The 132,184-nt window shown below is 37.5% G+C and overlaps 2 protein-coding genes across 4 annotated transcripts; one reads left to right on the top strand and one right to left on the bottom strand.

Moving 5' to 3' along the window:
- The first annotated feature begins 14,764 nt into the window (after positions 1-14,764).
- On the top strand, positions 14,765-27,730 carry LOC149299035 (dihydropyrimidinase-related protein 4-like). Of its 3 annotated transcripts, none has more exons than XM_089486705.1 (14): positions 14,765-15,109; positions 18,604-18,692; positions 18,812-18,996; positions 19,208-19,372; positions 19,960-20,021; positions 20,112-20,192; positions 20,568-20,636; positions 20,740-20,860; positions 21,963-22,119; positions 22,713-22,854; positions 23,162-23,332; positions 23,437-23,616; positions 25,777-25,939; positions 27,639-27,730. In XM_089486705.1, exons 1-14 carry the CDS (start codon positions 14,765-14,767, stop codon positions 27,728-27,730), a joined length of 2,022 nt encoding a protein of 673 aa, XP_089342831.1. The 3 variants fall into 3 exon arrangements, with proteins under 3 accessions (XP_089342831.1, XP_089342832.1, XP_089342833.1); XM_089486706.1 differs by lacking the exon at positions 14,765-15,109 and adding an exon at positions 16,440-16,478; XM_089486707.1 differs by lacking the exon at positions 14,765-15,109 and adding an exon at positions 16,440-16,478 and having other exon boundaries at positions 23,437-23,625; positions 25,786-25,939.
- An 11,761-nt stretch (positions 27,731-39,491) lies between these two features.
- Positions 39,492-123,877, bottom strand: LOC149299034 (serine/threonine-protein kinase 32C-like). The gene is made up of 12 exons (XM_089486835.1): positions 123,796-123,877; positions 76,447-76,502; positions 49,284-49,435; positions 48,648-48,821; positions 47,857-47,894; positions 46,144-46,233; positions 44,317-44,420; positions 44,098-44,214; positions 41,398-41,523; positions 40,804-40,935; positions 40,197-40,261; positions 39,492-39,639 (listed from the first exon to the last, which is right to left on the bottom strand). The coding sequence occupies exons 1-12, from the start codon at positions 123,875-123,877 to the stop codon at positions 39,492-39,494; spliced, it is 1,284 nt and encodes a 427-aa protein (XP_089342961.1).
- Between the last annotated feature and the right edge of the window lie 8,307 nt (positions 123,878-132,184).

The following is a 132,184-nucleotide window of genomic DNA, read 5'->3' as shown; positions in this document are numbered from 1 at the left end:
AAAGAAACACACCATCACTAGTAAATAAGCCTTCTTTCACAAATGTGCATAACATGTGTTAGTGCGCACGCATACACACACACATATAATCCACAAGTAACTGTCACATATCTTGCAAGGGTTTGCCTGGGTGCTATCTCCTGCCAGAATTCATACATAAAGAAGACAAGTTGTACAACCAGGGCATTTTTATAGTTCCATAAGCAAAACTTTATAGGAAACTCCTTATCCGGACTTTTATCTAGATATACACTACCGTTCAAAAGTTTGGGGTCTCTTAGCAGTTTTCATGGAAAACAAGGAAATTTCTAGCTCTGCTAATATACATGGAAACGAGTTTTCTAATGATCAGTCAGACTTTTAAAGTTAAACTTGGATTAGCAACACACAACGTGCCATTGGAACACAGGAGTGATGGCAGCGACAAAGGGCCTCTGTACACCTATGAAGATAATCCATTAAAATCCAGCTACAATGGTCATTTACAACATTACCAACGTCTCCACTGTACTCCTGATCCATTTCATGTTATTTAACGGACAAAAGGTGTTTTTCTTTTGAAAACAAGTACATTTGCAAGTGACCCCTTTGAATATATATACACATACATATGTACATACGGTGGCATACTCATGGACATCCTGTATACAGACATTGACTCATGCATACACACAGAAACCCAACTGACCATTGTACACATTAACAAAATGATACAGCATGCATAACACACATGCCAGAATAGATCAGCTCCCTTTTTGCCCTGATCTTAGAGGCACCATGCAGTCACAATGACGATGGGGCATCCCGCTTCATACGGTACCCAGAGTGACTGCACACCTTGCACAATTCTAAGACTGGCCCTCGGATTCACACCATGAGTAAAGCTGATTCTCTACGATCCTCCTTTCAGAGGATGACATACAGAATAATAAAGCAGTGCATTAGTGCAGGGAGCAAAGTGCTTAGTGTTTGGCAGTCAGCACGTTGGATGAAAGATATTGTTTGATGAGGAAATTGAGTCTGGCTGGAGACGCCCATTGGAAAAGGATTTTACCAGTAAGAGAAAATGGTTAAAGGGGAAAAGCTACAGAGAATGTGTGCTTGGCAGCAGTGTGTGGCAGAACCAGCATTTAACCAATTTCAGTGGGTTTGATCCTTCTTCTCCTGCACTGTTACAAAGACTGAATCAAAAACATTCAACAACTTAAGTAAAAGATGGCTTAATGGGAAGGAATATTCATGCAGCTTCTTGTCATAAACCCGGAATATATGTATGTAAGAAGCACTACATACAATGTTGGCGCTACATAAATAAGAGATGATAATAATTATAATATTAGGAAAAGGATTGCCAAATCACAGCATATTCAGACCTAGGCAAATTAGGGTTAGGACAGCCGATCCAAAGTATCCTTTCCATGAGAAGTACTGCGGAGCACCGAGATATGACATTATGCTGTAGTAGGAGAAGGAGGTCCTCTGCTGGTTGGCAGGTCTGGGTGGTGGCTGGTCATGTTGCCCTGGGCAGTGACCCCATAAATACAACTATTTGAAGCAGGACGTGGCGCTAAGTGCTAATGACGGTTAATGTGACAAGTCGATCAGGCATTATAGAGACTATGTACGTCTCAATTCCGTAACAGAGATACACCCAGTACTTGCCTTGGACATTTTTTCTTTTACATAGTTCTTTTCTAATTTGAGTCCGTACGTGTGTCTGTGTGCTAACTCCACCATATAATCTTTCAGTCATATTTTGCCTTTGTACACAAAATCTTTTAATATCATAAAACCATATATCATTCAATATGCTAATACAAAAGCAGCACTGTTTTCCATGTAGTTGCAGGATGAAATGTTCTAACCCTTTGTTTACTCCATAACACCACAAGATGGTGCCATAACCCAAAGAAGGAATATGCCTATGTCCAATATGTTGATGCAGCCCTGCAATGATCATGGCATTTTTTACTGCTAACTGGTGGTGGATTTAGATGGCCGTTTACTTGTTTTGGGGATAGTACTGTTTTTTGTAAAAAAAATGTATTATTTACACATGAGAGTATGTGGAAGCATTATTAAACACTGATCTACAGACACCAGACAAGCCAGAAGGCTTGTTGTTTCCTCATAAATCTCATGGTGTTGCCACAACCACAAGGGATTCTGGGGAGGTGCATGCAAACTTGGTTGATACTTACCACCTCTTGCTTCTATATCCACCTTATTCATGTACAGGACAGCCCTTAGACAAAACTCAAGAAGAGGCACAATAACCAAAGCTGTTTCATCCTTAATGGGATTCATTAGCAGAAGGCTGTGATACTGTCTTAATACAGGCTTGGGGTAACCAAGAAGAACCATTACATAAGTTATGGCGGGTAAAGGTGATGGAAAATCCTTCCACTAAAATTTAGGAGTATGTAGAAGCATTATTTAACACTCATCTACAGATACCAGACAAGCCAGAAGGCTTGTTGTTCCCTTAGAAATATCATGGTGCTGCCACAACCACAAGGGACTCTGGGTAGGCGCATGCAAATAAGGTCTACAATTATCACCTTTTACCTCTATATCCACTTTATACATGGACCCCTTGCTGGTAATTCCAAAGGGTTCACTTGCTTTTTTTGCTAATGTATATACCGTATTTGCTCGATTACAAGACGAGGTTTTTTTCATAGCAAATGCTCTGAAAAATACCCCTCGTCTTATAATCGGGGTCGTCTTATAATTAGACCTCAAACTTACCGGTGCTTCTGAGTCCCCGGTGTGTAGCCGGGGCAGCGTAGAGCTGTACGCGATTCGCGTAGACAACTTACGCTGCAGCCGGAAGGAGGTGTGGCTAGCAGCGGGGGTTGTCTGCGTCCATCGCGCAGACCTTCTCCAGCAGTCAGAGATCAGAGTTCCCCGCACCGGTCCGGCACCGGCACTGTTGCGGGGAATTCTCTCTGACAGTCGGGGAAGGTCTGCGCGATGGACGCAGACAATCCCCACTGCTAGCCACACCTCCTTCCGGCTGCAGCGTAAGTTGTCCACGCGAATCGCGTAGACATCTACACGCTGCCCCGGCTACATGACGGGGGAGTCAGAAGCACCGGTAAGTTTGGAGGAAGGAGGGGGAGGGAGTGTTAAATGGGGGGGCATAAGGCATTTCTGGAGGCAGAGTGCTCTATGAAATGCCTTTTAACCCCCTTAATGCCACTTTGCCTCCAGAAATGCCTTTTTAACTCTCTATACGCCACTCTGCCTCCTGAAATGCCTTAAACCTCCCTATATGCCACTCTGCCCCATATGCCTTTTAACCCCCTTAATGCCAGAGTGGCATATAGGGGTATAAGGCATTTCTGGAGGCAGAGTGACACATAGGGGGTCAAAAGGCATATCATGGGGCACAGTGGCATATAGGGTTAAAAGGCATATCATGGGGCACAGTGGCATATAGGGGCAGATGTGCATAACTGGGGGGGGGGCTGGTTGGAAAATAGAAGGAAATAAAACCAAAATATTTTTCTCAATCATAGCATTTATTAAAAAAATAGTTTACATGAATTAACATTTACTGGTAAAACTTTTTTCCTATAGGATCGTCTTATATTCAGGCTTTTTCTTTTTTTCCTAAATTAATATTCAGATTTGGGGGGGTCGTCTTATAATCAGGGTCGTCTTATAATCGCAAATACGGGGTATATATATATATATATATATATATATATATATATATAGTGCTGCTGTGAATTGTGCAGGCTTACATTAGCCTCTCTGTTATGTTGTCCTTGTTACATTTTTCATATAAACTATGAAAATGTTCTATATTTGCTGATTTTATCAGGCCAATGTTTATGTAATTCCTATTGTTATTGTTTTTAATCCTGTAATTATTATTATTATTAATAATAATAATATACATGTTGCCAGTGTCCACTCTGCTATTACATAAAGTTGAATAGATGGCTATATATTAGTTATGGTCTACTTGTCTCATACGAGTTTAGATCTGTCACTGTATATAAGCTTTCAAATGTTGCTGTCACTTTTCATTCCTCTGGGAAAACCTTGCAGCCAAATCCTGTGCCTGTGATAAAACACTGTGTGACATGTTACACGATTCTTTGTTGCAGGTAAATCGGGATTACACTTAATGTGCACAGAATTTAGCAGAAAAGCACCACTTCTTTAATGAGAGGGAATTTACCAACTTTGGTGATTGCCAATTATTTCTGGTATATTGAGGGTTATATAAAGTGCATTTCTAATGAAATGTGTTAAAACGGAGCAGCGCGCGAGAACGGCTCTTTGGTTTCTATGGCGATTGCTCCATTTCAACCACTTTGCTCCAGACTGGCTATTTATACATAAACCCCCCATCATATCAACACTTTAACCTTAATTTATTAATGCCAGCTGCCCAGGGCCCAAAAAAATACATATAAAAAATATGCTATAAAACCTATTGATGGAGTCTACAGGACGCGAGCTATCAACATCTACACAGCCCATCAATCATTCTCACAATCCCTGTGTAAATGCGAGCATCCTGATCTCATTTCCATCTCCTAGACAATGACCGCCAGTCATATACTATGTGCCTAAAGCTGCATTACGGGTATTCCAGTGTTCATTTTTAACTAGATAACATGTTTAATTCCTCTCTGCCTGTATGGACATTCCAGATGGTGCTTTTGACCATCTTCTAGGGCAAATCATAACATTCATTCTGTAGTTGTATCCTATTGGACCTGTAGAATACAACATGTTTAATTCTTTAAGCCCGTTCCAAGTCACAGAATGGCAAAAATGTGTAATGGAACCATTAGATGAGTCATGTAGCAACCAGAAACTATCTTAACCCCAGATTGCCCTTAGGCACACGCCTAATTTGCCTAATGAGACTTTTGGCTCTTTTTCCAGAAAGATCTTTCAAACCAACAAAGTGTTCTTGTGTCACACATTATACTTGTGATTTTCAGTAACTATGTTTAAAATGATCAGATTATATAAATTGGAATTATAACCTGTAAATAGAGGTAAAGAAATGTATTTAAAGTAAATATTTATTACCATTGGTTTATTATTATTTATTGATTTATATAGGGCCACCACATTGTAATCTGTCTTTACCCTTTCTATCTGTAAATTTAAGTTGTTGTATTGTTATGTTATTCATTACTTGTTATGTCCTATTTACTCATTGTACAGCTTTGCAAAATGTGATGGCGCTAAATAAATCAATAAATAATAATAATATGGCATTAGCCTGTTTGCATACAATTTAAAGCTTGATACGTGTACTGGAATAAAATTATACGTTTAAGTATACTATAAGTCTGTTTGTTGCATTAAAATCCTAATTAACATGTGAAAAGGACACTCTGTTGAGGGTCCTCACAGCTGTTACCGCCTTCCTGGGTAAGAATGGGACATCTGCCGGCTGTCAGCTTCCTACTCTTGTGTTGCAGATTGCAGATTTTTTGTTGTTGTCTCTGTTGTATGAAATTAATAGTTTTGCAGAGAAAAGTTTGGCAAGTAGCCTTCAAAAACCAATGCAACATATAAAAATATAGAAAAATAATATAGTTATAAAGTCAGTATTGGTCTTGCAATCTAACACCATCTGGGCTCCCAAAGTACACAATTCATAAATATTTGATGCCTACTGTAATGCATCACTATATAGATTTAAGACGTATCAAGAATTATAAATTAGTAATTTACCTAAGAATACTGATACTTGTAGAACCTCCATTTGGAGTGGTTAAAAACCTAAAGTAAAATACAGTACACTGTGTTAAAACTCATAGCCAATGTAAAATATAGCTAAGGTAAAATATTTGTGATGAAAGATAAAATGATGTTTTTTCTACATCAAGATTTACACAAAATTAACAAAGAACAGCAACAACAATATAAGTGGTTCATATAACCACAGACCCCAGTTATATAGGTGTGTATGTATATGTATATATATATATATTATTTTTTATTATTATTTTTTATTTTTTTTTGACAGGGCAGCATCAGGTATTTTATAAAATATGTTTCAGCTCTAAACAGTTACAGTTACTACAACTGACTTTCTCATCAGATTGCACATGGCTCTTAATTATAATTATTATAATTATATTATAATTAATACCTTTTATTATACATAATCTCATAGTCTCAACTCAACAACTATAATCAATATAATATTTTTTTGGATGTGGGTGAGTATAAAACACTAAGCAAAACACATAAAGACTATTATTATAATTGTACATGCTTGTATTTTAATGTTGAGATCCTTATTCTGTAATAGTAGATCTGATCTTATTACTTTGGTAAGTGCATTGAACGATGGTTATGGTAGCAAAACCCACAGCAAGTACTCTTTTCCAAGGGCCCATATGGTAGGTGATGATGCTAATGTACTGTTTACAATTTAATGGGTAGCTGTCCCATCTGCTTGGTGTCTATTGAGAATGGTCTGCCTTATCCTTCCCCTTATCCCTAAAAGAAGTTCCCTCTGTCACTTAAGGTGTTAAAAGCAATCCATTTGAATTAGCTTTAAATTTGTATCAAGCTTCAGAGGGAGAATACTTTAAACCCAGGGTATGTGGGGAAACATGGAAAATAACCTTTTAATGTTCTGAATCTTAGAATTAGTCTTATAGATGCCCACCGGAAGAGGGACCATGAAAACTTCAGATTTTGGCTCCTCTGTGGTTTTGGGGGATAATAAGAGTAAATGGAATGTACAGGACAATAGCCTGTGGGTTGCCCTGGTTTAAAATGCAGTTGCCTTGGTTCATAGGTCTGTTTGAGGGTAACTCAATGTGATTATTCTGTAGTCATGCAAAAGTAGTTTGTATGTAGAGTGTTGCTTGTCTAATGAATGTCTCTTTATTAATTAATTTGCTTTTGAATCATTATTTTACTTGATTAGACTTATCCTAGATTATTATATATAAACATTTTTCTTGAATGTAAAAAATAAATAAATAAATAAATGAGCTGTTACTTATCAAGAACTGATTTTTAATTTTGTAGGTCAACTTAAATGAGTCAGCAATGTCATCCTTTCCACCGAGCATAATTTAAAACTTGCAAAGTGAAGTTTTTAGGATTTCAAGTAAGAACTTTTTTTGTACATGTTAATGGATCATATTTTACAATAATTTTAAACACAAAAGTCTATGTTTATTTTATATAGAACATGTGATTTTATATTTTAGATTAGACCATTATTTCAGGGATCTATACTATGTAGTAAATGACTTGTAATGCTAACTGCAATGTTATCCATATTTTTCAGGGAGAATAGCGCATGCCCAGGAGGAACGTTTGGATCGCTTACATTACAACGTTGTCATGTGTTGGATTAAGCAATGGTTACATGCACACGTTTAAAGACAAAAGTAGATCTTGAACATACTCAAGATTTATGTAAAACCTTATTGAAAACAATGCTGCTGAAGAGTAACGAAGGTGCAATGTTTGAGATTCCCCAGCATTTTCAATATAATTGTAATAACATAATATTATTTATTGATAGCCCCAGTTAAAACCATGGAAAGAAGTAGTGTAATAGACACGTGGCACAATCCTTACATTAAAATGACTTGGGGCATAAATGTACATGGTGAAAATGTTAAAAAGGTGTTTTACCAATATTTGATAAAAATAAAGGTGTAAATCTTCAGGTTGCTGCTGGAGACTGACCCATATACTGGTCGGCATACAGTTGTATAAGTGCAGATTCCATATTCTTCATCTCTCCAAGATTACTTACTGTAAAGGAGGATCTCTTCTCTGCAGTTCTGTGTAGGGGTCATTTGAAACATTCAGCTCTATAAATCCATTCATTGTAACATTTAAATCAGTAGTTACTCAGATTTCAGCCTACCATGGGAATGCATCATGTTTTTTTGGGGAAGGGTTTTAATGTTCTAGAAATTAATATGATGCCATCAATAGGTGTCACCAAACTAGATTTGACCAGGAGTGGACTAAAGTGTTGCCCTTTTTATTTTATAATGTATCAAAAGCATTCATTTTCTCTTAAATAGATCATTTAAATATATGTTATACAAAATACCCTTTCCCACTGTTCCCTTTGAAAAAAGATTATTCTGAAACATGTTTCCAAAAAAAAACGGCCGACTATATTTGTTAATTTCTGATATAATTGTGTTGGAAATTTGTGTGTCTGTGAATTGCTTCAAAATAACTATAAATCATTGAATAACCAAGTCTATGTACAAACATCCAACAGCTGGATTTGGCCCATGACAATTTGTAGATTGTAATTGAAGATTCATACATTGGAATTATTTTTCTCTGTCTATCATAAAAAGTGTATATTGAACATGATGAATAATCATAATAATGTTGTAGACAGGTGCTTATGGGTTATTAGTAGCCTTCAAGATCTTACAATGTTCTTGGTGGTTGGCTCAGATTGCATTTTCAGTCTTTATCGTATTATAACAGACAATGAACAAAAAGGCCAAATTTGATACATTGAAAATGACCAGTCCATGAATATCTACTAAAGGCATTTAAGGAAAATAATATAATAATTAGTATTTAGTTGTATTTACAAAGGATAGTTGGTGGAAATTACCACATTTAGTGACATAGCTGAGTCTTCGTTGAAGCCAATAATACAACTGAATGCTGCACTTCAGAAGAAGTCAACTCAGAAAATAGAACGCCCCATGCCAAGCAGAACTTTTCAACTCAAACTTCGACAAGATGAGTTGGCTCTGTATTATGTGACAAAAAATTTATATACAGACGCCTCCTCTAAAAAGTGCAGCAAACATAATAGTGTATTTCTAAATGACAAAACAAGAGAACAAAAGATGTGTTGCACATAAAACACAAGAAAAATAAAATGAAATAAAAAATACTTATCACTACAGATTTCTTATTATTGGTAGTCTATTTCAAAATGAGATCTCATCAATGTGCATTTTAAAAAAAGAAAAATATAACAAAAACAACACTGTAAAAGTCACACATTTGTTTTTGTTATATTTTTCTTTTTTATATGCATGTTAATAAGATTTCATTTTGAAATATACTACCAATATATATATATATATATATATATATATATATATATATACAGATATATATATGTGTGTGTGTACTATATTATTTTATTTTGTTCTACGGTAAATACAATTTAAAAGCACAAACATGTAAAATATACTGCATTATGTTAAAATAATAGTCATTTATTTATAATGGGTCAATTGATCCTGTATTCTTACAATACTGATATTTTGTTTACTCTTTTATTATGAAATCAGATTGTAGGTTATTTAATATATGCCAAGACAGCACGTAACACAAGGGAGTCTTTAAGCAGATGGTGGTTGGTAGACGTCTCAGTCATGTGCAGAATTTACTTACAAGCAGTGATGTATTTTCCTTCGGCGTTGCCTTAGGTCTAAACCAGGGAAGCATCGCCTGCTGCCTACTCCGCACTTCATGTCCCGGTACCCCACTTCTAAAGGAAGAGCAGGGTTGAAGGAAACTATTGGTGGCCCTCCGTATTGTTAATGGACTGGTCAGGAAGACCAGTAATCTCCCTTTTTTACTTGGCCCATTGAGTGGTGGCATTTCAGGGTGACCACCCATCCCCCCGCTTATATTACACACATGTAGAATCTTGGTCATACAAAATATGTGCAATGTTAACTTTTAACACATCTTCTGCCATCTCTTATATTACCTTTACAAAAACAATCAAAGGTTTCCTGTTACCTGGATTATTGCTGCTATTAGTTTAATAATATGCATGATTCCATTGTTTGCACAGAACCAAAATGAAGTCATGTAACTATGATTGCAAGTGAACATGTATATCTCTTAGGCCATTCTGCCTGCTGTATATATTTGATCTGCATTCATTAATGCATCTATCTGTAAATTAAGACACATGTAATCATATATTGTAGTATTTTCATAAAATGTCATATGTACATAAAATGCTAGGTATTAATGTGGTGAATGTGTGCAGAAAGAGACTCCTTTGCCCTGCAACATCCATTATATACACGTCATTTTGGGTTGATTTTGCCTATTAAAACGTAGCTAAGACACCAGGAACATGTTTTCGTGTGCCCTAAGTGAGATTTAGGGATGTCCATCTGATAAATTTGCACTCACTTAAAATATACTTTGGCAGCAATACCTTAATTTATGAGAGCTACAGGGAGAACATGAAGAACAACGAGGACTGAAACTGTAAGCCTTGTTTGAGATGAGGAAGGTATTAGATACATGTTCAAAATTGACTTTGCTTATCCAGTACAGTTAGCCATGTATGTGTATGCTATTAAATATACAATTCACCCATATATAACACAAGCCAGACTTAGCTTAATGGGAACTTAAAAAATCTTCGAAATTGGTTGGATAAAGTTCATCCTATTGGCCCAATAATGTTGTGGTTTAAAAATATCTTTAATATACAAATAATATCTCTATAAAGTCTGAATGTATAGGCAAATTCTATATTCTATATAATTTAATACAATATAATTAGCAAAATTGGTATGATCCAGCCCAACAAAAGGCTTCATCAGATTTAAGAAGCTCTGTGGCCACCTGCTGAATCACAAACATTTGTATAGAGGGGGCAATATTCCTCTACTTTTCACAAAACACGAGCACAGATGTTAAGGGTTATGTCTAAACTAATTTCCGTGTTCCGAGTTGTTGTCAAGTTTAAAGTCCACCTGAGTTTTACCTTGCGTAGCTATAGCTAGATGTCGATGTGTATGGAACAGCTGTTGTTAAAGCTCTTAATTGTGGTTGTTACTGTAATAAATTTTACCCTTGTAATATCTGTAGCCTTTGGTACAACCCTGAGTGCCTTACAAAGGTTGTAAACATTTGTAATAATAGGACAAATAACATTTTCCTTGGGGATTTGTTGTGATACCAAATAGGGCCCGTACAACAGTGTCACCATCAGTACCTTAACACGGCTTGTGTGTTTTATCACAGTAATGGGTTTAGTTTAGACTCAGGGAATTGTTTGAACTTATGGAAGAAACAATGTATCTGTTGTATATTTTATAAAAAAAAAAAAATATCTACTGTAAAAAATAATGTACAAATATGTATTGTATTAAAAGCAAATCTCTTATGTATGTGCTTGCTGTCTAAAATACCATATCTTAAAACTATGTAATGTTTGGTTTAGTGCTGGAAGAGTAATTCTAAGACCATAAAAAATGATTTTCTGTTGATCAGTTACAAAGTTTAGAGATATTTTTGTAAAGTGATATATATATATATATATATATATATATATATATATATATATATAAGTATCAAAGACTTTCTATTTATTTGTAAAATATATAATTTACTGTCAGTTTTTAATTAAAAAAAAGATTAATTTATTGGAATTATTTTTCTCTGTCCATCATAAAAAGTGTATATTTAACATGGAGAATAATCATAATAATGTTGTAGACAGGTGCTTATGGGTTTTTAGTAGCCCTCAAGATCTCACAATGTTCTTGGTGGTTGGCTCAGATTGCATTTTCAGTCTTTATCGTATTATAACAGACATTGAACAAAAAGGCCAAATTTGATACATTGAAAATGACCAGTCCTTGAATATCCAATAAAGGCATTTAGGAAAATAATATAATAATTAGTATTTCGTTGTATTCACAAACGATAGTTGGTGGAAATTACCACATTTTGTGACTTAGCTGAGTCCCTGTTGAAGCCGATAACAAGACTGAATGCTGCACTTCAGAAGAAACCAACTCAGAAAATAGAACGCCCCATGCCAAGCAGAATTTGTCAACTCAAACGTCGACAAGATGAGTTGGCTCTGTATTATGTGACAAAAAAGTTATATACATGCGCCTCCTCTAAAAAGTGCAGCAAACATACAAAACAAAAAAATAAAACGAAATACAAAATAAAAAATACTTATCACCACAGATTTCTTATTATTGGTCGTCTATTTCAAAATGTGATCTCATCAATGTGCATTTAAAAAAAATATATATAACAAAAACAATACTGTAAAAGCCACACATTTGTTTTTGTTATATTTTTCCTTTTTGTATATGCACGTTAATAAGATCACTTTTCCCCACTAGAAGCAACCAGGATATCAGCCTCATCAAGAAGTGAAACAAATTAGTAGTGATGGATAATGCATGCATACTAGACTTGTGCATTCAGATTCGTATGAATTGCAAATTTACCAAATTTTGGCAAATTCATCGATTCATAAAACGCCATGAAAATGAGGCCAGACCCCCCCATGAATTTCAGAGCAAGTTCACACCAGGATATGTCGGCAGAGATGGAGTTGAAGATAGAAGAGAGGAGATAAGTGGTCAGCAGAAGCGTAAGTGAGAGTGAATGAGAGTGTGAGAGACAAAGAGTGAATGAAAGTAAGTGTGGGTAACGGCAATTCATTTTGTTCCCGTATTAAAAATGCTACCTGATTTTGATTCCGAACCGAATAGGCAGGCAGTGTAAACCAAACAAAAAAATATGTCTGAATAGTTTTTGGCCCCTTTGCACATGTCTAACGCATACCAGGTAAACATAGATACTACCAATATGGACAACATTTAGCAAAGAAAAAGGTTCATCTAGTGAGGTCATATGTTTACTTAGTATTAAATCAGGTATTCCCATTTGGTATAGAAGACACCTCCTTAGAGAGTGCTGTGTATCATCCACTAAAGGTACAATTTTAAGTTTAAACACTATTTTAAAGGTCTGTGTAATCCCACAACACTTGACAGGGGGAATAAAGTCAATCAGATGTAAAACCCTTTGCACCCAATAAGATAAAAGCATAACATTAATGAATCTGATTTGTATTCAAGTGTTTAAAGGTGAAAATAAGTCGAATGTAGGTAGTACATTTTAGTTCTGTTAAATAAATGCCAGTTACAATTCCCTGTAATGTTTCTGCTATAGTTTTTCAGGTGGAGAGACCAGTGTCTTCCTGCCACTGGTGGGTACAGCCAATTAAAGACAATAAAACACACTAGATAAGCACCATATAGACATGCAATATGGCTTGTTGACATATATACAGGTTTGTAAATGTTGAAGTAACTTCTTGACACCAGGAACATCAAGACCCTCAGCACTTTATTGAAAACTGTTGAAAAAACGACCATGAAAATGTATAACACCCTCTCTATCAGCTTTCATCACACAACAGAACAAGGGTTGAATATGAGACTCCCCCTACTGGACGATCTGTGTCACTACAGTTGCACATCACAAATGCTGGCCATATCTATAAGATATTTTCTTGAAACTGAAAGTGTGATGATGTATACATTAACAGTTCCATCAATGTACATATTAAAAAGGTAATATTATTAATATTAGTGTCTTCTTCTTGATAGTTAGAAATCACTGCAAAGATTTCAAAATATTACCAATTTCCTTTATCACAATTCCAAATCCACAGAAACACGTCCCCAGTTTACCTGGACTAAGTAGCATAGAATTTAGATGTTAGATTACAGGACTGTATATTACAGGGGAGGGCTGGTAATGGTGAGGGGGACAATTGCCCCCTCACCATTTTCAGTAGCCTTTTTGTGTGTATTTTACTAGTAGTTCAACACAATAGTGTTTATATAAATGAAGATTTTATGCAGCATTTACAACATTTCTAGGTCCTTTTCATGATCCTTTTATGGGATCCCTGTTCTATGTTACCCCATTTGAAAAAGCTTTATATCCCAAATATTTTCCAAACTGCTGTGCTAATGGCCCAGCTGGCTGGGTTTCCCCCTGGGCCAGATGAGGCAGCCCTCTCCTGGTATATTTGGATAACTGTCCTGTTAAAATTGGAATCTTTAATTGTTATTATTACATATATTTAAATCCATCTCCATCACATTCCTAATGTGATCATATATGACATAAATAAAGCTACTAAAACTTGGTTGTAAAGCACAGTATTCTACCTTTTGGAAGCTGTCCCAAATATTGGATATATTTTTATATATCCTTATTTGATTCACCTCTTAAGGAATAATGTTGTCTACCCTATAGGACCAGAGCATGTTTCTTGTTTTTGCTGTGTCTCTCTTTTTAAAAAAAAACCATTCTGAAAAATTTTAAAAAATGTGATAAAAAACATTTTACAGGTATAAAAATATTTCACAGCTAGTAAATATGTGGAAAAAATACCAAAAATATATTTGTTAACTTGCCCTGATTTAAAAACCAAATATTCTTACATTATTTTAATTTATTTAACGTAAGCCTACAGCTATCAGAGATCAGCTATGGTGGTGGCCCCACGATCACCGCAGTCGAAGCAACGTGGGACCGTTTTTCTTTCCGATGGTGTACCTGGGAGGTCATTTGTCCCATATGGGTTAAAAATTGATAATTCTGAAATACTAAGTATATATAAATTTATGGTTAGATTTGAAAAAATATCTAATCATATGAAGAAACAAAAAAATGCATAATACCCTTAAAGCTCAGGAAATTCGTTAAAAAGAACATTTTCACATTTTATATACCTGAATAAAACTAAGGCTGCTACACTGTCAGCAGTAACAGTTCAGCACCACTCCCACTGGACAGTGCATGCAGCCCTAGAAAGAGCCCCAGCTGGGGATAACCTAGGGGTGTTATGTGACACGTTGTAAACACTGTCCTTCCTCAAATTGGGGCTGGCAGACCAAGAAGACACTTCACATTGCATTTATCTTCCAGAGTGATCCACAAAGCTAGGAATCCAGCAACCATGTCAGAGGGTTCCAGGAATGGCAAACCTGCGGAAGATGTTCCACACTACTTCTCTAACCTGGGCTCTGGAAGCCCCAAACCCAGGCAGAAATATGGAGGGATGTTCTGTAACGTGGAAGGGGCATTTGAAAATAAAACTATTGATTTTAGTTCATTGAATGGTGGAAAGAAAAGCATCAACAAGAAACTGGAGCAGAGCAGTATTCGTTCAGAACCTGAAGATCAGAGTGAGTTTGGGAGTGAGGACAGCAGCCAAAGTAGCATGGATGGAGCAGGAGCTGAGGCAAAGGAGCTTCAGAGGACCTCACCAGGCAAAGGTGATGTGACCCATGGGCAGACAGAGGTAACCATGTCTCACTATATGTCACTATATGTGTGTTGTCAAAATGAGCAGACATCAGATTATAATATATATATATATAGATAGATAGATAGATAGATAGATATAGATAGATAGATAGATAGATACATGTATCTCTCTCTCTATATATACAGTATATCCATCTATATCTAGATAGATAGATAGATAGATAGATAGATAGAAAGGTATATATATATATATATATATAGTTTTTTAAATAATAACACAGTGTTAACAGTGTTAACACAAAATATTTTTCTTGCATTTGTGTATTTGTGGGAAGGAGTAATATATGAAGATACGATTTATAATGATGTGTACTCGTGTATTATCGTATACCTATATATTAGGTCTCATTTTTCTTTCTTTCGTTCTTTCTTTCTTTCATTCTTTCCTTCCTTCTTTTTTCTTCCCTCCCTTTTTCTTTCCTTTTTCCTTTCTTCTTTCTTTTTCTCTTTCTTTCTTTCTTTCTTTCTTTCTTTCTTTCTTCATGCACACATATGCTAGATGGTTTGTGGTCTTAAAGGTTCCAGAATACTATTTGATGTCCCCACTATTTCTCCCATAGACCTGCATTCATTTTCTATATAACCCTTCATTGTATGTTACCCTTCGCTGTGAACTTTTTTAGAGCGTGTGATGAGAAAACACTTTAAAAACAAACTCTTAAGGACTCATCCGACTTTTATGTACAAATGGCCATCACAGCAGCAGTTCTGAATACTATAAGGACAGAAAGGGGATGCTGCTTCACTGATGCTGCGCAGATCCAACCTTCCGATCAGCCAGCGCTGCGGGTACACAATGGATTCCCATCACAACCCCAGCGAGATCTTTAACCCCTTCACTACCGGAGCATCTGCTGTAGAACAGTGGAGGGGTTAAATGAAAACGATCCAATATGCAGTGTAATTCCAGCAGCATTATTTGCCCGCAAGGGATTGTCTTTAGGAGCCCCATAACGAAGTGATACATAATATCCACTAGTGCACCTGCACCCTTCATCTGATGCCTGTGTCAGGGCAGCCATGGGGGAGCCTGTCTTTTGTTTGCCCTGTGATGGGGGAGGTGGGCTGGCTCCAGGCCTTTGGAGAGACCCCTCCGGTTTGTCTGCTGCGTGAAGCTGTACGATGAGCTTCCAGTACAGGGGGAGCCACCGAGCCTCTGACAACAAAAAGCCCAGGCAGGGGGAGGACACACATCCCCCACCTCCCACCCCAGCCCAGGGACCATCCGAGCAAAAGCACAATAAGCAGCACCACTCACTGCCCAGGACCTCTTCAGCCGGGATCCGGGGATCCACTCGCCCAACATGTCTTACCAGGGAAAGAAGAACATCCCCCGGATCACGGTAAGAGAGGAAGGAGGAGGAGATGCGATCCATTGCAGATCTCAGATAATCCTGCCATGATATTAGACTGGGGAGCAGCCAAAGGCCACACAAGGCTCCTCCTCATCTACAGACCCCTGGGTGCCCTATCTTTTATGTATACGTTGGGAGATGAGTACAGGGGAGCCCTATATGCTAAACATGCATTTATTATTTTCGTTAATGATTGCCCAGAGAGATTAAACTTAACACAACACTAGGGTGGTGATAAGACTCATACAGATATACAGATACTATCTATCTATCTATCTATCTATCTATCTATCTATCTATCTATCTATTTATCTATCTATCCACCCACTATCTATCTCTCTCGCTCTCTCTTTTTCTCTCTCTCTCTTTCTATCTATCCATTATCTATCTGTCTATCTACATATCTATCTATCCTATCATTCATCTTCTATGTTCCAATGACAAACTGTATTTTAGAGCTGATTGTTTATTTGTAAACAAGTGTTTATTTTGATACTGATCTGGCCAAATACATCACATTCTTTTTAACAGTAAGGGGCTGTTAGCTGCAATTAAATATGGAATCTGGGTCAAGTGCATTCTTCATCTTCCTTGCACATATTCTCATTGAACGTGCCCTACATTGCTGGACTATTCTTTTTGTGTGGCTGTTACATAATATTCATATTTATGGCACACAATATTAGATACCTGCACACTGCATATCACTAAATGCCAGAGGGCTCAAGGAGGGGGTAAAAATGCCTCTATTTCAACACAATGTCATTGAATATAAACTCATTTTTAGGTAAGGTCAGTTTCAAAATCAGTTGAGGCTGGTTAATATTTTTTTTTTATAAATTAAGATATGATGGATATACTTCAGGGGGGTAAATACGTGGAACAGCTTTTCGGCAGAAGTGGTTGAGGTATTCTGAATGTAAGACAAGACCAAAGACCTGATCAGGGAAAATGTGCAGACTAGATGTGCCGAATGGGTCTTATCTGTTGTCAGATTCTTTTGCCTTTGATCTGAAGACATATGGATCAAAAGAGAACACAAGCGAATTTGGAATCTTGAAATATGTGGCCTAAGGCTTGTTCTTTGAAAGTGGGGGGTTGGCCACTGGATTTGTGGTTAACCCTTTCAATGCCATGCAATTGGTATCTTATGTTATATCAAATTCATATGTACATAGTAACTTCTAATGACCTATCACTAATGATGGGATCTAATTACATATGGGAATGTCTTCCAATATATCTGTATCCTTTAAGAGTTAACAATGAGGCAAAAACAAGTGATTCATGGTTACATCCGGCAGGGTACAGTAATGTGTTTTAAGTTGGGCGTATCAACTGATATTAAGATCAAGTAATATAGGCCATTGAAACAGAAGCAAAGATTTGGTTTAGCGTTGTTTCATACTGCTCACTGCTAATTATGGAAACGTAATGCAATTTATATAAAAATATAGCAATTTATATAAGGTTAAAAAACTGAAATGAGAAAAAAACATCTTTGTATTGGCTGATACTTTATTGGCTCTAGTGTTGTCACGACCTACACTTTTTGTGGTGAATGTCAGCACCCCTATGGTCCAAGCACCCCAGACAGCTGCCTGACTCTCCTGCCAGCAGGACCAGCCCTCAATACATCAGCTTTGTTAATAACTAAATATACCTGATTTAGTTAAAATAGTAAAAATAATGGGAGTAAAATATCTTTTGTCAATACCTCCATCATGGGAGATTAATAGATTACAAAATATGGAACAGATGAAAAATAGTCCCTTCATTCATAATTTACACACCGATTTGATAGCTACATATTAACCGGTTACCCAAGTAGTCAATATCTTTAATAATTAGATGCAAATCCTGAAATAATATAAATAAAGTAAACTGACATATTTTCCCATTTTCAATCCTTATGATTCGTCTTTTGAGTGCATTTTTTTGTTAAGGAAACATACAGTTTGGATATCACCTAGGCCATTTTAAAGGAAAAGAAAATCGAAAAAATAATCAATAAGCTTATTGTTTTATGTCAAATTGTGTGATCCTGTTTTGTTTAGTGGCCCCTCGTTTTAAAATGAGTTTAATCACACACAATATAATCTGTTTTATACAGAGTGACAGACTGTTGATAAAAGGTGGCAAATTAGTGAATGATGACCAGTCATTTCATGCAGACATATACATCGAAGATGGATTAATAAAGTAAGTGAAACATATCCTTAAAACAATAATTGTCATGGATTTTTTCTGTTGTCGTTGGCAAATCCAACCCAACATTATGTAGCAGCGTGTATGAGCTCGATGCCATGTTTCTTCCGTAGACAAATTGGAGAGAACCTGATTGTCCCCGGCGGGGTTAAGACAATCGATGCCCATGGGTTGCTTGTTATACCTGGAGGAATTGATGTTCACACAAGGCTGCAGATGCCTGTAATGGGAATGACCAGTGCAGATGACTTCTTTCAAGGGACCAAAGCTGCCCTTGCAGGTGGCACCACAATGATAAGTATGTACATTTCTTAACAGATCTTATACAATTAATGGAGAACGTACTGTTTTTAGTATCATAGTATAGAGGTTCTAAAAGTAGAAACAGAAATCTATAAAACCTAAGTTGTCATTTTTCTTTTGACCTGGACCCTTTGAATGAAATCTGTGTACCCACCAAACATATTACAGAGTAAGGGCACTCTAACCTTTGGCTGTTTCTCTTCCAGTTGACCATGTCTTCCCAGATGCTGGAATAAGCCTGGTTGCAGCGTATGACCAGTGGAGAGAATGGGCTGATGGGAAGGTGTGCTGTGATTACTCCCTGCATGTTGATATCACTCATTGGCATGAAAGCCTTAAAGAAGAACTAGAGGCATTAGTCAAGGATAAAGGTGAGTATGGAGTAGCCATATCTTTAGTCTAGTAATGTCGTTTTTAATGCTTAACCAGTGAAAGAGCCTCACAGCAGAGATGGTAGAGGATAACAGGGTTTTAAACATACATGGGATTGGCATATGGCTATTATGAAAGACGAGTTTAAGCACTTATTAAAGTATGAGTATTTAAAGCAAGAAACAAATGGGCAGATGAGCTGAGTGGTTCTTATCTGCCATCAAATTCTACAATTCTAATGACATTAATGGCTGAGTAAAAGAGAGCAGCCTTCCTAACTGACTAATGTGCACAGAGGACTAAGTACCCTGCGATGTCATCCTGAAAGCAAGGAGCAACATGATAATTAAATAAGAAAACAGTATAGACTCAATAACAATGCAAAGGATACTTTCTAATAAACCACATTGCCATATAATGCTTTATAACAAGTCAATGTGCGTATAAATCCTGCATCCAACACTATTGCTAAAAATACCAGAGTATTCACCCATTATCTATTATGTGATAACGTAGTATTTGTTATATTTTTTTATTAGTTTGGATTATTGTAGTGATCTACTTCATGAATTTTTTCCCCTCTAAGGTGTGAATTCCTTCCTTGTGTTCATGGCATACAAAGATAAATACCAGTGCAGCGATGCCGAGGTAACTTACCTTATTATTTATTGTGTTAGTAAAATTGTGTATTCATATTATTCTCTTTGGAGGGATATTACATTTTCGGTTTGCCCACAGATGTATGAAATTTTCAGCATTATCCGTGAACTTGGTGCGGTCATGCAAGTCCATGCTGAAAATGGAGACATCATTCAAGAGGTAAAGGGAACTTAATTCTCGTCTTCATCACAATTAAAGACTGATCTAGAGTAGAGATCAAGAATAAACAAGTTGAAATAAAGTTGATCATATTTAAGAGGTTAATACCTAAAAGTCAGAAGCTTTAAAGTATTAATTGTTTACAATTAAATAATTATATTTAAAAAAACCACAATTTAATGAACATATGTTGCAATTTTGTATTAATATCTCAATAATAAATGGGACCGTAATGATTATTTCTTCTGTTGCAAAATGTTTCTTTCCTCAATCTGGTTTGTGATGTCGCTTCTACAATGAGTAATCTGTGTAATCAGGGGTGTTTTTTTTTAGTGTACAGAAACATATTTTAATCCTATTGTTTATTGTATATAGGAACAAAGGCGTCTGCTGGAACTTGGTATTACAGGACCTGAAGGTCATGTCCTCAGTCACCCAGAGGAGGTAATGAAGTAATTGTGTATTTCAATGGTTCCAGCCTCTCTGTTCAATGGTTCTGCCAGAATGCTGATAAATGCTTCCGCTGATATATTTTCTGTTATTCCAGGTAGAAGCAGAGGCAGCATACCGTGCAATAACAATCGCGAAGCAAGCCAACTGCCCCTTATACATCACCAAAGTCATGAGCAAAGGAGCAGCAGACGTGATTGCCCAAGCGAAGAGAAAAGGTGCCAAAAAACTGATGCTAGGTCGTCTTAAATCATGAAACGTATTCCATCAAATTTAGACGGTTTGTTTTTTCACAATCAGCGCATCAGAAAATCTAATTTGAGCTGTTAAATGTATTCTAAGACTGCTAAGCAATTAATTATTGCGTGAACTTGCGTTTAAATCTAAATTACTAATTGGTTAAAACAAATAGTTCATTGAAAGTAAAAAAAAAATGAATCAACATTTATTATTTTCTTTATATAAATTATTAAAGTATGTCGGTTCTTCCTTCCAGAATTGCTGTTCTTGGTTGAAGAACATGTTGTTATAACATCAGATGTGTGAGTGTGTGTTTGTGTGTGATGTCACTTGTCCATCCTTGACAAGGATAGTAATGATGGTTAATTAATTGAGCGTGCCCTCAAGTTAAACCTGTGTTTATCGATAGACTTCAGGTATGCATTAATATATCTTAAACACAACTAACTAAAGGGTGGAAATGAGTTTGAAGACTTGGCACTGTCAGTAAGAATAAGTTGATTATTCAATACTTCTTGCTTTACATACGACATAGAAAGGTCTGACTGTGTTTCATGATGGTCAGTTGTTGGCAATTAATTTATTTTCAGTACATAACAAAGTTCAACAAAGTACAAGACAGTGTCCTAATTGTATATAATATAAAAAAAGTATTCCATCACAGAGAGGGTTAGTAGACATAATGTCTACTAACCCTCAAAGTCCTTAGTAGACATAATGTTGAAAGGACAAGTACAAGGACAAGTACTGTTTGAGTTCTTATGGTAGGTAGATTAGAGGAGTTAAATTCTTTTCTGTCATCAGGTTATATGTTTCCATGTACAGTATATGATTTCATCATGACTTCCTTGACTCTTCGTATTGTCTCATTAAAGGCACTAGGGACATATCAAGGTTGCTCAGAATTTCAAATACAGCTACTCTTATAAAATGTCTGTAAATATTTATTTTACTAGTAATAAATGAAAACAGTACCTTCTGTAAATAAAGTCCTAGTGATGTCTGTATGAATGTCTGCCTGATGGAAGCTTGTGGTTTTTCGAACTGTGGTGCAGATGATTACGTTTCTTCCTTTGGCAGGCGCTGTTGTGTATGGAGAGGCGATTACAGCCGGTCTTGGTACTGATGGTACTCACTACTGGAGCAAGAACTGGGCAAAGGCTGCAGCTTTTGTCACCTCCCCACCTATTAGCTCTGATCCAGCAACTACAGGCTACCTCAACTCATTACTATCCTGGTATATTTTGGTCCTTTTGTTGCTTGCTATGTTCAGGATATATTAACTTAATATTTTCTTGACAAATGCAAATCTTCAAATTATTTATCTCTACAGATTACACAACATAGTTGTCAAACTGGTAATTACCAACTTTGGTGAATGCCAACTCCTGTATTGAAATTCTGCTTTTCTTTTAATAATAAGGAAAATACATATAAACTGACACTGTAAACATAATGCATAAAATGGGATAAAGAAACAAAAATGGCCTAATTATCATATTATGCATGATTATGGGACTAAAAAAAACAAGTGTGTCATTCGATGTTCCTATGATGTTCAGTTATCCAAAGTAGGACTTTGAACAGCAAACGTTTTTGGGCTGATTAATGGGCAATAATACGGGAGAGCAATTAACTCCCATCAAAGCTGGTCAATGGACCTGCCATTTTATTTTGATTATAGTTACCTTTTCCAAATAGTTTTGTTAATTCTGGTTATCGAGTGGCAAATAAAACATATTATTCGAATGATTTGGAACATTCCTTAACTTCATGAACGTTCTGCCTTTTGTAAACTGATCCCCCGTGTTGATTTATCATTCCATGCAGTGGTGATCTCCAGGTAACAGGTAGCGCTCACTGCACCTTCACCACAGCACAGAAGGCTGTTGGAAAGGACAACTTCACTTTAATACCAGAAGGAACAAACGGAGTGGAAGAAAGAATGGCAATTATTTGGGAAAAGTGTGTGGTAAGGACCATTTGTCTCTAGTCCGTTAATTGTCCCTTTTATGAAAACCTCCATATCTCCGTTTGTGTTTCACAGTTTTTATTTCATAAGCTTTGTTTGCGTTTATTTCTTTGGATGGTTTTCTAATCCATCTATCTGTCACCATCAGACTTTTGGTTTTTACACTTTTTACATTATCTCATGAAACTACTACAAAGGATGTTATTTTATAATTCACAATCGAAATAACCACAGTTTCCTATCCTCTGCTATCAGTCATTCATTCTTCTTAAACTTAACTCATTATTTTTTTCTTTCCTTTTTTCAGACTTCTGGCAGAATGGATGAAAATGAATATGTGGCTGTGACAAGTACAAACACAGCAAAGATTTTTAATTTGTATCCCAGAAAAGGAAGAATTGCAACAGGTTCAGATGCTGATCTGGTTATCTGGAATCCGAAAACTGTAAAAATAATTTCTGCAAAGACTCATAATCTGGTAAAATGGTTCCCCAAGTGCCCCAATGATACAATAGGTCTATGCTTTTGGCTGTTCTGATGGCCACTTGATTCTTATTATTTGATATAATTTATCACTTTCAGAGTGTGGAGTTTAACATCTTTGAAGGCATGGAATGTCACGGAGCACCTGAGGTTGTTATTAGCCAGGGGAGAATAGTGCTGGAAGGTGGGAACCTCCATGTCACTCAAGGATTCGGCCGCTTCATTCCTAGGAAACCGTTCCCGGACTTCGTATACAAAAGGATCAAAGCCAGAAATAGGGTAAGGACAGTTATTGTGAACCAACGTCATATATTCCAGTATTATATAAAATACTGAAGATATGCAACTCAATAAACATGTAGGACTTTAGTACAACCCCAACAGTAAATATACTGACATTACCGTTTAGGTTAGGTGCTAAGTGCAATACATAAAAACATTAAGGTAAAAATCTGTATTATTAGTATTATTATTATTATTACTATTATTATAAAGCACCATAATATATTTATAGTATTATTTCAAATCCCATATTCATTCAATCACTACTGATATAATGAAGGATATCAAATAATACGTGTTTTACCTGATTATATTTTAAAAAATGTAAAGAAACCGATGTATTACCCCCCGTTCCTGGTTACTCCAGAATTGCTTCTTCTCTTTCTCTCTTTTTTCCTTCTCTTACGTTTCAGTTCTATTTTAAAAATAAAGTGCGTGCTACATCTTTACCCAGACATCGCAATAGACACACGCTCTCCTACATTATGTTACACATAATCACGGAGGTACGCCGGCTCTAAAAACCTTTCCACACTTGACAGATTAAATGTGATAGGTACAACAGCCCCGCAGCACTGCGGGACCAAGATAATCACAATGCATTACTGTTATCCTCACAACTAGAAATATTTATTGGAGCTTTTTATTTTAGGGTAGAAGCCTTTTTAATAGTGCATAATAGGCCAATGACAAAAGTGCCATTTGTAACATGGCTTCAGAGGTTTACTGCACTAAATGTGTATTTTCCTGGGTTATCTGTAGGGTCCATTTAGTCTTGTCATCTTGGTTAAAGCCTGCCCCATGAGTTGATTTGTGTTCTGAAAATAAATTAATGTAAAGACTTGTAATGCCTTACCTAGGCAGAGGCAATTGCGTCCAAGGGCCACTGTCCTTGATGGTCAAGACTAAACCAGTAAAGTTACTAAATCATAGTACTATGGTTCGTCTTTGCCTCTGCGTTTGCCTGGGTGCACCAGCTACTGTCAGAGCTTCATTTTGTAACTGAGCCACCAGTTAATCAAAGAGGAATATGTTTTTTTAATTAATCGTACTCTTGCAATGGGGGAATTATTTCCCATGTGATTTTCCCACATCTGGGCATCTGAGGAATCATAAATACAGAAAACGTAGGTGCCACTTTCACATAGTTTGTACCTTTTGATTCCATATGTTTGATGAGTATACATTGCCTGAACTGCAGCTTCTCCTTAAAACGCTATACAGATGTTTAGTTTGGAAACATACACCTTTGCAAACCTTTGTGACAGGTGATGTATCAGAGACCAGATTGTAAAAAGCCTCTCATGTGCTAGACTATTTTTTGCATGGTATTTTCAGTTATCGACGTATTGTAAAAAACAGAGGAGGTGTTTACAGCTGGACAGGAATAGAACAGGAAAAAGGGGTTCAATAAAATGGTAATTCCTGGGCCAGTACCAATATATTGGAGAAACCAAATATACAGGAGAAACCATAAATATGTGTTTTTATTTTCTTCCTAACACGAAACCCACTAAAACTCCCAGTTCCATCAAATCTCTACCCACTAGCAGAATCAGAATTGGCTAAGCATTGTAAAACAGTCATCAAGGGGATACAAAAATAATTAGGATGAGGAATCTATTTCAGAAAGCTGGCTGATACAATCTCTCTCTCCTCTCTCCCTATCTCTTTCTCTCTCTCTCCTCTCTCTCTCTCCTCTCTCTCAGCAGGGATCTTTCATTGGTTGCTATGGTGATAGGCCCACTTTTTAAAACCAGAATCAGTTTTCATACATAGTCCCATGTGCACCTAATGCTACTAATGGTTTCTGGTTCTCTTTGAGGAAATTTGGCAGAGACTGATCCCCCTTATGCCCTGTCCCTGGTCCAAGGCTTATGCTAAATCCCTTTGCATTGTAGGATGGCAGAATTAGGTCAGACTTATCATACAGTAATATTTAGCTATTCCTAAGGGACCACAGTTCTGTAGTCAGGCCCTACAAAAACCTAGCAACGTACATTATTAATCACATTAGCTTTTGTTTGCAGCATATACATAATGTACTGCTTCAAAAGAAACCATGAGTATGTATATACTGTGCATTTACATTTAGAAATACAGAATAAGCCATTTGCAAGAATACCTGACTATATCTGATATATTTCTGTTACCTAGCTGGCGGAGATACGGGGGGTTCCGAGGGGGCTGTACGACGGACCTGTCCATGACATCACGGTGACTGCTAAGTCTTCAGCACCCACACCTACCTCTAGGACAGCTCCTGGAAAAGTACTGGCGCCAGTTCGGAACCTGCATCAGTCTGGATTTAGTTTGTCTGGTAAGATTTTAGAGGCTGTGTAATCAACTATTGTGATCAAGTATAGTATGTAACCAGAACAGTTGAAGGTTCCAATTTCTTTGTTTGTATGTATTCTGGTTATTTGGTTACCCGGAAAACATTTGAGCCACCTGAGGCGTATTGTTTTATAATGACTTGTTAATACTAGAACCTTCACCGCAAATGTTCTTCAAAGAACTCAAGACATGTACCAATGCATCTGCTCTTTGACATGTTTGAAATGAGAGAATGTGATCATGCCTCTTTCATAAAGACGTTAATGAATTTGCAATAGTTGGGAAGTTTTCAGACATGGAGACCTTAGCATGCTTACCATAATTTTTGTAAGTTGCATAGACAAGGTTTAAAAAAAAGTTTTCTCCATAGCAGCCATCAGAACGTTCCAACCAATTAGCTTCTTGCTACGGTTATTAGCGCTCATTACAAACTTTGCACCAGAATCACTTTTTATACTAATATCAATGACTATAAATGAGTTACAGATAGTATAAATACTAAATGTGTATTTTATCTCAGTACTGTGTAAGAAATGGCCTAGCCCAGTTATTATTTACCTGTAGAACCAGCTATGGTGCTTCACAAACAGGTTATGACTTTGTGGCCCCCTCTTATTCTATTTTTTGTACATCATGTACAATTGTAAAGCCATCCATTGTAGAAAATATTTTAGGTTTCTACCATGTGGGACCCATTGTGAAACACTATTAGCCTTGCCATCTTTTACCACCCTTAACATGAAAACCATTTATTGTGATGGCCATACTTTTTTTTTCCTTTCATTAGGAAAGGGAAGAATGCATTGTATCTAGTGTCTCAAAGGTAGGTTGAAATCCATTCCTGGCGCACCTTTGAAAGAACGCATCAGAAATAAATTACAGATCATCTCATTCCTGCGCCCCGCACAGCTCAAGCATTGCTCATTTATTACATGACGTTTAGGAAGAAACTAGAGTTATTAAATATGATTGCTTGAGTGCATGCATGTAACATCTGTCATGAATGGCACCTGCCATTATAAAAGGAATTCACATCCTCATGTGTCATCATGTAAAACCTTAAATGGTCATATTTTTAATAGCTTAAGAAATGTTGTGTTCTGTTAACATTCTTCAATCACCCTTAAGATTTTTTACTCGATTATTATGTTTCTTTAGTGGATAGAACACAACCAACAAGCACCTGACCTCCTCTTCCTGACTGGCTGCCACTTGGTTCCCCTTTAAATACTAGAAATAGCGCAATCTCAATTATAATTTCCAGCTAAAATATATTCTTATATTGGATACATGTTATGTACATGAATTTTCCGTGCAGTTGATTGAGGTTTAATAGTGGCATTAAGTAGGCCAGGGTCTATCGGGATAGTCTGTATGCCAGACGTGTTTTGGACCGCCACCAGAATCACCCATGAGCTCGTAACCAGACCAAAGCTGGTGATACATATGCATGATGGCTGTTTCATGTAGCTTTATTTTGGCGATTATGTAACTATAGTAGGGTTCTTAAATAAAAAGAAAGCATTTGAGAAGACTTCGCATTTTTATGTGTGCTCACATAAATTAAGATATAATTTATCGTTAATGCCTGTTGGTGTTTTTTAAAAAGAATCATACAAATATGCAGTTGCCAGATTTTCTGTTATATAACTCACTTTTCATTTTTTGCTTTTTTTTTCCAGGATCCCAAAAGGATGACCATATTCCAAGACGCACTACTCAAAAAATAGTAGCACCCCCTGGTGGTCGTTCCAATATTACTTCCCTGTCATAATAATACCAGAGGAACATATGGATTCAAAAAAAGCTACTAGTGCAGAGGATTTTACAGGAGCTGGCATGATGATTATGGAAAATAATTATTGAAGCAATGTTCCCAGTTTTTCCTAAACCAGTCTTGCTTGTGTACTAAGGCTAGACGGGGTTGATTTAGCCTTAAGGAATTGAATACATATAACAGATGCACAATTATTTTGTCTGAAGTATAACATAAATGACTGATGAAGCCTTGAATTATATTGTTTTGCAAACCTGTTGCCAACCTGGATGTGTCATACTGTCATTTTTATTCCTGATAGTTCCCTTGCTTTAATGCATTGGTGTTATATATTATATGTTAAAATAAAGATGGTGGTTTGGGCCAAAGTTATGCTAAAGGAAAAATGGTCAAACGTGATAGCATGAAGATATCTATATCATTCTCTAACTAGCCTCACTCAAGCATGCTTATAACCCGGACAAGTAAAAAACAAATAAATACAAAAAAAGTAATGTATGATATTCAACTGTTATTTAACGTGATAAATATGCTGGGGGGGGGCGTGGCTTGGATGGCAGCCTGAGCAGACGTGCTTAGAGAGAGCTCCTAGGCCCGGGATCTAAATCGCACGCCATCCACATCATTTTTGGACTCTTTTTTTTCTCCAAGTGCTCCCTACCTCATGGCGCACTCCCGCTCACGCAAATCTGCACTTATGCCCGTTTTTTTTGAACCTAAAACCCGGAAAAAGCAGTCATCCCGAGACAGCGGCCTACCACGTGCACCAGATGAAGACTCCGAGGCTTCCCAGGGTCCGCACTCACCATCCAGGTCGGATCCACCCTCACCAGCCACACACTTATCATATCCTACCCCAGACGACCAGGATGATCAGCAGCTCACCTCTCAAATCCTCAAATCCCTGCTTCAAGACATGAGGGAACAGCTCAAACGGGATTTCCAAGAGATTGCATCCTCTCTCCGCAAAGACATCGACGACATAGGTGAACGCACTGATCACCTAGAGAGGAAGATGGACGACTTTGCAGAAGCCCATAACGCTCTTTCCGACGGGTACACCACTGTACAGGCAGAGCTGGATGATCTCCGCACTAAGGTCATGGACCTCGAGGATCGGTCCCGCCGCAATAATATTCGGCTGAGAGGCATCCCGGAAGAAATCTCTACGGCAGACCTGCCTCAATTTGTTCAAAACCTCTTCCAATCTCTCTTGGCTGATGAATCCTCTTCGCCTGTCAGGCTAGATCGCCTTCACCGGGTCGCCAGACCCAAATCAGTCAAATCCAACTTACCTCGTGACGTCTTGACCCGGATCCATTACTTTGATATCAAAGACAAAATCATGCAGGCTGCACGCCGCAAACCAGAGCTACCCGAACCATTTCGAGATATCTTACTCCTAACGGATCTCTCGCAGCTCACTCTCCAACGGCGACGGCTCTTTGCTCCCATCACATCCATCCTAAGATCTCGACAGATCTCCTACCGATGGGGCTACCCGGTTCGCCTCTACATCCATAAAGACGGTTCCACATCCACCGTTACATCGCCTGAAGACGGGCTCACTCTGCTCGCCTCCTGGGGTCTTCACTCCGACCAAACGCCCTGCACTTCATCTTTAACCACCTCGCCTCATCGCTCTTCATCGCCAAAAAAACTCCACAGAACGTGGACGACCCAAACGAAACCGTGATAATACCGAGCATCTGTGTCTTCCATCGCTTGCCTCCTAGCAACACTCCATCTTCGCAACCTGGGACTCTCCTGCGCTTGAACTTCCACCGGCTCCTTCTCCCACCTGCCCTGCGTACCTACAGCGCTAGATAGTGCTCGATCCCGGATTCGGCTGATTCCCCGTCTCCCTGCAAGACTGCTACGCGGCACATAACTGTATGGTGGATCGTTTGCCTTCGATCGTGTCTTCCGTTCCGGGACTCTATCCCTTCACCGCTCAGCTAAGTGCCTTGCCAGCTCTAAAACTGTACCTACTGTGTTTACCTCTGATGGGGAGCCTTACCCTACACATTTTATTCCTCATGTCCACTCGCCTTAGTTCTCGGGCCCGATAACGGCTCTCTCCCCCCGACCCTTTAGTGCTACCCACAGCGCTGGCACTCACACTGACTCGTGAATTCATTTGTTTTTGTTTTCTCAAGTTAATTTGTTATATGTATAGTTCTTTTTTGTTTTTGTTTTCTTTATTGCATCACACCAATGGCACACCACACACTGGTCAGGCGCAGCTCACCTCCATGAGATTCACTTTATACTCTCCTTTCCTTATTTCTGTTGTCCTTCTGTATGCCTTTCCTGTGGGTCCTGAGCATACATCCAATCCGCCTTAGCTTCACCTTCAATTTCCTGACTTGTCCACATGGCCAGTCTTAATGTCTTGTCCCTAAATGCTAAGGGCCTTAATTCTCCCCACAAGCGTCATCTTTTATGGGAGGAAGCTAAATCTTCAAAAGCAGACATACTCTGTGTACAAGAAACGCATTTAAAGAAATCTCCCAACCCGTTTCTTTATTCAAAGTTCTTCCCCACACAATTTCACTCCATGGCTTGTTCTAAAAAAGCTGGAGTCTCCGTTCTCATTTCCAGACGCCTCTCATTTACACTCACTCATAAGCTCCTGGACCCACGGGGGAGGTATGTCATCCTTAATTGTACTATTAATTCTGTTGAGTACACAATTGCCACATTCTATGCTCCAAACTCTGGCCAACTGACCTTTTTTCGCTCCTTCTTAGAAAAACTCGACCGACATACGAAAGGCCAACTTCTCCTATGTGGCGACCTTAATGCCGCTCTGCACCCCCCCTTGGACACCCTCAAACCCCGCAACTCTCCCCACACGCAACACTCTCTACGCCTGGGCCACGACTTAACAAATCTGCTCCACTTACATCGACTCTTTGACTCATGGCGTGTTTTTCACCCTTCCGATAGGGACTATACCTTTTTCTCCAATCCACACAAATCATACTCCCGTTTGGACTATTTTTTTTTAGACAAGCTCTCCCTTCAGTTGACACTTTCCTGCCGTATAGGCACTATTTCCTGGTCCGATCATGCCCCAATAGTACTCACAATAAAACTGGACCACCCAATAGCAGGCAAAGGCTCATGGAGACTTAATGACACACTCTTACATTCTGACGCTCATAAATCGCAAATTCACTCCCATCTCACCCAATATTTTCAAGAAAATCAGTCTCCTGACGTCTCTATCACCACCCTCTGGAATGCCCATAAGGCGGTCATACGAGGTAGACTCATTAGCCTGGCCTCTCATGTCAAGAAACAAGCCGCACTTTCTCGAGACACCCTTCTTCTAAAACTTTATGACCTGGAAACAACTAATAAACTATGCCCCACAGACTCTCTCCTCGCTCAGATCAAACGTCTCCGGCTTCAACTGGCCGACCTTAACTCCCAACGCACTTCCTACATGCTTATGAAGCTTAAACAGAAATTCTATGCCAAAGGCAACAAGGCAGACACTCTCCTTGCCCGTAAATTACGCCACGTCCTGGCTCTGTCTAGACCCCCACACATACGTGATCGGACCGGACGAAAAATCTCTAATCCAGCTCAAATGGTAGAGGTTTTCGCAGACTTCTACACTCACCTATACAACCTCCAAAACACGCCAACATCTCCTCATCCCACGCCCGCTGACATCACTTCTTACCTTTCCACAGTCACCCTCCCTTCCATATCCCCAGACGTAGCAGAGAGCATCAACACTCCCATAGAACTCCGCGAAATCGAAAGAGCAGTAGCCCAACTCAGGAAAAATTCTGCCCCAGGCCCCGATGGGTTCACTTCCTTCTATTACCGCACTTATCTCTCCACATTAGGCCCTTTTATGTTGACCCTCTTCCGCTCTTATATGTCCTCTGGCTTAATTCCCTCAGAAAACCTACGTGCCCATGTTGTTACAATACCCAAACCCAATAAGCCCACAGACACTTGCTCTAGTTATAGACCCATCTCCCTTCTCAATAATGACGTTAAAATTTACGCTAAAATTCTTGCCAACAGATTAAGTCCTCTTCTCCCATCCCTATTACATACCGATCAAGTGGGTTTTGTCACAGGGAGACAGCCCTCTGACAATACCCGGAAATTCATCGATGTGATCTGGGCAGCTAATCGCCGCAAACTCCCCACACTGTTAGTATCATTCGACGCAGAAAAAGCCTTTGATAGGCTCCATTGGCAATTTCTAGCAGCGGCCCTCAATAAATTTGGCCTTCCCCCCCTATTCATTCAAGCTGTCTTAGCCCTTTACACCTCTCCATCAGCCTGTATCTCCATGTTAGGCTTCCTGTCTCGCCCATTCCCAATCACAAACGGAACCAGGCAGGGATGCCCTTTATCCCCCCTCCTTTATGCACTCGCACTCGAACCACTAGCAGAGCATATTCGTATGGACCCTCTTATATCAGGCTTCCCTATGGGCTCCGGTCCCCCTTGTACCCTCGGTCTCTTTGCCGACGACGTATTGGCCTCTATCACCTCACCCATGGTTTCCTTACCTGCGCTTCTACGCCAGTTTGATATTTATGCGGCGGTCTCCTACCATAAGCTCAACATTTCCAAAACACAAGCCCTATGCCTTAACATAGACCCATCCCAAACGCGAACCCTCTCCACACTTTACTCTTTTGATTGGCAGTCAACCTCCCTAACCTATCTGGGCATCCAATTGACCAAAACCGTAGAATCCCTTAACACTCATAACTTACTTTCTGTTTGGCGACAAGTCAAACTGGACATATTGCGTTGGCGGAGCTACGAACTATCGTGGCTAGGACGTATCAACGCGCTAAAAATGACTGCACTCCCTAAACTCTTATACGTTCTACGCACTGTCCCTATCCAACCCCCCCCCTCTCTACTGCACTCCATACAATCATACTTCATAGACTTTACTAGACTTAAAGGCAAATCACGCGTGGCAAACAACACTAGATTCTCTCCCAGACTTTGTGGTGGGCTAGGGATACCACACATCAAATCATATCATGAGGCATGTATTCTATCTCCGATCTTGATGTTTCATGCCTCCTCCAATGCACCAGCCTGGATCGCCCATGAGAATGCTTATACCTCCCCTCACTCCATTCCACAACTTCTGTGGACCAAACGTACATTACATCCTCCGTTGCCCCCGCTTCCCCCCACTACCTCATATATGCTCACAATTTGGTCCAGACATTTGCGACGATTTCCCTCCTTGGCTCGACTCTTTCCCTTCACCCCCTTAGAGATACTTGACCTCATGGTCCCTGATTTGCATATCTCCAGCTGGCGGCGCCCGACTCTGCGAACTCTGGGTGACCTGTACCATAATGGTAGCCTGAGACCCTTTGCACATCTCACTCAAACACACGACATTTCGCATCGCGACTTTTTCAAGTATTTGCAAATACGACATGTCCTTACATCTTCTACTTCCCCGATGGCACCATCCCAATACGAACTGCAACCTATTCTCTCCTTGTTCCGCTCGGCTCCAGAGATAAAAGGAGCAATCTCCCGTTGGTATTCTTTGTTAGTTTCTAGTTTCTACGCCGACAAACTCCCACATATGCGAGCCTGGGAGAGAGAACTGAACCAAACTTTTCCATCTGATTCCTGGCTGGAATCGGAAACGATGATGAGAGGTGTATCCCATTGTTTGAACCACTTAGAATTGCAGAAAAAGGTGAGCTGCCGTTGGTATCTAACACCATCTCGATTATCCCACATGATCGCTAATTACCCTAAATCCTGTTGGAGAGGTTGTGGTCAGGAGGGCACCATGCTCCATATGTGGTGGTCGTGCCCGCTGTTGGTACCTCTATGGCTTCAGATATTTTCCACCATACACTCTGTTCTCCGCATCCGTCTGGAGCCCAGTCCTGAAACCGCTCTTCTCCATATGTTTCCAGATCCTCTCCCTACCTCCAAACGCAAACTGATAATACATTTTTTCCTGGCTACGAAATTATGCATTGCGAGATGTTGGAAAGCCAACTCTCCCCCACTACTCACGGAAGTAATTTCGACTATTGACCATCACAGTGTCCTGGAAAAGATGTCTCACAACGCCTCACACACGCCACTGCAATTCCAAAGGGTCTGGACGCCATGGCTCCATTATGACACCAGGGCGCTGACTGCCCCTTAACATTCTCTGCACCCATACTATACCGTGTCTCTCTGCCCACACATACATCGGCCGCGCCTGACCAACTTTCGCCATTGCACATGCCGAGTCTTACCACTCGATGTACGCGTATTGGGGATCTTTTTCTCCCTTCGATGTCCTCTGCGACTAGGTCGCCTGTGTGCATTCCGCTGCTCTCTAGATCTCCGTTCCTTTCGGACCTGCATCACGTACTTAATTGTGCCATTATATATGTTCTGTTGGAATGTACCTTATGTTTTAGGTTCTTGTTGAATTTTTATTTATTTCTCTTTTTTCCTTCTGTGAGCACTTTATCTGCATCAATAGAGGCGTTATCATCACGTCTTTATCGGCCTTCTTCCTAACGCTGCTCACTTGTTATACATAAACAGCAAAATCTCAGATCCTACTCTTTACATTGTTACGGCTTATACATCATACGATTTCCAAGGTTTCTGTGTTTACCACGACTTACTAATGTCCAATTTTTCATCCTCGGGATGATGTACTCTGTAACATTTTAACGAATGTCTTGGAGTCTGTACCGATGGTTCTTGCTGTATTTGCCCTGTTCACTCGGATCTGAATAAAAATTTTATTCACAAAAAAAAAAGATAAATATGCTGGGTGTTGGGGTGATGATCACAGCCGTATAATAATAAAAAAATATACCGCTTAAAAGGAAAAAATACCCTCTTCTGTTTAACATAGAAACATAATAAAAAAAAATGAATAACAACTGATTATTGTCTAAAATACTTTGCTAATGACATGTGGCAATGCATAAGCTCTCATCCATCTTTGAGACCTGCAAGGCAATTATAATAGATATATATTACAAAAAAAGCAGGTATGATATAGCAAGTAGCTGAGTTAGTGAAGATTTCCATTATTCAGCATTATTTAGCATTCTAAATTTATGTAAAAAAATCGTATTACAAATTCAGGTTTCCTTCCTCCATGTCTACAGCAGCTATGAATGAAATGCTTTGGAAATGCTTCCTCCATGTCTACAGCAGCTATGAATGAAATGCTTTGGAGGAAAGTTTATTGGTGCTTCAGTATTTTTTTAACGAAAAATTATTTCCTAACCTATGTTTTTTTTAATTGTGTTTTGGAACGTGTTTTTTTAAATTTTCAAGAACAAAAAATTACAAAAATGTGGTTTAATAATTTCGACATCTAACTCCAATACCTTCATTGTCGTTACTGGGAACCTTCTAATCAAAGTGTCCCTGACCATAATATTGTTAAACCTTTAACTCTTAATTACAAAGATTCTTTATAGTACTCATTTACTGTGGTAGTCATATTGTTCCAGTACAGGTCTATATTGAGTACTTGAAGTTTAGAATTTCACTATAAACCTGTTACATCAATTCTAATCCTGTTGAATGGGAGATTTAAGTATTGTCAAATCTGTTAAGGAGCATGAGTTTTGGGGTCAAAGTGCTCAGTAATGGTTCATGTCATCCCACTTCCTGTTTTGAGCTATGACATCACAAATTAACGCTGTAGAGCTGACCATAACAATGCTCAACGGAAATCATAACTATTTTTGTGATGAGCATAACTGGGAACTTTCTAAATGAGCTGACCCTAAAACTATTGAAATATTAACACTTTAATAGCCCATTGTGAAGATTCTATGTAGTGGCTCACCAAATGTTTTTACTAAATTGCTGTGATTCCAGTTCTCATGGAAACCTTGACTTGTATTTATACATACACTTAATTGAGTCACCTGCATTCAAGCAAGGATATCAACCATGACATACTGGTAGCAAAAGCACCAATTGGGAGTCTTCGGTATGAACACAGTACAATAAGAAAAGAGTCAGTTCCAGACTGTGAGAATTCTCTCCTTCACCATGAGACCAGATAAAAGAAAAAACAGGGTCGAACGCAGAAAGTTCCCAGATATAGTGGTAAGGAGAAATAAAAAAATCTTTATTATTATAATTATTATTATTTTAATATCGTTACATTTTTTAATCATGAGTGGAAAATGTATTATCTTACAAGCTCATTCAACTGGATAGGCACTTCCCGCTAAGCACTACAAACATATACAGATACATATAGTTATCAATATTGTTTAAAATACTGTTAATCTATGCATGTTTCACTATCGTTACATGTTTTGTTTCAATAAAGATTGTTGAAAATTGTTATCAGCATTTTTTGTTATCAATACTTTTCTAGTAGTAGAATATTTCATTTATAACGTAGAGCCACATGCGTGAGTGAAAGGTTATTTTCAGATATGGGCTGATACGGCTAGAAATCTTATTTTTATTACTGTACTGTGTTATTTTATCACCATGGCAGATTCATGTTCATGGCCTTTAACATATAAGTTCATTGGATGAAAAAAAAATACCTCTGAGAAAAAAGCGAGGACAGAAAATCTGCCAAAGGGGAAATAATTTCTGTTTTAATAAACCAGTAGAGCTCCCGAGAAAAGGAGTAACAGACTGGTTGCTTGTTACGTTTATTCACATATAACATCAAAAAAAGTGTAGAAGTCAATACTGCTTTACTTTGTACAAAATATCACATTTAATATCACATTTAAATAGCGACAAATAGTTTATATATACATGAATTATGTTTCTTCTATAAGAAAATAACATATAAGAGATGATAACACTGGCCATGTTTTCATGGACTGGTCCATGTTTCACGTGCATATGAGTTTTTAATAATTCAATAATTCACAAATAAAATATAAAGTTCACACTATCACTTAATTGCAAATTGTACCTACAATATTTGCAATATTCCCAAATAAGATGATCCAAAGAATCTTCTCACTTACCTTGATCATGGTTCCAGTTTCCAGTTTTGCTGTTTTATAAGGTCTATGCATTTTGGTTCACGTGGTGTTATTTCTTTTATTCTTACTTCGCAAATAATTGGCAAACTGTACACAGCTTTGTTAGGAATATTCTTTATTGTTTAAAATAGGAGTTACCTAATTTCTATACATGTTTATTTGTATTACTTCATAAATGCAGATGTCCCCCAAAAAACTTTAATATTTGCCACAGATAAACTTCTGCAGGGTACAGGATATTCGATTAACATGCAATAAAAATCACATTCATGTAAAAATACAGTTACTTATTACAGATTAAATGTATGCAAAGAAACAGTTTTCTGCATTTTTTCAGCTTTCACATTCATTAAAATAAATATTTTATTAACTAAAATAATATTGATCCCAACACAACTTTAATTGCATTTTTGCAGATTTCGTTTCAATTCTTTATTATATGTCTTATACCATGCACTTTTGGAACTCGATCCTGGAAGCTGCCACAAATTCTTAATTTCTTGGAATATATTTATTTTTAAATCTCCTTTATGTGTCTGGGAAATATTGATATTTGTTATGAATGTGAAGATGTTGTGAGGGTAATCCACCTATAACACCTACAATATATAGAAAAATAAAATGGCATGATCCTTTCATGTTTTATTAAACAAGTTTGTGGATACCTGTCCACCATCTTGAGATTTTATTTTTGACAAATAGTGAACGAGAGCAAATATGGTTGGTATGGTATGCATATAAAACAAAATACATCTACAAAGAAGACTCAAAATCTACAAGCAAATCTACATATGTATGCAAATATTAAAAAATATGAATGTCTGCATTGTGCTTCATGGTGTAGCATCATTGTCTTTTTCTGCTGAGTAGTTGTCAAGTTCATTAATGAGCTGAGTAAACTCTGAGTAAGCTCTGCTCCTGTCCTTATCTTATGAAATCATGGGTGTCGTGAAGGAACCTGGTCAGTGAAGAGCGTTTGGAGATTAGTAAGGCATCCCTCGCTGGGTCTCGAATATAGCAGTGCCATGGTCAAGCCATTTAGATGAACGTTTCTCAGACACCTGTAACTGTGCCATGTTATCACCAAAGGGGAGAAGATCAACCTTTACAGAAAAGCCATCCTGGATTTCTAGAAGATCCTTCTTGAGATAATTCTTTTGATGATGAGGCATATTAAGTGATACAACCATTAAGCGATATAACTTCTTCCTGTTGAGGCAACACTACTAGGTATTTTATCACAAATTTGGATGTTAAACTGTAATAGCACGCATCACAATGTTTCATAGCAGAAGTCAATACATATTTATAAAAGTAATCATGCCTATTGTGTTCAATGAGTAAAATATCACTGTAAAAAACATTTTACCATACAAAATGTAAAAGCCGGGTTTACCTACTAGTATATAGTATATTTGTTTAGGAGTCATGTTATATAAATGTTACTTTTGTATCTGTGCCCCCCCCAGACCTCTTACGATTTCCTTTGTTTAATTGGTGGATGTGATGCTTGCTAACATAGAAAGATCAATAGGTCAATTGCATACCAGATCTTCATAAATTAAATCTGTTATAAACTGATTCGCTATGTTATGGATTATTAGGGAGTTTAAAAAGTGAACTTGGGGATCTTTATTGCATATGTACATGTAATGACGTCTGCGTGGAATATCAACTCGCATTGCTAAGGTTGTGAATAAATCAGAATTATATAGAATACTGCTGAGATGATAGGTCCCGTTCACATTCTAAACTAGAAAAGGACAGATGTTATAAGATTCCAATGGGTTGTGAAGTAGAATAAATGAACACAAATCTATTGAACAAATACACAACACACCTGGCCACAGTAAACAAATTCCCTAGGGATTGTAATGTATGATTAGGCAATTAACAATACTTCATTATTTCAGATAACTCGTTGCCACTAGCCACACAATCTTTTTCATATTTTGCATTGGAAATAATTGCTTCTGTTGAAGGAGCTGCAATGGCTCCTTGCCATTCAAATAACTCCAATTTTAGGTCTAACTAAAAAATTCCTACAGTTTCCCAGAACAAAACCAAACTGTCGATTGATGGGATTGTTATCTTGGGTTTTCAATATATTATGCATTTCTGTAATTAGATTATGTATTGCTGCATGTGAAACCGTAAAGTGAAGTTAACCCAGACAATCCAAGTACTGTTATAGGTTTTGATTTTTTTTTTCCGGACCAATGCTACATCATATTCTGATATGGCGTAGCAGTCATAAGAATGGTTTATGAGAAAGAAAACCCATTTAAAGTACGATATATGAGCAGACATTGTGTTCTAAAGCAGTGCTGCCTATTATTTAAACACAACCACAACCAAAAGTATGGGCTGGTATGAATTTAATGATCTAACAAAATACAACATATGGGCTAGTTAAATGGATTAAGGGCCTTGCTGAAACTTAGGAGTTCCACATCTAGGCTGTGGGTCACCAGCGATGATGAGGAATGTGGTATCTTTTTTATTCCTCTTTATTTGTGTACTGAAAAGATAAAATTAAAATAAGCAACTTTTTTGCAACAGGACTGAGCAAAAAAGAGGGCTGTCTAAGTGCAGCTTGTATGCATTTTACATTGTTCAGCCAAACTTGCCTGTACATTATTACAGTTTCTTTTTAAGTTTTTTATTTTTATGGAACCTGAGAATGGCATTCATGAGCCTTAATGTCTCAGGATCAAATCCCTGGGACTTGATGACTAGTTGATGCTGGCAGTGGATGAACACACAGAGCCACACATGTTAAGGGTGGCATTCTCAGCTTCAGGTTCGGTCTCTGCTTCTGCCTCATCAGTAGATTCCAGGCCTGACACGGACTGGGTCCTTCCATGAGGGCTCTTCTTCAATCTAACAGGATAATAACAAGATTAACAAAATTAACTTTCTGTTCATCCCTGTTATAGTCTTCTTTAGACATATAGACCTTGGGGTATAAGGTGGTGGAGCTTTCTTATGCATGAACATTCATTCATAAACTAGCAGTAGAGATGATGAAGGCCTATTTGAGAAAATGAATATTTGTTCAACCAAGATCCTTACCAGGAGGTTTATTTACTAAACTAAAATTTCACAGGGGATTTCAACATTTCAGTGTACTGATTTAGGAATATAATATAGCTATGTAATCAATAAATAATAATAATGATAATAATAATATTAATACCTGAGAGATGACTTTCAAGAATACACCTCAGAAAGTTGCTTAGTGTTAGAAAAGGTTTGAATTAGCAATGGTGTTGGTATATTTAGCCCATAGATTATCAAGAATAGGGTAGTAGATGATAATTTAAAAAAAAAATAATGTCCATATAGTAGCAACTGAAGAGCACTGACATGCAGGTACGTACTATCAATTTTTCCAACCATGATTCATAAAATACATTTCCTAATATCTTCTGACTTACTTTTCACGGTTAAAGATTACAAATTCTTGTTGAAGTGCATCTAAGCATTCTTGCAAAAAGTCATCCTGAGAACAAAATGTTAGAGAGAGATACATTTCAGAGAGAGATATTTTATTAAAAAATGTTTACTAATGGTGGATCTTTGGTAAAATTACTGGTACATTAAAGGAACAGCCATGTCTAAAATAATCTTGTATAGTCTAATGAAAATATTGAATAGACTTGAGCCAATAGCACATATGGTGTATATATTTTATATACGTGAATAAGAAGTGTTGCTTAAGTAAAACAATGATAATCTGTTGAAAGACATGGACTTCCAACTCACATTTGAGATGGTGTGGATGTGGTGTAGCAGACCTTGGGGCAGATGGTTATATATTAACAATCCTGCATAGTAACTATGGTTTTTATTCACCTTTTCCATACCAGCACCTCATTGAACCCTTGCATGATATGTTGTACCATCTTGAACATAGTAGCAATTCAGTTAACTTACTAATGTAGCTTTTAATATTCTTCACGGGTTTGCTACTGACAATGCATCCCTCTCACAAGAACTTGCAGAGGAGGAAGCTGAATTGACTTTCAGGAGAAGTGGACTTACAGACTGGGAACTATCTTTGCTGTTATCCCTGGATTTATTCTTTGCAAGTCTCTTTTTCTTCTTATGCAGTGGTCTTGACTCTAATATCATCTCTTCAAGTTCAAATGTAGGATCACAATGTAACCGGCCTTTCTATAAAATAAAATACAAAAAAGAAATATGTACGCATGCTACCAAGAGAAAAATCTATTGTTACAATTGTGAGATCTAAATAGTGTATATATATATATATATATATATATATATAGAGATAGAGATAGAGATAGATATAGATATATATAGATAGATAGATAGATAGATATACACACACACAAATTATTTAGCATAACATATGCATTTACCTGTCCACATTTAAAAGCTCTTAGTAAATTGAATTATTTCCATAGCTGAAATCCAATGATATTTATTTTCTAATAACTAAACGTCACCAATGGTTCTTCAGATACTTTACAATGAATTATCGGAGTCATATTACATATAAGAAAGCAAACAATGCATCCTTGTTTAAAAAGCATTTTTCTTTATTAACAAGTGGTGATTTAATCTAACAAGATATTGGGTATTTAATGGTCTAAGGACAAAAGGTTCACTTACATTTGGAACAAACCCTGGTTCCACTTTCTTCTCTAAAATATCTTCCCAGACAATATCTACTAGGTATGTTGACGTTTGGATATCCAGGAGGCAAGAACAGCGATGCTCAGGGTTCACAGTCAATAACTAGAATAAACCACATTTCAAAATATGCATTAAATTCATTCTACTGAAACAGAAAACATCAAAATGCTAAGTTCCCACTTATGCCACTTAACTCTAGAATGCAAAATTCAAAGGGTGAGGACTGGGTCTAGACTGGCCATCTGAGCGACCATGCATAGCCATACATCATCAGGTGGCCACTGGCCTTAAAGTGCCAGGACCCCTCCCATTGCCAGTACTGCCCTGGTGAGAAAATCTCACTAATTTAGCTATGCATTATACAGGGCCTGCCAAGCTCTTCCTGCAGCAGACGTTCATTGGGGTTGGATCCTCATAATGTATAGTGAAGGAACCAAACGCACCATTTTCCCGTAAACTCTCCTGCAACTCTCCCTTTAGTGAATAAACCTCATAGTCCAAACACATATTCAGCAGTCAGCAACCTAGTTACCTCAATCACTTGTTTTTTTTTAATGTATCATTATTGCAGGATCATATGTTGAATAGTCTGAGATCCACAGTCCTGGATAAGCTACTATACACTGTAGCATGTATTTGCAATGACGAAAAATATATTGTGCTTGAAGGACATTTCAAAAACAACATTATTCTCAGCATGTAATCTTGCACAATAATCCTATTTACAAATGGAAACTAAATATCTTTTACTACCATTGTCTTACATTGTAACCACTATTTTTGGCTTTTGGTATGTAATTTGAAAACATAAACATGTTACATTAGAATACAATAATCCATGAGTTAGCGCGAAGATAGAATAGCAATAAAACAGTGATGGCAATGTATATGCCCCGGCAGGTATTTGCAGACTTTGCTTTTGACCAGTAGATGGCACTAGAAATCAACTTCTGAACGCATAGCAATGAAAGATATTAAACCATGCATTTTCTCCCTAAAATGTGTTTCCCCTACTACATATATTCTTTGTCCATTTCTGTATAAAAGCTTCTCCATTTCTAAACCAATTCAGGTTTGTTTTGTTCGACAGGTATCAGAAAATAAAAACCACAGGGTGCACAGAATATGAAAACTTATAGAAAATGGTTTTGTTGGCTCTGAAGAAGAGCATTTATTGTTACTTTGTCACAAAGTGTAAAGACTGACGGCCACAGCAATTTTAGACAGACGCCTCCCAGCAGGTTGCCAAAATATTGTATTTTATGTTTCAATCATGTACCGTAAAACCAGTTATTTTCGGCTTTTAGAGAACTCAATTTCAAAGTTGTTTGGGTTTTCAAACAGTGCCTCAAGTGTACATTTTATTAATGGAAGCGGTGCTGAAAGTTCTGCTGAATAGCTTAAAACAAATGCTTAGACTTCTCTGAGATGTTTGCAGGAACTACCTAAAAAATATTGCCCAAGGATATTATTACAGTAGTAAATTAAGTTTTGCAGCAATTACCCAGGGCAAAATACAAACACGATGGCTCTGTAATAACTTGCAGCATATGCTGCTAACTTGCCCTTTACATTTTGTGTAAAAAATGGGGGACACAATGGGTCAGTTAAGGGAGTGATATAGATAACACATAGATCAGCAAGGCACAGTGATTGCATGTTAATAATGAGTGTTATTGTGCAATCTTTAATTTTAGCAAAAAAAAATTCAAATTTCGTTAATTTATATGAATTGCCAAAAAATGAAAGGTCCCCAAACAAACATAAAGGAGAAAGCTCCAAATTTTCTTTTTAAATTTCCCCCTACCTCTCACCCTCTCACTCAGATTCTATATTGCCATTTTTGCTTCACCATGTCATTCAAGTATGTATTATGGCCTCGGGCGGCAACTCTGGGGAGATGGCAGCTCCTGTGCTGCACTATCCAGGGCGACGGTCCTATTGAGGTTTCTCGATGAGATGCTTCTCAATGGGTTGGTTTTGAAGATCTCTGATCTCTTATAACTGGCCCATTTATACAATGGGGGTCTGCGCTTTGCCAGTACAGCTTCAGTGGTGTCCATTACTTGTGCTGCATGTTCCGTTGAGTGGAGTGCATGGATATCCCAGCTCTAAGTATGGAGGGAGTGTGACACAACGGAGTTGAGCCACTGCTGGTAGATTGTGGGCCATTACCCTGGAGCAGGCCTAGGGCAGTAAGCAGACCACATAAACACACAACTGCCAGTGCATTCATGTGGCAAAGGCAGCATTTTTATAGAATTTTTATATGCATTTAAATAGAATAAAAAAATCAGCCTGTAAAATGTGATACTCGGCAACATCAAAGAATATATTAAAAAAGGGAAAGAGAATAGTAGATGTGTTCTGGAGCATCCAAGAATTGAGGTAGATCCATGGAAAAAGATACACAGCTATGCATGTAACATTTTCATTAATAAAACATTTGCTGCAACTAACATGCCGCGCTGTCATGAGCATGAGGCTGGGCATATCATGTCGGGATAAAAGAATAGGTGATTGCTGATCAGTCATCCTGTATAAGCCATATATACAGGATGACTGATCGGCAAAAAAAGATATATAAATGACATTCAATATTATATATTCTGCTGTGAAATATATTAAAGACTCTAGAAGAATTATTTTATGCAAAGAGGATGAAAACAAAATTACCTTCCGTAACAAACCAATCATGTCTTTTGACCAGACCGACGAATACTGGACAGTAACTGTGCTAAATAACTGAACTAAGGTTTCTACAGGGTTAGTTGAATGGATGTCATACGGCCTCTGTGGAAAGAATATCACATTACAGTATCAGTAAATAAAACTTGCATAGTTCAACATTTTTTTCAATAGAATAAATTTACTTTAGCGGGAAAAATGTCGTACCCATCCTCGGAGTAATTCATATGCCATTATTCCTAATGACCACCAATCAACCTCGAAGGAGTAACCGGTTCCTCCATTGACAAATGACTGAAAGATTTCTGGAGCTTAAATGAGAAACGTCAGAATGCGCTTTAATAATATTTGATATTTACACCAACATAGATCATAAAGATATAAAAAGATATTTCTATAGGTAATATCTGCATTAAGTGCATGTGACGGTCTGGACCCAGATTTGTATAGATTTTTGCAGATAAATGCAGCCTGAAGTATATAAATCTGTAACCAATGCTTTAGGTAGAATGTACAGAGCTACCGGTAGTTTCATTTATCACTCTGTAATGTTTTGCATGTTTTTATTGCTTTTATCTGGTTCCAAGGTTATTATAGGTACAACGTAAATACAGGCATTTTAATATAAACGGGGGCATGAGTCACTCCGCTTATGAATGCATTCTGGATCCAAGGCTGCTGTTTAGTTTGCTATCCAATGAAAAGTGTTTTCTTCTATAAAACAGTGGTGTATGGGAATACATAAATGGATATTTTTGCATTTGATAAAATAGTGATTGAGAAATAATACAGCGAACACTGAAAACGTTTTTCTTATTTCTAAAACATACTATATACTACTTAGCAGACTAAGCAGACCTAGCATGTTTATAGTTACAGGGTCCTTTGCAAACCTCTTCTTGTTTGTGGACCCATGAAAAGCCCCCCAAACACACAAACCTTTGGACTCTCCTTTCTTTTAAGCCCCTTCATCTAAGAACCCCAACATCATCAATTCCTTATTTTCCTATATCAACCCCTTTGTCTTTCTCTCCATCCACTTTAGTCAGGGACAGGAGAAAGCTGTTGTTGGCCCCTATGAAGTGCTTGGGACCTGGGCCTCAAGCTTTTTTTGCCCAGAATGGCACATAAGGGTGTTAACAGTTAGCCCTTCCCTGTTGTCTACCACTAAAATGAATGAGTACAGTCTTAATTATACCAGATCTGGCTCAACAGGTATACAAATACAAATGCTTACGCAGCTCACTTGGCAAGCTTTCTATTTCGTGGCACCCATGTTTCTGACTGTTTTTTTTTCCATAAGAAGGACTATTCATAAAAAAAATCTACAGCAATAACCAAAATATTTTCAAAATGCATGTTTGGTGTTCTGTACACAACATAATGCACCCATACCGCACATAACACATAAGATGTCTATATATATATATATATATATATATATATATATATATATATATATATATATATATATATATATATACATATATACAATTGTTTTTAGTTTTTTTTTAAATATCTTTTGAAGGAATAGTGTTCTCTTAACCGTACAGAAAAAAAGATGTGCATTTTATTTTTACTTTATCGATGGTTCCCTTTAACGTCAAAGGCTAACCTCAGATCAGTAAAAACAAAATGTTCCATTTGAATAATGCATAGCACATTAGCTACAAATGACTGAGCACTGGTAAAATGCACGATTCAGATACAAAATAGAGCGCAAGGTAAATTAGCCAGCTCCATGAATGACTTATTAAATAAAGGCCGCTGACTAGGACAAAACTGTAAACATGCCAAGGTCTGCCATACTTACCGCACTAATGAAATAATACTGATTGTGTTTTCCCTATTTCCTCTGTCTGACTTTAGATAAATGTAATGCACGTAAAATAAAAACAACGAAAACCATCTAGATGATATCCAGTCAAATAAGGAATATAAGACATGAAGTTAATACAAAAGAAATCTAGTTTATGACATCATTTCTTTTTCATTTAACCAACACATATTATATCTCCTATTTTTTTTTCTTACCCATGTACGGTTTGGTCCCAGCTAATGCCGTAGCTCTTTCTCCATCTTTGATTATTGTGGCAACATTAAAATCTGTAAGATGAGTGTGGCCTGAGGAGAGGGGAGGAAAAAGGGATGTTCTGAAGAGTCAGGAAAGATAGAGCTTTTAATAAGCAAAATCCAATTACTTATTCAGAACACTCTAGTTACAAGGCAATGCCAAAACACTGTTAAAACAGAATACGATAGCAAAGCGGAAGCCGGGGAATTAGTTCAAATTTACATCAGGCCATACAATCCTAATATACACAACCTCCATTTTTTTTTCTTATTTGCATTATACACATCCTACATTTATTTTTCTTACATACAGGCCTAATGCCAAACGAAGGTGATACTATGTAGTTGGTACAATGACACTGTTAGACATATGCTGAATGCTTTTGGGAGTGGATATACTCGGTTCACTTGTGCTGCTTTTCATAACTGACAGCGGTTCTTTCAGCCATAAATCAAACTTATGACGCCGGGACATTAATCAATACACAAAGCTGTCAAAATGTACTAATGATTGAGCCCTTCTGGCAGGTTCTGCGCTACCACAGAGCTTGGAGAGTGCCATTGTGTCATGGGAATTTCAATGAAGGCAACGGTTTGCACTGGGAGAACTAATCTTCTTCAAGTTTACCCAAAGTTTGCGTTATTTTTCTAACATACTTGTAAATTTCAAGTGTGTCTAACAGAAATGTTATGTAGCATACCCTTGGTCACCCATTCCATCAGGTGCCAGAAACTGCTGTATACTTCACAGTTGGGCCAGCAAAACTCTATATGTTATGATGCCATTATTAATGTAATAGTCACATCTTTTTTAAATGTAGAATTATGTAATTATGTAATAACTGAAGAACGCCTCAAATATCACTGATAAAAAAAGGTAATTAATTACATGTTTAATTAATAATCATGAACTTACTCAGTCCCCAAAATGCCTTCACAAAAGAACATGAGAATCAATATTTTTTATAGTGACCTCCATTAAGTGAGAAAAAAAAAAACTATATTTGGGCTCAACATTACACTTGGAAAGAACTCAAAATGAGCACAAAGAAAAATTAGCCCTCCTTTACAAAAAAACAAAACCAGCATCTTAATAACAGGAGATACATAAACATCACCGTTAGCATACTAGGATAAAAGGATAATATTCTAGTGCACAAGGAAGCCAACAATCCCAGACCTCTAATTTTTTTCCCCATGAAGCCCAATGTGCCTCACACGTCCCACCATTTAAAAATGTGGAACAGCGATGCTCCAAAGTGATCGGGCCACAGAGATACCAGGTTTTTCTGGGGTTGCACTCCCCACTGTAGCATTTTCTTCCCTCTCTGGTCGCAACCAAGGGAGGGACAGATCTTCTAGGTCTTCAAGGTGGGATGGCAGCCAAAAGGCACTGCCCCACAAAAATGTTTTTAATACCCAAAAATCTGTGTACCAAAAAACATTACAAAAACAAGCTAAAACATGCTGCTGAAATTTTGGTTAATATTACATGTAAGATGAGGGTTTGTGCTCACAAGTGTTTTGTTTAGCTTAGTCTAAAGTTACACATAACATTACAAATACAGCAGAAATGTATGAAAAAAACATCATTAGCTGGTTTACTGTTAATGTATGCAAATATAATCCCACCAGAGAGTATGTAAAACAAGCAGAGCTCTTTAGTTTGCTAACCTTGCTCATCAAGAAGAATGTTGTCTGGTTTGACGTCTCTAAAACAGATAAAAAACATTGGCCTCAGCACACACACCATATGCTTGCTGGTACAGTACAAGACACTTTCAACGAGCAGAACTAAAAGCAATTCACAGTGTAGATAAAGATTGACAACCGAGACTAAATATTAGAACAAAATCAAACAAAAAATATAGTTGAAAGAGAATTTGTTACTTTGCAAAATAGAGATAGTTTCTTAAAGAGTCATAGCTACCAAGCTTTCCCATAGAAGTGGAAGGCATGTAGTAATACAACAAATATGTTGAGTATTTTTCACATAAAACCAAACTAATTACTAATGATTCAAATGGTTTTGTCCTCCGTTTTTATCTGTATAATGATTCTGTGCTTCTATTGAGTTGATATTTTAAGAGGCAAAAATATGGGCCATGACTACACCCAGGAACATTGTCAGATCAGTGGCCAAGGTCTTCCCTATCCATAGTGGGAAAGGGGCTGTCATAAGATGGAACAGGTAGGTGGGTGAGTGTGTGAACTATAACTATATTAGAGCGAGCGTGCTTCTAAACAACTCACCCAGATATTCAAAGAGTCACACAGTCATGGAAGTAAATCCCATAGAATAGCACTAACACCAATAAGTAAATTTACATTTGATATGATATGTAATTTGTTGCTTCCAATGCTAAAATTACAATTAAACAAAAATAATGAAAGTGGATTTAGTACCAAAAACAACTGGAAGCATTAACTCCAGGCAAATACACATATTTATATAAAACATATACCTATGGATTATATGTTGACTCCTTAAGTAGTCCAGAGCTAAAGCCATTTCACAAACATACATTTTAACAGTCTCTTCTGTAAACTGGACATTTTGTTGGAGATGATAACGAAGATCACCTCCCAAAAGTAAATCTACCACCATAAACATGTCTTCCTCATCTTGGAATGAATACCTGCAACACAGAAGACGCATAGTTGTTGGCTATAAACAAGGCTGATGTTTTATGAGCCTATAAAATCTATTACTGTTACGTCTCCTTGTGGGTTACGAATGCTACATATAATGCTCTGTCCTAAAACTGATGATAAAATGTAATGTTGAAACATAATATATAAAAATGATTGGCAAATGTGCAGACAATTCAACACATACAGGACCTTCCACAGGCATACTCCACCTCCATTCCATGGAGATCTATTAATTAAACAGGTAAAATAACAAGTCCAAACTAAATATTCACTATTACCAACTATTTGCACTTACAAACACTTTACTCACATAAACTCGACTACAGGAGAGTTAAGTTAATGTGAGTTAAAAGGATAAAAAACTTGCAGATTTGTGGGATAGAGCCTTGTGTCTTGCCAGAAAATTGGGCCATCTTTATTCATTTTATGAACAATAATACGCTTACCATAGATTGACTAAGAAAACATGTTCAATTTCTTGCAGGATCTCTAATTCCCTGAACACGTTCCGGACTTCGTCTCGTTCTATGCACTGGTGTTTGTTCATATACTTCATGGCATACATGGTTTCAGTGTCCTTCTTCTGAACAATACAGACCTGAAGTTCAATCAGAAGAAAAACAAAGTTACAGCTAACATTATTATAGATTTTAAACGTTTTCATACAATATCTTTCATTGTAGCTAATATTTCTTAATCAAGAAAAAAACCTCACTGTAAATTATATTGAAACAATAAACATATTTTATCCAATCATATTATTTATATTTATCAAATGTGTGCCTAAACCGCCATTTAGAAATATAACACAATTTATCAATCCATTTCAAATCATCCATACTTACAAAAGAAAATGCTGTTACATAGAAGTGTTGTTTTGGACCAGATGTAACTAAACTGTAGCGTTCCAGTCACTATTAGGCTATAATCACGCCTGAACTGGCCGTTAGGCACATGGCGCCAATGCCTTGTGTCCACATCTAGGTTGACATGAAAGTGTCATCCACAGCCACATGTATTCGGCAGGTGACTCCAGATCTGTGATCAATGGGCTCCTGGCTTTAAAATGTCATGGCCCATTTTACCCCCCAGTCTGGTCCCGGCAATTATGCACATTATCATTAGCCAGTAAATTAGGAGAGATGTAGTCCAACAAAACAGGAGACAGAGAGTATGGCAACCAGTGGCCAATACCCATCTGTACATGAAACACCATTGATAAAGTATTAATTTTTCTAAGAAGATCTTTACATTGTGATATTGGTAATAGTGGTGAAAGGTAACTTTTCACAAGCACAAATAGCACTGGAGTTTTTAAATGTCATCTCACCTTATTTACTGTGCATAATTAAAATCTATCCAGACCTTTTGCAGTAGTATGTAGCATGTATGCGTAGTACGATGGCGAGATAATTTTTTTATCTTACCAATACTAATCTGTAATATATAATAATACATAATAAATGTTTTCTTTTTGGCTACGCTCTTTGGGAAATATCCTGAACATCTGATACATTCTATCAGATACACTCTATATGAATGAATAATGTGTGCAACAAAAAGCCATCATCCAGAAAGGCTCATAATCGTCAAGAGCATTTTTTTCTGAAATATAATTCCTCCAGACTGCTGTGCACAGAACAGTCCAGGAGGTTCGTTACTGAGCAGGAAAACATTCATTACCGCACAGTGACAGATACTTAATATGAGCTTTACACGGCAAGCCAGAAAAAAAAACCATTATGTCAGAACATTAATTGGAAAAGAACAGGACTTCAAGGTGTGCAGTCTGCCAATGCACCTGCTTGAATACCCAGTGGGACATCACGTGGAGAACCTACCTTTGTGCTATTCAAATGACCCAAGTCTATTACACTTACACGTTCTTGTGTAAGTGAAGAAAATGGTATATATGCCTGTGCCTTTATTTAAAGAGAATAATACATGAGATATGCAAGTTGAAAAAAGATTGAATACTGAACTCTAAAACACTATCTAGAATAATCGCAAATTTATTCTTACGTCCAGCAGCCTTTGTGGTTTCTTGCTTTTGAACTATAATTAGCATGGCTTTCTATATACACTGTGTGTTATACAAAAACCTACCTTTACAGTCAGAAAAAGGCAATTTAGTTTAAAAGCAGTTATTAGATAGAATACATGACCAAATAATGTTCAGTTGACACATTCATTCCATGCCTTGAAAAAACTTTTAGGCTTATAGACGTTTAAAAATAACTTCTTTGACATGATTTTCACGTTAAAGTTGTTTTGTTCCATGGTACTGAGCATTTATATTTTGTGATAATGATGACCAGTTGCTGTTAATTAGCAGACTCATTTTTCTGCTTTTTTCTGGATATACTACACTTTTTATTTTCATTTAATATCATATTTATATACTTTTTATACATACATACATATATACACACACTATATAAATAGTATACATACATATATGTGTATATATATTATATTTAATATTATTATATATAACGTTTAATATTTATATACTTTTAATATATATATATATATACATTCTATAAATGTATATATACATATATGTATATATTATATTTAATATTTGCACTTTATATATATATATATATATATATATATATAACATTTAATATTCATACACTTTTTATATTCATTTAATTCTGAGAAGACAAGTCTATGGATATGTGGAGAGACATTCTGTCACATGAAGCAACATATACTGTACGATGGGTGACACCTGCCATCAATCTATGCACTTGTGGAGTTGACAAGATATGCAAAATCTTATCTTACTTCTGTATTGTTCAATATAGTCTAGATATTATGTGGTATCTTAAAGCTACCATTTTATTCAGAAGAATGTATTTTTCTTAATAATGAAAGTGGACCTTTGTCCTGACATATGCGATCAACTTCTTACTGAGCCCATCTACCTATCACCTATACTAGATACGCAGCTTAACTTCAAGCTACTAAACACTTTTCATTTGAAGCTATTTAACTACATTAACTACACAAATTGGAAAAACAGCACACAAACCAGAAATCCAGAACAACAAAATATAGAACATACATGTGGTCTAATGGTAACTTCTAATACCTTCGCCATGATGATGGACCCTTACTTTTTTAAAATGTTCCTCTGTCCTTCTGGAAACAAGACATACGAATGCCCATAAAAAAATATTTAAAAAATCCTCAAAAGACAGTTCTCTGTAGTAACATATATGATGTTATATTAAAATGTTTGAAGAAAGTTCTCCCTGATTATACTCCTATTTTACCTTTTAGAACAATTTTATTTGCGCACTACTGATTTATGTATGTACTGCAGCTGAGTAAGACATTAAGAAAACAAACAATACATGTTGCTAACACATTTTTTTGTGGTTTACACATTACATTACGCACTATTGTTGTTTTAGGGATGTGAAAGTATCAAATCAACCAGACATGATGAGATCCCCACATAGTAGGAAGAACATAATAAGTGTAAACCAATGGCCAATACTCCATACCAGTGATGCTAGCAGTTCATGAGGATCTTATTTTCTGTAAAGGAAAATCTGAATAATGCATGCGGATCTAATAATGTAGTTCAATGTGCTCCCGTGCCGAATTCTCATTCACTAACGCGCTCTTTCCTCTTCAGCTTAATAATTAGAACTTTAATTGTTGGTAAAAACAGAGCCAGAATAAAGCTTATGATCATCTGTCCTGATCCCTAGTGAAAATGTTATATTACTTACAGTATCTCTGTATAGCCATCAATATAACAGTTAAGAAGTTAATATCGCACTCCTTAGGGGGATTATGTAGCACACAATTTGTGCTTTCTATAATGATTTCTTTGACTCTATTATAACATTGAAATCAACTGTTTTCATGTTTTCAGAAACTGTTTTAGTTATCAGACCGAAGGAAGCCATAGAATTTTATACTAGCTCTCCAATAAAATCAAACAGCATTTGAGAGTTAATGTTTCATTTACACTTACTTTTGAAGAATGGCTAGTTTACCGGGTTATTTCTTCAGAACAAAGACATATAAAATAGTATTGTGTGGCTCCAGGCTATCGCTCTAAATATAACAATATCCAATAAGAGTGGAATGTATTAACAGATCCTATAGAATTAGCAGGACTTTCAAACTTTTTTAATAACAAATAACTAAAATAATAATGCATCCACTACAAAATTATTAATCGTGCACATATGTAAAAATGAGCACATTAATCTAAATATTCGATATTTATAGATCCATTCAAAATGACATTCTAGAAAGAAAATTTTCCAGTCATGTATAAAGGGGTACACATGTAGGCATGTATAGATAGGTAGGTGGGCAAGACCGGGCTCCCCACAATGTACTCCATACAGTTGCTTAAAGCTTTTATAGGGATAATGCAATAGACAAGCTAGAATGGCTAGATCTACCTTCCCTGCTTGCCCCTGCCTTCATCTTCTCCCATTGCTCCATTAGTTCCACCCATGTGTCATTGACATTATTAATATCAATACTATAGGTACATATTTAGGGACAAGGGGATATTTGTATCATTTGCGCTTAGCTACATCAGCCATGGAAATCTATTCCTTTCTACATGTAGACTCACCAGGGTGTTTTCAGTGATGTCTTATTGCTCTCCTACGTGTTTTCCACTAACTCCTAAAGCAATTCCTGTCTCGTCTTCCCTGTCAGCCTATAAGGTGCTGTGCATCTGATGATGGTCACCTATGATTGTTTTGCTGTAAACATTTTTTGGGGTTAGTAGGGCTCCTATATGCGTATGAAGCTCCCATACCTTGCAGGATACCACGTTGGGGCACCTCATTATAAGAAATTTAGGGAGTTATTAATTATGCACACCCCTATAACGCTTACTACAGCCCATTACAAGGTCCCCTACTTTGACACGGGTCCTGTTGATAATCATATGAAGCTTAGAAAACACTGTATATACCTTTTAACATATACCCTGTGTCTGCACAGGGTATATGTTAAATTTCTGTTTTACCAATTTCTGTTTTCATCCTTGAGAAAAACAAATCCAGTTTCTTGTCAAGTCTTAGAGCTATAGGACCTTTACAAATTAGAGTTTATTTTCCAGTTTCTATAAAATCACAGATTTGGAGTAACAATATCTACTGATTTTGTATTGTTCTAGCAAGGGTGGTTAATCATGAAATAGCAGTTGCGTAACATGTTGACAAAAGATGAATGTGAAGAGACTGTTGCAAAAATAAGCACATAACTAAAACAATTTGTATTTTGTGATCTAAAACAAAACAGCATAAAAAAATCAACATCACGCCATCTAAAAAGCTTACAGAAAGGTAGTGAAAGTGATATTAAATAGTACCCATGTAGTTCACACAAAACAAATCATTACATGAAAAAAAAAAAATAATAATAATAATAATAATTGATATAAAGTTGTGCAGATTCCTTCTCACAAGCCACGCTTTAAACTCTTGGATTGGAACTTATTTTGGACTTGTATCTAATTAAGCAACCCCTTTCTGAATTCCATCCATTGATTTCAATACTGGTTATAATTATAGTGTATACAGGTATTTATAATGTTCTTTATTCAACACTGTCGCAATATAATTACAAATTCCTTTCCCAAATTATCTTGAAATAGTGTACCTACCCAGATACTGATCAATGTATTTTGGCCCAGTGCTGCTCAGTAAATATGACCCTTCATAAGTATACTGCAGATATGACACACACGGAAATATGTTAATTGCACCCTTACCGACAAAATTTGGCAAGCCATGGGAACAGAAGGAGCTAATCAGCTGATTACTGTGTATTAAAAAACCCACATGAAACAGAAGCCAGGGAGGATTAAAAAGCCTGAAAACTCATTTTTGCCAAAATTACTTTTTTGGCAGAATGCAGGTGTGAGTTTTGCAAAATGTTTTGTGTATAAATTGTAACACTGCTGAAATAAAATTGTGTATATCACATATAGGAACTTACTGTAGCACACTCGAGTAGTTTGGAAGGAAATTCACTGATTTCACATTATCAGCAGCCAAGTTTAAAATGAAAGACATTAAACTTAGCCTTTAGCTGTTTTTGGAAAACCAGCAAAGCTTCAACAAGGGAATCCTTTAAATTAGATATAAAAAACAAAACAGGTTGGACTCACAGCGCTCTGCAGCTTCCCATCAAGCTAACAAGGCAGTCAATCAAATTTTACAAATCTCTTTACCAATTCCCAACTGGTCACCCATTGAAATTCTACTAAACAAAAGTGTGGGTATCTACAAATGTTTTAAAATAGAACATTGGTTTAAGTACAGTCATCTTTTAGCAGAATGCTGAAGGGGGTATTCACCAACCAAGCCTAGCCAAGATGGAATACTCAGACGGCTTACAATATAGTAAGCATCTACAAGTTCCCCAGGTTATTATCCTGAATGGCTTTCCTGTTAACTTAATTGAACTTCAAGCTGGGAAACTAAAGATAATAATTGTTATAAAAAACTTGGGTCACTTGGTTACCATGGTGAATAAAGCTCTAAAACCAAGTTTGGTCCATTACCTGTCAACCCACATTATTGGTTCCAGGCATTTGGGCTGATGAGCTGTATGTGAATAAGCAATGACTTCTAATTGTAGAATTTTGCAAATGTGAGGCAGTGTCAGTAATGCGAGTGGTGCTCTGCAAGTAATACTGTATGTAACTATCATGTTCAAAAGTATATAAGCACAATAATTGATCACAATGATAAGTAACATGCTTAAAAGTACTGCCCCTTACATATGTATGCCAATGGTAAGTTCATGGCATTCTATTTGGTGCCACCAAACTTATGATGCCAATGCTGGTTAAGTGGTTAAGATATTGACAAAAACTTAACAGAACTCAAAAAGGTAAAATTCATTATTAGGACCAAATAGCATGAATTAACTATTTAAAAATAATATGCACATAAAATGTTAGACACCTTTGTATTTGTGTAATCAATCTACCATTTATGTTTATGCCATTTTATAGAATTTGAATTTGCTCCAACCTATACATATTGAGATCTCTTAGTCTTTCTGGATAATTTTTATCCTTCCAACCATTCACCATCTTATAGCCCTCCTCTGAACTCTCTCCAAAATGTCAATATCCTGACAGGGTCTCCAGAACTACATACAATACTCTAGGTGAGGCCTGACCAGAGATATGTAAAGTGACATAATCACCTCGCTATACAACTCAGAAGCCTGCTTGCGTTTTCTGACACTTTGCCTGCTTTCCTAAGAAATAATTACTGCTAAGTCCTGCTCTTCTCTTGTGACTGACAGAATAGTGCTATATTTCGCCTTGGGATTTGTACATCCCAAGTGCATTATTTTACATTTATCGACGTTAAACTGGAGCTGCCACACTCTCAACCATTTTTCTAACCAACCTTCTAATAAAACTATTATTATAATTGCGACTGGTGAATTACCTATACGCTACAAAGGTAAATATACCAGTAACTAACTGGGATTGCCTGTGTATATTACATTAAATAACTCCTTTATGGGGTCATGAATTTTTTTAATATTTGACCCTTGGGGGCATATTAATGTTTTAATGACACAAACACAAATCAAGAAAAAAGAATGGCGGTGGTGCATCATTGATTTAGACCCTCAAAAAGGCAAACAATGACACCTCGGTGATAGCACCCTTACATTACCTAGTGTTCTGCCGCAACGTCTCCCAATTTGTCAGACACCAGTAATGTGCACACATAACATTAGAAGATCTGATGACACTAGTGAAGCATCAGTACATCCATCCCACCATTTTCAAACATTGTACCTCTAAAAAAACACTGATTTGATGATGTAAAAAAGATATGCAAGCAGGAGCTGAACTTGTTGATTAACGGTACAGGTGTTTTTAGGAATTAAGGAAACAGGGTAGCAAGATTGCAATCAGGATTAGATGAAATCTAAAATGGAAACCTCACTGCAAAATAGAGTGAAGCTAATTGCAAAACACTTGACAAGTATCTAAATTGCAAAAACAAATTGGACTTTCTAAAAGTTTTATCAGTATCTTGATTGGAGAGGATGAGAAAAAAAGACAGTTTCGTAAGCAAATTATTTTAGCAAAATATCAAGAAGAAACTAAAAAAGTCTAATATTAATATAACAGTTCTATTACCCAAAGGTAATACAGAGGAAAACAAATGGAAAAAACATCCTTATATTTGGCCCACGTAAAGTGGCCATCCATAAGAAAGAATTAAAAAGAAAATGATTATGACATTGTCACTGCTTGCAGATGAATGCATGTATATACTCTTCATTGAAGTCCATGGACCCCAATAGTTATTTTATGATTAAAGATTTGTTTTTTAAATGTATGTATGGAGGAAGGGATGCTCTCGCTTGCAGAATGTAACGTTGCCTGCATTTCCATGTACACCTTAATAACCTAAGCCAAGTCAGGTCAGTCAAATTGACCCTATCTGACACTGGAGTGTCCCTGTAACAACCATGTTATTACACCATGTTTACAAGTTTCGTAAAATACTTCAATACCCATTTAATAAATAAAACATAAAAACAGTATATATTAACCAAAAGGATTTAAAAGACAATTGAAAAGTAAAATTAGGCAGATTGCTTGTAAGTGTTGTAGAGTCAAATGTAACAATATCTGTACATGAAAGAACTATCAAGAAGGACATAGGCTATGATAGAGCATTTATTATTTTAACATGGACCTAAACATCTACTAGTGACCACATTTACAAAATAAAAGTTGATTTTAAAATTATCATAGATTATAAAACAGGAAATGAGTCTAAAATTCTAAGGGGAGAGAAGTGAAATAATTCAAAAATAATGAATAACAATAGTCGATTCTAATCCTATCGATTGTGGATCACCTTTTTCAAATAGCCTGCTAAAAATTTATTATTTTCCTAAATGTGAAAACAAAGTACTTGGCTGGGTAGGTTTTTAGCTTAAAATAGCAGTTTAGTGTCTTTTAAGTGACAGCTTTTTGATAGCTTCATCAAAGTAAAATGCAATACTTTATGAGTACTTAAAATGCATTATTTGCATTTAAAATGCTGCAGTCCCCTGGCTCATCCATGTTCTAATGATTCTTGGCAAATAGGGGGTCTCATTAGAACCCCCTTGTGAAACTTACCAAGCCAGCACTGGAGCTGACTGACAGTAAGTATATCACGTGAAATAGCTGGGGCAAAGGGGCAAATGCATATGGGGGCATCCATGCAAAAGGACTTCTCAACTATATCTCCTTTTTTCTTCTTTCTCTTTTTCTTTCTTTGGGAGTAGATGAGGAGCTATATAGACCTTCTGATTTATGTTGAGTTTTGCGATAATACATGATGGCAACTTATCAGTGTATAATTGTTGTATTACTACTTGATCTGTACGATCCTATTTACACTTGATACATTGATTATGTGGTTTTTATGTGAAACTTTAAATAAAATAAAAAAAAAACTATGATATCCATTAAAGTGCATGCAATGGCTGGAGTAACAGAAAATAATGTGTTACACAAAAAAACAACTTGCCGTTAGGGGTATGCATACCATGGAAAATCATATTATTGTATTAGGTTACCCTGAAAAAAATGTTACGGTAATGTATTTATGCATGTAAATGGAAAACAGGCTTGCAATACCATAATGTAGCTTATCGCAAAGATTGCTTAGTAAGTTTAAATTGATTTGTGGATTGCTATTTCTACAGTTCTCCAAAATGACTTCTGTTCAACCCCTACCCTATTCTTTTCAAATAAATAATTCAGAGATTATAGATTAATACCCATTACAGAGATATCATTGTATATCTTCGGTATAGCTGAGAACAACATCTGTTCTTTAACATTAACCTCTCCGGTAGACTTTCACTTTTATTCCAATTTTGTACTTGCCTGTATGAAATCAAACAATAAAGCTACTGCAACTCAGCATGACTGGAGTAAAGCTTTGCTAATCCCACCATTCATTTTCTTATTAACAGATGTATTTGCTACCGTGACAGCAGTATGTATTGATTGGGTGGATGGTATCTTGGGAAACAATATTTCTGTTCTGCAATCCCCTTGAATACTTGGATTTGTAAATGTATTACTATATGTGTTTTTCTTTGATTTGTGATTTAATGCTTTATTGTCTTACCATATTTGTCATATATGCCATAAAATATACACCTGACAAAGCATTTCAACAGGAACTCACATATAAAAAAAGGGAATAAAATCATCATTTTTTATATATTTTTTTTTTCCTATATCTAGGACTTTAGGGTAATCAGGGGGCAATTTACAAAAATATCCATGTAAGCATAGGTGAGACGTGAGTGACCAGTCCAAATAGACAGAGCTTGGGCAGGAGTGGTGGGCCAACAGTTAAGTCCCAGCCTTCTTGGCTTCTGTGGCACCTTTATCCATGGGTTCTAAATACAGACTTTGTCTACGTATAATTCATGTTTTCTTTCATGCTATTACGCATGAGTGAAACGTGAGTGTCAGGAACATGTGTTTTAATTATGTGAACTAGAGAGAACCTCTCTGGAATTATATTATATTTTATACAATGCAGAGACCTATGCATACATCCTTGTAGAGATTGCCATAGCAGATACTCTCTTCACCCTGATATTGTAAAAGGATATAAAGACCCATGGTTAGAGGTTTTCCCCTTTCCCCTCTTGCAGCTTTCCTGCAACATCCCACCATCTGAAGAGAATCATTGTAATAATCAAAAAAGGTATTCAACCACACTTGGACTTTGCCAGATCTGCAAGCAAGTTTACTAATTCATACTTTGTATTATTATGAATGTTTCTGGGGACATTGTTTCTTTTTTGGCCAAATGTTGTTTACCTTGGGAAATTACATTCCTTTGTCTCAAGCTCATCCACCTCTGGCTTCCTACAGCCATAACCCCACCCCCGCCCAAACATATTGACTCTTATTCATCTCTCTCTTCCCCTCTTGCCGAAACACTCCAAGCCCCCTGCAAACCACCATCCGAAGCCAAACAATAACCCACCCTCCCCTCTCTTAATTTTATTTATACATCCTAATTGCTGCTACAAGAAACCTACTACTAGATCTTTTCACCTCTCTTTTTGTTTCAATTGGCCATATCACTCCCTTAGATTGTGCGCTTATGAGCAGCCCCCTCATAAACCCACCATTCCTGCCAGAAACGTTGTATAAAAGTACCATGAGGCTAGATGGCGATGAGTTTTTTACAGTAAGGACAATAAGGATGTGGAATTCTCTGCCTGCAGAGGTAGTTTTATCGGCGTCTGTACAGACGTTTAAACTGCAACTGGATGGATACTTGGAAAAACATAATATTCGGGGATATAATCTTTAATTATGGGGAAACAGCTTATTCATCCAAGGAGAAATCTGACTGCTATTTTGGGGTCAAGAAGGAATTTTTTTTTTCCCTGGTTAGTGCAAAATTGGAAAGAGCGAAACTGGGGATTTTTTTGCCTTCTTTTGGATCAACAGCAACAAATTAACAGATATAGGAAAGGCTGAACTTGATGGACACATGTCTTTTTTCAGCCTATCTAACTATGTAACTATGTAACCACTAACGTCTTCCTACCTCAACCCTACATCACGTCTACCTGTATTACACTTTCTCCTACATTGTCTGAAGAACCTAGAGCCTACAACTCCCAAGTCCCATCAATCTGTCATCAACCTGTGCTGTATGTATGTATGCATGCTACTTTGTCTAAGTAATACATCTGAGAAGACAGAAAGTTGCATTTCGGACACATAGACATTTAGATATTTAGACAAAACAAATATCTAATACTTTGGAATTCCATCTCTGGACTGGTGGCAGAATTTCATTGAATACAAATCTAAATATAAATAGAATGAAACTTTGCTTCTAATAAAGGATTAGGAATTCACTGGGACATGAAATTGTTTTCAAAAATAGCAATCTCATTCATATTCCAAAACTGTTTACTGCTTCAACAGACACCAGACGGGGTGACACAGAATAAAGGGAAAAAAGACCTCTACAATTTATTTTAAAAATGTGTATTAATTAAAACTCACTAGCTATGATCTGAAATATTGAGGTTAACTTTAATTATAAACAACAAAGAGTATAAAAGTTCTAAAAAATAACGCAATCTATTAATCTACTTGGAGGAACATTAACACTGCAGAAATCAAGATTGAGAGATTAAAATATGTTTCTAGAATGTGTGCCATCTGCCTCATTGGAGCGCTGGATGTTTGTCAAAAACAGTAAATATGCTGCTACTCTTCAAACTCAAACAGATAAAGTGCCTGCTCTGAAAGAACGAGCCACATCTGAAGACAAATTGATGTTTTTTTCCATATGATATGAAAATAAAGTGGTATATCTTTCAGCCAAATATAATGGCTATAGTTCTTTGTTGCACTCAATTAAATAATATTCTCATGGGGGAGTTTGATTTTACATCAACCAGGAGCATATAGCTTACTATGCTAGAATGTGAAACTAGATCTTAATTGAAAATCTACTTTCTATATTTTCCGCAATTCTATTTCCATCAGCTCATCTAAGCAAATCAGATTTGAGATCTGACAATCAATTTATTCTAAAAGGTATGGGATAATTGAAGATTTCTGTGTAATTATGCAAGCTGAAATACAGAGAATATTCAAATTTAAATGCAAATAAAGAGACATTAATTGCACATAAGTAGGACCAATTCCAAGATCGGAGGTAAGCCTAGTGTTAGTGGGTGCAGTATGTCTTGCCCCTACATGTAACACGCACATACAGACACCCACTCACTCTAACACCATACACTTACACATACATAAATACATTTTATGCCATGGGTTGTGAATCCTTTGATTGCCAAGGGGAGGATAGACATTTTCAAGGTGCTTGGATGGGCCTCCCCTCCACCAAAGGGAGGGGTAAGTTTTGAACATTATTTTTTAAATGTAATCACTACCAAATCTATCCCATACAGAACTAATGGAGGCAAGCTATAGTATAAAACTCAGCAAACTGCATGTTTTATAATCTGAAAGATGTGTTCCTCCAACTACATATGTAGCTATAGCTAACACATGCCACAGAGTTGGACACACTAAGGCCAGGCTCAGAAAATAAATGACACGCACACTGTAGTATTGGTCAATGCGTCACAATAATTGTTAGAATGTGTTTCTGCAGCCATGTAATGATACAGGCTACATGAACCGTCTAAGATCAGTAACAGAGGACCGAGTCAGACATCAATGAGCACAGTCCTTGAGCTGCTGTTCAATCTGTTTTAGTCTTTTTTTATCTGATAGGAGCTAATCTTAAGAGAAGACAGTACATTAAAGGGAAGCCATGACAATATCTTGTAAATTGGTTTACAGCGAGTGACAGCCACTTCAAATGTGGTAACTAAGCCCTGGGAGCAGAATGTCCTTGTCACATGAACGCTACTATACATTTAGAGATGGGAAAAGTGTCAAACCCCCTCCAGGTTCATTAAACTACACTTCATATCACCCTTGATTCTTGATTGAGGACATGACGGATAGGATTGATAATAGCCAATGTGTTTGTTGTTTTCTGTAATCAAGGGATATGCACTGTGGGTCACAAGTACATTGTGAGGTCACTATAGTCATAAGCTTTATATATTTTAAATATTGTTTCTTTCACATTTGAAAGCATATCAATGACAACAGAAGCAGTGTTTGAACCTAAAAAATGTTTTCATTATTTAATTAAAATGAGCATTTTTGGGGGTCCCAGATTCATATTGAAGTAGATGTCCCATGTATTTTCCAATTGTCTGAAAATAAACCTGTTTTGACATGTCACCGGTCACACACTTGGTTAAAAATGATAGCCAACCAAAGATTGTTAGTGGAAAACTGAAAAGATTTTTACTCGATTTCCAGAATGATTACTAATATTTGAGTTTACTAATTTCCCAAACTTTAAAAAAAAAGAGGAACAACAAAGCGAAGGTCCTTGGATAAAGTTCACCAGCATAACTACAGGGTGCACGGTGCGACCCCTGCTTCCTGTCTTATATATATATATATATATATATATATATATATATATATATATATATATATATATGAATGGATGTGTAATTGTGTATACGTGTGTGTGTGTATGTGTGTGTGTTTAAGAGCATGGATGTGTACTTGTGTGTGTTAGCATGGATGTGTATGTGAGCATGGATATGTACTTTTGTGTATGTGTGTGTGAGCATGGATGTGTACTTGTGTCTGTGTGTGAGCATGGGTGTGTACTTGTGTGTGTGAGCATGGGCTTGTAAGTGGGGTGAGATGTAGTGTGTGTTGGTGAGTAAGTGTGTGTAATTTGTGTGTTTGCATATGTTGTATGTTGGAAGGGGGCAAGGGGCAATGATGGCACAGACTAGCTGTCGAATTTTCGCACCAGGGCCCCGTGGTTTCTAGTTATGCCCCTGGTAAAGTTATAAAATGCTTTCTCACAAATTGTATGCTTTCACATAGTCTGTTGTCCCTGAGGTAGCCATGTAGTCACCAATTTAATTTGGATTATGTAGGGTATGTACAGACAGAAGAAGTTTATTGAAGGTGGCCCCTCGTAGTGAAGTGTAAGAAGGGGAATTCAACTTTGCAACCACAAAATGTAATTTGATCGTTCCGATCTATGCCCCTTTTCACTGAAGCCAATATAGTTCCAGGTCTTAAGCATGCCTTTTTTACTTGATTGATAACTCTTATTGAAGAGGTATATTTAGGTATAGCACTCACCAAGACTTGTCCCAGGGCACTGCCCTTGCACCTACCTCTGCAGCTGGGATATGATCTTTTATGCTTATAACAACGAGCAGTGCCAGGTAGAGCATGCTATAGAGCCAGTGCTGACTAGCCAGAGTCTTCCATAGTGTAAATGGTTGCTCCCAATTTTGGAGCAGAGGGACTGCCACCCTTGGCCTATTTGGGCTTGTCTAGAACACACCACTGTCTTATTGATACTGTGTAAGTGTATTGTGAGTTGTAGCATGCCCAGCCAAGTTACTTTTTGCATAAAAATATTGCAAAATGACAAGTTAACAAATGATAGGCGCTCTTTAAGAAGCCTTTGTTGCCCCCACGAAAAAAAGCCAGATGAGCAATGCCTTTAAATAAACATCTTCGCATCTGCCATGGTAACTTTTCAAATAGTAGAAAATAGTCTGAAACAATGTTGTTTGCCTGTCTACATCGGTACTAGTTTAGAATCAGAACTGGAAAACCAGAGATGCCCAAATTTAGATGTCTCAGCAGTTGTACTAACAATTTACTGTTAATTGCTATCTATCAGCATAAAATAAAGGTTGTGTCTTGCAGATAGACACAGGAGTTTGTTATAGAAGGGTCAAGGCATCAAGTCATGTATTGAAACTTCAACGTACACCCCCATAATAATAGTGAGCAAATTATAGCTTAGCACCGTGTGCACTTGATTACAGCATGTACATGAACTCGCAAGACACTTGCAATTAGAAAGTCATATTACAAAGGCAGTACAAGCCATTTGAAAAATCTTAACATTTTCTTTTTAGTAAATAAAACAATGTACAGGGGCTAAGAACTGAATAAACATTAACAGCAAAAATGCAGAATAAAGCATTAAAATGTTCCTATTTTCCTATTTTAGTAACAATAAGTATGTGGCAAGCACGTAACCAGTATATATATATATGTATATATATATATATAGTAGTAGAAGCATTATTAAACACTCATCTAAAGACACCAGACAAGCCAGAAGGCTTGTTTTTCCCTCAGAAATCTCATGGTGCTGCCACAACCACAAGGGATTCTGGGTAGGCACATGCAAGTAAGTTCAACAATAATCACCTTTTGATTCTATATCTACTTTATACATGGATCCCTTGAAAGTACAAGACAGCCTTTAGACAAAACTCAGGTAAGAGGTGCAATAAACAGATCACCACTCATCTTTTTTTTTTTTTTTCCCCTGTGGGGGACTGCCCGCATCCAGCCAGAAAGCCAGGGCCCAGCAGTTCTCCCTTGAACATCTGTGGGAGAACATCCAGACCAAGACAATCCTAAAATAAAGAGGTAAGTCCTGATTTATCTCTGTCACAGAGACTCCCAGGCTGGTGTTTGTTCCCAAAGAGAGGCGAGGCTGATGGTGGTCACATAATATCCAGTTATGTGACCCAGCAGTAGTAGCACAGCAGCTCACGGTGTCTGTGTGAGTTAATGTGATTGTCTTGAGGTGTCTCACTCATCTCTCTCTCTCTCGATTGTCTCTATCCTCTATTTGCCTCTTTTTTACTCTTCCCGCCCCCTCATCCTATACCTCTCCTCTCCTTTTCCTCTTCCCTTCTTTCCTATTTTCTATTTTGATTCTCTTTCATCTCCTTTCATTTCCTATTTCTCTCATCTCCATCTTTTCCCTTTTAACTCCTGTTTCTCTTTATTTCAGCACTTTTTTCCACTTTCCTCTTATTTTTCTCCTTTCTCGCTAATGAACAAAATGCAAAAACATTTTTGTTGTAAGTATGCCTTTACTTACACCCTAAGCACAAGCCATCCTCACCATTCAGAAGCAACCCTTGAAAGATTGCCAGGAAATGGCTTGGCAAAAGGTGGAAACACTAGCAATATGTGGGCATGCCTACACATGCTTCCTCTGCCCGAATATTGAAGACAGTCTTGGGGAAGCAGTGCTTTACTTGGTGACTCTACATTAAACCTAGCAAATCCCAAGGAATGTACACTGTGGAAAATAACTATTTGCCATGGGTCTGTTGCCGTGATGATAAATGTGTCAAATTTAATTCTAAGGTATTGACTTATGTGTAATTATTGTGTTGCAGACTTTGGTCAATGATGACAAATCTACTGAATGATAAAACAAAGAACAAAGATGAATCAATTGGATTCCTGTCAATGCATATAGATATTTATATAAAATAGAATTTGTTATGGCCCTATCGTTCCAGTCAGGGAAAGACAAAATGACTATGTACATACATGTAAGCTTGTGCTAACTAATGTTTTGGACTTTCTACATCGATTGTGCTTTTCTTTAAACCCCTAGCAAATAGTTATATTCCACCCCACACATATCAACACCTAGGATAGATAATGGTTTACATAGAGCATTGGCTCTGGATTAATATTGAATAAAGGTATTTGCAGAAACAGAGTATTTAGTGTTGAAAACATAGCATAAAGAATAGATAGTAAAATGAAAACCGCGTCTACCACATGAATGTGTGTGAAAAATCGTTACCACACAATAACACAATGGCCTACATTCCAAGATCTTCTACAGAAAAATCGTCAAAAGCAGCTCACTCTTATAACCACTATGATTCTGTACCCATTGTAACAAAAAGAGTTTTAACCTTTAAGAAAACAGAAGGTCAAAAATAAAAGAGAAGGTGAATGCCTAGAAGTTTTTCCACAGAGGGATAAAAAAGCTATGTAGTGATGAGGACTTCAAAGGACACTGTAGATGCCTACAACCGTGCCAAGCCTGAGGCTATAACAAACTGTGAGGTCCAGAGTGTATTTCATTAATTTATTCATCTCACTTTCTAAGCAACACAGTTGAACGGACAAACCTTCAAAGGACCTGTTGCCACTTCCAGGTCATGCTAAAGGAGCTGCAAATTCATTGCCCTTAAGGATCTGTCTGTTATACCAATGATCTCTTTTGTTATATGAACACAACTCGTTTGGAATCCAGGTTTATGTTTATTTCAATAAAAACTAGCAAGACATCCCTGTCCAGATAAGTGAAATGGCCTGCCAGCAGAAGTTATAGAGGCTAATATAGTAAAGGAAGTAAAATATGCATGGGATAGGCATATGACTAAGGGCTGATTAACATTTGAGTGCACTAGGAAAAAACAGTAGCCTAGATGGGCCAAATAGTTATCAATGCTATCAAAGTTTCTATTTGAGATTTTTACTACAGCCCACATACATACACTTATTCAAACTATATATATACAAACATTAAAGTATTTTAATTATTTTAAGACTTGGGCGTTAAAAGGCTTTGTTCTAAAGGGTACCTGGGATGTAACTCTGGGCTTTGGTACAATGTTTATTATAGCCGATATATTGCATTAAGTTGTATTCTAAAGACATTAGCAAATGCATTCTCGACAATTTCCCTAAAGATGATATCAGGATATATCAAGTGGACAAGAAAATGGCTACAATAAATATCTTTTTTTATTCCCAGCTTGTGTATATGTATATTTGTGGTAATATAAAATACATAGAATTATACAATGTTAACTAGCAAAGCAGTTTTTTTTTCTGATTGTTTTTGTACATATGTTTTTTGTTACGTGTTGTTACATATAATAAAAAATATGCCTCAACTTCAAGTATATGGAATTTCTTTAGTGTTCCAAAGGCTGACCATGATTACATCCAGTGTAATGCCAACACACGAAGACACTATCTTACCAGAGTCTACGAATGATATGCATTGGTTGATATACATGTATTAAGCCCAGAGGTTCACAATGTTTAAAAGTCTTTATAGAATGGCACATGTGGAAATGCACAGGGCATACATACAAAGTGGGTGAAGAATACACACAATTCGGTGAAGAACAGACATATGTCTATGTTGCTAAAACGTGGTGCTCTAGGGAGAATCCAGGACTGTGGGTACGCGTGCACAGTCATACAACAGTTGTGGCCTTTGGAGAATTGGCCGTTTTATACAATTTAAATCACTTAAAATGTAAGGTCTTTTCTTTTTTAAAGCATCTAGGTCACTCTCCAGAATATTTTATTAGGCTAACTTACTTAAGATAAAACATTTTCATCAGTTTATAATATAAAACAATATTTTATAATAGAAATAGAAATGACCAAAGCCATCACCACCTTTTCTTATAATATGAAATATGTGACTTTACTTTCTAACAAGAATATAAATGTGTATGTTGCAAAACCAGATTAGTTAATGCAGTATAAACCATAATTGCCAAAGGAGCACTTAGGCTTTCAAAAAACAATTATTTATTACAGAGTAGACATATATTCCTAAAAGTACACTTAAGCTCTCAGTTGTAGTAAAACAATTGGCACCAAATCTTATGCAGCAAAGAAAAAAGATACCCATACAACATATTGTTAAGTTTATTAAAGCAAGATAATGGGCAGCACTCCAAGAGTGCATTTTGCTGGACCAGAGTCAGGACAATTATATTTGTATGATGGTTAGAGTACAACCCCCGACACCATCTGCCAGCAACTGCGTGAAATGAGTAATAAATTATAAAATAAACTTGATTTTTTATAGTAACGCTGATGTGGATATTCCTTAGAAGGTCTCCTAAAGATTTGCTTAGTTCATAATGAAAAATGGTGTCTACGGTGGATCTAAGCTGGTCCTAGGCTTTCCAGCACCCTAGGTGAGCTACGTCTCCAGCACCCCCTCCAGCATGCACATACTTGCTAACATATCAATAAACCCCATGGTAGAGTACCCTATGAGCTCAGCTTTCCAGGCTGTACCCAGTTTGCCTATATGAACCCTGTTACAATCAGAACAGTAATGATTTGCTAACATGCATTTTTTTAATGTGTTCCGTTGCAGAAGAATTTTGTATTGCTATCCTATAAGGTCAGTGCTCCAGTTCCTCTGTTAGTTCATGTTGCTTACTTGTACATCTTATAAAATTATTTTCTGGTAACCAAATAAACATCAAGACACCCTGGAAAATGACTGTAGTCATATGATTAAATAATTGAAATCTTATAACCGTACCTAGGAATTCTCAGAGTTTGATCCAGAGTCTCCAGGTGAAGTGTTGCTTCTCCAGGTCTCTGAGTCACCTGCTGCATGGGGAGCAGTGTCTAGTCATGCCCACTCCATGCCCAATTCCACTCCTAACCCATTTAATGTTATCTGAGGTTATCCCACCTTGTCCACATCTAACCACACTTTTCATGTGGCTAACCCTGTTGCCATAAAGTGCTAGAGCTCTCTGTAGCCTGCTTTGGGACATTCCCAGGTATGCTTATAACTAAACTACAGTCATATTAGAGTTTTTTTAGAGCAAGGAAAGGAAGTATCTCCCCTGTGGTAGGGTCTGTCATACTAGTTTTTAAGGAAACAAGCCATATCATCACTAGTTTCATAGTCCCAGAGCTGTAAATGATGTATCCACATGGCGAGGATACGTGAACGTATTCAGGAACGATCCTTGCGGAACCATATTATGTATGATCACTAATTGACGTTCATGGTCTGTGTTATTCTTATAATGATATTTTCACGTTTGGAGAGATAACAAACGTAACTTGTTCTTTGCAAAAAAAATTACATTTAAAAGGGTGATAAGATTATTTTTGCATTGTGATCTCTCACCTCTTACCAACACTTCTAGTACTCATTGGAAAAGAGACTGTTGTAACACAACCAAAAAAAACGATCTTCCATTAGCACTACAAAATGTATTCTCACTCATTGTAAACTGCTGGCAAAGTTTTTTTTATTGTTAATATAAACCAACTGAACAAAACAGAATAACATTTTCTAAAAAGTGATTAATGAACACTAATTGTACTTGTGATCACCTATAATGGGTTAACTTTACCAGCTACAAACTGTCTTCATAGTGCAGGAATGATTTTTTCTCAGCCCACAGAAGTATAGAAATAGCCCTGTAAACCTATGCAATGTATATACAGCTTAAATTTCCACTGTTGAAGAGATGAAATGTGTGGGAGTGGAGATAGGTGGAATTACACGAAAATAGTTACTGTCTTTATCTGTCAGATGAATTTCCCTGCCTTCAAATACTTGGCAATGTGAAGTTTTAAATGACAATTATAGAGGATTGCCTAACCCTGAATTAAAGTTTATTTTCTTATGGTTTCAGAAAAGAGCATAGTTAGAAATGTTCGAGTCACACCGCAATTAGACTGGGTGGTCTGTGTAGCTTTTCATATTTCACTTAAGTTAACTTTGCAATCTTCACTACTTTGACAGCAGAATATGCTTGGACCACAACTACACAGCAATGTTTGTAAAATAACCTACAGGCCACAGCCCAGCTGACAACCAGGATGTGCCACAATGAGCATTCCCCTACTCAACAAAGATTTTGGACAATATATATATATATATATATATATATATATATATAAATCAATACTTAGCTTATTATATTATTCAGGGAATCCAAGAGAAAGAGATGAAAAAGAAAATACAATAACAGTAATCGTGGATGCCCCTTGAGGAACCCCATGGTTATTATATCCTTGAGTAAAACGCGTTGTTTGAGAAGATTTAAAGGCAACATCTGGTGCAGTGTGGTTGGACAATCCAGGAACTGTTAGTTTCCATCGGCAGCTCTTATACAGAGGCAAGGCAACCTGATTATAGATCCACTGGGATTGTAGTGATTTGCTGCTCTTAACTTTTTATGTAAGAGTCTTTTAAAATCGTTCTATTTGTTTTGTATACTACTGATTTCCTGCCTACTCTCCTAACTTGCTTATATTTGGAGTTACAGACCATTTACTACTCCGATGATCGTAAAGATATAAGCCCTTCACTTATAAGTTGAAGTTTCCCTTAAAGCACATATACCTTAATGGGCTAAGTGATGTTAGTGAGTGCATTTGTTTCTCAGTACTTCTATCCATACTAGAAATATTACACTATATTACTGTTATTGTCTTTTCTTTTTGGATCCCCTGAATAATATAAAAAGCCAAGTATTGATTTTATGTACTACTTATATGTTGTTGTGTAGACGCTACAGCACTATTTACCCACAATATGGTATTTTGATGTTTTTTGCTAGTAGTGGGTTCTAGTAGTGGGTTTGGTGCAGTTTAATAAAATTTGGTGGGCCAATTTCTGCATCACTGCGTCAGAGTAGACTATTGAACTATCAGTTCAGGCTTTGTGACTAAACCTGCTGTGATCTGGCAAAAATATCCAAAATGACACTAATACTGTAGTGTAGCCAATAAAGGACATCACAATATACTAGTAAGTAAGATCTGCACCTGCAGCTAATGAACAGGTAGAGCCATTAGCTGAAACAAGATAGCTTATATAGAATCCTACGCTGCATGTTGATTTGCCATGGTCGCGAGCCCTAGCGAATATATTCAGTGCTAAGATACAGAGAACAAACTAAAACACACAAATCAAATTGTGCTTGTTTGCTAGCATGGTTATTGCTGATTTTATTTAGTGTTTTTTTTTTATCTACTTGGAAAAAAGGTGGAATATAATGAAGAAAGGAGCTTCTTTTTGGTGTGAAAGTGTAACTAGCTTTTCCTGTGTGATTTTTATGAAACGGATTTGTCATTAACTATGTTCTTTCCGATAGCAACGTGCTAATTACCGGTATATACTCATTAAGAGACAACTCCCTTCCATTCCTGTGATTATTCAGCAAAATTAGGGACAGTAGTAGGGACAATGTCACCTCTCCCTGTTGTTTTCCTCTTTCTTTTCACATCTCAATCTCTTTTCTCATAAATTTTTACATCCTCGGTCTGCTTCTTTTCTCCTCTCCCTAGTAATTGCCCTATATGTGTCCCACTTTTCCCCTATGCCCAATAACCTGCTAGCCTTCTTCAATAGTCTAAATGCCCCATTCTGCTTGCCTGCGTTTCCTGGCCCAGTGCATAGGCTTTAAAGTCTTATTGATATAGGCCTCTCTCCCCTAAGTTTTTTTCTCATAGTTTTATTCAGGACATATGTGCTTAGCAATTGAGAGAGGATGATGTAGATGAGATAGAAGAGAGAGGACAAGGGAGAAGATAAAAGAAAAAAGGTGAAGAGGATACAGAAAAAAATGTAGAAGCAGAAGTGGTCAGTGGAAGTGGTCAGCAGAGAAGGTAGGGAAACATTTATAGAGCATGAAAGAGAGATTGTGAGAGAATGAGAGTGTGAAAGTGTGAGAGTGAAAGTGGGCCCACGAATTTTGGATGAAAATTCTGAGCTTTTTGCTTTTGTTTTAGTCCGATCCATGGGTCTGAACGAGTCTTAACCACCATAATTATACTGTGTGTTTTTTTATTTTAACAAAGAGATAATAGAGGTTTCTAACATGCAAAATTATTTCTGTTTAATGACTATATTTTCTTGAAAGGTGTGAAACTCTCATATAATACCATGTTAATGGGAAGTAAACATTTTGTTTCACAAGGCTGTGCAATATCAACATTCTGTGAGTCATAGCAGTACGATTCAGATTCAATATTACACAGTCTCTAACGGAATTTGAAAATGCATTATAGATTGCATAAGGTATATAATTTATTCAGTAATCACTACTTAAATTAGCATTACTATAGCATTATATAGCTGATCATTATTACTGTAATTCATACAGTGTGGTCTTCATTTATTCCTGTCACTTTTTTGTGGTATTTTCATTCATTACTCACTTTTAAACCAAAGGGCGTACTATTTATGCACTATAAACATCATGTTTAAAATCAGTGGAGTCAATAATACATATTTTGCAAGTAAACACCCTTATAAGGTTGCCATTATTTCAGTCCATACAGTGTTTAGAATTTTAACTCATTTTAGTTCTGTTGCAAAGAAAAGCGAAGCTTGGAAATTTAAATCGGACGGACAGACTTTTTGGCAAAGATCATTCTACATCTTGAAGGATTTCTGTGATTTTTGTAAATTATTTTTAAGCAGTTATTATATACATAGTACAACATACAAAACATACCGTGGTAGATCCAGTTGTACTTAAGATACAGATGGATCATCGAGGGAGGCTAAAGAGGGTCTATATTTTATCAACTGCTTTAGCTGAATCATCCACTTGAGCAGTAAGATTATCCATTCCCATGGAATCTACTTGCTATGGTTTCTATGTTTTCAACTTAACTAACGGAATAAGGAGGAGGGAGGGGTATTTCACCTCTCTGGGCATTAAGACTATAAGTTTTTTCAGTCCTACTCAATTTATATAATAGGAAGGAAAGTAGCATAGAATATTATTTTAGATAAATAGGTTTTGTGACGGGAACGACCTTAAGCTCGACTGGGTACACCCGCCAGATGGGAGCGGTGTAAATCGCGGGGTGCCAATGAAGTGCTCAGGACTCTGAGCGACAGCAACAGAAACATCCCCAGGAATAGTCCACGCGGAGCCTGGCCAGAGTTCCATAGCCACGACTGGGTAAACCCAGGTCCTAAAGATAGGCACTGAGTGTTGTCCCTCACAAGCATATTGTAACCCCAAAAGAGTGACTTGGTGGGACACGTAGTAGTAATGCAGTTTCAATGGTCGGCTTGCATCTCAGCGGTTCACAGCTGCCGCACAGTTCCATGGATTTGCAGCTACGTCCTGGGCAGGTATATGGAGCATTTCCAGCCATGTAGAGCCCCCATAGCCGACTTGTTCATGGGAGTCTGGTTAGAGCAGACAGACAGGGATTGAGCACAGGGTGACTTAGACATAAGAGGGGCCTGGGCGGGCAGGCAGGCAAGGAGTCTCCCCAGGAATCTATCAGCGTCCCCCTCCCAAACTCAAATCTACCCCATGTGTCCTCAGCCTCAGGTGGTTACCGTGTATTTTACTTTGAAGGTAAGGGGGCGTTTTGCTGTTAATTTAAAAAACCTGGTACTGAGCTCTTCCATTTGAAAACAATGCAATGACACACTGTCCCCATTCCTTCCATGGCTCTGCCTCGGGTTACTCAGTTACCTATCTTATTATAAAGATACATCACCTGTAAATCTCCAGTATCATAAAATAAATATTAATTAGCTAAAGACCTTATTAAATCCTTAAAACTTGAAGAATAGCTTTTTTCCCACTTATTATAGTCTCAGTAAATTTCAAACAGCATCTACCCAGCTAAGAAGAATCATTGCATGGGCAGTTTTAGTTGCTTCTGGAGTAGTTAATTCTATTATAACCATACACAACATTTAATTATATTTGTTTTTTAATATGAACTACATATATGTAATTACTTGTCAAAAAGAGAATTGACATCATAGCCAGATAAATATTTGTGTTATTCTTAATCCGAGAGCTTCAAAATATTTGAATAGCATCCTGTCTAGATAACGTAACCGTAACGAAAAGTCTCAAAGTAACTTGTGACATTAGTTGGTGTAGTCATCCAATTAAAATTAGTTTGCTTAATGAAAACAGAAAAAATTGGAACACTAAGTACCGTAGCATCTGAAGCCCATTTCCATATACTGTGTAGGATTGTAGAAATCTTTTTTATTTGCACTTTTGGTTCATGATTCGCTTTCTCTGAAGGACACCAAACCCTAGATAGACAAGGATAATTAACATAAAAAATTACTCCCTCCTTACTGAGCATAAACCATCTTTCTTTTCAGAAGTAGAATAATCAAAACAATAAAAATGCTACTTTTGCTGAGGTTTGCAGAGTTCAGTGGCAGGATTGTGAGTATAGTTCATAACAGCACAGTAATGCTAGTATTTTTAATATCTTTTCTCCGTGAAGGATACAAAAACTGAATTTGAAGGACATGAGTTAATCTTGTGAGTCAATACACATTGTCCTTATTCTATGAAAGATCACAGCTCAAGTAATTGTATGACCAATTCCCTTTGGCTGGGTAAGCTAGTATTTTATACAGATATACTATATATATATACATATTCCGATGAGCCATAAGATTATGACCACCTGCTTAATATAGTGTAGGTCCCTCTTTTGCCAGCAAAACAGCCCTGACTTGTCGAGGCATGGACTCCACTAGACCTCTGAAGGTGTGTTGTGGTATCTGGCACCAACATGTTAGCAGCAGATCCTTAATGTCCTGTAAGTTGCAAGGTGGGGCCTCCATGGATGCATCCTGGTGCCATGTGTCAGACCAGGCCACCTTCTGCCATTACTCCATGGTCCAGTTCTTATGCTTATGTGCCCATTGTAGGCAGGGGACAGCATGGACACCCTGACTGGTCTGCAGCTACGCAGCCCCATACACAACAAACTGTGATGCACTGTGTGTTCTGACAGAACCAGCAGTAACTTTACAAGGAATTTGAGCTACAGTAGCTTGTCTGATTTCACCACACTAGCCAGCCTTTTCCGCCCATGTGCATCAATGAGCCTTGACCGTCCATTAACCTATGGCCGGTTCAGCGATTTTCCTTCCTTGGACCACTTTTGATAGGTACTGACCAATGCAGACCGGGAACACCCCACAAGAGCTGCAGTTTTGGAGTCTAGCCCTCACATTGTGGCCCTTGTTAAAGTACCTCATATCCTTACGCTTGCCCATTTTTCTAATACATCAACTTAATATAATACATGTTGCTATAGATTGTGTTAGTAACACATATTTTGTTGTTTTAAAGGTTGAACATTATGACTAGAAACTATACAATTAGGCCAAAACTCACTTCAAATGAATCACTGAATAAATTATAGGTTGAGTCTATTAACATTATGGGTTACATAAATATACCTTTAAACATGTAGGTGTCCCTGATGCCACCATTAAATATGCCAGCAACCCCGTACTTTTACACCCAGTAAGCATACAGTTAATACTCAATAATTTTTGTATTACAAAAGAAAATAGTTTTTTAGTAGAAAACTGATAATTTTCACCCTGGGCCAGCTGCAAACAGTTACGAACTCTGTCAACCATCACTGTGCTGACATATGTTTTTGTGTTTTCTTATATGTATTTCAATGTTTCGGTCGTTTCTGTTACTTGCATATCTTGTATTAGTCATATTATGGGGGTCCTTGTGATGTAATGTTATGTTGATTTGTGACACTGTTAATATTGATTTCCAAACTCATACAACACAGTCCTGATTATAAGAAACAAGTCTAAGTTTAGATGCATGTTTAAATAAAACCACAATTTAAGATTACTATAAACCTGATGTTACATAGAAACATAGAAGCTGACAGCAGATAGGAACGTTTCTGCCCATCTAGTTGGCCCATTTTTCCTCTGTAAAAACGTCATATCCTATTCAGTCCATGATTTTGTCTTGTATTCAACAAAGCATTATGCCTTTACATCTGCTGATACGCTCCATCTACAACCCTCTGAGTGAAGTACATGATGTCAAATCTTCTGAACCCTTATTTAGGATATTGTCATAAAATTATTTAAAAAATCAATAAATCTGTTAAAACTAAGTTTATATGGCAGCTACTGTGCCATACACTGTATAGATATCCAGGAATGGATTGAGGATTAAAATTAACTCTTTTCTCTAAGTCAGGCATGCCAACTAAGAATGTGCATTGAAGTAATTAGTAAGTACTTCAGTATATATTTATTAATTAAGCTACAGCTCTTGAGATACAACACATAGCCCCCCAGTATGGTCCAGTTTTCACACCACGGACTGTAAATGCATGGTGGTCTCCACATGCAAAGTCCCTGTTAGGTTGAACCAATGAGGACACTGATTTTCCAACTTTCTAACTTAAAAATGGGCAGTCTAAATGTGCCAAAGGACATTTTCTGTCTGCTTCTAGATTATGACAAATGTTCCTTATCATACAGGAATGTTAATTGTCAAAATATATGTGAAACTTAATCACAACCCCGAAGTTAGGAAGATAGTCCTTACCTTGCCAAAACTTCCCTTGCCAATTGCCCGGAGAATCTGAAAGTGATCCAGATTTACTAAAGGAGAAAAAAAATATTTTAATAATACAACTCATATAATTTAAAATGATTGTCACTGTATTTAACTGTAATTTACTAAGCAAAAAACAACTTGTTAACAATGTTAACATTATGATGTCTGCAACAGTATATTGTTGGTGCTATATAAATAAAATACAATAATGATAATAATAATAATAACTATGTACTATAGTTCAGTGAATTATATATAGCATTTATTGCCACCAGCATCATTCTAAAATGTATTAAGCATTTGTTCCTGGCAAGTTTTGAGAAGAAAAAAAGCATGAAGAGAATACAAGTGAACGTTTTTTGGACATTCTAGTATCATGATAGAGACGTTGCATCTTGCTGTTGTTTCAATGTAAAAATTTTGACTGAGACAAACCATTAAAAACAACTTCTACATACATAACAAGCTGAGATTCAATAGATTTTTATATGTTAATGTCTGATAGGAATGGACAAGCGCTACTGGGATACAGAAACCCATTTAACCATGTATTCATCTGATATCGTCCAGGGACTCTAGGGGTACTTTATATATTGCATTCCACTGGAAGGCATTTTAAATTGTTTTATAGCGCATAAAACAGTGGTTCCCAAGCTACCATCCTAAGAACTCAGATGCCTCATCATAAATGACATTTTCCCATTTGCAGTGTTGTTTTATTATTCAACTTGAAAAACGGATTCAAACTAGTACATGCAAAAAATGTACTTGAAGTACAAAAAAGGCTACGCACAATAATAAAAGAAAGAGAATAATGGTGTGATCACAAATCAAAAGCGTTCCTCTTGTTACCACCAGTTTGTTGCTTAGCTGGTACAGATCTGAACCTTGTAATGATACATTTGGTTGTTTTCTAAACCTCAGTATGCTACATATGTTTTTCCCTTCTGCACATTTCCCCGGCTTCTTTTGTATAGTGAATATTTTAACCAGACCAGATTGACACACAAAGCATTTAAAAAGCACTCACTTTCTCACCTCCCCAAATGTTTCCCTACCTACTCTGCTGACTACTTCCACTTCTGCTTTCACTTTCGCATTTTCTTGCTCTTTATCTTCTATTTTCTTTCCTTCATCGTTCCTCTTTTATCTTCTGTCTTCATCCATATCTCATAACCTGGTGGGTACTTCCGCCAAAATGGTGATGCTTCCAGTGATGCTCCCCCAGATCATCCAATCAGGGAAGTGGATGTCACTAGAAGCGACACAATTTTGCCCTAAGGTTAACTTCTACCAAAATGGTGTCCCTTTTGGTGACGTCACCTGAAGCACTGACATTTTGGTGGCACATACAACATGGTCTGTGGAGGTGTGGATGAGGATAGAAGATAAAAGAGAGACGATGAAAGAGAAAAGTTAAAGGAGAGAAGATGAAGAAAAAGAATGAGGGATGAGTAGCCATAGTTTTAATAAGCTTCAATTTAATAGGCAACTAACCTATGGATATTGAGCTACTACTGAGTAAATAATGACAAACTAAATGTACATTTGCAATATAAAATATTTTTAATGTATTCAAAAAGAAAATTTAAAAGGCTTGAGGAACTCTGCAATTTCCCAAGTGATCCCAAAAAGTAGTCACAAACAGAGTAACCTCAGAAAACCTAGACATTGGTGTATCTTCCAAGCTCTCCTTCAAGTACAAAAAGATCTGTTTACTTGAGTTTGGAGATTTTTGGAGGTTCAACTTCGAAGGTGCAGAAGAAAAGATATGCAGGCTCATCGGATATTGATGAACTTTAGCCTGTAACGCTTCCGCAGCTAAAGATTTCAAGAGGCTAACAGGGTGTTTAGCTTATCAACAATCAGACAATTATAGGTTGCATGATCTGCATGGTAAATTGTATAGTAGCTTACAGGAAAACTGAAAGGGTACATGCACATGTGTATAAGAGTTTGCTTGCACTCTTAAAATATCTGCCTTTCCATTACAAACAACAAAGGAAAAATAAAAAATGATGTTTATTTTGTTGATTGTCGTAGTCAGGCATTAGTAGAAAACTTCATTTTATCCACGCAGGAAATTACTTAGTAGGCTGCAATCAAAGCATTTCATGTTGCGCAGTGTATTTTAATTGACTAAATCAAAGTCATCTTGTGTATTACAGGCATGCTGTATGACTCATGTAGAGATGAGCTATTGTGTTACAGATGACATGGCATAAGTAACATCTGAAAGAAGACAAAACAGCCTTGAACACTAAAAAGAGAAAGAGGAAAAAAGGTCAACGCTGCAATCTTACAAATACCAACTATTTGGGAATGTAAATGACATGACACCAAAACAAAAAGCAACAAGACATCAAAAGAAGCTTGTTAATTTGTCCACCTCCCTTTCAATGACACTGCGACAATTTAACGTCATGGCAGGTGCAGTGAGTAATGATGCTGTGGGTGTTTCTCTTTCAATCAGCCCGGCCCTGACATTGGGTGATTACCGTAAAATGTTACATGGTTGACTGTAAAGTATGGCTATGCTAAACACTGTGAAACATACACATAAAATTAAACATTAGATTTAATCAATGGGAAACCTGCAGCATCTACATTAATTTATCAAAAAGATATTTATTTTTCAAAACATTTAATTGTTAGTGATATTTTAGTTAAAAGAGATGTTTTAAATCATAGGGAAGCTGATATTTATGGTAAAAATATGGCTATGGCATTAACCTAAAAACAAGGGTAAATATAACTCATGGAGGAACAATGACACAAATCCTGTGAACATGGACAGCTGACCTATAACCCCTTCACCTCTTTTCCCATGCTCATTTTGATTCGGTGTTAAAATCGATAATAATAAAAAAATTTCTTGCTTTTAACCTAACTCCTATCTAATACTGTCTCATTTTCTGCAAATTGTTACAGTGACCTATTCTTCTACCACACCACTAGACCTGGAGAGGTCTGATATATCCCTCACCAAAAATAATAACCTCCTCCTCAGTGATAAATCAAAAGGTTACTTTTTTTTACTCACCATCTTCCACCTCTCTACAGCCTTCAAAATTATTGGTCATCCCATTCTCCTGCACATCACTCTTCCTGCAGCTCAACATTTCCAAAACTGTTTTTGGTTGTCCCTCCATGTCCTCTATGCATAGTTCATGATGCATTGGCATTACATTGGACTCTGTTCTCTCCCTCACATTTAGTTCCTCACCCTCAAAATGATTCACACAAGGGACTACTAAAATAGTAATTATTTCCTTGTTCTAGCATGGATTATTGCAATTTCTTAGTAACTGTCTTCCCTCACTCATATTTTTCATCCCGTTGTTCTCTCCTGCCCCATTGTGCCAGCCCTTCCACTGGCTCCACATGCCTATCAGAATAATATATTTGCACGTATGTACACGCATGCCTATAAAGTGTTAATTTGCCAATGAAAACTTCTCTTGTTAATTAGTATCCTGATTGCACATTAGGAGCATTAGACTCGGGAATCATGAATCAGGAAACAATAACTAATTGCCATGGTTGATTGCTCTGATCTGCATTTGGATTACACATTTACCAATGTACTTTTTGTTCAAAGCTGGAACAAACAATCGTGTTATGGCAAATTACTCAAGGGAAACTGCATGTAACTCAGTTTGTATTTATTTATTTATTCACATTTAGCCAAACTACTTTTTATTGCTTTTGTTTTCTTCTCATGTTAAATTTAATTATGAAGCACACGCTTTTTCACAATTTAAGTATGTTAATAATAGATGATAGATAACTAATGTGTGCATTTTAATTGAGTAACACTTAAAACAGGTAATTATAAAATGTGCTGCATGTCACTATTTTATCTACCAGAATAATAAATAATTTGAAATGCATGCAAGTGAACATATCAAGCCAGAGTTTCCCAACGATCAACAATTGCGTAGAATTGGTTGAAATAGTCATATTTTCCCTTTGGGACTCAAATCCCTCAGTCCTTCTTTTCCTCCCCTGTTATCCCTTGTTTTCTGGAAGCTTAGATATTAAGTGCACATTAGTATATTATAGTGTTCTACAGCTACAAAACTCCAAATAACATGTATATAAGCCACAAATGTTAGAATAAATTCTTCTTTGATGTAAACAACCAATAATAGGTAGAAAATGCATAAAATTGTGATAAAATCCTGCCCCTGGACACACCTCTAGCCACACTGCCTAAAAGTTTGGTCATTGCAAATGTTGGGAGGTTGAAGCTTTCAATCAGTGGCAGGAAAGTGCTTCCATTAAAATCCATGGGATAACTTTACACATGCGTTTGACTTAATGGATCGCCTGCAGGGGATTTAGCTGGGGGAGGGGAGAGCCAAATGAGTTTGGGTGGGATTCAGCAGAATCCTCCAATGCATTTGAGAAATTGACATTAAAATTTAAAGGGACCATGCAGCTATTAAATGCATTAAGGTGCATATGATGGCTGGAATGTCCTTTAAGTGCGAGGACCAGCTGAAATTGTAAATGGTAGCTGACCTTAAGCAGTTCAAATAAGTGTAATTGTCGTATTGGAAAAGTACAAAAACATTTGTGAATTAGTGACAGGATTTGGGGTTTTTTTATTAAAATAAAAAGCATTTATTACATATTTTATGTGACCGACATTAGAATTAAATTGTCTTTGTATTGCTGCATTGGCTACTTAATATGAAACAATTCGAAAGAATAATCATACAATACAGTGCTCAATGTTCCCTTTGCTTTTGCTACATTATCAATGTTTCAGTATTCTTGACAGCCAGTTAACACATAAATTAGAGAGTTCAGGGAATTTCCATTAATAATTTATATGACTCACATCTGTCTTCTAGAATTTCTATCTATATAGCACAAACTTGCTAAAAAAATAACTAGACTAGTTGCTGTATTAACCATTTGAGCCCCAGAAGGCTAACACATAGGACACATAACACTTAAAGGTTGAAATGACAGAATTATAGGGAAAAAGACGAAATACTTAGAGATATGGAATCCATGGACAACCCATGCACAATCAAAAGAAAGACCCACTGAATAAGCTAACAACTACGTTTAGTAATACAATAAATCTAATGATACCTGTTTAATCAAAAACACAGCTGTATAATTGATGAAAGAATGGATGTATGGCATTTATTTCATTATTTAACTCGTTACAATATATACTTATCTGTTTAGAATTTAATTTATTAAGATAAAAGCAAGGGCAAATTACAGATAATTCGAGTTATAAACATAATATAATGACATAACAAATGCTAAGCAGCACTGGTTGGTTTATATTATATTATATTTGTCTGTTCGTCTTTATTGGTATGTGCTGCTGTATATGTTAGTATGATGTATGGAAAAATAAGGTAGACAGCTAACAAATCGATTGTTATGTTTATACATGTCTGTTTTTGTATGTTTTAAATGTACTTTTTTGATTATAAATAATAAAAAAAAATAAAAAATGACAGAATTAAAAATACTTGGAAAGGGGTGCATTATGTATGTATACCAGTATCCTAAAGTGGTAGTGCAATAAGTTCAGTTGTATGATATGTTATTTTTTATTTTTGGCTTTATTTTTTTATATGTGGTTTTTGGCCATTGATGCATCAAACAAAGCAATGACAAGGAATGCATAAGCGAGGCAGCCAAGGTAGATCTGTGGTTGCTGCACCACTCACAGAACAAGGGTATCATCGAAGCAAAAGATACAATACAAGGCAGTCAGAGAGAGAGATGAAAGATAAATTCAAATGGGGTATTTTCTTACCTTTACACATACTGTTCAAAATGTTATATTCAGCAATTTACTTAATATATATATATATTAATTTAGTATACTGGCAACGTAATAGTTTAATCTTTAATATATTTCACAAAAAATTGTTTAAGCGTACTGCCATATTGAAAGACTAGGGTATCTTTTATCCCAGGAGGAGATTCACCGATGTCAAGAGCTGCATTTATATCCTACAACCTGCTAAGCTCCTAGGACCAGAGAACGTAATACAGTGGAGTGGTACTATTTAAATAAAACTAATTTCTAAGGATTGGCCTATAATCTTGTGATTACGCAATAAACATTTAATCATCTGCTTCCCTGCCCTTGTACACCTCAACAGACATAAATATTGTGTAATATAATGTAATGAATTTTAATTATGTGAAAACAAATTTACTTGGTATGTGATGGTTAGGTGGAAGTTTCTGCTAATCAACTTAAATTGATAAACCATAAATTGACTGGCAGAATGAACTTTAATAGACATTGATTGGAAAAGCACTACACATTTCCATGGTTTTGCTCTTTTAAATACAGCAGTGTGTACTATATGGTGAGTGAATCAGCACATGGACTATGCAAGTGCAGATATATGTAGCCTTTTTGTTTATGACATGTACAGTCTGATACTTCCGAACCAGCAGTTATCTATCTGCACAGCTCAACAGGAGCCTCAGTTTAGCTATTTTTTCCCCTGGTCACTGTATGCTGACAATAAGCATCTTATCATAAAATATTAAAATGTTCTTTTCCGAACTAACTCAAGTTAGCATTTCTAACTTGAAGTAAGATATTTTTTTAATGGGTCATCATTTAAACATATCAGCATACTAGATTCGTATGTTCAAGATACCGAGCTTGGAAAAAATACTCCTTACGGGAGGGGGAAGGGGAGGAGCCACATTTAGTAAGGGAGGGCTAGACATGCACAGGGGTGGGGCTAGCTCCTCGCCCAAAAGGCGGTAAAGGGTTATAAGATCAAATTCTGGCATGATTCTTGGAGCCTTTGTTGCAAACCTGGAAGATTCCTTAGAATGCCAATAACTTAATGAGCAACACTTATTGCCTGTATGGGGCAATCACGTTAACTATTTGCCACATGGTTTGAGCGACTATCTCAATATCTGAGAACTTTATGGATTTTCTGCAGAGACTTCCTATAAATCAAATTGCAGTTTGAAGATCAGTGGAGTGTCAAAAGCAATGTTCCCCTATGAGTTCATGTTTTTAACTTCAGCCCTTCTTTAGTTTTTATGATACAAAGTAATCTGCTTACACACTACATGAAAAACATAATTATATTATTTAACAGAGATACAAACTAAAAGTCTTCTTGGTCTTTAATCACCTTGGATGTATGCAAATAGCTTTCACAGAGTGAATAGTGTGTATTCAATTTGTATTATTTCCTCTTTGATGATACAGTACTGCTCTAGAATCTCTAATAGTAAATGACTGAATGAGATAACTACCTCTTTCATGTCTCAATTGAAAGAAATGGATGGTGAGAGGCTTGAAAGAAACGCTTTTAGTTAAAGGGTTTATACAGAGACAAAAAGAGTTTATTCTCGTTTTTAAAAAATAGTCAGATGCAACATCTACAGGCTCAGTAATTCAGCATTTTCAACTTTTATAATTATGAAGCTGGATTATGAAGGTCCTTGCTGCACTAATAACCAATTCACCAGCCATTACTGGTATTAATGAGTCTTTCACACTGCATATACTAAACCCACTGTGATATCAGGTTCCACACTACATTCCGTGTAGATCTACCCGGACCACCAACTATGGCCCTTTTGAAAGAGAAGGTATAATCTACTCTCCCTAGATATAAAATATGAATTATGGGTCCACAACTTACATTATACTATTTATGAAAACATTCCATGATCCTCTTTGAGTGACTAATCTAAACTTTCCCACAGCCTCCTCTATATCTTCATTGCGGAGATAGTCTCACTCGTGGTTGTCCACTGGAAGGAGAGTCCTCTACTGGCTGCATAATGAGGCAATCAAGAATATGATTCCTTAGTACTCTGCAGTTTGCCAGGTCATAATGGTGCCAAGGGTGGATATATCTTCAGGAAACATGGATAATGTAAATTGGTACTGTAGGACAAAACACAGCCTTACATTTAATGGAAACTGATTGCACAAACATTAAAAACACCACAAAGGTGCAGTCACCATCCAGGTACTGATAAGATAAACAATCCCACCAAAAGTAAAGCAGTTCAAGATACAGCATGTAGGATGTTGGGTCCAACAACCAAAGTCAATGTGTTTTGTCTACCTTAATTCTGGACTTCCTCTGGTATATTAAATAATATTTTTCACTGACCACACCACCATCATTTATTTCCATTTAGCTTAATATCCAGGGCATGGTGTCTCCACAGTATTCTTCCTTCACCTGGGTCTTTCTCTGAGTGCAGAATGCCTAGGACACCTGTGGTCAAAGACTGATGGCTGCTGCACCCCTTACAATTGCTACAGTCACACTACTATAATGAATACTGCTATTCCACACCAGAAGAACAATTCTTAGAACTATTGTTAAAAATGTGATATTTAGCCATGCTTATGCAATTGTTCACCACTGTGTTATAAGTGACATACTTTTGTTTTCTCTTCGCTGATCACCTCTGTTCTATAGGGTGATGTTTTTGCTAATTTCAGCTAAGCGTACATAAACATAGCCAATGTCTGTATTGCTGAGTGAAAGTCACCCAGTTAAGGTAAAAAGTGTCTTCACTTGAACAAAAAAAAATAGGAAATAAATGACAAAAGCTGAACGAGGCATGCAGGAGATACATTTAAACAACTCTGTTTTTTTCTCTTAAAAATACTTTTCTAAAACATTAATTCTACTCTCTAGCATGTTATGCAAATAACCCTTAGTAGATCTGTATTTAAAAAAAAAATTCTGATGAAGATTAAGTTGCATCAAACCACAGCAAAACTTTTTAAACATTTTTAATGTTCTATGGAAACATCCTATCAGTATTTGCTTTTGTGTCAGACGACAATTAGGTGTGCAGGGCAAAATTATGAATAAGGCAAAATTATACAAGATTAAAGAATGATTTCTGTAGGTAGGGTGTGGACATTCAGCAGTACTGGGAATCACATTTCTAATGCTGCACTTAGGTACAACAATCTTAAGCAGAGCCGGTGGAACAGCATCTTTAAATTTTGTGCAACACTAAGTGCCAAAAAAGTATGGTGTCCTGACAAAGGTAATCAGGATTTGACTTTCTTATTTTTAATGTGGCATTTAACATGGAGGTTGTTTAAGATGCATATACTTAACCTATTGTATCAGAAATCTGACAAAACTAGAAAAAAATACATACATATAGTATATATTTAAACAGACTCATTTGGTTCTTAAACTAAGTTTTCTCACTGCTTTGGCCATTATATTTATTTACTTGGATATCTATTTTCTACAGGTTAATTTTAGACATAAAAACAACACTCTTACAAGAACTGTGTTTTTTCCGCAAATACTCCAAAAGCAGATCATAGTGTTCGCAAAGGTAGTATTGATTGGCTGATGATTCTATAAATAACAAGCACCTTAATGAAATGATCAATATCAACGGTTTCTTGTCTAGTCAGTTAATAGACAGGCGTGTTATCATTTGAAGGCACCCAGGACATGTTTTGAATACGTAAGAGTAAAGGGCTAGATGCTATTATAGGTAGAAAACAGCCTCTTTAACCATGAAATTACTACTCTGGGTTGCACTGCATTTCTGGGCTTCTCTTTCATTGCTGTAAGGTTTAAAGTTTTAGTATATGAATGTATGAAAATGTAAAACTGCAGGAGTTACTCACTAGAATTATTCAAATGCAAAATACAAGAGTAATAAAGCATCATACCTACCAATTCTCCTATCCTGGAGGGACAGGACCTCATCAGTACCCAAGTCCCTCTTTCCTTCCTTGATTTCCCTGTTCAAGGAACAGCCCAAATAGCCACACTAGTATCATGAAAGGTTGTCTACAAATCACCCAAAATTCCCCTTTGTGAATTCCTAGCTCATTTACATAAAAAGCTATCAATATGCTGCTTAGTCGAATAAAAAGTCTTCGTAAATTTTATAAGTCTCTGCAACTACAACACCCCATAACTAATGTCCTTTTTGAAACGTTTCTTTCTTAAAAAGAAATCACGACTTATCTTCATAATCTGCACATTCAACGTATTTTATGAAAAACCATATTACCATAGTAAGCTCGGTGAATGAATCCAGTATTGTAGAGTTACACGACACACATGGAGATACATTTCTGCCACTGTAGAGATGTATTCCCCCTAATGGCTTTCTCAGGCATTGGCCCAGCAGATGCCCTATGCCAGGGGTGTCCAACCTGCGGCCCTCCAGCTGCTGCAGGACTACATCTCCCATAATGCTCTTTCAGCTAAATGGCTGGCAGAGGAGTATGGGAGATGTAGTCCTGCAGCAGCTGGAGGGCTGCAGGTTGGACACCCTTGCCCTATGCATATACAGTAGCTGACAACTAGGGAATGTGGTGGAGCCAAATACAATGTATTTTTTGCACTGAAATGTTATGTGGTATTAAGGAAATGGCACGTAATTAAAAGAGGTTTATTTACTTAACCAGGAGTTTACGGATGGAAAGATTTCATCTCACTCTACATTTCATGAGAAACCAAGCAAGAGGTCCATGCTAGCCTTGTTTAATGGATAGTTAAATGAGATTTTCATATACTTTCTGAAAATCATCAATTATGTATTATACTGGGCACATTTAGTCTTTATTGCCAGGGGTAGACTTTTCATAAGAAATGTGTGCATATATATTTCACGTGTCAGATAGAATTTATTCAGGAATGTTGTATTTTTAAAACATATTAATATACTGGTGTAAAGCCATATTGCTGCTCTGGTAAGGATAAATAATACCTATAGAACTAGTCATATCATGTTTAGATTATTAGGAGATATATATATATATATATAGATCCTAATGGCTTCTCTCCTCAGTTTCCAGTCAACTTTGATCTTCAGAATGATTTCCAATCTAAACCAGTTCACTGTGAGATACTGAAGCAGTCCTGTTGCTATGGTAACTCTAGGTAATTGTGAATAACCTACAAGCCACTGAGCTCTACAACATATTGCAGCTACTGACGTCAGACCGCACGATATAGAGGCTAATGACAAAAGATGAATTTGCATTTATCAATAGTCCTACTCTAAAGCATGTGACCGGCTCTTGTTTACTAACCTGGCAAGCATTCAAGGCATCTGCTGATCGATTTTCAGTATATAGATATATGAAACTCTTTCATCCGGAAAAAGCAGTAATGCTCTTATATATAATTAAACTTAAATAATATATCTAAATAGATGTACTTATGCTATTAGGTAAGCATTTATAAAAGAACATATAATTAAATATACTAAAAAGATGATTAAAAGATTCAAAATGCACATTGTCATAGGGATGTGCACAGCAGGGGCATATCTAGAGTATTTGGCACTCAAGGCGGATCCTATATTTGACACCCCCACACTTTAAAATGTAAAAACACCCACACTCTCACACTCTCATTCTTAATCACTCTCTCACACTCGTATCATTCTCTCATACTCTCTCTCTCAATGTCTCCCTACCTTCCCTGCACACCGCTTCTGTGCCCCTGTCTCCGATGCCATGGCTCCACTTCTTCTCTTGCCTCCTCTTCTTCTGTCTTCTTTCTTCACCGGCTTCTCCGTGTGTCTTCTTTCTTTGTCTTCTTCTCTGTGAACTAGGCCTCTCAGATTACTTAGGTGGAGCTTCTGGGCATATCCACTAACTCGATTGGAGGAACATAGGTGAGGCTGTATCCATGGCCTCTCTTTTTTGCAGATGTACTCTGAGAGGCCAGAATAATGAAGACAAATTCACGGAATAAGAGAAGCATCTGCATTATTCTGGCCACTGAAACATTTCCGCAAAAGGACTCTCCCCGGTTACTCACTGAAAGAGGATTTTGCCGAATTGCCCCAGAAGGTCTGGTTTAGGGAAGAAAGAAAACAAAAGAAAGAAGAAGAAGCAGAGCTGTGAGGAAGGACACAGAAGCAGGAGAGATTGAGAGAGGGAATTTCCCTGAGACTTGGGACCTTTTTTGAGTGGCACCAGAGGTGGACCCCCCCCCATCACTGGTGCATGAGCAGAAAAAAATATTGAAATGTGTCCTGTTTAACATTTCTTGCCCTTGAATGTATATACACTGAAAAGAAACATACAATAGTTCCATTAATTTATTTTAACTTATTTTCCATTGTGGAAGACGTAGTCTAGTACAGGTAGGTTAACGAATAATTGGTATTAGAGGGTTGATACAATTGAAATTGGTACAGATCTAAAGCTTCTATTAATATAAATTGCTTGGATCGAGAGGGGCTTCGTAAAACAGGAATTACGCTAATCTTATTAAGCATTTGGATAACACTTAATAGAAGTACTACCTAAGCGTTTGTTTAGATGGGGCAAAGGTAATCTAATATATTTTTAACCATATGTTTCTGCATAATAGTACATCTAAAGATGTCCCAAAAGTTTTTAGGACTCTGCATATTTTTCTGTGTTGGTGCTATAAAAGGTATCACATTCGACTAAAAACTCCATCTTATATCTATATCTATTGTGCATAATTTTAACAACAAGAGTTGGTTTTTTTTAAGCATTGTTGCCTTGAAATACATTGCACTATGTTTGAAATATTTTATATTTTTTCAGGGTAAGCCTTTGTTCTTGTTCGGAATGATCTCCTCATCTTGCTTTTAGTCTTACATATTATAGTTATTATACTTTTTTTCCACTATCTACTGCATGACTCATCAATTCAAGAGAACAAAAAACCCTTGTTCACTTCTATAGCAACCAGGGATGATATTTGAGAAAACTTCTCATCCCCATGTGCATTACCAGTGCAATATTTCACTAACCCTTTCATGTTCTGAGGATGTATGGGAAGAGATAAAGCAAGCCCACCAAATCAATTTGTGTGGTAGTCAGTTAACTAAAAAACTATGATTATTTATCGTATATATATATATATATATATATATATATATATATATATATAATTGTGCCAAACAATCAATACTTCAAAGTAACTTTTTCCACATGCTCTTAGAAAACTGCACATACGCATCTTTTCTCCGATCTCCAGATATTCTTCTAATCCCTCTTTGTCGAGTCTATGACTTGCTCCTCTCTTTTATTATGATTAGCTTCCACCACTCACATATGAAAAACTGCTCCCTATTATCATCAGCTCCCGTCACACACACACATGTACTTTCTCCTGAGCTCCACATATCCTATGGAACTCCTTATCTCTTCCTATCAGATAATCCCCAATGGTCTCCCATTGGAAACACTGTTACCTATTCACTCAGTACTGAAAACATATATTTCAGAAAGAGACCAACTGTATCCCCTAGCCTCAATATTTCCACTGGATGCTGTTTTACATTTACATGTTTTACAATAGAATGTAAGCTCTGTAAAACAGTGACGTCCACACATTCTGTACCATCATGTCTTATTTTTATCTATCTTAATGTAACTTTGTAATTTACCTGCTAGTAACAGTACCCAAAAAATTATTTGAAGGGATTGAGTTTTTGGGAGGGCACTTGTAACCTCACAATCCCTGTATGGGTTCAGAACAGGCACAAACCACACAATTGTAAAGAATTTAGTGATAAATAAGAAACAAATGAAAACACATAGTTATTAATATCACTGTGGCCCATGACACCATTTAATGGGTTGGGACCAACTAGGAGGGCACCGGTATTGTCCAAAAAAATTATCCTTAGTATGAAATTAACCATTCTCAAGTTGACTTAAATACATCACTGGACACAAAGTTCTTTAACTCACTTTCACAGTATATAATTAACCTTCATTCCATAAAAGCTCCACTGGGGAGACTGTGGGTCACCTTCATATTCTACATATATCCAATTTATACTGTAGCTTTACTTTCCTCCTGTGTGTCAGCGGGAGCATACCTACTAATAACCCCATGGTTTAGAGTATCCCTCCCTTCACATGGGTTGCAGGGCCCTGCTAATTGACATCCTTTTGCAGGAATAGGGGGACCCACATGGCCACCTGCCCAGTGTTTCCCATGGGTTAAAGAACTCAACCCTTTATGTTGGTAGTGTCTAATTAAAACCAGAACAGAGGGCAACACTAGCTATACAGGAGGCATTGTTCATATTTGCTATGGCCCATTGACTGTGAATTAAGTATTGTTATTTAATTTAATTCATATGCCTGGGTTATTCTTGAGCCATCTTGGCCATTATGAATTATGCAAACTATGGTTTTACTGTATAACATTCAGGATGGAGTCAGAAGCATATTTGCTTTATACATTTTTAATATGTAAATATTAAATTCAAAGTACAGATTTCAAGGTCTTACGGTTCTAGTAATGAAAAAGTTAACAAATATCTAGTCTTTACTTGCAAGATGATACTTGGATGACCTTGTGGTACATTCTATGTATCACCATTTATCACCATGCTAAGATAGGACATCTCAATTGCACTAATACAAAGAATCTATACAGACAACGGGTAATACATCCTTATTTAAAATGCACTCCCTCGTCCAGATTAATCTATTCAACAGAGAGATTTCCTTTCTTGATAAAAAAAAGGAAAGGACAATAAGTCCTACATTTAAATATTAAAATCTCCACAGTCCTCATAAAGTAGAGAATAGTATGTCAAACTAAGACACAACAGCTCAGGTAATTAAGCCACCAATGTCAGTATGTCTCATTAGTGATACCTGGACAATACATTTTGACATACCTCATATCCATACCTTAGGCTCCGGGCTGCCCTGAGCCTCACCTTGCAGGATGCTGCCAGGACTACTCGCTGACATCAGTGGGTGGTCCCGTTGACCTTAAGAGCGACCCCTCTGATGTTGGTAGACGTTCCCGTTGACATTGCGGAAAACACCCCCATTTAATGGGGAAATGGGCAGGAAGTGGGCATGTCAGGACCCTACTCCCATGACCTGGAGAATTTGGGTGTCAACCTGGAGAGCTGGCAAAGTTGCGCTTCTCCCGGAGTCTTTGGGTGACACCTGGCAAGTTCCCAGGTATTCTCATACCTTATATGTTATTCATACCTGTCCCTCTTTCTTCCCCTTATGTCTATCTCTCCTGAGAGCTCAAAATGCTTGTTGTGTATGAGTGTTTCATAGCACACTACAGCCTTAATAATGTGTATATACACAGCAGAAAAAGTATTTAAAAAGTCAACCGTCTAAATTAAATATGTTATATTGTGTAATTGTCTAGGTGTGCTAGTTAGCCTGCATGGTCAGTGATACCCAAAATTAGCTTCAGTTACAATGTATTTAAAATAGAATTCAGAAAAAACACAAGGGGAACAAGGAAACAAAATAGCCAAAGATAACAACACTTGCCTCAGATCATAAACATTTATGCACAGCTTCAATATAGCCATTGCATATACAAAGTTCATGTTCATCCATTAAATCTAGATCAATTACCTTTCAGCCATAATTACCCTTCTACTCTTTAAAGTAAACATCAAAGTTTTATCAAAGAAGCTGCATCTATATTTCTCTGACATGTCTCTTTGAAATCCTTCTGATAAAGAGCTGTGTGATATTTTATAGGTTCCAAAAGAATATAATATTAACAAACAACACATATACTTCTGATAATTATCTCAAATTATCCTCCTCAATAGCGTACAGAATCTGAACATTAGTACAGCTAGAGAAGAAACTGATTACAAAGCAACTTTAAGTACTCGGGGAGATGGAGGGACTGGAAATTTTAGCCTGAAAATCTCCCTTCTGAATGTACTTGATATTTTACAGCACCTGTACAACATACAACCCCCTAATCTCCAAAGAAAATCTTTGATAAGAGCACAGAAGGACCCAGTAATTATGTCAATGTTCCATTTAGGTCATTTTACTTTAGGCACTCTGGACTACAGTATATGAAAAATTATAGGCACAATAAATTCCACAGGGAACTGGTAGAAGCCCCAAATCCTAAAATCATTTAGCTGTCCTGTGCTCACATTTCTAGATGAAGCTTCCGCCAAAAAGCTGCAATTTATTAAACACTGCGAATAGTTTGTGAGGTTACTCTGTCCTATATCAAATGCATATATATATATATATATATATATACACTGATCAGCCATAACATTATGACCACTGACAGTAGGTTGTCTTAAAAACAGGAAAAATGGACATGTGTAAGGATCTGAGCAACTTTGACAAGGGTCAAATTGTGATAGCTAGGTGACTGGGTCAGAGCATTTCCAAAATGGCAGCTCTTGTGGGGTGTTCCGTGTGGTCAAATCCAACAGACGAGCTACTGTAGCTCAAATTGCTGAAAAAGTTAATGCTGGTTCTGGTAGAAAGGTGTCAGAACACACAGTGCATCATAGTTTGCTGCGTATGGGGCTGCATAGCAATGGAACAATGGATAAAGGTGGCCTGGTCTTGGGGCCAGATAGCACAGCACACCTACAGAGGTCTGGTGGAATCAATGCCTCAACAGTTCAGGGCTGTTTTGGCAGCACAAGGGGGACCTACACAATATTAGGCAGGTGGTCAAAATGTTATGGATGATCTGTGTATTTGAGAAGCAAATCAAGTAAACAAAATGTTAGCCCTGTCCAACTCTGCCCATCCAGTTTGACCCAATATTAATGTTCATTCCACTAATGCACCACCCTCCATGCTTTTTAAAATGCATATATACAACCAATTTCCTTTTGTTTATGCTGTCCACAGCATTCACCTATTTTCATTGGCTATTTACCTGTTGGCACAAGAGACAAAAATCTGTCCCGGTATTTATTGCAGTCAAAGTTATTCAAGCCTCAAGTGGTAGTGCTTGCAATGTAAGGTACATTATTATAGTCTTCAATTTCAATGACTGCATTAAGTGCCCAGAAAGTGGCAGCAAAAACAAGGTCCAAATTAGCCTTCATAAATGGGAAAGGCTAAATGGACAAGACAAACTAATAATGCCCATGGTTACAAGAAACAACAAAAAATATCTAAAAATATCAAAACAGCTGTACATAGGTGGAACACTCATGGTGGTTCCAACCCTATGCTATGTTCAAAAGCTGTTTCTAAAACAGCGGGTATATTCAAATGAGGGAACCATATAACCATAGATAAGGAATCTAAAAGAGACATACATTGTATATGTCTTAAATATGCCCATATTGATATAAGTGTATTTTATTTTGCACGCTGTGGAGTGGCTTTTGCCGCTTCTTCTCTTGCATCTTCTTGTTCTTATGTCTTCTGTCTTTGTCCCCTGCTCTTCATGTCTTCTTTCTTCATCTGCTTCTTCTCTTGCATTTTCTTGTGTTTTTGTCTTTTTTCTTTGTGCACTATTCCCCGTCTTTCTTCGCTGGTGCTTCGTGGACATGGCCACCCCCATAACTTTGTTGAAGTGAACAGAGATGCCAAAATAATGCAGATTGATTAGTGGAGAAAGAGAAGTGCAGAAATGCTTATCTTTCTCAGAGAAACTATCTTTGTTATTCTAGCCTCCCAATGAACTCCTGCAAAAGAGTGAAATCTCTGGCACATCCCCTTCACCGTTTCTCCAGTCAGGGGAGAGGGTATGCCTGGAAGCTCCGCCATTTAATGAAGAATAATGAAGAAATGAAGAAAGAATACACGAGGAACAACAGAAGAAGAAAGATGACAGAAGAACAAAAACATGCAAGAGAAAAAGCTGGCAAAGAGACGGACATGGAAGCAGTCAATGGAGAAGGAAGGGAGGTATTCAGAGAGAGCATGGGAGAGAGTGAATGAGAGCGTGAAAGAACATAGATAAGAGTGTGAGAGTAAAAAAATCTTTGAAATTGAAACAAAAATTCAGACCTTTTTCCTTCTTCTGTGTCAGAGATTTGTACGAATTGCCAAAATTACCAAAAATTTTAAAATTCTAATTTGTATGATTCCGAATGCACAAGTCTAAAAAGCACACAGAATTGTTGGCAAAATGTATTAGGGAATATATTTTCTTTGTTCAGTTGCATTGCATTGGCTTCAAACAAATGCTCTAAAAAGCACTGCTTCACTGCTGCGAGACCTTTGTAAACAAATCAAAAAACTAAAGAATAAATAAATACAACATGTGGTAGCTGAAGAGAAGGTGTTACGATCTTTATTTAGTTTACTTCTCTATTGTGCCTGAAAACTAAAATGGTGTTTTCATTTATCTTCCCAGCAGCTGAAGACATGAGCTGCTATAAATACCCTGCATGTCAGGCACAAGGGCAGAATTTAAAGAAACACCACCACCTACTCAGTTACTTCTATGAAGCACAGAAGTGTGAAGTCAGGAACAGATTTAAGTCTTTTCAAGTTATTTTGTACCTCTTAATAGTATTGTGTCACCAACAGAGATCCCATACAGGGACCATGCAACATTTAAGTCTATGGCTAACAACTCAAAGTCATGCAAACTGTATATTGTAGGGTTACAAGTCCATTAAGGCAGCTGTTCCTCTCCTGCAAAACCATCCCCTCAGTGTGCTACTGCTTAATAACACAGCCTCTATTGTATGCAGTACCTGGGTGATGGCAGCAGGGGGCACTGCCCTGGGTTAGATCTATGGTACCGCTTACGTTAAGTATCTCAGATTTTATTACATATTTTTAATCAGATCTGATCGATCTAAAGCACTAAAATGTCTAACAAGTGCATCCAGTAAGATCAAACTAATTGACAAATTCAGTTTGTCATTTATGTGAAGAAAGCCACCTTTGTTTAGTCTTATTATAACTAAAATGTTTTGAGATCCTACGCAAATATTTTGAAATCATAAATTAATTGTACTGATTAGTGAGGATTATGTAGTGCAGATGTAGTGTAGTTTAATGTATTTTCATTGTTTGTTATGCACTTGTCTTGGTAGATGTTCTTTCCTTTTTGAAGTGGGCTTTCACCAATTAAGATTGATACATTTCTGGCATGTAACCCAGTCAGGTTCATATTGTTAATTGGTGGAAATAAACTTCAAAAGGGAATACAATTCTTCCAAAACTAAAAGTGATACATTTTTAGCAAACAGCTCAATTTAATAACATTGATGCTATTCATTTAATTAAGCAGTGGTTCTATTAAAAGCCTAGAAAAGTATTACATCTCTTTGATACAAGATCATTGATAAACACAGGCAAGAGAGTCAGAAGCCTAAATGTCCTCCCTTAATGTATTACAACAGCTTGGGGAGGACTGGTTATGCCTTGAGTATACAGCACAGTATAATCTTCAGGGACAGGCTGAACCAGGGGAGCAAGAGACTACTGGGGCGTGGGCAATGCAAAAATCTTCAAACAGGGCTGGACAGACTTGTAATGGTCCACTCTTGGAGGAAGGACGCGATGGGGTTATGTAACACAATGTTAGGTGACCCCACAATAAAGCATGGCTGCTGGCACAGTGTGCAAATAGCTCTTAGAACACGTGCCGGGCAAGGTAAGAGCAAGGAGGTAACTAGAAAAATTGCCCCGGAGCCCCCCAATTTACCAGAGCAACATATCCTACAGTGCCACTTTTGCATCCAAACAGCTTAAGTGCCACCTTTGTCCTCAAGAAGCTTATCAGTGTCATTCCAAACACTCTGCCTGTGTCATCTTTGCTATGATTGCCTTCAAACGCCTTGCCTGTGCCAATATTGCCCCCAAACAGCTTGTTTGTGTCATCATTGCCCCCGATCAGTTTGTCTTTGCCCCTTGCAACATACACTCTGGCACACATATGTGAACACATACATATACTCATACTCTCTAATGCACACACGTTCACAAACTCTCTCTCACACCATTTATATATTTATACATTCATGCTCACATACAAACACTAGACATCCTTGCTAACACACAAACACTTACACACTCATGCTAATACACACTCTATCTCACAACAATTATACATACATGCTCACAAACACTTACACATACACACCTATGCCCACACATTTATAATAACACACAAACACTTAGACATTCATGCTAGTACATACAAACACTTTCACATACAGTCATACATACACATTTATGCTCACATACCCTAATACATGAAGATTCATGTTCAGACACAATTATACATAAACATTCATGCTCACGGCAATGAGACCCTGCTGCATTCCTATCTCCCTGTGCCGGTTCAAAATTGTTGCCCGGGCATGGCAAGGTGCCGAGGAGCCGCTCTGCTGTACCTGCTCCCTGGGCAGAAAATGCCAGTCCTCTCCTGGTTATCTTCACAGGTACAATTTACTGACATAAGAGTCACTGCCCCCAGATATAGGTTACAATGGACAGCCTTTATTGTATTTCATTTCATTTGAGATGTGGGACAGCTCCTACTCCACATATAGATTCCCATGAAAGTTTGATTTTCAATCACAACATGCATTAGGACTTAATATTTATCAGTTCAAAGTTTGAACAGTGTCTACATACAGCTACTTAGGAGTATCTCTGAAACCAGCAACATCTCTCTCATACAGACATCTGCTCTACCAAGTAGAGTGCAGTGATTCAATAAGCACAGAATCCGGCCTGGGAGTTAAAAAGCCAGAATAATTTTGTATACTTAGGAAGACAAATGTGCCATTTCCACAGATTAAATATAAATGTTTAAAATGTTTTGAGGAGGACTGGAGGTAAAATCAATAGTGGAACTCATTTATACCTCTCTGAAGGTTGTAGGCTCCAACACAGTCTTTCATTTTAAAAGTGATATACTTCAAGAAGATTTACACCTTTAAAGCCAGTTGGGGCTCATTCAATGATAATTGTGTGGTCAGGGAACAAAGTATTTCTGCTCGATAAGCAGTTTTAAACACCATACCACTTTACAATATTAACATACTTGCAACTTGACCTAAGTTTTTTTTTCTAAAGCAGTAACTTCACTGGAAATATGACTTTATGGTCCATATTCTAAATTCTAACATTCCACTTGTTTCATTGGAATATTTTTGCTGTTAGATACAGATATTGCCAAATGGAACAGTTTGCATTTTTAAACATGGCCACTGATATCTTAACTGGAAACTCCTTCTACATTACTTTGAGACGATCATGTGTTTTTAATATTTTTTTTATATTACCGTATTTGCTCGATTATAAGACGACCCTGATTATAAGACGACCCCCCAAAATCTGAATATTAACTTAGGAAAAAAGAAAAAGCCTGAATATAAGACGACCCTAAAGGAAAAAAGTTTTACCAGTAAATGCTAATTCATGTAAACTATTTTTTTTAATAAAAGCTATGATTGAGAAAAATATTTTTTTTGTTTTTATTTCTTGTATTTTCCAGCCTGTCCCCCAGTTACGCACATCTGCCCCCAGGCTTGCCACACCAATATGGCACTGTGGCCCATGATATGCCTTTTAACCCTCTATATGCCACTGTGCCCCATGGTATGCCTTTTGACCCCCTATATGCCACTCTGCCTCCAGAAATGCCTTATACCCCTATATCCCATTCTGGCATTTAGGGGGTTAAAATGCATATTATGGGGCAGAGTGGCATATAGGGAGGTATAAGGCATTTCAGGAGGCAGAGTGGCATTAAGGGAGTTAAAAGGCATTGTATAGAGCACTCTGCCTCCAGAAATGCCTTATACCCCTATATGCCACTCTGGCATTTAGGGGGTTAAAAGGCATATTATGGGGCAGAGTGGCATATAGGGAGGTATAAGGCATTTCAGGAGGCAGAGTGCTCTATTAAATGCCCCCTTAACGCCACTCCAGAAATGCCCTATGCCCCCATTTAACTAACACACACACACACACTCTCTCCCCCCCCTCCCCTCCCCTCTCCTCTCTCCTCTCTCCCCTCTCAGCCCTCTCTTACCGGTGCTTCCAGCCGGGGCAGCGGGTTGACGTCGCCTTCTGCTGCAGCCGGAAGGAGGTGGAGTTGGCAGCGGGGGTTTGTATGCGTCCGTCGCGTATACTTTCCCCGGCTGTCAGAGATCAGAGATCTCTGACAGTCGGGGAAGGTCTACGCGACGGACGCAGACAACCCCCGCTGCTAGCCACACCTCCTTCCGGCTGCAGCGGACGTTGTCTACGCGGATCGCGTAGACGTCAACCCGCTGCCCCGGCAATACAGCAGGAAGCACCGGTAAGTGTGTATGATGGGGGGGGGTGAGACAGGAGGATCCAGGTCCCCTGCAGCGGTGCGGGGGATCTGGATCTTAGTCTCCTAATCAGACTCTATTTGAGGTCTGATTAGAAGACGACCCCGATTAGAAGACGAGGGGTATTTTTCAGAGCATTTGCTCTGAAAAAAACCTCGTCTTATAATCGAGCAAATACGGTAATAAATGTATAAATTCCTGCAATTCTTACTCCACCTGCTGGAGGAGTCAGCAATTACGGAAAACTGCCACTTATGTGTGACTGGAAGCACAGCAGATTCTGCTGGAACTCTCTGGTAGATTGCAGGCCAGATGCAGTTCGCTTTGAGCGGCTGTCGCTTCCCCATAGAGCCTCCAATCAGTAAGATGTTTGGGTGCGATGGAGGCAATTGTAAGAGGCATCAGGGGATATACTGGGTTTGGGGTTATGTCATTTGGGGGACCCTGTTTTCCATACACCATGACATTTCACAGCAGGGTGCCAGGAGGGAGGGCGCCAGGCACCCGTAATGTTTACTTAGGCCAGGGTAGGGGGATTGGAGGGTATTATATTTCAACGAGGTCTGTGTATAAATGTGTGTCCTGTAACTCAATAAAGACTCTTGTTTTCACCCTACATCAAGTTGAAATTAGGGCAAAATGACGGCGCTTTTGGTGACATCCTCTCCAATTACACAAGAGTACGTCACCGGAAGCGCCAGCATTTTTGTGGAAGTTCCTGCCGGGTTATGTCCACAAAGATGACAAAGATAAAAGATTGAAGCTAAGAGGGAAGGGAGAAGGTAAAGCGTAAGTAGTCTTCAGAGAAGCTAGGGAAACAATTAGAGAGCATGAGAGAGAAAGTGAATGACAATGAGAGTGTGAGAGTGATTGTAGGCAACAGATTTCATCAACAGCTTAAAAATGCCCCTGAATTTTCAGCCGAACGCAATGGGCAGAGAATTAATTGCCCGAAAATGAATGGGCCAAAAGTGAACCGAAAAATTTGTGTGAATCACTTTGGGCCCATTTGTAAAATATTTGTGCATGCTACACTATATATGTTGTCCAAAACTGATTTTGGTTAAATATTAAAACAATATTTAAATATTTAACCCGTTAAGCAGAAATGTTTAGCAAACATACAGAGGTGGTTTTCATGGCCACAGCTCACATTAGCATTAGAACACAACATTACATAACACAGAAGCTGTGTGACTGTGGAAATTACTTGTGTGCAGGAGCGTGGGGGTGCTGCATTCTTTTGTGTGCAGGAGGGAGCTGCTAGATAGTGTTGTGGGGGGCTATCATACAGTATTGTGAGGGCTGCCAGGTCATTTTTTATGTAGGGGTGAAAGATAATGTTGTGTGCAGGGAAGACGATAAAAATAGGCAGAATGAGAAGAGAGAGATTAAAGAGTAAGAAGGATAGAGGAAAACAATGAGAAAGGACAGAGAGAATAAAAGAGAGGGAAATAGAAAAGAAAGAGCAAGTAAGCGAAAAGTGAAAGAGAACAAAAAAAAATAATGTGGGGCAGCAAAAGACAGAAATAGGATAAAAGAGAGGGACAGAGACAGAAAAAGACACACTCATTTCTGTTTCCATTATCAATTTAGATGGTAAAAGAGGAATGACAGTAAAAATTGTAAACCCAAAACTTCATTGAAAACGTAGTAGATGATTTTCATCCAGGTGTTAATGGTGGGCTGTAATAGTGCATATCAAGCGATAACTCAATCAGAAGTAAGAGATAGAAACCAAGCCATGACATGTTAATGGCACTAGCTCTGTCTAGTGCCATTTAGAAGAATTCTTATGTGTGATGGGTCCGAGTCTGCAGAGTTGCTGAATAGGAGAAATGAAAGCAAAGTAGTGCAAAATACGTATACGCAATATACGTCAGTATAACATGTAGGGAAGGTTTGTTAAAGCTGGTGACTCTACTACTCACTTTGTAAACATACTGAAAAAAATATATTGCTTATTTACCCTTTGTGTGGTGAAACCAGGCCTGGACTGGCCATTTGGTACACCTGGCAAATGCTCTGTTGGCCGCTGACAGACATTGCACTATACACACCTGCTGGATATGCCCAGCAGCAAGCTGCATGAGCATGAAAATGTACCGTGTGGCCTTGCATATTCGGCCGTTGGCTCCACTTACATTACTGGCGTCCGCTGGCCTTAAAGTGCCAGGGACGCCTCATCTTTCCCAATCTGGCTCACACATATATGGTCTAATATAAATATATTTTTGCTGGTTAATCAAGAAAGATTTTTGAAATGTCCATCCAACGTGCAAGAAGACATCCAGAAAGAAGATGTCTCTTCCATTTCTTACAACCAGGTATATAAAGGTATTACAATAATCCAACCCAATAACTATATTCATAAAAAAGATGTAGTATTGATGTATATCCCTAGTTTTACAGCTCCTGTGATATCTTCAGTTAGTCATTAATCACCGTAATGAAGGAGAAGCTGACTTCAGAGGGTTACATCAAGAGTGAGATTTATCTCTTATCAGAAGCTCCATCTAAGAGGATCTATTGTATTGGCTCAATAAAAGACTTTATATGCTGCAAGCCACAATTGAATGGAAAAACGAACATAAAATACATACAGGACTGTAAGCACTCATGCCACTCAATACCCGAGTACAATTTCCTCCAGATAAAAAACTAAATCAGTTGATTATCCTGAGAAGGCTATTTTCATTTTATGTTACACAAAGCATTGTTTTATCCCATATATCAATTCCACATACCAGCAATTACAGTTACTATTTAGGTAGCGTCACTCTTAAAACACCAAATTAATGATTCAGATTTCAGAGAACATACAGAGTTATCTGCCTCATAATTGCGGATACGGGTAAACAAATCAAAATAAGGATATTAAAATGACAATAAAATAGAAGTCAAAACACTATTATAAGCGGTGCTCAAGATGGAAAAGCAATTACTTTTTAAATAGAAAGAAGTTACATCTCCACTTGTTATGGTTTCTTAAAATGTAATTAGATATATCCAATATTTAACAATCACATAGTTTTCTTCTCGCTGATAACACTGTGACATGATATTAGGTGTTGTATGCATCAAGGCACTCGGAACGTTCAAAGTGCATTACCAGACAGATTTAGTTTGTGTGATTTACATTCAGATAGTTCTAGACCAAGTACAGTAAATCTTGACTCTGCTATCAGATTGCAAAACACAACATCTTGCATCCATGGGTGGAATTCTGTTTCCCAGAAATAGTTATCCACTGACATTTCAATGCTAACTACAGATTTGTGGAACAGAGGTAACAAGTGCTATATATTTATGGGGACACTACCTTAGGCTTAACCCAGGGTAGGGGCATCAACCACCCCTCAGAACCCACCTTGAGAATTGTTGACATCATACCCTGGCGTTCTGTCTAAGCTATGCACAGACCTGTGTAGGAATTCCCACTTCCATCCAAGAGTCATAAACAGTGATGTATTATGGCCGGGCACTGTCCAGGGCCCATCCTCCCCTGTAACTTATTTCTGCTGCCACTGTTCCCTCTGCTGACCTGTCTCTGCTACAGAGATTATGTTGGCTAGGCACAGACCTCCATAGTCTAACTGGGCAAGATACAAGGGGGACCACCAATTTCTCTAATGGACCAATTGAACAGCAGTGCAATATGGAGCCTGATCACCCAACAGAGCAATTCACACCCCATTCATGCAGAACAATAGCAGGATTTGTTTTCTGTTCGTAAAGGATATAGCTTTAATGGGTGAATGTGGCCTTAGTGTTTTAGGGCTAGGTGCAGTAAACTAACTGCCTCCCCATCATAGTCCCGATGGGGACTCTGGGCAGATTAGGGACACAGGACATTTAAAGGCTTAAGGTAAAACCCGCTAGAGGGGTACACTGCCAGATATAGTGCCATCTCTCTGCGGCACTGCTTATTGCAGTCATTAGTCTTGCTTGTCAATGGAGTATGGAGTCTGCATCTATCAAAGACGATTATAACTACATTGGTTTTCTAACACAATGCTTTATTACTTTCAATAAATATATTGTGCATTAAAATATGCTGTAACAGCATTTCCGTGTATGAATAAATGTATTGTTGACGTCATCATAACCTTTTCATAAAGTAGTACTTGTGCTTGCTCAATAGTTTCCACTTGTGCAAACATTCTGTGATATATTACAGACCATTAATATCAAATCCTAAGGCAGAGAACAAACTTAATGGAAAAATGTGATCTGCCAGCAGTCCTGGTTTAATGAAGCCAAGAATCATAATATTATTTTATACTGTTGTGGGTGTACAATTTCCTTAGGAAAACTTCAGTCAATTCAATGTGTACTTACCGTACATCTTTTAATATTATCCTACTGCATTATTCATTATGGAGTTGGTTAGAAACACCCACAGCTATTAGAATTTCATTAATGAGGTTTTAGTATGCATGCCATACTGATTCCTGTGTACTATGGGTTTGCTAAAGAGACAATGAAGGTATATATAAATATAAGCGTGGCAGAGATAGTCTAGTAAGCAACTTGGGCTGGTCTTGTAAGGTCTATGAATCAAAAAGCATTTGTGTGTGTTTCAGCTCTGTTATCTAATATACATTTACCCCGACCAGGGCTTGTCCTAGAGCAAGTGGCAGCCCAGGCAAGAATATTCTGTTGCATTCCCCCTTTTTTGTATTTATTGAAAATATTTACCAAAAATGTGCTGTAATATCTGGCATTCCTACAAACCAAAAAGGAGAGCCGAATTATATGTAAACATAATAATAAATAACATATAAACTTGTTATAACATATAACATAATAATAAACAACATATAAACTCGGCTCCCTGTACGTTACTCCACCTTCCTGGCTCATACACTCTAACACTATATGCAAAAACACACTCATTCTAACACCATACACGAACACACATTATAACGCCATACACTGAAACTTAAACAATGTACACACTCTACACTCTACACTAACACATGCAGTCTAATACGGTATACTGAGACCCCCAACACACACACTCAGCCTTAACACTGTACACTGTACACACTAACTCTAGCGCCATACAATAACATTTAACACAGTCTAACACTGCACACTGACACCCCCCAAAAAAACAAACACTCACAAACTGTACACTGACACACACAGTTTAACACTGTACATTGATACTCCCTAATCCTCATTCTAACATCATACATTGACACACCACACAGCATAACAGTGTACACGAACACACCTACACTCCATGTAGCACTGTACACTGACACATGTTTAAACACCAAACACTGACACTCCCTTTACATACACTGACATACACAGACCAACACTGTACACTGACACATACACAGTTTAACACGGTCACCCCCACACATACTTATTCTAACCCTGTATACTAACACACATACACACTCATTTTAACCAGGGATAGGCATTTGACGCGGGTTCATGGCAGATGTTTTCACAGTTGCTGGACTCAGCGAAGGACATGATCTTTTTTTTTTTTTTAACAATACCAAATGGTGCTCCTGGGTTAAACATGTGTTAGACTGAATATGTCTATTCCCCTTACGCTCAAAATAGTAATAGTAATGGATATACTGTCAAAATCTACACATATACACTGCCTGTCAATACACACACACGCATACTGGCTTACACTTGCCCTTGTAGCCACACGCTTACAAACACTTTCAAAATACATGCTCTCTCCCCTTTCTCATCATCTCTACACATATATCCTATTTCTCATATCTCCCCCTTTCTCCCAGTCTTTTCTCCTTCTCTTTTCCTGTTCCTGCAGACCTCTGTTTCATTGCTCTCTCGTGGGTGCTGAGAACCGGGATATGGCATCATATCTCAGTGTTCGGCACCCTCAGACTAATGAAAGTATATGTAGGAAGAGACATCATAGCACTTTCATAAAGAATTAGAACTGACAACAATGGAAGCCTGCAGATAAAGCCCGTTATTATTAGGACGAAAGGAGATAAAACCAGGTTTTTGTCAATGCTAAACCTCCATTACTGTATACAGCACTACATTTTATTCCCAAGTTGAAAAGGGTTTTTTTTGTGGGTCTTCCCCTCCGAATTTGTGAAATTTATTTCATACATAAAATTATATATTCTTTGGCACTTGTTTACCCCTTCTTGCAGGAAAAAAATTGCCATGGTTGTCATTTGTCACAATTCTCCTGAAATAAAGTTTTCACTATGCATTATGATGGTTTAATCCTGAGCAGAATCTCCTACAAGAAGGTCCAGGATGGTGCGGCATACTTTTAGTATTCATGATGTTGGGACAGCTGTGTAGGTGGGTTCAGCTGCTCATATTCGATGAACTGACTTATAAGTGGCTGGTGAAATGACCTGTTGCCGCAAATGTTTTCCCACTCTAAGGAATGTATTATGATCATGACAGTTACACTTTTAATTGTCATTAGTTTAGTTTACTTTCTCTTTCCAAGTCATAGCAACGTAGCAAGTGACAGCAGATGAGAACCATTTGGCCCATCCAGTCTGTCCAACCTCTGAATACTTTCCTTAGTACCTGGCTTTATTCTATTATCTTGCTTGGCCTTATGGCTATCCCATGCTTGCTTAAATGTCTTCACTGTATTAACATCTACCACTTCTGCTGGAAGGCTATTCCATGAGTCCACTACCCTGTCCATAAAGTAATATTTCCTGATGTTACCTTTAAACCTTTGCCATTCTAGCTTATAGCTGTGTCCTCTTTTAAATAAACTATCTTACTTTATCTTGTTGATTCCCTCACCAGTGATCTGTACAATGGCATGAGCACTTCCCTCTTTCTACTGCTAATACCCCTCGCTATACAGCCAAGCACTCTGCTAGCATTACCTGCTGATCTACTGCATTGTCAACCTACCTTTAAATCCTCAGAAAAAATTACCCCTAAATACCTTTCCTCGCACGTTGAGGTTAGGACAGTATCAAATATTCTATACTCTGTGCTTGGCTTTCTATGCCCCAGATGCATTACTTTGCATTTATCCACATTAAATGCCAGTTGCCACAGCTCTGATAATTTTTCCAGTTTACCTCAATTGTTTGCCATTTGGCTTATCCCTCCAGGAACATCAACACTGTTGCAAATATTTATGTCGTCAGCAAAAAGACATACCTTTCCACCAAGACCCTCTGCAATATTAATAAAAATATTAAAGAGAATGGGTCCAAGTACAGATCCCTGAGGTTCCCCTCTGGTAACAAGACCTTGTTCTGAATATACACCATTGACTACAACCATCTGTTTTCTGTCACTCATCTACTCCCTAATCCATTCAACAACATTGGGATCTAAACTAAATTGCAGTTTATTTATGTCTTCTATGTGGCACAGTGTCAAAGGCCTTACTGAAATCCAGATATGCAACGTCTGCTGCACCACCTTCATCAATTACTTTAGTCACCCAATGAAAAAAATCAATAAGATTTGTTTGGCATGATCTTCCTGAGGAAAACCCATGTTGTCTTTGATCTTGAAACCCATGTGACTTCAGATGTTTAACAATCCTGTTCTTTAACATGGTTTCCATTAATTTCCCCACTACAGATGTAAGACTGACTGGCCTGTAGTTGTCCGACTCCTCCCTACTCCCTTTTTTGTGAATGGGCACAACATTCGCTACTTTCCAACCCCCAGGGACGACTCCCGTTACCAATGATTCGTTAAATATATCAGTTTTATAACGGTTTTGCTAGTACACCCCCAAGCTCTTTTAATAACTCGTGGAGCATCCCATCAGACCCCATCGACTTATTTGTCTTTACCTTAGAAAACTGAAGTAGAACCTCTGCCTCAATAAACTAACATCTTACATCTTACAAATTTCCTAACTGAGGTCCCTTTCCCTCATTATCATTTGGAAAAACTGAACCGAAATATTCGTTGAGGCAGTTAGCTAGACCTTTATCCTCTTCTGCATACATTCCTTCTTTTGTTTTTAATCTAACTAATCCTTGTTTAAATCACTTTGAAAAGCTTGTGGGTGAAGCTCATGTACGCTGCCACTGTACCATTTATGATTTTTTTTACATATAGGAAGTAATTTAATTCCTAGGCGTTGAAATGACAAAAATCATGCTGCCTAATGACCAGCTTCATGTTTCATACCACAGATTATAGGTTTCTTACACATAACAGAATTACTTGCTGAACTTTAGTTAGTTTGGAAAACCATATATCAAAAGATTAAGGTTGATCTTTTTTATCCTTTCCGTTATTGAATCATAGCAGAAATATTAAAAAGCCAGCATTAAAAGGAGCTGGTAGATTTACTCTACCAACTGGCAAGAAAAGCAAATGTAAGTAAATTTCACAGAATATTTAGTGATCATTTATTACAGGTGTTTAGAATGAATGATGGCTGATCACCAAGGGATTAGGTGTGTTACCTGTAGATTGCACGTGGAGAGGGTGCTGCAGTTGCCTGCAGTATAACTCCAGTATAACTCTTATCTGTCCACTGGGTATGAAGGTATTGTTGTGTTCTACAGCCCTAAAAGTCATAATAATGTTCAACTTTTATAAATAAAATTGTGGAAATAAAATGTTTTTTTGCTAGGAAGCTAACTCAATTACACAAAATCCTAGGAATAAGTCATAAAGTCATAAAAATCTCAATAAAGCCCTGACTCACGCTTATGCCTATAATCACAACCTCCTAACACAAACGTGTAACTAAATTCCTTGTTACAGTATGCTTTTCAAGTCAAACTAATACCACCATCTGTAAAACATCTGCTAAAGCTAGGTTCCAGTCCAAGGTCACAGACATCCACATGCTTCACGTTCTGTTTCCTTATGCTTAATTTAATATCCAGTGTCTACCACTGTTCTGTATATCACTTGGCTCATAAAATGCGATAATCATATTAAGCACATTAGTGAAGGTTTTCTGCATAAACATATGTTTTATACAGATTTTTTGGAAGCCTCTTGAAATGCTATTTGCTTTCACAAAGTTCAAAGTTTCAGTCACCTTGCACAGCCTGCAATGGCTAGATAGTGGATTATCTCTTGGAACACCGAGAAAGAATAATTTATAATCTAAGTAAATGACCTATTGTTTCCAGGGCTTGTTTTAGTATCAGTTGACTCAGGCAGCTGGTTATCACACCAGAAAAAGTCACCAACTTGTAGAAGTAGGCCTGCTATGATTGTGGGATGTGCACAAGAGGTCTATGTCTAAACTAATATTCTAAAAAAAATATGGCGTGTGGAGGGCAACAGAGAGGTTTCTTGTCTGAGGTGTCATTTTCATACCTACCAACTCTACGGGTTTGACCCTAGAGTCTCAGAGTGAAGTCTTGCTTCCCAGTTAGCTAGGTTAGTCTTCTTTCTCCAGGTGCCCCACCCCACAACAAACCCACTCCCCAGAAGAGACTCCAGACAGCCTTCCTTGATTAAATGATCATTTATGGACTTTGCACCCTCTATTAAAGCACAACTTCATGAGGAAGCCGTGATTTAGGTGACAGCTCTGTGCTGCAAAAGCACACACCTTGAATGAATCTGAAGGTCAGCAGGCCATTCTGAAGATATCCCTCAGTCACCACTGCCTGAGAATGCGGAACTGGTGGCAGTTTAGTGAGAAGTGCATAAAAATCTGGACTGTCTTGCATGAAAAGAGACAGTTCTGTGGTATGAGGTTAGTCCCACTCTTAATTTGAGCTGCTTCACTGTTCCTGGGAATATGGCTCTTACTGTAGAAGCACCGATGAAAAAACAGGCCCTTTGTCTTTAAGAAAACTCTGTTACCAGGAGTGAATATATGCTGCACGGAACATCTAGATTCATTAGAAATGCTTGGAAATGGAGGTTGCCAAAATAATCATAGGTTCTGCATGGTTTTATTTTGTCCTATCACGGCTCATTAGCACAGATGCTTGGACTGTACAGCAAGATAAAACTGATGTTCAGAACACAGCCAAGACTGAGAACATGATAATACTTATCATAATATGTGTTTGAACATTTTTACTCACCTAGCACAAGATGAAAAAGCGCCCAGAGACAGAAGAAGCAGATTGTGTTGTGGGCAGAAACTTAGCATGCATAACTGATAACTGCAGAAGCCAAGCGCATATTACCAGCAAAATGAAAGGCTAGATGGAGATTAAAGGGGCGGTATGAATTTGTTGTTTAATGCCTATTATTGCTTCTGTGCAATATTTTAGATTTCTTTCCTCTGTTTTGTTATGACTGGACTGATTCCGTTTCCATTGTGAGTTACCTTTGATCAGCTTACACCAAAGGGAGCAATAACTTAAGAAAAGCGTAGCAGCAACTAGACTTGTGCATTCGTCTTCGGGCGAACATGGAAACGAACACGAAGAGTGCGTTTTCGTGTTCGTTCCGAAGACACGCCGAAGAGAAGACGGCGGCGGTAAAACGTAGGCGAAGACGAAGACACACACCACGAAGATCTTCGTGATTGTCTTCGTCTTCGTCTACCATTCCCCCCCTTCATCTTACCTTGTCTTGGCGTCTTGGCTTCTTGGCTTCGCGGCATCGCGGCAGTTCCCGGAAGTGGAAATCCGCAGGTTCGCCGTCACGCTACAGGGCAGTGCGAATGAGCCTATTGGTCGCCTACAGGGACCTCCTCTGGCATCAACCAATTGGTTGATGCCAGAGAAAGACCCTGCAGGTGACCAATAGGCTCACTCGCAGGGTCTTTGTAGCCCCTGACAGCGAACCTATGGATTTCCGCTCCCGTTAACCCCTTCGATGCTGCGTTATCTAACACAGCATCGAAGGGGTTAACGGGAGCGGAAATCCATAGGTTAAAGGGCCGTGCTAGCGAACAATAGGCTCACTTGCACGGCCCCTTAACCCTTTAAAGAAAAGTTAACCCCTAACTAATTGAACAGGGAGGGAGACCAGTGGCATCGGCAGTGCCGATGCCACTGGTCTCCCTTCCTGTTCAATTAGTTAAATGTCCGTACGAGCGACTTTATTGGTCGCTCGTACGGACATTTAACCCGGCACAGACTAACTAATTGAACAGGGAGGGAGACCAGTGGCATCGGTCTCCCTCCCTGTTCAATTAGTTAAAGACCAGTGGCATCGGCAGGGCAAGTTGCAGCATTGGGGTTTTAAAACCCCAATGCTGCAACTTACCCTGCCGATGCCACTGGTCTCCCTCCCGTACAGAGTTAAATGTCCGTATGAGCGACTTTATTGGTCGCTCGTACGGACATTTAACCCGGCACAGACTAACTAATTGAACAGGGAGGGAGACCAGTGGCATCGGTCTCCCTCCCTGTTCAATTAGTTAAAGACCAGTGGCATCGGCAGGGCAAGTTGCAGCATTGGGGTTTTAAAACCCCAATGCTGCAACTTACCCTGCCGATGCCACTGGTCTCCCTCCCGTACAGAGTTAAATGTCCGTACGAGCGACTTTATTGGTCGCTCGTACGGACATTTAACCCGGCACAGACTAACTAATTGAACAGGGAGGGAGACCAGTGGCATCGGTCTCCCTCCCTGTTCAATTAGTTAAAGACCAGTGGCATCGGCAGGGCAAGTTGCAGCATTGGGGTTTTAAAACCCCAATGCTGCAACTTACCCTGCCGATGCCACTGGTCTCCCTCCCGTACAGAGTTAAATGTCCGTACGAGCGACTTTATTGTTCGCTCGTACGGACATTTAATTAATTGAACAGGGAGGGAGACCAGTGGGATGTGCCGGGTAAGTTGCAGCATTGGGGTTTTAAAAGTCTGCACGAGCGACCAACAGAGTCGCTCGTGCAGACTTTTAAAACCCCAATGCTGTAACTTACCCGGCACATCCCACTGGTCTCCCTGTTCTATCAGTTAAATGTCCGTACGAGCGACTTTATTGTTCGCTCGTACGGACATTTAACTGATAGAACAGGGAGACCAGTGGGATGTGCCGGGTAAGTTACAGCACCAGGAGCCTAAAAGTCTGTACGAGCGACCAACAGAGTCGCTCGTACAGACTTTTAAAATCCCAATGCTGCAACTTACCCGGCAGATCCCACTGGTCTCCCTGTTCTATCAGTTAATAAATGATAGAACAGGGAGACCAGCGGGATCTGCCGAACAATTACGGCACCTGGAGTATAACAGTCTGTACGAGCGACCCTATTGGTCGCCCGCAGGGGGCTCGTCTGCCATCAACCAATGGCAGACGAGCCCCCTGCTGACGACCAATAGAGTTGCTCATACGGACATTTAAACTCCTAGCGCCAGAGCGGCTTTAACCCCGTTTTAACCCCTTAACCAGGGCAAACGAAGAAAACCCGAACACGAAGAATGTCCGCGAATATTCGCCCGAAGAGAAGACAGGACCAGGCGAATATTCGCGGAATACGAAGTTGTTTTTTTTGCCGAAGACGAGCACGAAGACGAACACGAAGAGCCCCCTGGTGCCCAAGTCTAGCAGCAACCATAATTATAATGCACATCCTGAGAACAAGTTAAGACGTTTGCTCCCATACTAAACACATAAAGTGGAATTGCATTACACAACTATTGCTTATTTGAATCTGTAAACACCACTGCACTGGCTTATGTTACTGAACTATAACATTGGTGTCACAAAGCCACTGTCATTTATATTTTATTATAATAATAATAATAAGTTTAATTTTCTCTGAGAAAAAAAGCTAAATGGATAAGGGGTGAGATCTCTCACGGGTCTTTGAAAATTTAGTTAACTGCACCAATAAAAATACATGTATGACTATAACAGGGAGTATAACAGGGAAGTAATGAGATTTACAGTTTAAACAGAGTGACGCTCTAATTGCCATAGATAGAGCAAAAAATAGCATCCAATTCCTCCAAACATACATGAAATGTATAGTTGTGATTGGAGAGGACTCTTATTACTGGTGGATTAGTGCAAGGTTATTTATGACCCACTACTGGCGCATGAGTTCCCAGCAGGGCTTTAGACATTTAAATAACTGCTTCAGAGCCACCAAATACCAAATTCCTGTTCAAAGACACTGGTGTCCATGTACAGTTCTGAACCTTTATCATAAACCAAAGCTAAGTTGTCACATACCTACAATTGTTGCATCAGAATGGATGCAGAGTGCTGCAGGACCGTTTGCTCTTGTGCAAATTTAAAATGATTGAAATGTTATTTATTGCATACTTTGCTGATTTATTTTAGCATCTTTTTATAAAACCATGGTACAGCTTGACTAATGAGTCTAAAGCTTTCAATTAGATTAGCTGTTATTTTTTTTGTTAAACTTTGCACACATAAGAAGATGTCATAACTATGCCCAGCTCTCCATGTTTATTCTACTGCCAGAGCCAGACTATTAACTAATACAGTTTTGAGTAGAACCAAATCTTAAAAATATGCCTTTAAAATATGCTAAAGTTGAACCATTTTATGTCTTTTATTAGATGAAAATAGATATGTACTTAGTGCTCATGTAAGTTCGTTATGTACTACTAAGAGCTTCTCCTCCTAGCACTACGAGGATTTTTATTCTTGTGGAACTGATGTGTCATTAATTAACTACAGCAGAAATTGTGTTATATTACTCAACATAATAATTAAGGAACCAAAGTTCCATTCTAGAATTAAAATGACTATATCTAACAAACAGCTATAACGATTAACAATATTGTTCTGCCAAACTGTTGAATTTACCTTTTGTCTACAGAAATACAGCATTAAAACATCAGACTTGATTCAATGATCCATCTAAAATCTAGACAAAAAAAAAAGCGTGATAAAACCATACTTCAGGTAACTGAATCAACAGATCAAAGTAAAATTCTGGTCAGCTACTCAAGAGTAAAGTAGTTGAATATTTAGATTCAATTAAGTTAAACTAGCCATATAATGTATCCAGATCCCCTTGATGCAAGACAAGTACAACCTTTACATATTATTTTTAAACAATAATAATCGTTATAATGCTGGTGCAGAAAAAGTAAAAAGAGGGTCTTAAAAATAACCCTTGTAATTCTGGTATGCTTAAACTGTGCTAGGATTTTGCACACCCTAGAGAATAATTTAACTTAGATTGCTTCAACTGATCTATTTGCAATTCTATCTTGTCTATAATAGTCCCATCCCCCTTCAGTGCTAACATGAGTTTAGACAGGTCATGGAATCACTAAACATTTTTCCTCTCCGTTAATGCCAATGAACACCCTCATTGAATCGAGTGCTCATCGAGCTGAGCCCATCACCCTTAGTACTGCTGGAACGCGTGATTGACATGTCACACAAAAGCAGACATTAATTTGGTGATGCAAAAACCGGAGGAAAAAAAATCTCATGAATTGTTTGTCATTTAAAGTTGTGTGAAAAAGAAAGTACACCCTCAGGACATAATAACAATCATCTGTTCCTTAGCAAGTCTAAAAATTAGGTAAATACAACCTCAGATGAACAACAACACATGACATAGTACACTGGGTCATGAGTTATTCAACAAAAGTAAAGCCAAAATGGAGAAGCCATGTGTGGAAAAACAGTGATATCTTTAAGTATTCATTGTGGGGGAAATCACTTTTCTTTACATTTTTGCTTCAGTTCATTGATTGGATTTTGATTGGGTTAAGGTCTGGACTTTGACTGGGCCATTTCAACTGGCCCGTTTACACTGTGAAGGCTGTACAGCCTCCATAGGCTGCATCAGAAGGTGATTTGATGACAACATTAAATAAAGCTATATCCAGCTGCAGCACAGAAGGTAAATACATCTCAGATTAAAACAGCTTCACAAGTGCATACATATTGGCCAAGTAGCAGGAGATTTTTGGAAAACCACATTATAACGTGACATATATGACATTTATACACAAGCACATATAGCTTTTACTTCTACTTTACATTTCATATCTGCTAAAACATCTAAAAAAATTATCTTTTCACCATTTCAAATGAGAAGAAACATTGCAAAGTCCTTTTACGTATAAACAAACTGGTGGCCCAATCGTGTTTGTATAAAGACCATTAAACTGCTTAAAGTCTACAAATGTATTCTCACAACCTCCCCAAGGCGCTGTAGGCAGCCATTTTATAAATTAAAAATGCGAGAACTTTCATTCAAAATGGACTAAGATCCCTTTACATGGTTGTTTTTTCAGAAGCCAAAATTGTATCAATTGGTTTCAAAACATATTTCATGTAATTTAACATAAATGATTATGAAAAAAAACACAAAATGACATCATATGAATAATAACATGAGAAAGATAATCTGTATTTTAATGTAGGGTGTTTAAAAATCTACAAAAAATTAGAATGTGACATTATTTTTGTTTCACTGATTTTTGTAAGTAAATTGGTTAACAGTTTGATGCAATTCACAGCTGTACAGCCACAAGACATTACCATTCAGCCTGTCAACGGCATGGATACAGCTCAACATTTCTGGCAATCATACTAATGTACACAGCACTTCTGGGTATTTACATCAATAATGCAATTATTTTTACTTTTTGTTCTGGGTAAAACAAAAAAATGTGTTACAAATATGAGTTACAAACATACCTTGTTGTTAACAGCGGTATTATCTACTGTATTAATTGCTGTTTTCTGTTTTCCCTATTTATTACAATCTGAATGCCTTAAGATCTCCATAGCAACAATATGGGCCCTGAAAATGTGAGGGCAGCTGAAAATTGTCTAAATCCTGCCAATGTACACCTACAAAAAATTCTGTAAAATCATCGAGGCTGATAATTGTCAGCTGTGGTGTGGTACTATTTAAAAATGTGTGTTAGAGCTCCCTGAAAAATCCATTTGAAGATTATGCCACATGTCCATCTGGTTTGACAATGACCAGCAGAACAGATAACACTAAGAATTGTATTAAAGGGATAATATCACATACAAAAATAAAATCACAGCTATACAATTATTTTTAATATTTATAACAAATGACTTTTTTAATTCAATAATTCTGTATTCAAATAAAATATTTATTTTGCCTATGCATAAGTAGGGAGTATTTAGGACCTGTGTTTTTTTAAAGTTGGGTGCCGCTAGGGCTGGATCAAAGGCAGAGAACATGGAGCAATTGCTTTTCTGATGCCAGGGGCGAACCTAGAGTATTTGGCACCAGGAGCGGATCCCCACTAAACCCATATATGCACTGGCACATATTTTTACACATGCTCTCACATTTGCACAGACTATACCAACACATAAGCACACAGGCACATACTTACTAAAACACATTTACATCCTCATGGTCACATGCACATCCATGCTCACAAATACACATTCATGCTCACACACATTTACACACTCATGCACACACACTTATACATACACACCCAGTTCACACATACACATTAATGCTCACACACAATTACACATGCACACCCATGCTGACACACAAACACTTACACATACATGCTTACACATTCAATTTGCTCGCACACTTACACATACACATCCATGTTCACACACACTTGCACATACACATCCATGTTAACAGACACAAATATACATCCATGCTCGCACACACATTCATGTTCACACACACTTACACATACATATCTATGCTCACACTCAAACAATTACACATCCATGCTCACACATAGTTTACTTTAATAACATTGAACATTTACAGTTCTATAACCCTAATTTCTTTAAAAAGTCATTAGTCAAAAAGGGTTTACATCAAAAGTGTACAACACCCTTTGAATTAAATCAAGTTTATCTCAGCATCTGCACTGAAAACCTTATGGTACATAAAATATAAAACAAGCTATAATCTAAAGGGTGTTATACATTTTTTTGATGTATAGCTTTTTGTCTAATAACTTTTTAAAGAAATTAGGATTAAATATGCGTTATTAAACGACTCCCACCTTAGTATACATCAGATATATCACAATAACATGGCAAAAAATAAACACTTAATTTTAATGTATACCCAGGTCAAAAAGGCCTTTACATTTCAAATGTATGACTTTTACATAAGTTATGGTGGGTAAAGGTGATGGAAAATCCTTCCACTTAAATTTAAGTGGTAGTAGAAGTATTATTAAACACTCATCTACAGACACCACATGGCTTGTTTTTCCCTCAGGAACCTCATGGTGCTGCCACAGCCACAGGGGATTCTGGGTAGGCATATGCAAATAAGGTTAATAATTATTACCTTTGCCTTTATGTCCACTTTATACATGGATCTCTTGAAAGTAATTTCCCGCTGTACAAGAAAGCCTTTAGACCAGGGGCGTCCAAGTTTTTTCTGCAGTGGGCCACTTCATCAGAATTGTATACGTGCGCGGGCCACACTCATTTTTCACTGTGAGAAAATATGGCCTTTAATAAAATATGCAGATTTACCTTTACTTTTCCTCTCACTGATTTCTGGGCCTAGAAAGTTTTGTGACTACAAATGCAGGATTCTGTATAAGTAAAAATAAAATAGTTCTATTTATTTTAGCGATGCACTAAAATGAAAATTCTGGACCAAAACCAAAAATTCAGGGTTCACTTAGCCGAAACTGAAAATGACCCCCCACACACTTTTAATAAAAGTAAGTTACACAACAAAATTGTACAACAAATTATATATTATGATTGTTAACAGCAATCTCAGGCATACCCAGATTCCAGCATGTACTGGTTGGCTGGGCATTGTATTTTTTGTCCAATTTTAGTGTGTAACCATGTTTTTATTAAAAGTAACACACCACAATTGGACAAAAAAAATCAACAATATAACTTGGCATGATAGGAGTGTGATTGCTAACAGCAAACACACTCTTTTTATACCCAAGCAACCAGTAAATGCTGGAACCAAGGCATGATGGGACTGTGATTGCTGTTAGCAGATTGCTGTTAGCTGTTAGCAATCACACTCCTATCATCTCAAGTCAGCCAGTACATGCTGGTACAGGGTGGCTGTAAGTGCAGACCACATACTGCTGGCAGCATCAATACACAAGGGGGACAGCTAGCCAGGTTTCAGCATGTACTGACTGACTTGGCATGATAGGAGTGTGATTGCTAACAGCAAACACACTCTTTTTATACCCAGCCAACCAGTAAATGCTGGAACCTAGGCATGATTGCTGTTAGCAGATTGATGTTAGCTGTTAGCAATCACACTCCTATCATCCCAAGTCAGCCAGTACATGCTGGTACAGGGTGGCTGTAAGTGCAGACCCCATACTGCTGGCAGCATCAATACACAAGGGGGCAGCTAGCCAGGTTTCAGCATATACTGGCTGACTTGGCATGATAGGAGTGGGATTGTTAACAGCAATCACAGTCCCATCATGCCTAGGTTCCAGCACTTACACATCCATGCTATCACACACACATTCATTCACAGATTCATTCCCTCAATCAGGCATACTCATTCAAACACACTCCCCCACCCCCTTACCTGCACTACAGCTCTCTCAATGCCGATCACAGACTTCAGCAGGGGGCGCGGCCTCCCTCGTTCTCCCCACAGAGGAGGTAGGACTGGAGCATAGACCCTCCCACAAGTAAGCAGCAGGGCTCTTGTGATCCTGGCTGCCGATCTCACGCGGGCCGCACCTCGAGGTCCCGCGGGCCGCATTTGGCCCGCGGGCCGCATGTTGGACGCCCCTGCTTTAGACAAAACTCAGGTAAAAGCTATGGTAGTTAAGAAAGATGGAATATCCTTCCACTTAAATTTAAGGGGTAGTACTTAAAGTATTATTAAACACTCATCTACAGACACCAGGCAAGCCAGAAGGCTTGTTTTTCCCTATTAAGCCAGTATCACAACCTCATGCTGATGAGTCCTATTAAGGAAGTAACAGCTGTCCATGAGTGGTGATCTTTGTCTTTGGCGAGTTTTGTCTAAAGGCTGTCTTGTACAGTGGGCAATTACTTTTAAGGGATCCATGTATAAAGTGGATATAGAGGCAAAGGTGATAATTGTTAACCTTATTTAGATACGCCTACCCAGAATCCCTTGTGGTTGTGGAACCACCATGAGATTTATGAGGGAAAAACAAGCCTTCTGGCTTGTCTGGTGTCTGTAGATGAGTGTTTAATAATACTTCACTACCCCTTAAATGTATGACTCCTATCGGACAAAGACGGCGTTATAGCATAACTCCAATAACGCTATACTGAGCCAGACGTTGACAGTGATCCAGCATAATTCCCATCACACTCTCTCACACACTTAGTCACACTCTCTCGACTGTCAGAGATCAGAGTTCCCCGCACCGGTGCCAGGAACTATGATCTCTGACAGCCGGGGAAGGTCTGCGCGATGGACGCAGACAACCCCCGCTGCCAGCCACACCTCCTTCCGGCTGCAGCGGGAGACAGAAGGAAGACTGCTGCCCCGGTATACAGCAGGAAATTGGAAGCCCCGGTAAGTGTGTGTGTGTGGGGGGGGAGTGTTAAATGGGGGCATAGGGCATTTCTAGAGGCAGAGTGCTCTATGAAATGCCTTTTAACCCCCTGAACGCCACTCTGCGTCCTGAAATGCCTTATACCTCCCTATATGCCACTCTGCCCCATAATATGCCTTTTAACCCCCTAAATGCCAGAGTGGCATATAGGGGTATAAGGCATTTCTGGAGGCAGAGTGGCACATAGGGGGTTAAAAGGCATATCATGGGGCACAGTGGCATATAGAGGGTTAAAAGGCATATCATGGGCCACAGTGCCATATTGGAGTGGCAAGCCTGGGGGCAGATGTGCGTAACTGGGGGGCAGGTTGGAAAATACAAGGAAATAAAAACAAAAAAATATTTTTCTCAATCATAGCTTTTATTAAAAAATGTAATAGTTTACATGAATTAACATTTACTGGTAAAACTTTTTTCCTATAGGGTCGTCTTATATTCAGGCTTTTTCTTTTTTTCCTAAATTAATATTCAGATTTTGGGGGGTCGTCTTATAATCAGGGTCGTCTTATAATCGAGCAAATACGGTAATTAAGCAACTACGTTATATGTATAGGGGTGTAGAATGGAGGTTAAATGGAATAATGTAAAATGCAGACAAGATAAAAGAAAACATGAAAGAAGAAAAAGTGAAGAAAAGAACAGGAGAAAAACACACTGCAAGAGGCAGAAAGCATTGAAAAGGGAGGAAAGGAACTTGCTAAAGGCAAGAAATCCAGAGATGAGGCCCTTACTGTATAATTGCTGCAGGACCCAAAGCTCTGCTCTCGGGTGCTGCCCAAGGCCTGACCATGGCTAATCTCACTATGTCCCTCGGTGGCTGCCAACCAGGGGAGGGCTGGCCTGGGGTCATTTGCACCTTTAGTTATACACCTAATATCCAGCATATGTGCCACAGAAAAAAAGCAAAGTCTCTGCAACATTTTTTTTTATCTAACTGCCTAAACAATACAGAGTAAGGTTTTGGTATGTTGTGAATACATACATTGAATATTTATAAGGTGGGTTTTTTACTTGATGGTTAGTCATCTTATCCTGCCATGTAACAAACCCCACCATGTGACCAGAATTCTAGCTTGTTTGTATATGGGATTATATGTTATTTGGTAGCACTCATAATTATACCATTATTATGATTCTTAAGATTTTTATGGTGATATGTATGCTAGTATAAGGAATTGGGTTTCTGGAACACAGGGCCAGGAGTTCTGACCCAGAAAATAAACTGCAAGGAAAAAGGTACTAGAACATTTCCATGTTTTAGGGGTTTTTTTTTAAATAAAAGGAACAGGCAAAAGTGTAGCCAAAAACAGTCCAAATGTCAGTACCAGCAGCAAAGGTTCCAGTGTGTAAGACCTGATAGGATACAAGCAGCAACAACTGGTTGGGGGTCAAGTCCAGTAATCACACATACTTAAAAGTTACAATATTATGTATATGAACAATTAAAAACAAATTTAAAAATTCCCTAAAAATACTTCTTTGTCTCATTATCATACTCAGCTACACAAATAGCTATTAATAGGTCACAAAGGGACATAAATATTTTAGTGCACCTCTGCAATATAAGTTTTGATAAACCAGAGCTTCTCCAGACCCCATCTTTAATGCCGCTCAACTGCTGTCTTGGTCAAAGCCAGTGGAGGGCTGGCCTGGAGGATAGGGGGCAGTTGCCCCCTGGGCTGGTCCAGATGTCCTCACAAAGGGCCAGAATGAACTCTACCAGGCTGGTCCAGGTCAGACCAGCCCTTTTCTGAACAACTTTGGATGGGCTTGGGGAAGCAGAAACACAGAGGGGTTACGTAATGTGAGGTTACATGACCCCTTGATAAAAGTGAGGCTGCATGCAAAGAGCAAGAGCAGCTGGAACTAAAGATTAAGGTAAAGTAAGGAGGTGAGGGTGGGAATGGGAATGAGAGCAATGGAGTGAGTATGTATGTATGTATGTTAGAGTGTATGTATAAGTGTAGTTGTGTGTTAGCCTGAATGTGTATGTGTGTTTGTGAGCATGAGTGTGTGAGCATCAGAGTATATATGTAAGTGTCTGTGGGCGAGTGTTTGAGCATTAGTGTATAGGCGGGTGTTAGTAAGCATGTATACGTTTATGTTGGTGTAAGTATGTGTAAGCGTGTGTATGTGTGTTAGTGTGAGTGTGTAAACTTGTATATATGTGCTCAAAGCCTTGAGCACCATGTAACATAAACTGCCTGATTCACAGTACACTACACCATGAATGCGTGTATTTACACAAGGTCTAAAAAATTCCATTTAGAATTAGATATCAATGAAGCAGGTAGTTTGGATTTTCAATCTTGTTAAAATATTAGCATTAAATGAAGTAGAACATTTTAAAACCCTGCTTTGTTTACACCTATGAATAACTTATGAAAAATGAACTGGTGCTGATTATATCAGTATTATATCAATGACACTGATGGATGATTGGAAACAAATATAAAGGTCTTGCTTAGATAATGATGCAACATCCTTACCAAAAGGTTTTTCATGAGTGATGTGTCACTCAGCACATTGCTAATATGTCTCCATCAGGCAAACATTAGGTATACATGGCATATCAAGATATATGCTCCCAGCAGTAATTTGGTAAAACCGCATCTTGAACCCACTAGGCACAAGGCCATCTTTAACACAGGGCAAAATTGGCACCTGTCCTCTATACCCCTTGTTGTTGTGCAGATGTGCAACATTACTGTAAAGAGGGTCACCATAAGTTTAGAAGACACCTCATATGCACCAATAAGTAAAAGTGAGACCTACCATTAATGATATAGGTTGCACTTTATCCCTTTTTCTGACTTCCTTCCCTTTTTGCAAGACATTTCCCATTCCTTTCTAAACCTCCCAAATCCCTTAATCTAACCTTCAACAAGCAATGATTGTTTTTCAACATGACTGGTACTATGCCACCCCATCAGTTTGGCAAGAATACACAATCTGAAATTTCACTGGACAAATAAGCTAAAAGATCAAAGTTTTAGCACCATCGCGGCTAAAGAAAATAGAAAACATCAGCCACCTGCAAGTATTTGAATTTGTCTTCTCCTTGGGGACTGATAAAACTCAATATAACTGGCTTCTGTATTTACATCAGTAAAAAACAAAATGATGAATGTAATCCCCAGAAAACCATAGGAACTTATTTTGTAAACTAGAACCGTCATTTCCCAGCACAGCATTGTGTACTTTATATTCTTAAACATGGGAATGAAATCAGTTTATTTATAGCCAGTTCAGCTTTGCATATGCTGAGTCTGCTATATATATATAATATTGATTTGTCTCTGTATGTTAGTATCTTAAAAATGTGTCATTAATTGTATTGATAAATGTTATATATAAGCAACATAAGTGTTAAAAAAAAAAAATATTCTCTGCTATTTTGGATTCTGGAAGTTGACCTGGCAATTAGTCTTCTTCTAATAGAAATGTTTGAGATACCATCTTTATTATTAAATATGAGAAATAACCGATATTTTCAAAGAGGATTGAACTGCAACAAGCAAGACACTACTGACTAAACATGTCAATATCTCTTCCATTCTGAAGATTTGCTCCAAAGAGAATTGGAGACCAGAGTGACACTGGTGACTTCAAACTATATCGCAAGCTACTCTTGGTCAACTAAGTGGCCTGTGACCTATGAACCACTGCCTTTGAAGTGAATCCAAAACTTAGTTGAATACTACATGACTTATACATGTTGCGTATGGAAACACGCTGTTCTCGTGTGCAACATATATTAGTCAAGTAGTATTTCACTTTAGGTTTTGGATTCACTTTAAGGCCAATGGACCATTTGTCACAAGCTACTCAGTTGACCAAGTCCTGAAAAGTGGTTCTGTAATAAAATAGCTCAAAAATAAATTTCAACATTATAAAGAACCAGACAGAATAGTCCTGCCTAAAGGTCTATAAATCCTGGCACTTACACAGTATAGATGTCTTTTGGAACTGCAAAAACACACATAGAACAGCTTTGGCAGTCCAACATCCTTAAAATAGGAGCAGTCCAACGGCAGCCTCCAGCCAGCTCTCCCATCAGGGGAGAGCTGGCTGGAGGCTGCCGCTGGACTGCTCCTATCAGGTCTTAGGTGCATACCATATTGACTGTGATAGAAACTAACACGTACGATGCTTGTACAATACAGATTAATTGCTGAAATATAATGATATTGTACCTTTTAAGGCTCTTCTAACAGCGCCTCAAATATGTTGCATGAATGAATGTAAAGATAAAAAAAACTTGTGGCAGATGGGTTGAATATCTTGGAGAAGTTCTCTGCACCAGTATCAAAAATTATAAATATAGGTTAGCATTATTCTTATGATTAGAAAAAAAAGACACTATGTAACTTTTTTTCCTAATAGCCTAAGGTATCATATTAAAAATAACACTCTGAAACCCACGGAACCTAGGAAATGTGCACAACATTCAGTGTTCAATGTCCTTCAGATGTATCCTTTTAAAGGCATGGGCACCTGCTACGTAACATAATATGCCCTAAGCCTAAGTGAACCACAAATTGCTAATCACTGCAAAAACCTTCAAAAACAAGCTCCAATTAATCACCGCATTAAATTGATGGACACAAGCAAAATTACCCACTTACCCTTTGTATGGTGGATTAAGTATACTTATTGCCAAAATATTAAATATGCAATGAGGTGCAGGCACGCTGACTTATGGGCCAATTTTCTTGTTAATGATGTAAAGTGCACATGTAACATTTTACCTAATCCATTAGTGTTACACATATAAATGACTAATCCAATTAGTCATTTAGGCATTAATGTTTCCTGCAGCAGCATTTAAACCCAGAAATATACTCTAGCTGATCTGTGCAGCCAGCCAGCTCTGTAAAATGCTGAGATGCCAGCAGAGACACAATTTCCTTAATATGAATATATCAATAGTTATTACATGTGATTGTAAAGAGAGCTTGAGTAATAAGTAAAACTCATTATGTGTAAAAACACTGGCCATGACGTATTTAATCTGTAAAATAAGGCAATATAGGAAAAAAATGAAAACAATTTTACAGAATATATTCAGTTCTTCAAGGCTTCATTTGTACTGTATCTGATTCCTTAAGACAGCAATCTCCCAGCAGGCTGTTCGTTTAATTACAGGTCTCATCATCTTAATTAAAAGCTAGTTTAGTTTAGCTTATGCCCATGTCTTATAAAAAGTACTTCATCTGAAGGGTCCAAATGCGGAAGAAAAAAAAAATACTTTCGGGTTCATGAGAATTTTTAAAAAAAGAATGAATTTAGGGGAAAAAAAACTCAAAAAGCTACAAAATCAAAGGGAAAAAGTTACTGTAATTTTTCTAGGGAGAACTGCTATGTATTTTATAACAAAGTTGTTTTTAATAGGTTTTTTTAACAAGCAGGAAGGATAAGCACATATGTTACTGACTTTATATTGGAATTCATTAAAATATTGTAAAAACATGCTTTGGATTATGACAGTTTACAAAAATGTACAATACTGAAATAAATATTGTTAGGTATTGCCACTATGCTACCTTACACAGCATGGAACAGAGCAGATCTAAACTCCACTAGGTTCTGCAGCAGCTGCAGCATATGCTTCATGCTATATGTCCCCCATGCCATATGGAGTAAGGATGATATTAGTTACATGGGAACCACGGCTGATCAAGTCTGTCCATCTGTCTCAAGATCACTATTATAGCATGTAACCAAGTGCCTATTGCTGCTAAAAGTAAAGTTATCATGTGGCAAAGATTTGCTGTGGCCACAGTGGGTCCAACCTGACACATCCTATGTGAAGTACACAGACCATCAAAGTAGATGTGCAGGTTTACAAAGTAACAAGCCCCCCCAAAGGTGATAGTGTCATTCTGGTACTCACCATCCTCCTTCTCATCGAAAACTGGTCTTTTGGATGAAGTGTTGGCCCCCATCCTTTTCTTCCACTTGTTCCAGTGAAACATTTATGCAGAGGTCGAGATAGCATTCCCTATCTCCAAGGAATCTAAGGAACAGAAGTCGGGATCTTTACCCCACACCCTGCCTCACACAGCTTATTCAGTGCTTCATTGCCTGCTCCTTTTGTTTGGAGGACGTGCTCTGACTCTCGACTCCTTTACATCCTTGGAAGCTCTTGAGATAGAACTGAGAAGCTGCAGTTGGACAGATGTGGCCAGCTTGGGGTCCGAGGGCTCCGTGCAGCATAAAGTGTCCAGCCTGATGTTTCAAGAAGAGAAGGCAAAGCAAATATCCAAGCATCAGGCTTCCTTCCTCCTTTTTCAGGGCTGTAATGGAACCTGTATACTAAATTAGGCTGATTTATGCCACCATCTGGCAGATTCCATAACTACACTTAGGGAGAATGATCACCAATAGTGTCAGTCAGCTAGGTAATATAAAATATATTTTTTAAACAAGCTAGAATGCAAATTTTCATGCCCTGATCGACCATCCGGATGTGTATAAATAATCATAAATCCAAATTCTCTGTGAACATTAGGTGGGGGCCTGGGGAAGAACTGTTCAAGGGACACCTCCAGAATAATATTTATAATATAATAATAACACTTGCTTGAAGAAAAAAAAAACTATGCAAACCTAAGTTTATCACAAACTTAGCAGGTACAATGAAGGAATAATAGGAAAGTTTATCAAAATGGTTTGAACTAAACCTAAATAGGCACGGTTCCAAAACAATATGCAAGGTTGTATATATTTTGTTGCTTTTTTTATATTGTTTTTATTTTTGCTAAATCAAAATATAAAAATCAGTGTGTGAACTGGTATGAATTGCTTCCCCCATTTTTATAATGGTTAAAACAAAAACTAAACAGTATCACAATGCTTTTTATGACATCACTGTGGATATAGAATTACGTAATTATGCAGGACTTTGCGTCATCAGAACCATGACCTGCCTTGCAGGAAATCATTTTGAAGACTACCTGGCTTTCGCAACCAAAGTTTATTTGATAATAAAAGCAGATGGTATTTCTATGACAGCCTGAAGTTTGGCACAATATATTGTTTCCTCTACTAGAAACACCGATTTTAGAACATTAATAATGTATTATTTGCGATAACCCAAAATTAACCCAAAAAGCAATTTTGATATCAGTCAATGAAGAAACAGATAGAACTTTTCAAACACTAAGGACATTCTCCTGTGTGTAAATTACACCTCAGACATCAGACATGTATTGTGTTATGGAAACTATTTATCAAAGTGTCTAAAATAAGAGTCCTGATTGAAGAGCATATGAAAAGGTTTCCATAAATAATTTTTATTTACTTTCAACCATTTCTGGCCACTCCAAAATGCACATTTTCTTTTTTTAAGCCATTCTGTAGTTGATTTACTTTGATGTTTAAGGTCATTGTCCCATCACCCAACTTCTACTGAGCTTCAGCCGGCAGACAGCCATCCTCACATTATCCTATATGAAATATTGACAAACTTGGACATTCATTGTCCCTTCAATGATGACAAACTGCCCAGGCCCTGAGGCAGCAAAGCTGCCCAAATCATGATTCTCCCACCACCATACTTCACCATTGGGATCATGTTTTCGCGTTGGTATGCAGTATCCTTTTTACACCATATGTAGTACTGCATGTTCTTTGTGAACAAATCAACTTAGTTTCATCAGTCCACAAAACGTTTTCCCAATAGCATTGAGGAGTGTTAAGGTGCACTTTGGCAAACTTCCGGCATGCAGCAATGTTTTTTTTAGAGAACTGCAGGTTCCTCATTAGTGCCCTGCCATGGATTCCATACCTGTTCATAGTTTGCATATGGTAGAGATGTTAACCAGTTCCAATTATTCCTTCAAGCTTTTAGCTTTTTTACCTCATAAAGCATTCTGTGTTGTGCCCTTGGGGCCATCTTTGTGCCACTTGTAGTGAGAGTAGCCACAGTACTAAAACGTCTCCATTTATAAACAATCTGTCTAACTGTGGACTGATGAATATGTTAAGCTCTAGAGATTGTAACCCTTTCCATTTTTATGCAAATCAACAATTCTTGATTGCATGTCTTCTGTGGTTTCTTTTTTGTCAGGCATGGTTTACATCAGCAGATGCCTCTTGTTAACGCTTGACTCCAATTGGCTTTTGTTAAAGTGATTAGCCTAGGGGTTCACACACCTTTTTCCAATGAGTGAATGTTTGAATGATGTATTTAATATATATGATGTATTTTATATATCATGTATTTTTATATACAATAATATGTGTTATCAGTTAAAACAGATTGTGGATGTTCTTTATTGTAACTTAGATGTCATTCATATCATATTTAAGACAATTTTATACATAAATGCTGGTAATTCCAAAGGGTACCCTTTCCTGCCACTGTACATAAATCTATCCTCACATTATGATACTTGAGAACATCCTAGGGTAGGCCACCAAAAGCTCTCTCACTTCTGGAGAATGGCTTATCTTGGCGGAGGAGCCTTCAGAGACGGAACTGGATGAGGAACAGGGGGAAAGTAGGCAGGCTGTAGACTCAGTTGGGTTGGCCCTTCATAATGCACAATAAAGTCAATGAGTTGAAATGTTCTACAAACGCTCAGATAAGTAAATACATACTTAACACACATTTGTTCATTATAAAACAGTTTTACAGATTGTTCGTATTTTTAGAAATCCCCACTAATTGTGCTATATTCATAAAACCACATTAATAATGTATTATGTTGATGAACAATTACCATCCCAAATGATACACACAAAAAACAGTCATTAAGTCAGTACATATTAGTAATACCAACAAAATAAAACCGCTCATGAATAACTTATGATTTTATTACATATTTAATTAAATGATGAATAATAACATTGCATTATAATCAGCATGTTAACAATACATTCAATTATTATTAATATTATTTTATTTCTGAATTTTTATATAAAATACATACAACTTGTGCTGCTTTTAGTATAGTATATTCATGTTTTAGTTTATTGTAGAAATCACAAATTATTGAATCTTACCTTAATGTAGCAATCTCAAATAATTTTATTTTATTTTAATAACTTTAGAATCCCGTACGCAGTCAAAATGTTTAGAAAGGTCTGTATTAATTGATATGAAATGATTGAAAATCTATCACAGCTGGTCAGGATGAAATATGCAGATGGACTGACATTATGCCAGATTATGTTCCTGAATAAAAGCAAGTGCCTTCAAGTAATAAAAAGTGAAAAGTGTAATTTAATATTAAATGTTCAATGGTACACCTCACTATGCCAACCTGACCGGTGTCATTAGGCGTTTCAGAGATTGCGGTTAAAAAAGTCAACACAAACAGCTGTTTCAGAAAATAAATACTATTATTTCCAGGTTTGGTCTTGAATGGCCTTGAGATATTGTTCCCTGCACTTTTTATGCATCAATTTATGTCTGCATTTCTATGACAACATTATTTTTTCCTTGTGTTTTTGTTCCAACTTACTATTCATAATAGGATTGTACTGAAATATGATATATGCCTATGACATGAACACAAGCGAGAAATTTGTTCTAAAGCCTAGAATATTATTGAATTTAAGCCCGACTGCTGCCTGGATGCTGTTTTTCATCTGGAGAGATCATTCTCTCATTAAGCTGAAAAATGACACTAGAAAAAATATCTTTAAACATATCAGTAATGGCGCTGGGGAAAACGAACGCTTGCTAATTTCATCAACTGTATGGCATAACGTAAATATGAAAAATAACACGCAATGTACATTTAGTACAAAGGTTCAATAATCCACATTTTGAAAAATAGATCTAGAAGCATGATTGCAGAAAAGTTGTAATACCATGCATGAGAGGTACTGATTTGACAAACAATTAACATTGAATTCATCATTGAAAATTATTTGGCATTTGTTTTATTTTTAGTTTATTTTAATAATCTATTTTATACTACTCATGACATTGTCCATATCTGCTGGGGTTGCATGTAGTTTGGCTGTGTGGTCCCAGAAGATGAAAGTTTGGGACCCGGTGAGTTTTTTCACTTTGGTTTTTCACCCAATTCCATCACTTTGATATTGAAGTACTTGCATCTCAATTTTTCAGCCCCCCAATTAATGCCCAAATATGGGTCTACGTCACTTAACATGTTGGGGTGAGGAGTACACGTTGCACACATGCAATGTTAATTTAACCAATTAAGCGCCTACAATACACCTACATTCATGACATACCCTTAATTTAATGACATATCATTTTGCATACCAGTAGTCATCTCTTATTCACTTATATGCGAACTATTAAAGGGTTCCATTGGTATACTTTGCTGATCTGTACACGTGTTGAGTGTATATTTCGGCTGTGTAAGGTGTGTTAAGTTTGTATAGACCAGTACTACCCAAAGTGGGTGATAGCGCCCCCTGGGGGTCGCTTAAGAGATCCAGATAAATTTCCAGGGGGGCACTAAGTATTATTTCTTTCTTTTATTTATCACATAGCTCTATTATTTTGCAACAAGGTTATCTTATCTGCTATCAGCAGAATAAGCAATGAGGTAAAGATCATTGCGCTGACATCCAGAATCAGCAAAATTCTTCAACTTCCACAATGCCATGTATTACATTTAGATTGGAATACATTTAATATTTAATATGTCATTTAATTTTTAGAAATGGGTTTATAAAAAAGTTGTGACTTGACATAATCTCTAGCTTTCGTGTTAACTAATCAGACTAAACTAAAGACTGAAGCCCTTGCATGCCAACGATCGCAAAACAACTCAATTATTTTCATGAAGACATGCAAGTTGAATATAACATGTATGCCCTCACCTGAAACTCACAAAATGTAGGGTGAAAATCAACCCCCCGGCATTAAATAATAACAAAAAATAATAAATTAAAAAGAAAGACCACTTATTAACCAAAGGGGAACCAACTACAGCATCTATTTACTTATATTGTGCAGAGGGGAGTGGAGGTATTTAAATCAACCTCGGGGTGTATTGCTAAGAGAGATAGAGGCATATAAATTTACCCTAGGGGAAGCACAGACTCCAAACCATGACACTCCCTTAACTTCATCTCGTTCCTAATTCAATAGGTTGTTGAAATTGGGCATTTAATTTGTGTTGACCCCCCATCCCACTGAGAACGGGATGAGGATGAGAGGGAGGCATGTTTATACCCAATCCTTCAGAGCAGGTGAGGGGAAGTATATTTGTGCACACGGAGTCACACGAATGGAACAAGTGTCACTTTAGCTTTCCTTGGTTATTAATGGGTCTTGGAACCTCAGTTTTTTGTTTATTCGTTTACAAAAAATACTGTGCAGGGGAGGAGAGTGGACTATTTTTTCATAATTTTTGACATGCACTGGAAACAGTAGAGCAGAGTCCAAGATTGCTTTTTTATAGAGTAGATGGGTTGGCCTCCCTTCACATGGGGGAGCCTGAGAGTAGAGCCCTGCATGGGACTGTTTTTTTTAATCCTGTCCGCTCTGTCTTTCACACCTACCTATATTTTGTGTACATAGACCTGTATGAGCAATGTCATAAAGAACTTTACTCTGTTAAATAAGCTATTGCCGCTAGACTATATAATCGCCTATATTTTTAATTGTTGAAAATGCCAGTATCAGTTTATTGCTGCACTACTCCGTAACACCCGCCATAACTAACAATACACTGTGTTGCACATTTTTGCTAAACTAATTTAAATTTCAATAAAACCACTCCTAGATCTTTGCAAATTCCATTTGCTGGAACATTACTGTTGATGGCTGCATTTTTCCCATTTGCTGCACGATTAGCCATCAAGATTAATTGCAGCCATTTTCTGAGCAGCTGAGCATGAATATTTGGTAATGCATTCTGGCAACTGTATTTCTCTGCACATAACTTTACTCATAGCCAGTTGTCCAAATTAATATCCTACCGTCACAGTGTAATAATATTATCTCTTCTTGCATCATTAAGAAAATCTACTACTTGAAGATGAAATGTAAATGAACTCCTTCACACCTAGATGGACTGATTGAACGGGTTGGCGTTTACTGATATTTACTGGATTTGTATTTTCACTACTGCTGAATTTAAAACTTTTGCAACTAAATGCCGCATAATACTGTTGGCTGCCCAAAACCTTGCCAGACATGATTCTTTAACCAGTTCCTTACAAAGACATCCATCCTATACAGGGCTGCACTCTGATGCACACTAGAGTGTTGGTAAAATGGTTTGCTTATAAGTGCTCAAGTGGCATATGAAATTTTGGATTTTTCATGCGACAAAGCCACACATAGAGCACCAGTTACTGACCCAATATCTGACATGTCAAGTGTCACGTTTGATGACAAAGATGCCCAGGTTCCACCACATAAAATTACGTGTATGGAACTCTTGGCATCACATGCCAGAAAACCAGTTCATGTTTTCATCTTTTTTTCCCAGATTCTTTTTTTGAACTTTTTGTGGTTTACACCAATATTTATCCTTCCCAATGTCTTGCAGCTGACCAAGGGTCAAGACGTCAAGCTTGGCTCTCTGACCCATTTGAAAGTTTGTGCTTCAACCCCAATGATGGCTATCATTTCCAAAATCATGTTTGAATTCCTTGAATGTATTAGCATTTACTAATTCTGATTGCAGGCTGTTCCACTTATATACTACCTTCTCATCTAAACCTTTGACCCTAATATCATAGAAATGAGGCTGTTGTTTTCTTACATTTTTTCCACAGGTGATATATCTACACTCAAAGCTTTAAACTTGAGAGACTGCCCACTGGATTTCCCCCCAGAAAGCATTGTGCACAAAGGACTTGGGTCAATTTTATAATTTCTCTGAAAGGCAAGGGGCAGAAATGACTTTCCTTCAGAACCTGAAGAAACAAGTATGTACATGTTGGATTTTACCTCTCCCATTACCAATTCATTTTTTATTGATTACAGTTTATAAGAACTGCTCTTAGTATACTCATACCTAGGAACTTCCCAGGGTAGGCTAAGTGGAGCTCTCTGGGAGAGTGGCTTCCTGAGGAGGCAGTGCTAGTCATGCGTGGAGGTGGGGCTAGCTACTCATGAGAGCAGGGCTAGCCACAAGCTACCATCAATGTCCTGAGAGGAGTGGGCGTGACCAAATGCCACGCCCCTTCCCAGAGAAAGAAGATGCTCTTCACCTGGCGAGTCTCTGGGTATCCTTATGCTTTAGTGAATAAACTATTTAGGGAAAGGATACATGTCATCCACTTACTACGATCTGCATATATTTTGTCTCTGCAAAGTGTAGTTCATATTTAATCACATATTGTACTTAAGGCATTATGATACAAATTAATAAAAATCTTTAAATTAGGTCAGCATGTACTATTCCTTTGAAAATAGTGTTTGAAGTATATTTGAAAAATGCAAATATCACAGATTTGTATTCTTTACGGGACAGTTTATACTAGCAGGAGATACAGAGAACATTGTAAGGAAGTACAGGAAATAGTCAGAGAAATGCTTATTGCCTTGTAGAGTCTGGCAGCAGCAGAATTTCATTATTGAGTTTAATATGACATTAGTCATAGATTAGAATAACTTTTAAAGAATTGATGATGACCAGAGATGTGCTGGAGGGCTTTTAACAGTGTCTTGATGTGATTACTGAGTTCTCTCTGGCCTAGCTTTGTAATGAAAACCTGCCCATCTTTAATGTACTGAGACACTGTCTATGATTGCCCTCGCAGACTTGTATTGTTGTTCCGGACAGAAGATTGCATTCTTGGGTAAACAAACTAACACTTGTGCAACCATCAATCAAAGATGGAATATATTTTTTAACTAATATTGAGATGAAATATAACGTTTTTCTATTTTCTAGCGCCTGTATTTTTGTACTTTCCAGCATTTTTTTTTGTATTTTCCTGGGCCTGTATCTTTGTATCTTCCATAACCTGTACCTTTGCATTTTCCAGTGCCTGTATCTTTGTGTCTTCCATAACCTGTACCTTTGTATTTTCTAGAGCCTGTATCTTCGTGTCTTCCATAACCTGTTCCTTTGTATTTTCTAGAGCCTGTATCTTTGTATTTTCTAGCACCTGTATCTTTATGGATAAAGTGTTTCTCCTTTTCACCTGGGTTCAGCAGTAAATACACCAGCTTTCAATGTTGTATTGGTATATTAGACAGCAGGGTTTATCCATAATGTATAGGGTTGTGTTAGGGATATTAATGAGACAAAATAGGCAAAACCAATATTTCGTCACACACACAAAATAACGACGCTACCAAATATTGTAGTACCACATCCACAATATTAATT

Source organism: Sceloporus occidentalis, unplaced genomic scaffold, assembly GCF_023333645.1.
Source record: "Sceloporus occidentalis isolate IW3139 unplaced genomic scaffold, rSceOcc1.0.p SCAF_30, whole genome shotgun sequence".
Classification (NCBI taxonomy): Eukaryota; Metazoa; Chordata; class Lepidosauria; order Squamata; family Phrynosomatidae; genus Sceloporus; species Sceloporus occidentalis.
Note: the sequence above shows the minus strand (reverse complement) of the source record. Positions and strands in the feature narration are given on the sequence as shown.

Coding starts and splice junctions, on each gene's coding strand:
- LOC149299035 (XM_089486705.1), top strand. CDS start 14,765: ATGTCAGAGGGTTCCAGGAATGGCAAACCTGCGGAAGATGTTCCACAC. Junction 20,022..20,111: donor ACCAGTGCAGCGATGCCGAG/GTAACTTACCTT, acceptor GTTTGCCCACAG/ATGTATGAAATTTTCAGCAT. Junction 20,861..21,962: donor TGCCCAAGCGAAGAGAAAAG/GTGCCAAAAAAC, acceptor TTCCTTTGGCAG/GCGCTGTTGTGTATGGAGAG.
- LOC149299034 (XM_089486835.1), bottom strand. CDS start 123,877: ATGTTTCACTGGAACAAGTGGAAGAAAAGGATGGGGGCCAACACTTCA. Junction 48,822..49,283: donor GTTTTCTTAGTCAATCTATG/GTAAGCGTATTA, acceptor TCTGTGTTGCAG/GTATTCATTCCAAGATGAGG. Junction 47,895..48,647: donor AGTCAACATATAATCCATAG/GTATATGTTTTA, acceptor TATCTGTTTTAG/AGACGTCAAACCAGACAACA.